General features: G+C 45.6%; 1 protein-coding gene and 1 pseudogene across 1 annotated transcript; one reads left to right on the top strand and one right to left on the bottom strand.

The window, feature by feature from the left end:
- Window positions 1–67249: 67249 nt before the first annotated feature.
- Window positions 67250–136286, bottom strand: oacyl (O-acyltransferase like). The gene is made up of 15 exons (XM_070860066.1): window positions 136142–136286; window positions 129333–129472; window positions 129168–129246; window positions 126837–126978; window positions 126498–126742; window positions 118998–119168; window positions 116938–117040; window positions 112365–112466; window positions 100722–100887; window positions 98597–98676; window positions 97497–97610; window positions 94953–95082; window positions 93199–93385; window positions 70266–70408; window positions 67250–67599 (listed from the first exon to the last, which is right to left on the bottom strand). The coding sequence occupies exons 1-15, from the start codon at window positions 136284–136286 to the stop codon at window positions 67498–67500; spliced, it is 2049 nt and encodes a 682-aa protein (XP_070716167.1). The 3' UTR covers window positions 67250–67497.
- On the top strand, window positions 103742–103979 carry LOC139251825 (U2 spliceosomal RNA; annotated as a pseudogene).
- Window positions 136287–144179: the final 7893 nt, after the last annotated feature.

Here is a 144179-nt window from a genome sequence, read left to right as displayed (position 1 = left end):
GCCGAGAGGGCCTACAACATGATTGAGGAAGAGGCATTAGTGTATGTGTTTGGGGTAAAGAAAATGCATTAGTACCAGTTTGGCCTCAAATTTGTGCTGGAAACCGATCACAGGCCCCTCACATCCCTGTTCGCTGAAAACAAGGGGATAAATAATAATGCCTCAGTCCGCATACAAAGGTGGGCACTCACACTATCAGCATATAACTATACCATCCGCCACAGGCCAGACACCTAGAACTGTGCGCACGCTCTCAGTCGGATACCATTGCCCACCACGGGGGTGGAAATGGCTTAGCCTGCAAACTTGTTGATGGTGACACAGCCCGCAGACTTGTTGATGGTCATGGAAGCATTTGAAAATGATAAATCACCTGTCACGGCCCGCCAGATTAGGACTTGGACCAGCCAAGATCCTCTGCTGTCCCCAGTAAAAAACTGTGTACTGCATGGGAGCTGGGCCAGCATCCCTGTTGAAATGCAAGAGCCAATCAAGCCGTTCCAGCGGCGAAAGGACGAGCTGTCCATTCAGGCAAACTGCCTGTTGTGGGGTCACCGTGTAGTGTTATGAAAAAAGAGCAGGGAGACGTTCATCTCGCATCTCCACAGCACACACCCGGGTATAGTAACGATGAAAGCGATAGCCAGATCCCACATGTGGTGGCCCGGTATCGATTCTGACTTAGAGTCCTGTATAGGGCAATGCAGCGTATGTGCTCAGTTGAGCAACGCGCCCAGAGAGGCACCACTAAGTTTGTGATCCTGGCCCTCCAGACCATGGTCAAGGATCCATGTCGACTATGCGGGCCCGTTTCTCGGTAAAATGTTCCTGGTGGTGGTGGATGCTTTTTCAAAATGGATTGAATGTGAAATAATGTCGGGAAGCACTGCCACTGTCACCATTGAAAGCCTGAGGGCCATGTTTGCCACCCACGGCCTGCCTGACATACTGGTCAGTGACAATGGGCCATGTTTCACCAGTGCCGAATTAAAAAAATTCATGACCCGCAATGGGATCAAACATGTCACCTCGGCCCTGTTTAAACCAGCCTCCAATGGTCAGGCAGGACGGGCAGTACAAACAATCAAACAGAGCCTCAAATGAGTCACAGAAGGCTCACTCCAAATCCGCCTGTCCCGAGTACTGCTCAGTTACCGCACGAGACCCCACTCGCTCACAGGGGTGCCCCGGCTGAGCTACTCATAAAAAGGACATTTACAACCAGACTCTCGCTGGTTCATCCCAACCTGCATGATCAGGTAGAGAGTAGGCAGCAGCAACAAAATGTAAACGATGGTCGCGCCACTGTGTCACGGGAAATTGATCTGAATGAGCCTGTGTATGTGCAAAACTATGGACATGGTCCCAAGTGGATCGCGGGCATGGTGATATCTAAAGAAGGGAATAGGGTGTTTGTAGTCAAACTAGACAATGGACAAATTTGCAGAAAGCACCTGGACCAAACGAGGCTGCGGTTCACAGACTGCCCTGAACAACCCAGACACCATCTTTTTCGAGCCCACAACACACACCCAAAGGATCAACGACATCACGCCGAACCCATCACGCTCAACAGCCCAGCAAGGCCAGGCTCACCTAGCAGCCCTGCAGGGCCAACAACACGCCAGCCCAGTGAGGGCACAGCCAACACACCAGAACAGACATTTGTACTGAGGCGGTCCACCAGGGAAAGAAAGGCTCCCGACCACCTCACCTTGTAAATAGCTTTCACTTTGACTTTGGGGGGGGAGTGATGTTATGTATCTGTAAAGCATGCACTCCCATGTTCCGCCACCAGGGAGCTCATCCCCTGAAGTCCCAAAGGATCCCAGCATCCCTTGGGAGCACTGTATATAAGCTGGCCCCTAAGGCCTGTTCCTCACTCTGGAGTGTCTTATTAAAGACTGAGGTCATTGTTACTTTAACCTCCCTGTGTGCAGCCTCATCAGTGTTAGGAACACAATACCGAACACACCAGGAGATCTCACAGATCATCTTCAAAAAAGGGGACAAGTTTGACTGCAGCAACTACAGTGGAATCTCCCAGCTGTCAGCCAATGGAAAGTCATCGCAAGAAACCTCCTCAACCGTCTTCTCCCTGTGCTGAAGAGCTCCTCCCAGAGTCACAATGCGGATTCCGTCCACTAAGGGGTACATGATCTTCACCATGTGACAACTACAAGAGAAATGCAGGGAACAGCACCAACCCTTATACATGGTCTTCTTTGACCTCACAAAGGCCTTTGACACTGTCAACCACGAGGGACTATGGAGCATCCTCCTCCGTTTCGGCTGCCCACTAAAGTTTGTCACCATCCTCTGCCTGCTCCACGATGACATGTGATCCTGACCAACGGATCCATCACAGACCCAATCACGTCCGGACCGGGGTCAAGCAGGGCTGCACCATCGCACCAACGCTCTTCTCAATCTTCCTTGCTGCAATGCTCCATCTCACTATCAACAAGCTCCCCGCTGGAGTGGAACTAAACTATAGAGCCAATGGGGACCTGTTTAACCTACGTCACCTCCAGGCTAGGTCCAAGGTCCTCCCATCCTCTGTCATCGAACTACAGTACGCGAATGACCCTTGCGTTTGTGCATGCTCAGAGGCCGAACTCCAAGCCATCGTCAACACCTTCACTGAGGCCGACGAAAGCATGGGTCTTACGCTAAATATCTGTAAGACAAAGGTCCTCCACCAACCTGCTCCGCCACGCAGCACTGCTCCCCGGTCATCAAAATCCACTGCCCAGCCTTTGACAACATGGACCATTTTCCAAACCTCGGGAGCCTACTATCAGCAAGGGCAGACATCGATGATGAGGTCTGACACCACCTCCAGTGTGCCAGCGCAGCGTTTGGTCGCCTGAGGGAGAGAGTGTTTGAAGACCAGGACCTCAAATCTGGCACCAAGCTTATGGTCCACTGGGCAGTAGTGAGACCTGCCCTCCTATATGGCTCAGAGATGTGGACTATATACAGCAGACACCTCAAAGTGCTGGAGAAGTGCCATCAGCACTGCTTCCGCAAGATCCTGCAAATCCACTGGGAGGATAGATGCACCAATGTCAGTGCTCTCATTCAGGCCAACATCCCCAGCATCGAAACACTGACCACACTCGACCAACTCCGTTGGGCGGGCCACATCATCCGCATGCCCAACATGAGACTCCTTAAGCAAGCGTTCTACTCAGAACTCCTACATGGCAAGCGAGCACCAGGTGATCAGAGGAAACACTTCAAGGATGTTATGTCTGTTGTGTACTTATGAATGACTTCACAAGGCAATATGTTGTACTTGAACTGTAGTGACCTCGATCCTTTATTCCAAACGCCAGAGTGCCTTGCAAGCATGGTGTGCAGCCTTTTATACAGGGCCCTGCCAACAGGGCAGGAAACCCCTGGTCTCCACTCATTGCACTCTCTCGTGGTGCTAACATGTATGTACACGGTGTGAACCATATTGATTGTGCATCAGGTAAACAAGTCTCCATCTTATACAATCTCACAGTGACTACGCATAGAGTACATCCATAGTCAGCATATACAACATCACTCTTCCCCAAGTCCTTTGTGCCAATTACCTTTGCACTATGTGCTCTGGCTTAGCTCTTCCCAGACTTAAGTGCCAATAGCCCTTGCACCTTGGTTGTGCTTTGGCTTGGCTCTCTCCCTGTTAACCCCCAAGTCCTTTTGCCACAACATTGGGTAGTGGTTATCAGATTGGATGGTTCGATGATGCGGTGTAGGTTCCAGTGGGTTCTGGGTGTGATCCATGTGTGTATCCATGGCTACGTACATCCATTCCCCCCCGCCCCCCCACCCCACAGCGAGATCATGCAGCTGGCCCGTTACATTAACATACAGGATCAGATGCAGTGCAAGTACAAAGAAACGAAGAAAAAAAAAATTTCAGTTTGTATCGTGGCACCTAGGTTCCGTGACTTACATCCGTTATGTTTTATGGTCGTGCGCCAGGATTGGGTAGATTGCATTCATGGTTCAGTCATGATCAGTACTGAGGTAGCAGTACAGGTATGTGAGGATGCTAGTTCCAGAGCAACCAGACGGGGTCCTAGTCGTCTGATGGGGGCCCTGCGTCCCCTGCTAGCGGGGTGGGCTTGGTTCACTCATCGAGCCAGGACTCAGGGCCTTTGCTGTTGCCTAGTGGTGGGCAGAGCCACAGATGTGTGTGGCCTCCCTGTCCTCCATTGAGGGCTGCAGAATCTTCTGCCTCCTCTCTAACGGTGTTGGGAACCTGGCTGTTCCAGGTCCCGTTTGGAGAACTCGTTGGTTGTGACCTTTCACTCCCGGACATGGCCGAGGTACGACTGGCTCTGGGGGCTGCACCGTCTCCACCCGGGTGGTGGGCAACAGCGGCCAACTGCACATATTGGTGGTGTTTTTGTTTCCAGGTCCGTGGCAAATGGTGCCATCAGGTACCTGCAGCATGGAATAGACCTGGGGCAGGGTATCAGGCTCCGCGTCTTTACCCTCTCGAATTCGCTCACTTGCAGCTCTAGGGGACACTCTATTCCCAACATCTCGCAACAACATTCTGTTCACAATCTTAATCGGTTTGTTACATTGATTGCCGTGCATACAATGTCTCTTTAAGTTCAGTTGATTGCAGGTCTCCTTTAAAATAACCCTGCTGGCTTTACCCCAATCAGATCCTTTGTTGGACCCCACGTGTTGGTCCCTCAGCATTGCACCTCGTGATGTTGCCACAGCCATCTTTATTTTCAGTTGCGCTGCTCCTCACTGCAGCAGGGATGCCATCTTGCTTCGGTCCTCGAGGTCAACTGCCTTGATCCTTCTCTCCCGCGATTCTGCCACAAAAGCTGGAAGAGTGCCTGTGAATTCGACTTTCCTCCCTAGGAGTCCTGCGACTGGAGCCGGGAAGGTATTTTTAGATCGTTCCGGTCAGATCGTTGCCACGCAGTCATGATGGATGGTCTGTGCCTCAGGTGCTGCACTGGTCTGTTCTCTGGTGCCTGGCCCAAGCGAAGGTGAAGTTTTGCTCTGCCTCTGAGCATAGGGAACATCGATTGCTGGAGTGAAGAGGTCTTCCCATTTCCACTGTATCTTCCCCATCCACCTAATTCTGAGAAGCGTTGGACCATCACCTGCAACAATCCACAGAGGTAACTTGTGCAACACGCCATTATGGATTACACTTACATCCACACTACCAAGGACTGGGATCGGCTCCTTGGTGTAGGTGCGCAATGTTTCCTGTACTGGAACCAGCTCGGGTCTTTTTTTGTTCCACAACCTCACGAAGGCATCCTGGCTCATCACTGACTGGCTCGCTCCCGTGTCCACTTCCATGAAGACTGGAACGCCGTTTATCTCGACTTCCATTTTCACTGGAGGGCAATCGGTGGTGCAGGTACACACTCCATACACTTCTTCTTGGGGCTGAGCTGCCTCTCTGGCCAAATCATCATACACCCCGCTGGATTCAAAGTAATCTACCGACTCCTCTGCTAGACGGTGAAGCGTATTTCTTTTACACATGAGCTGGAGGTGGCCCTTCATGTTACAGGCTTTGCACACATACTCAGCAAACCGACACTGGTGAGCCCTATGGTTTCCTCCGCAACGCCAGCATGGTGCTACTCGATTAGCACCCCTCGGCGGACTCTGAGTTCTGGAACCCTGAGGCCTGTGCTCTCTGCCCTGGGCAGAGCCATGTTCTAAAGTCTTGCCAGTGAAAGGCACCATTTTGTGTATAGTACTTGCTGGGTTTGAATCCACAGGATGAATGATTTGCTTGGTGCTGCAGGTCGAGGTCATAAATGCCTGACTGATGCTGATGGCTTTCTGCAGGTTGACTGTGGTGTTGGCAGAAAGTAGCTTGTGAAGGAGGCCCTCGTGGCCAATTCCTATAATGAAGATGTCTCACAATGCTTCTTTGATGTGCGTGCCAAATCACATGATGCTGCAAGTCTCCTGAAGTCGGCAGCATATTTTGCAATCTCCTGGCCCTCAGGCCTGCGATGCGCGCGGAATCTGTGCCTGGCCATGAGGATGCTCTCTTTTGGTTTAAGTTGGTCACAAATTAGTTCAGTCAGCTCATCGTATGTCTTATCCTTGGCCTTCGTGGGTGCCAGCAAGTCCCTTACGAGGCGGTAGACCTCGGGCCCACAACTGGTCAGCAGTATAGCCTTGTGTTTCTCTGCCAATGTGTCTGTCTCCCCTGCCAGGTTGTTTGCCAGGAAATATTGCTCAAGCTTTTCCATAAAGGCATCCCAATCATCACCCTCTGCAAAGTCTTTTAGCATACCAAAGGTAGCCATGATCGCGTGAAATTCCTTATTCTCGTCGACAGTTGTTATGTCTGTAGTGTACTTATGAATGACTCCACAAGGCAATATGTTGTACTTGAACTGTAGTGACCTCAGTCCTTTATTCCAAATGCCAGAGTGCCTTGCAAGCATGGTGTGCAGCCTTTTATACAGGTCCCTGCCACCAGGGCAGGAAACCCCCGGTCTCCACCAGTTGCACCCTCTAATGGTGCCAGCATGTATGTACATGGTCTGAACCTTATTGATAGTGCATCAGGTAAACAAGTCTCCATCTTATACAATCTCACAGTGACTACACATAGAATACATCCACAGTCAGCATATGCAACAAAGGACATCCTCAAAGCCTTCTTAATAAAGTGTAACATCCACACCGGCGTCTGGAAAGCCCTAGCCCAAGACCGCCCAAAGTGGAGGAAGAGCATCTGCAAGGGCACTGAGCAGCTCGAGTCCATCGCCGAGAGCAGGCAGAGGAGGGAGCGTGCGGCAAACCCGGCTCCCCACCCACCCTTTCCTTCAACCACTGTCTGTCCTACCTGTGATAGAGACTGTAATTCCCACATTGAACTGTGCAGCCACCTGAAAACTCACTTTTAGAGTGGAAGCAAGTCTTCCTCAATTTCGAGGGGCTGCCTATGATGATGATGATGATGAGATTTTTAAAATTTGACACCAAGCCGCATAAAGAGAAATTAGGGAAGGTGACCAAAAACTTGTTCTAAGAGGTAGATTTTAAGAAGCATCTTGCAGGAGAAAAGAGAGGTAGAGAGGTGGAGAGGTTTACGCAGAGAATTCCAGAGTTTAGGGCCTAGGCAACAGAAGGCACGGCCACCAATGGTTGAGCGATTGTAATCAGGGATGCTCAAGCGGACAGAATTAGAGGAGCGCAGACATCTCGGGGGATTGTGGGGCTGGAGGAGATTACAGAGATAGGGAGGGGTGAGGCCATGGAGGGATTTGAAAACAAAGATGACAATTTTGAAATCGAGGCATTGCTTAACCGGGAGCCAATGTAGGTCAGCGAGTACAGGGGTGATGGTTGAGCGGGACTTGGTGCAAGTTAAGATATGGGCAGCTGAGTTTTGGATCACCTCTAGTTTACTTAGGGTAGAATGTGAGAAGCCAGGCAGGAATGCATTGGAATAGTCAAGTCTAGAGGTAACAAAGACATGGATAAGGGCTTCAGAGTGGATGAGCTGAGGCAAGGATGGAGACTGCCGATGTTACACAGGTGGAAATAGGCGGTCTTAATTACGCTGCGGATATGTGGTCGAAAGCTCATTTCAGGGTCAAATATGACACCAAGGTTGCAAACAATCTGGTTCAGCCTCAGACAGAAGTTGGGGAGAGGGCTAGGGAACTGAGTTTTTGGCGGGAACCAAAAATAATGGCTTCAGTCTTCCCAATATTCAATTGGAGAAAATTTCTATGCATCCAGAACTGGATGTCGGACAAGCAATCTAACAATTTAGAGACCGTGGAGGGGTCGAGAGAAGTGGTAGTGAGGTAGAGCTGGGTGTCATCAGCGTACATGTGGTTTTTGGATGATGTCGCCAAGGGGCAACATGTAGATGAGAAATAGGAGGAGGCCAAGGATAGATCCTTGGGGGACACCAGAGGGACTGATGCGGGGGCAGGAAGAGAAGCCATTGCAGGTGATTCTCTGGCTATGATTAGATAGATAACAATGGAACCAGGCGAGTGCAGTCCCACTCAGTTGGATGACGATGGGAAGGAATTGGAAAAGCATAGAGTGGTCAACCATGTTAAAGACTGCAGAAAAGTCAAGAAGGACGAGCAGGAATAGTTTCCCTTTGTCACAGTCACAAAGGATATAATTTGTGACTTTGCTAAGAGCTGTTTCGGTACTGTGGCATTCACGGAAACCAGATTGGAGGGATTCAGACATGGAATTACGGGAAAGATAGGCACGGATTTGGAGAGGAAAGGGAAGTTGAAGATGGAACAATAGTTTGCAAGGACGGAGGGGTCGAGGGTTGGTTTTTTGAGGAGGGGGTGATGATGGCAGATTTGAGGGAGAGGGGGACAATACCTGGGGAGAGAGATCCATTAACAACGTCAGCTAACATGGGAGACAGAAAAAGAACTTGGGTGGTCAGCAGTTTGGTAGGAATAGGGACAAGGCAGCAGGAAGTGGGTCTCATGGACAGGATGAGCTCGGAAAGGTCATGAGGGGAGATTGGAGAGAAACTGGAGAAGGACATGGGCAGGGCTAGAGCAGGGGCGTCCTTAGAGGAAGCTTGGTCCGGTAGGCTGGGGAAGGAAGGGAAGGGCCAAAGGTGGCCGAACAGATGATCTCAATCTTAGAGACAAAGAAGTCCATGAGCTCCTCACACTTAATGTCACAAGTGAGGGTGGAGACTGGGGAGAGGGGTTTAAAAAGACATTTTGCAGTGGAGAATAGAAGCCGGGATTTATCTTTATATTCCAGAATAAGTGCGGAATAGTGAGCAGTTTTGGCAGACAAGAGCACGACCCGATAGTGCTTTATGTGGTCCAACCAGATCTGGTGGGTGAATGGCTAAACCAGTTGTCCGCCATATCCAATCAAGTCTGCGTCCCTTGGACTTAAGGGAGCGGAGATCATGGCTCTCCCAGGGGGAACGGCCAGGGTGGAGAGAGAGTAATTGTTTAAATAGAGCATCAAAGGTGGTGGTGAGGGTGTGATTGAGCAGATCGGTAGCTGCAGAAATGTCATGGTGAATGGAGGGCCAAAGGCTGGACAGTTGGGAGTTAATAAGTGCAGTTGTAAGAGAGTTGGAAGAGAGTTTTTTCCAGGGGTGGACACAGGAGGAGATAGAGTTGGGGGGGGGGGGGCTGGGGGAAGTGGGTGGAGAGCAATGCGAGGAAGTGGTCAGAGATGGCCTTATCTGCGATTGACACGATGGGAGTAGCGAGACCAGGGGAGATGGCAAGGTCGAGGGGCTGGCCGTGAATATGGATTGGGGAATTTACATGGAGGGAGAGATTAAGGGAGGATAGGAGGCTAGTGAACTCAGAGGAGAGAGAGCATGATGAATTGAGATGGAGGTTGAAATCACCGAGGATGAGAAGTCATTCAGTGCAGACGCAGAGGAAGGAAAATGGTGAAGAAATAGCGGTAATAAAAGTTTTTATGCTACTTGGGTAGCGGTAGAGAACGAGAATTTTAAATGAGAGGTGAGGGGGTGGAATAGGGTGAAATGCTCAAAGTAGGAGAAAGTGCTGGAGGAGTAAGGGGACAGACCAAGGTGTGATTGATGGATGCAGAACGAACAACTTGTATTTATATAGTACCTTGAACATAGTGAAACAACCCAAGGCGCTTCACAGGAGTATTATGAGATTAAAAATTTGACACCGTGGCACATGAGGAGAATTTAGGGCAGGTGACCAAATGTTTGGCCAAATATATAGGTTTTAAGGAACATCTTGAAGGAAGTAAGAGAGATGGAGAGGCAGAGAGGTTTAGGCGTAGAATTCCAGAGCTTAAGGCCTAGGTTTATGGTACTTGGACGAGCGGTAGAGAGTGAACATTTTAAATGAGAGGTGATCTCTTCTATCAGCTTCTGTCTAAGTCACTCCCTAATTTTATTGATGCTACCATATTCACTACTGCCCAGAACTTCCCTTTCATGCTCTCCTAAGGTGTAAATATGTGGTCTTTCTCTTCCCTACATCCCCATTGAGTTGAAATCAAGATTTATCATAACCTTCTCTGAATCTAACTCATTCTCTTGCACGATGTCAAAACTGTGGAACTCTTCAACTCAGTCCTCCTTGCCTCCTGCAATCTACAAGCTTTTAAAACTTAGGCTTATCTTCACCTAATCACTGCTTCTTGATTTACCTTGGTAATGTATTGACGTGGACAGAGAACTGGTTGGCAGAAAGGAAGCAAAGAGTAGGAATAAACAGGTCCTTTTCAGAATGGCAGGCAGTGACGAGTGGGGTATCACAAGGTTCATGCTGGGACCCCGACTATTTACAATATACATTAATGATTTGGATGAAGGAATTGAATGTAATATCTCCAAATTTGCAGATGACACTAACCTGGGTGGCAGTTTGGGCTGTGAGGAGGATGCTAACAGGCTGCATGGTGAATTGGACAGGTTAGGTGAGTGGGCAAATGCATGGCAAAGAAGTATAATGTAGATAAATGTGAGGTTATCTACTTTGGTGGCAAAAACAGGAAGGCAGAATATTATCTGAATGGTGACAGATTAGTAAAAGGGGAGGTTCAATGAGACCTGGGTGTCATGGTACATCAGTCATTGAAAATTGGCATGCAGGTATAGCAGGCAGTGAAGAAGGCAAATGGTATGTTGGCCTTCATAGCGAAAGGATTTGAGTATAGGAGCAGGGAGGTCTTACTGCAGTTGTACAGGGCCTTGGTGAGGCCACACCTTGAATATTGTGTACAGTTTTGGTCTCCTAATCTGAGGAAGGACATTCTTGCTATTGAGGGAGTGCAGCGAAGGTTCACCAGACTGATTCCCGGGATGGCAGGACTGACATATGATAAAAGACTGGATTGACCACAATTATATTCACTAGAATTTAGAAGAATGAGAGGGGATCTTATAGAAACATATAAAATTCTGACAGGATTGGACAGGTTAGATGCAGGAAGAATGTTCCCGATGTTGGGGAAATCCAGAACCGGGGGTCACAGTCTAAGGATAAGGGGTAAGCCATTTAGGACCGAGATGAGGAGAAATTTCTTCACTCAGAGAATTGTGAACCTGTGGAATTGTCTACCACAGAAAGTTGTTGAGGCCAGTTTGTTAGATATATTCAAAAGGGAGTTAGATGTGGCCCTTACGGCTAAAGGGATCAAGGGGTATGTAGAGAAAGCAAGAATGGGGTACTGAAGTTGCATGACCAGCCATGATCATATTGAATGGTGGTGCTCGAAGGGCCGAATGGCCTACTCCTGCACCTATTTTCTTTGTTTCTATGGGCCCAAGTTTCGGGCCGCACCTAGAACGGCGCAGCCCCGACCTGGACGCCCGTTTTTTGCACCACAAAGTGCGCCTAAAAAAATCTTTCGTATTCTCCGGCTCCCTGCAGGTCCTCTTGAGCCGGGTGCGGTGCAGCACGAGCTGTAGGGGGCGGAGCGAGGTCCCTGCACTGAAAACAGTGCCGGGACTTCTGCACATGTGCGCTACAGTGGGCGCGCATGTGCAGTAGCTCCAGGCGCCCAAAACTGTGGGAGGGCCCGAAGCACGCAGCCCCTAGCCCTGGCCAAATGGCCTCACTGGGGCTGCGTGCATAAGGCTCCTCCCACGCCCAGCTCCTGCTTCCTCCCGATCCGACTCGACTCCCGCTTCCCCCCCCTCCCCCCCCGCCCCCGAACTGGACCCGACCCGCGCTCCCCTCCCGGCCTGACCTCCCTCTCCCTTCCCCCGACCCGAACCGAACCGACCTCCCTCCCACCACCCCCCCCCCGACCCAACCCGCGGTCCCGACCCCCTTCCCCGGACCGGACCCGACCCATCCTGACCTCCCTCCCCCCGCCCTCGACACGAACCGACCCGCGCTCCCTCCCTACCCGAACCAACCCGACCTCCATCCTCCCACCCCTGACCCGACCCGTGCTCCCGACCGCCCCCCCCCCCCCCCACCCCGGACCAGACCTGACCCACGCTCCCGACCCCGGACCCCGGACCCGACCCAACACCATCTACCTGTAAATCTGGTGCTGGGGGCAGGTCTTGCCCGAAGTCTTGGGCCCCGCCGGGCCCGGCCCGTTCAGCCTCCCTCCCCCTTCTCCTTCCCCCCCTTCTCCTTTCCCCACCCTTCTCCTTTCCCCCCCTTCTCCTTCCCCTCCCCTTTTCCTTTCCCCCCCTTCTCCTTTCCCCTTCTCCTCTCCCCCCTTCCCCTTTTCCTCTCCCCCCTTTCCCCTTCCCCTCTCCCCCCTTTCCCCTTCCCCTTCCCCTCTCCCCCCCCTTTCCCCTTCCCCTCTCCCCCCTTTCCCCTTCCCCTTCCCCTCTCCCCCCTTTCCCCTTCCCCTCTCCCCACCTTTCCCCTTCCCCTCTCCCCTCCCCCTCTCCCCCCTTCTCCTCTCCCCCCCCTTCTCCCCCCTTCTCCCCCATCCCTCCCCCTCCCTCTCTCCCCTCCCCCTGCCCCCCCCTCCCCCCTCCTGCCCCTCCCCTCGCTGTCAGAAACACAATACTGACAGACAGAGAGTGAGAGACACACACAAACGGACAGAGAGATAGAGACACTGACAGAGACACATTGTTTGGGGGGGGGGGGGGGGGGGGCATCCCAGCACGCTGTTGAAGGGCTCCCGGTGCTGCAGTCGGTAAGTAGAAAATATTTTATTTATTGATATTTTTAAAAAATTATTTCTTATTAATTTTTTTTGATTGATTTATTGGTTGATTTATTGATGTTTTTATCATTTATTATTGATGATGGCTCTTTATTTGTAAAACTGAAGTGTTTAATATTTGTAAACTTCCCTTTAAACCCCCTCCCCCCCATTCCCTACGCCTGATTTGTAACCTACACCTGATATTCTAAAGTGTCGACAAGGTTTTTTCGAGCGTACAAAAATCTTCACTTACTCCATTTTAAGTTAGTTTGGAGTAAGTTTTCACTGACGAAACTTTGAAAACAGGCGTAAGTGGCCGGACACGCCCCCTTTTGAAAAAAAAATTCTGTTCCAAAGTGAAACTGTTCTAACTGACTAGAACTGGAGCAAACTAAATGCCGAGAATTTGAATTTCTAAGATACTCCATTCTACACCAGTTGCTCCAAAAAATCAGGAGCAATTGAGGCCAAAACTTGGGCCTATTTGTTTCTCTCTATTTTATTTTAAATCTTGGTAATTCCCTGCACAATAAGCTTTTATCCTTTACCTAGGTTCTCAGCCTGTATATTACTAAACATCTTGAATGCAGCACACTTCCTGTCCACAAACCTTACTTCCTATTGTGATAATTTTTGATCATGATTTTCTGTCAACCTTTACCATGGTAAATTGGTTTGTCAACTTTTCCCAATACCTTTGGTAGTGTCCTGTCACATTGCAGTTGCATGTTCTGGCGACTAGATGGCCCCGTGGAGTGTGTTTACGAAATCTCACTCATTAATTCACTCACTCATTAACTTTATTAATTTCTTGCATTAAAAAAACTCATATTCATCAACAAACATTGGGCAACTTCATGGGCAATTTACTAGTTATTAATAAAACTTACATCAAAACAAAATTATTCTTTAAGCAAGTGATTTTCAATTAATGTAGTTGATTATCTGTTATTTCAGGTTCAGGATGAGATCCAACACTGCCTGCAGTGCGCCAGTGTAGCCTTCGGCTGCCTGAGGAAAAGAGTGTTTGAAGACCAGGACCTCAAAACTGCCACCAAGCTCATGGTCTACAGGGCTGTAGTAATACCTGACCTCCTGTATGGCTCAGAAACATGGACCATGTACAGTGGACACCTCAAGTCGCTGGAGAAATACCACCAATGATGTCTTCGCAAGATCCTACAAATCCCCTGGGAGGACAGATGCACTAACATTAGCGTCCTTGACCAGGCCAACATCCCCAGCATCGAAGCACCGACACACTTGATCAGCTCCATTGGGCAGGCCACATAGTTCGCTTGCCAGACACGAGATTCCCAAAGCAAGTGCTCTACTCGAAACTCCTTCACGGCAAACAAGCCAAACGTGGGCAGCGAAATAGACACCCTCAAAGCCTCCCTGATAAAGTGCAACATCCCCACCGACACCTGGTAGTCCCTGGCCAAAGACCTAAGTGGAGGAAGTGCATTCGGGAGGGCGCTGAGCACCTCGAGTCTCGTCACCCAAGAGCATGCAGAAATCAAGTGCAGGCAGCGGAAAGAGCGTGCGGCAAACCAGTCCCACCCACCCCTTCCCTCAAAGACTATCTGCCCCACCTGTGACAGAGACTGTGGTTCCCGTATTGGACTGTACAGCCACCTAAGAACTCATGCTAAGAGTGGAAGCAAGTCTTCCTCGATTCCGAGGGACTGCCTATGATGATGATGATGATGTTTTCAGGTTCTTATTGTAGTTTGAACTCAATGGAATAATTTTTCCCTATTTAGTTGTTTTGTGACTCTTATTAAATATTGATCAAGAAATTATATTCCATTAAATCTGCGAGCATCAGAATGAAGAATCATCCCTATAGTGTACAAGAGGTCAATTAATATGCAACAATGTGATGGAATTTGACATCTCGATTTTATCACGGTTTATTAATCATCAAATGAGTCATACCTCAAAGACATTATGAGGGGGAAATTTTTACTTCAGTGGAATTACAAAATGGGTGGTAGCAGATGGGCCACCCATTATACACCCCACCTGATTTTCTTTCCTTCATTCGGACCCTGATTTTCTTCCGATTGACTTCAATGAAAAGTAAAATCGGGCGAGCTGTATAGCGAGTGGCCGATTTGCTACTGCCCATTTTGTGCCCGCGCCGAAGTTGAACTTAACCCTATGTGTCCATACAGCGAGAAAGCATGACTGGCTGAAACACCCAGGCCGGGATTTACCTTGGAGGGTCCGGGGTGGGCGATGGTGGCAGATCGTGGCGCCGCTGCTGGCTCCATTCCGCTGCCTTAAAGGAACTTGCATTTCTGGGGTTTGTTAAGTCTGCCCACTGGTCCAATTAGAGGAAGCAGGTCTGGTGATGCCATACTTGAAGTGGCATCAGCCGGTTTCCTTAAAGTGACCAAGACCAACTTTGTTTTGACATTTGTGTTGTCAGTGTTCTACAGCATTGAAGTGCTGCAAACACTGACAAGCACTGCGCATAGGTGCAGGGCTGCACCCAGGATCTCCCTTGACTCCCTCCATTTGTTTATGGAGGGAGATACAGCATGCATGGAGAATCTCTTCCGTTCCAATGGGTGGAAGAGACCTCCCCAGGAGACCAACACAGCACATTGCAGAGGAGGGCACAAGCAGGGATCAGGTGCCCTGGGTGCAGTGGTGTAAACCTTTTAATAATCTCATTATATCACAAATCATTAGTACTAAGCCACACTCTCCATCATCCTCCTGTGCCTCTCATCACATCCCCATCACTCTGTCTGCCCTACCTTACCCCTGCACATCGTTACTCACACCAACTTACCACGTACTTCCACCCATCCCTCTCTATCTACATTATTACATCCCCATCTCACTAATCACCCCTCACACTTACCCTCATCCTAGTGCAATCATATCAACTAACAACTCAAGGGTAGCCACTTGGATCTTTTATCCAACATTCATGTAAAGTTTCTGTTAATGCACTGTCAAACGTTGAAATCTTTAATTTCAACACTTTCCGTTCTTGGACAGATTTGTGTGCACCATTGGAAGTTCTTTAGTGACTTGCAGTGAATGGTGAGAAATAGAAGCATAGAAAATAGGTGCCGGAGTAGGCCATTCGGCCCTTCGAGCCTGCACCACCATTCAATATGAGACATAACGGTACCCCCCCCACCGCAAGTGTGAAAGGAATGGCATGGACATTATAAGGATGCTTCATGCTGTTGCTGTGGGGTGGTGGCAACCTGGCGCATCATGTGGCAGCTAGGGTGTACAGCATCAAGTGAAGTGAATCTGGCCATGGTGAGGACATCATTGGCCTCCCGGGCAGCAACATGGTCGGGTGCTGTTGCACTGTGTCCTGTGCAGCATCAGTTGATTGCAGAGAAGGTTGGTGTTGTTGATGGTGTTGGCATGCCTGGTGCTGCTGGTGTTGGGGCTGATCATGGTCGGATTCTGAGGACTAAGGTAAGACAGTATAAAGGGCAGCCATGTTGATGGAGTAGATGGCAAGTGAAGAGATGACAGAAGCATTCTGCAATGGTTTAGAGAGTTCCTCCAATGAGATAAGAGTGGATGGAGAGTGGAAAGTGGAACGCATGCAAAACCTTTGCTGGAAATGGACTGAGAAACAACTTGTGGATGAGGAAAGTGATGATCTGTCAGGAGGGATCTTTTACAGTGCATTTAAAGCTGTCAAGTAATCAGCTGGAGCAATGACTATTCAGCTCCTGCCTCAGACGTGGTCCCCGAGCAGTGTGGATCCTGTGGGCAAGCAGTTAAAGAGAAAAGGTATGGTTAAAACCTTTATTAAGAGTCTGTCAACAACCCAATAATTGGTTGACTTGGGTCATCCACCTTTGGGGTCAGGTCGGATCAGAGATCACACACGCACCCGTGGAAAGGGAGACCCACTGTCAAAAACATCAAATTTCCCACCCGACCTGCACCCAATTCCATCCATTGAGCACCCCCCCCCCCGCACGGAAAATTCCCGCTCCTCCTCCCCAAGTATCTTCTAAGTTAACCATGCTCAAATATCCAATTGACTAAATTCAAACCAAAGAAAAACAGTGCCATTCACTAGTCAGGAAGGAAAAATCACTACAAAATTCAATTGATGGTTGACCCGTCAAAAGGTAATATGCCATAAGGATAATACAACAGAATGATGCTATTATTAACATAAGGATGATTTATCCCACAATAACAGCTGTTCCTGGTAATAGCACAGCCACTGTAATGTTGAAAATGATAAATTCTAATTTTTTTCAGTATAGCGCTCATTAATTCAGAAGAAAAGTGAATTATAAAACCTTTTACCAGTCTCCCACCAAATGATGGGTTGAGTCGGGTGGACCCATATGTTCCTCGCATGCATGCACAGATTTTCACCATTGGCGCGGGGAATTCAAAAGAATTCGTGGAATTCTGAGACAACGTTAGGAAACTTGCCTCTGTCTATAAAGAAATGCTGAGTTCAATTAGCAAATACTGACAAGACTGGGAAAATCCCACCAGTGTTGGCATAGATGTATGTAAGGCTTTCTTTTGTTGTGTCTCCTGTCTCTTCCACTATCTCTTTATGGCCTTCATTATGTTCCTTCCTACACTACAACAGTGATTATACTTCAAAAAATGCTCCATTGGATGTAAAGCGCTTTGGGACATCCTGAGGTCATGAAAGGTGCCATTAAATGCAAGTTCTTTCTTTCTTTTACTTATGTGCTCATCTTTTAATCTTATCTCTTTGAATACCTAGGAAAAATGCTAACTAACCTATAACTTATTGGAAGTATGCACTGTGGATCAGGGCAAGTCGGACTGTCTCAAAGGTGTTAGATTTTCCCCTAGTCGGCCTCAGGGCCGGAAGAATGTGGGTCCGGGGATGATCTGTTCTTGGGAATGGAGGGGAAGGACCCGGTGTACCAGAAGCCCAGGTTGTTTTTGTGGCGCTCGGAGGAGAACTCATGCACATCCTGGCCCCACAAAAATAAATTAGATCTTACTTGCCGAACTTCTCTTCAACTGAACTACCAACTGAAACTGGATGGAGCATGTGCAGTGAACCCTACCCCACAGTACTGTCCTAAAATGGCAATTAAAGTCCTATGTACAATATAGTGTCAGCTGTGGCTCAGTTGGTAGCACATTTGCCTCTGAGTCAGAAGGTTGTGGGTTCAAGTCCCACTCCAGGGACACTCCAGTGTAGTACTGAGGGAGTGCTGCACTGTCGGAAGTGCCGTCTTTCATATGAGATTTTAAACCGAGGCCCTGTCTGCTGTCTCAGGTGGACGTAAAAGATCCCATGGCTCTATTTCAAGAAGAGCAGGGAAGTTATCCCTGGTGTCCTGGCCAATATTTATCCCTTAATCAACATCACTAAAACAGATTATCTGGTCATTATCACATTGCTGTTTGTTGTGTGCAAATTGGCTGCTGTGTTTCCCACATTACAACAGTGACTACAGTTCAAAAAGTACTTCATTGGTTGTAAAGTGCTTTGAGACGTCCGGTGGTCGTGAAAGGCGCTACATAAATCCAAGTCTTTCTTTCTCGGACTCCAATTTGCATAATAAGTGGGTCTACCGCCTCACTCAGGTAGGCGTTCTGGCCACCCAACGATAGACCCTGAGGAAGATAGGGGCGCCCACACGGTCAATGGGAACGGGGTGATAAGTCAACACCCCGCCATTTTTATGGCACTGGGCAAGGGCCTCAAAATTACTTCCATTGAATCCTTTGCAAGCGATTCAGAAAGTGGTGGCTGGGATTTCAGCTGGGAGGGAATACAGATCGTGCTGAGAGGAAGCAGGATCTGGTGCAGTTGGTGTCTGGGAGGCAATGGGCATGGCAGACTCAAGCACGAAAGATGTTGGGGGCAATGTTGTCACCTGGGAGTATTCATGGGGGTTGGAATCTGGGTGCAGTTCTTTGAATCTAGAAACTATCTGGAACAGTTCAATAAGTGCGGGTGGAAGAGGGTGGATTGTGGCATCTGGTTGTCTGTCACGTCTCCCACCCAATTAAAGTAAGAGTCGGCGTGCGGGAATGTGAAATCGGGTGGGAGGGCACAAGGGAATGGTCCAAGGCATAAAGTTAGTGCTGGGGGTGTGGGGGGAGAGGGAAGTTTCTAAAGAGCTGTTGGTGGTGGGAAGTAAAGGGAAGGCCAGAGCTGGGGAGGCCCAAGAATTCTTAGCGAGGTCCAGAGCATATCTGCTCCTCCAGGCCGACAAAGCTGCCTCAAAGATTTCTAAAAAGAACTAAGCTTGGTCTCTTCTGGCCACTCTGCTGCCTCTTACGAGGTTTCACTTGCGGGTTTGGCACCATACGGTTCTCCCGGAATTTCAAGTTGAAATTGCACTCCGGCACTGCTGACGTGCTGGGCAGTGACTTTCACGCTGCCACACTGCCGGAAGCCCGACAGTTCCAATGCCAGGGGAGGGAACATAACGGCTTCTGCCCGACCACCATTTCAACCCTTGCCCGTACAGGCTGTGCTAAAATCAGGCCTTAAATGTGTGCCTATCTGAAGAGTCTCACGAACTCTTTCTTGTGTGAATACTATGTCATGAGACATGAAGCCAGATGCGCGGCAACGTGATTGCTATGGAAACCAAACTACACAATGCACTGCATAACCTAAAAAGTGGCAATTGCCTTGGTCAGGCAATTGGTAGTCATGGCAATGAAAGTTGCAAACTTGCACACTCCCCTGTGTCTGACAACTGATAAACCATGACAACAGTTGGCAAAAAATAATTATTATTGAGCAATATAGTAGCGGGTAAATATTGTCGGACTCCGTTCCTCCCATGAAGCCTCGCTTGATGAGAGTGTGAATCAGAGAATTGAGTGTAGAGGTTAGTGCACGTGATTAATGGAAGCCCCAATATTCTGGCTTCAAAATTAATCAGTGCAAAATTCAGACATCTATAAATCGTGTGATCTGACCTCCATATCCTAATCTCCATTCCACACTTCCAGCAAGCAAGGCTCTGCACCAGGAAAAGAGCCTCACAACTTTTTCCGCAGAAATAAAACATACAGTACAGATTAATCAGAAGTAGCTACTCCACTACAGCTTTTAAAATAATTATTTCTCCGTATTTTACTCTCTTTTTATATATGTATATGTGCATATTGTGATGATATAACAATAGAGTGAAATTGCAAGGGAAACACATGCCTCATAAATATGACCCCGGTGGTTGTTGGGAGGAGGGAAAGATTTGGAGAAAATGTACTTGGGAAAGTTTTAGATTTTTCATGGGAGAACATTTACTGATTCAGCCAGTACTGACTGGTTAAGCCTAAACTTATAGTTTTGCATATCTTCACTCTTAAGCAGTTCCCAGGAGCCGAGGATGACTTGCTTCCACATTAATATGAGTTCTAAGGTGACTGATGCGACCAATGCGGGATCTCATCATCATAGGCAGTCCCTCGAAATGAGGATGACTTGCTTCCACGCCAGAAAAAGATGAGTTCACAGGTGTTTCAATGAAGGACCTAATATTTCAGATCCCATGCTATATCCTGAAGGGTGGAAGATGCCTGTGCGTGGATTTTTTTAACGTCTGATGGCCGTTGCACACCAGCCACCACACGGGCTTGACAGAGCTAGGTCTTGGTCCAGTGGCAAGGGTTATCCAAGATGACTGGAGACCTGCTCTGCTGCACGGGTCTAGTGCGCACACACATCGCAGTGTGGGCTGGTCTGTGCTGCCCCTGGGCCCCTTGCCCCGAACTCATGCCTCTCCTGGGCCCCCATCACATCCCGCCACCACCTCTCGCCACTCCTACTGTATCTGCCCACGCTCTAATCACCAACCTGGACCTTGATGACATCACTCTTCGTTGCCGTCGCCCTCCCTGAAGTAGTAGGCCTCCATGCTGCTCCAGGCCGCTCACCTCTCCATTTATGGCCCTGACCTGCCGCTGGTATTCTCAAGCAGGTCGGGGCCTCCACGGCGGGACCGAGTCTCTGTCACAAGTGGTGGTTCAAGGGACGGGTGGGTGGGGTGCTTGGGTTGACGTACGCTCCTTCCGCTGTTTGTGCTTGGCTTCCACGTGCTCCCGACGAAAAGACTCAAGGTGTTCACCGCCTTCTTAGATGCTTCTCCTTCATTTTGAGCGGTCTTGGGATTCCCAAGTGTCAGTGGGGATGTTGCACCTTTTCACGGAGGATTTGAGGGTGTCCTTAAAGCCTTTTCTCTGCCCTCCTGGGACTCGCTTGCCATGTCAGAGCTCAGAGTAGAGGGTTTGTTTCCGGAGTCTAGTGTTGGGCATGCGGATAATGTGGCCCGTCCATCGGAGCTGGTCGAGCATGGTCAATGCTTCGATGCTGGAGATGTTGGCCTGTTAGAGAACACTGATGTTGGTGTGCCTAGCTTGCCAATGGATTTGCAGGATTTTGCGGAGGTAGTGTTGGTGATACTTCTCCAGTGCTTTGGGGTGCCTACTGTACATTGTCCATATCACTGAGGCATAAAGGAGGAAGGGAATCACTACTGCTCTGAAGACCAGTTGGTGCCAGGTTTGAGATCCTGGTCTTCGAGCACTCTCTTCCTCAGGCGGCCAAAGGCTGCACTGATAAACTGAAGGCAGTGTTGGACTTCATCATCGATGTCTGTCCTTGTTGACAGTAGGCTCCCAAGGTATGGAAAGTTATCCACATTGTCCAAGGTCTCATCATGGATTTTGATAATCGGAGGACAGTAGTGTGTGGCAGGGGCAGGTTGGTAGAGAACCTTTGTCTTACGGATGTTTAATGTGACCCAGACTCTCGTACGCTTCGGTGAAGGTGTCGACGATGGTTTGGAGTTCGGACTCCGGCTGTGCACAAATGCAAGCTTCTGCTCTCAATTACAGTAAAAGAAATGCACAAAAGCAAAACAAATAGGAGCAACTTATGCAAAAGGTTCATTATATAATTTTTCTATTAAAGCTCCCATTAAAAAAATGTGTTTATTACCTATTAAAGACTAAAATCACACATTGCCTTTTTTAAAATATTTGTTCTCAAAGTGTGTTCTGGCATTTATTTCCCATCCTTACTTGGCCTAAGAAGATCCTTCTCCTTGAACCGCTGCAGTCCTTCTGATACTCTTACAATAGTGTTAGGTGGGGAGTCATTTACCTCCAGTAAATAATATGAGTGACACTTGATACATGATTCAGATAACCAAAGTCAGGTTGCATTCCAAGGGGATTTGGCTATAGCTTTAGTTAGCACGTAGCATATTCATGACTGTGTAGACTCTTGTTTTCTGACTACACTAATCAGATAGCACACATTTTTGGGGTCGAAATTCGGTACTGCCATTTTTGAGGCATTGTTACCGCATGAGAGAAATTTTTAACACCTCGCTTCAGGCGTGGTCCCCAAATGCGAAATTCAGTGTTGACACCTAAAGAATTGCTAGCAGCGTAAAATCATAACATTGCACATTTACCTGGATGCGCTAAGTGGGCCATTAAGCGTGGGCTCAACATCCGGGATTTCGGCAGCATTAAGAGCGCGCCACAGACATAGTGGTGCCACCTGGATTGAATTGAGGTGTTGATTGGGCACCTCAATGCCTCGTGGTTATATTCACTTCCGACGCACTCACTCAAACGGTGAGCATGGCTGACCTTGTAGCAGATGTTCCGGGACCCAGTGGCCTCCAGCAATGCCAAGGGAGAGGGGAAGCCCAGGAGCCAGCTCCCCGGAGGGTGAATGCGTGGCTGAGTGATGCTCAGCAGCATTCTGACAATGAGACCGACCTAGAGGTTGTCGCAAGACAATCCCTGCAATTGCACAATGATCTGCTGGGTACACTAGCAAAGGTGCCACAGAGACTTGATGCACAAGGAGTCCACCTCAACTGTTGCTCATACCTCTCAGCAGCCCACCGAGCCCATCCTTGGTAGATACCAATGGATGCTGGATGCAAACAGTGACCATGGGGTCCCAGACATGGTGGCATGGGCTAAGGCTGACGTTGCAGTGGCCATTGAGCACCAGGCCGATGCTATTGTAGGCCTCCACACTCAAATGTCATCGGTGTGTGGTGTCCTGAGTCAGCTCTCTGGTGTACTGCAGTCCACACACACTTGATGCAGAGGCAGCTGGATTCAATGAATGCACTGACCGCTGCCATCCGGTCTGGGACCCCATCAGTTTAACGGGGACGTAACCTTGCCGAATCAAGACAGGAATCTGACCTCACCCAGATTTTTACAGATGGCTCTGCCCTGGAAGTGTATCAGCCTGTTGAGCCAATTGGACCGTGATGTCGTTTCTCAGGACAACATCATTCTGCCTTCGCAGCTGCTGTACTCTGCACCCCATCCACAACAGAGTGCTTCCACCCATGATGAGGTTGTGCAGTCCATAGCCGTGTCTTCCAGGGCATGAGCTGGTCGGGGACATACTGCTAGGCCATCATGTGTGGCTGCGGATCCAAGTCAGCAACCGATTACCAGTCTTGCTGAAGGCCCTGAGACCCCATTGAGGAGGAGCAGTAGGCGTGGGAGGGGGGAGAAGGGAAGGTGTGGTAAAGCCCTCTTTAAGACAAAGTAAACACCTGTGGGTAGGTCGCCACATATACTGACCTTGTGAAGAGCTTTTAAAATTAGTTGCACTTGTATGACACACCAAACACTTGCTTGATAGTCAACAGAGATGGGGCTAGGTTGTTGCAATGTGAGCTCATGTAAATTGTTGCACTTGGATGAGTGATGCAACAATTGTTTGTTACTCGCCAGACATGGGTACCTTGTTACAAAATCAACTTATGTCTATTAGAATGTTTGAATGGGTTTTGTGGATCTGTTGATGTGTTGGGAATTAAGTTGTTACCTAGTGCTTGTGATTTATGTTTGCAATAAACCAAGTTTGGATTGTTCACACGATGAGGCACTGATTATTTAAGACAGAGGATGTGGGTGTGTAGCGATGTGTTGAGTTGATGCACACGTGTATAGGGTGGCCATTGGGCACGTCAAGACTCATTCATTGGAATCGATGAGCGATGAGTCTCTGACAAGCAGCCCTTCCAGCCGCAGCAGTGCCATGCTGCCTCCTCCTTCGGTGAGGCTCCTCATCTTCCTCATCATTGTCGTCCTCCTCCTGAGGTGCACCATCCATCCCTGGTGGTAATGGCTGGCCTCACATAATGGCCACGTTATGCAGCATGCAGCAGACAATGGTGAACATGGACACGCTATCAGGTGAGTACTGCAATGCCCCTCCAGAGTGGTCAAGGCATCGGAAATGCTGCTTCAGAACCCCGATAATTTGCTCAGTAATGGCCCGGGTTGTGATATGGCTGTTATTGTAGCACTGCTCGGCAGGGATGGTGGGATTGCAGAGGGGTGTCATCAGCTAGGGGGCTACACCATATCCTTTGTCGCCAAGGAACCAGCCGCGGCCTTTATGCAGTGGCTTGAAGAGTCGTGGCATTGTAGTCTCCCGCAGGATGAAGGTATCGTGGCAGCTGCCAGGATATCGGGAATTGACAGCAAGGATCATCAGCCTGTGATCACAGACCAGCTGTATGTTGAGAGAATGGAATCCCTTGCAATTCCGAAAGATCTCTCCATTGTGGGGCGGGGCCCTCAATGCCACATGCGTACAATCAATTGCTCCTTAAACCCCAGGGAAGCCTGTTATCCTGGCAAAGCCACAGGTGCACTCATCCTGGTCTTCCCTTGACATGTTAAATGTGATGTAGTCCAATCGTTTGCCGTAGAGAGCATCGGTCACCTGCTGTATGCAGCAATGTATTGCAAACTACGAGATGTTGCATATATCGCCCACAGGAGATTAGAAGATACCGGTAGCATAGAAGTTCAGTGCCACTGTTACTTTCACTGCCACTGACAGCGAGGTCCTGGTGCTGATGGCAGCTGCCAGGTATGTCTGCAGAAGGTTGCAAAGCTTCGTGACCACCTCCTTGCGGAACCTTAGCCTTCTTAAGCACTGCTCCTCGGACATCTCAAGAGTAATGGGAAAGGTAAACTCTGTACGTGTACGGCCTCCTGCCCCACCGTTTGGGGCCTCTCCTCTGGGGAGGATACACATTTGCCTTAAGCTCTCTCTGCAGCCAGTGCCTTTCAAGTTGGCACTGCAGGACGATGTGGTGTGCGATCACTACCCCCATCAGTTGGCACAGCTTACAGCGAAATGAAAATTTCAAATTTATCCGATATGGAAGCCAATGTGTCCCAGATACAGCAGTACAATGCCAACACCCTACTCTCTATGCGAGCATCAAACGCAACACTGACCAAGACCTCTAAGCCCCGGCTGCAACTCCCTTTAAATAACACCCCAGATTAATTTCTCCGCCTTGTGCAGTCCAACTTTTTCAGGCATCATGGACACAGTCGTTAAGTGAGGTGGCAAAAGTGAATGTGGCGAGAAGGGCACCAAGGAGGCATTGCACGCGTACTGATATCATGATGTCCATGGCGTTAGCCAGCTGTACATTACATTTTAACGCCCTTAAAAAATTACAACCGAATTTCACGTGAACAACACCGAGCGTCACTCCCAACCACCTAACTCCCAGTTAACACCTATCACCGGTGTTATCAACCAGCAGAAGTAACCGAATTTTGACCCCTTTCAGTATTAAACTAGAAATATCATCTGAAATAAGAACATTTTCATAATCAACCTTTCATTTGACTACTGCAATAAAGTTTGCAGCATTTTGATTTTCAGTGTATCCTTTTTTTGATGAGGGTATACATCAATTGTTGGTTTTCCTTTTTTCACCTGCTTTATTCCTCCGGGACCATTTTATGTTTCCTCACACAAATTATTTGGCTTTTTTAAAACCATTTTAAAAGGGGTGTTGTCATTACATCAAACTGTTTCCATCTGTATCTTTTGATAACATACTAATATTAAAGATACTGAAGATTTTTGTTACCCATTTTGTCACAGATGACAGGCTGCCCACAGAGAGACATAAACAAGTGAGAATACAATATTGCAAAAAAAAATGTGTAGAACAGAATGGTTTGGAATGACAAGAAGACTTGTCTTACCAAAAAATAGGAGTAGATATTATTAAATGAAAAATTTCTGCATTGCCCATCAATAGACAAGGGATAATGACTGAACAGTACAATTTTACTGCCTTTATTTAAATAATTAACGTACATTGCAAAATAACATCAATGTCTATAAAAGAGAAGGTTGAGGGGTGACCTGATAAAGGTCTTTAAGATAATTAAAGAATTTGATAGGGTAGAAGTAGAGAAAATGTTTCCACTTGTGGAAGAATCCAAAACTAGAGGTCATAAATATAACATAGTCACTAATAAATCCAATGGGGAATTCAGGAGAAGGTTCTTTACCGAAAGAGTGGTAACATAGAAACATAGAAACATAGCAAATAGGTGCAGGAGTAGGCCATTTGGCCCTTCGAGCCTGCATTGCCATTCAATAAGATCATGGCTGATCATTCCCTCAGTACCCCTTTCCTGCTTTCTCTCCATACCTCTTGATCCCTTTAGCCATAAGGGCCATATCTAACTCCCTCTTGAATATATCCAACAAACTGGCATCAACAACTCTGTGCGGCAGGGAATTCCACAGGTTAACAACTCTCTGAGTGAAGAAGTTTCTCCTCATCTCAGTCCTAAATGGCTTACCTCTTATCCTAAGACTATGTCCCCTGGTTCTGGACTTCCCCAACATCGGGAACATTCTTCCCGCATCTAACCTGTCCAGTCCCGTCAGAATCTTACATGGTTCCATGAGATCCCCTCTCATCCTTCTACACTCCAGTGAATAAAGGCCCAGTTGATCCAGTCTCTCCTCATATGACAGTCCAGCCATCCCTGGAATCAGTCTGGTGACCCTTTGCTGCACTCCCTCAATAGCAAGAACGTCCTTCCTCAGATTAGGAGACCAAAACTGAACACAATATTCCAGGTGAGGCCTCACTAAGGCCCTGTACAACTGCAGTAAGACCTCCCTGCTCCTATACTTAAATCCCCTAGCTGTGAAGGCCAACATATCATTTGCCTTCTTCACCGCCTGCTGTGCCTGCATGCCAACTTTCAATGACTGATGTATCATGACACCCAGGTCTCGTTGCACCTCCCCTTTTTCTAATCTGCCGCCAATGTGGAACTCGCTACTATTAGAAGTAGTTGAGGAGAATAGCATTGATGCATTTAAGGGAAAGCTAGCTAAACACATGAGGGAGAAAGGAATCGAAGGGATAATGAAGAAGGGTGAAAAGAGTCATGTGGAGTATAAATGCCAGCATAGACCAGTTGGGATGAATGGCCTTTTTCTGTGCTATACACTTGATGTTACTTGATGTGACACTGGATTCCTGTATGAATATTTCTCCTGGAATATCAGTAAACACTTATCGCTTCATTGTCCCAGATTACATGAAATGTGCTGCTCATGTTTAAAAACCTAGGGGGAGAAATTGCCCTGCTTCCCAATTGTGGGCGGTAACCTGCTCGAGACCATACTTCCTGCGCCCAGCGCGGAAGCTTTGCTCCGGCCGTGGAATTGGCTTCACCGCCCCTCAAAGGAAGTGAAGTGCAATCTCATGTACTCCACTTCCTCTTGGGGCAGATCCAACGGCGCTAATGGAGCGCGATCGGCAGCGCAATGCAGATGATCCGCGTTGCGCTGACGCTTTTCATCACCCCTCCCCTTCGCTTAAAGGGGAGGGCAGCTGCGCACTCTGCATGGCCTCCGATGGTCTCCACTAGGTGACCAGGGCAGCGTGGTACTTGGGCTGCCCTGGTACCAAAACACAGCACCTGGCTGCATGATAGCAGCCTGGACCATGCAAAGGGGCAAGAATTCGGGCCAACCGGTGAGTGGGCAAAACTGCCAAAATGGCGGCGCATTGCACTCGCGCCCACCACTTGGCCCTTCCCTTCATTAAAGGGAAGGGCCAAGCTGCCGACTCTGCGGGTCCCTACCTGGACAACCAGGGAGTGGGGTGCCGTGGCATCAGCCCAGCACTCAAGCAGAGTGCCGGGCTGCAAGATCGCACGGACCTAGCATTCAACGATCAGTAAGCAGCGATCGGTAAGTCGGACACTTTATTAAAGCACCACCTCCCCTTTAAATTTGACCCCACGAACGCCCTGCAGCCCAGTACACACCCCCTGAAACTGTCGTTGGCATCACCCAGCGCAGCTTCAGGGGATGCTCCAGAATTTTTGCTCTGGGGCGAAAACTATGCACGGTGATGCCATTGTGATCGCCAGCCCAGTGGTGGGGTGCGCTACCAGTTAACGCTGCCGCTAAACTCCCGTGGAATTCAACGGGAATCGTTAACGGTGTCGTGCCTGGGCGAAAAGTCTTTTGCACCAATGGGAGGCGCACACGACCTGAATTTCTCCCCCTTACTCTTGATACAGAAACCAGGTTATCACTTAAAATAAAGTAGCTTTGAAAGTTTTATGGCGGTGTTGTAAATTGGCCCAGTATTCTGTACTTTTAGTTCTATGGATTTTTGATAAATATGCTATGCCTTTATCTTTCTTCGGAGTGTGCATTTGGAAGGTTGCTTACTTTGAGCCAGGTACGTCATTAGTGGTACTTGTCACTGTCCCTTTAAATCTACTTCATCATAGATTTGAATTGTCCAGAGGTCTTAGCCTGGATTATTGTCCTGTATACTCAACTGGATAGTGAAAGCTTGGCTGAATTGACAGCACTCTTTAATCTGTGTCAGAAGGCTGTGGGTTGAAGCGCCATGCAGAACTTTACATCACATAATTTATGCTGACATCTCAGTGTAGTACTGAGGGAATGCTGCATTGTAGGAGCTGTCATACTTCAGGTGGGACATGAAACTCAAGGCCCCATCTGTGTGCTCCGGTGACATAAAAGATCCATGACACTACTTGAAGAACAGCAGGGAGTTCCTCTGATACCCTGGGCAACATTTGTCCTTCAACAACACCATCCAAAACTGTCACTCATCTTGCTGATGTTTATGAATTCTCCTTGTGCATAAAATGGTTGTTGTGTTTGCCTAAATAACAATAACAGCAGTGACTACACTTCGTATGGCTAGTTCATAATCATACATTGCTCACAAATCTTAAAACTCCTGGGTTTCACTGTAAATTTGTATCTAAGTACACTAACAGCTGAAAGTTGGAGGTTTTCCCACTACTCCAGATGACAATGAAAATCACTACCCTAATGGACAGCGTTAATTATTCAGTAGTGTTCTGTACTGCTAGGCTCTCCAGTTTTAACTTGTTAAATTCTAGCAATACTCCTGTATACACTTGGGAGTCCCTAGGCTCTGCATCTACCAACCTGTGCCTAGGCTCTCTAGATCTGGGTAAGTGGATGTGACCTTATGAGTTGGCACTGACTGCAATATTAAAGGGTTATGTAGCAATAATCTGGAGAGTGCAGGGGTCAGCACTTTCAGGAGTGGAGGGGAAAGACGAGCACCAAGAAAGGGGACAAAATATTAAATGGCACTATTGTCTCCCCACAAAGTAATATGTGTGGTATCTAGAATAATTCCTTTAAAACGCAACGACAAATGTCTAGGATAAGAACAGGACTAAAAGTTAAAGGGTTAAATCCATGTAAAGATCATCAAATATTCCATCTGTACAAAATGGACCCAAAGTTCTGACAAAAGAAAGGGGACCTGGGAAGGCCCATTAGTTTTTGAAATCTTCATGCCCTCAGTGAAAGCTGGGTCTTTTTTGGAAGGCCACAAGAGTTCTATCTTGCAGACTTTTCCAGCTCACAGCTGGCGAGAACTCTGTTGAATACTGGGCAGAACTCGGTAAGGCAAGCCCTCTTGGGGGAGGGGGGTGGCGGAGTGGTGTGGGGGCAGAGGTGGAACAATGGCCTTCTCTCCCTGCACCGGACTTTATCATTGCTATATAAACAAGGTGGATTCCCAGCTGAACCTATCTTCCAGTCCACCACACTCCCGCTTCAGAGTCCAAACTTATTAGGATCTGTTATATATGTAAACTTGTATTTACTCTGTACAGCCACCACAGGGCACATCCCGTGGAGTCCCAAGGGATCTCATAATTCCTTGGGAGCACAGGTATTTAAGGAGCCCTCACAGGTTGGAGAGGCACTCTTGGGACCTGCAATAAAAGACTACGGTCACACTTTACTTTGAGCCCACAGTGTTCAGTCTGGCGGTTAAGAAAGCAAATGGCATGTTGGCCTTCATAGCGAGGGGATTTGAATACAGGGGCAGGGAGGTGTTGCTACAGTTGTACAGGGCCTTGGTGAGGCCACACCTGGAGTATTGTGTACAGTTTTGGTCTCCTAACTTGAGGAAGGACATTCTTGCTATTGAGGGAGTGCAGCGAAGGTTCACCAGACTGATTCCCGGGATGGCGGGACTGACCTATCAAGAAAGATTGGATCAATTGGGCTTGTATTCACTGGAGTTCAGAAGAATGAGAGGGGACCTCATAGAAACGTTTAAAATTCTGACGGGTTTAGACAGGTTAGATGCAGAAAGAATGTTCCCAATGTTGGGGAAGTCCAGAACCAGGGGTCACAGTCTGAGGATAAGGGGTAAGCCATTTAGGACCGAGATGAGGAGAAACTTCTTCACCCAGAGAGTGGTGAACCTGTGGAATTCTCTACCACAGAAAGTAGTTGAGGCCAATTCACTAAATATATTCAAAAGGGAGTTAGATGAAGTCCTTACTACTCGGGGGATCAAGGGTTATGGCGAGAAAGCAGGAAGGGGGTACTGAAGTTTCATGTTCATCCATGAACTCATTGAATGGCGGTGCAGGCTAGAAGGGCTGAATGGCCTGCTCCTGCACCTATTTTCTATGTTTCTATGTTTCCATGCATATCAACTGGCGATGCGATACAGATAGCGAACCCAAAGATGCAGAGAACAGTGGGCATCCTGGAGAAATTCTCGGAGGGAGATGATTGGGAAACTTTTCTGGAGTGACTCGACCAATACTTCGTGGCCAACAAGCTAGATGGAGAAGAGAATGCTGCCAAATGAAGGGCAATCCTCCTCACCGTCTGTGGGGCACCAACGTATGGCCTCATGAAGAATCTGCTCACTCCAGCGAAACCCACAGAGAAATCGTACGATGATTTGTGCACACTGGTCCGAGAGCATTTGAACCCAAAGGAAAGCGTTCTGATGGCGAGGTACTGGTTCTAGACCTACAAAAGGTCTGAAGGCCAGGAAGTGGCGAGTTATGTCGCCAAGCTAAGACACCTTGCAGGACATTGTGAATTTGAAGGACATTTGGAGCACATGCTCGGAGACTTTTTCGTCCTTGGTATTGGCCACGAAACCATACTTCACAAACTTTTGACTGTAGAGACCCCAACCTTGAGTAAGGTCATAGTGATAGCCCAGGCATTCATTGCCACCAGTGACAATACGAAGCAAATCTCTCAGCACACAAGTGCTGCTACAAGTACTGTGAACAAAGTGATGTTGTTTTCAAATTGTAACATACAGGGCAGGTCACACATACCTGCAGTTGCACATCCGCAGATGCCTCAGAGTCCACCATCAAGCGTGATGAATGCAAGGCCATTAACACCTTGTTGGCGCTGCGGGAGCGATCATCGTTTCCATTCATGCCAATTCAAAGGGTATGTTTGCAAGGGCTGTGGAACAATGGGACACCTCCAACAAGTGTGCAGGCGAGCTGCAAAGCTGCAATGTCCTGCACATAGCAGTTAACGGATACGACGTGGTTGGCATCACGGAGACATGGCTCCAGGGTGACCAAGGCTGGGAACTCAACATCCAAGGGTATTCAACATTTAGGAAGGATAGACAGAAAGGAAAAGGAGGCGGGGTGGCGTTGCTGGTTAAAGAGGAAATTAATGCAATTGTAAGGAAAGACATTAGCTTGGATGATGTGGAATCGATATGGGTGGAGCTACGGAATACCAAGGGGCAGAAAACGTTAGTGGGAGTTGTGTACAGACCTCCAAACAGTAGTAGTGATGTTGGGGAGGGCATCAAACAGGAAATTAGAGGTGCATGCAATAAAGGTGCAGCAGTTATCATGGGTGACTTTAATATGCATATAGATTGGGCTAATCAAACTGGAAACAATACGGTGGAGTAGGATTTCCTGGAGTGCATAAGGGATGGTTTTCTAGACCAATATGTCGAGGAACCAACTAGGGGGGAGGCCATCTTAGACTGGGTGTTGTGTAATGAGAGAGGATTAATTAGCAATCTCGTTTTGCGAGGCCCCTTGGGGAAGAGTGACCATAATATGGTGGAATTCTACATTAGGATGGAGAAGGAAACAGTTAATTCAGAGACCATGGTCCAGAACTTAAAGAAGGGTAACTTTGAAGGTATGAGGCATGAATTGGCTAGGATAGATTGACGAATGATACTTAAGGGGTTGACAGTGGATGGGCAATGGCAGACATTTAGAGACCGCATGGATGACTACAACAATTATACATCCCTGTCTAGCGTAAAAATAAAAAAGGGAAGGTGGCTCAACCGTGGCTATGAAGGGAAATCAGGGATAGTATTAAAGCCAAGGAAGTGGCATACAAATTGGCCAGAAATAGCAGCGAACCCGGGGACTGGGAGAAAATTAGAACTCAGCAAAGGAGGACAAAGGGTTTGATTAGGGCAGGGAAAAAGGAGTACGAGAGGAAGCTTGCAGGGAACATTAAAATGGACTGCAAAAGCTTCTATAGATAAGTAAAGAGAAAAAGGTTAGTAAAGACAAACGTAGGTCCCCTGCAGACAGAATCAGGGGAAGTCATAACTGGGAACAAAGAAATGGCAGGCCAATTGAACAAGTACTTTGGTTCGGTATTCACTAAGGAGGACACAAACAACCTTCCGGATATAAAAGGGGTCAGAGGTTCTAGTAAGAAGGAGGAACTGAGGGAAATCCTTATTAGTCGGGAAATTGTGTTGGGGAAATTGATGGGATTGAAAGCCGATAAATCCCCATGGTCTGCATCCCAGAGTACTGAAGGAGGTGGCCTTGGAAATAGCAGATGCATTGACAGTCATTTTCCAACATTCCATCGACTCTGAATCAGTTCCTATGGAGTGGAGGGTAGCCAATGTAACCCCACTTTTTAAAAAAGGAGGGAGAGAGAAAACAGGGAAGTATAGACCAATCAGCCTGACATCGGTAGTGGGTAAAATGATGGAATCAATTATTAAGGATGTCATAGCAGCGCATTTGGAAAGAGGTGATATGATAGGTCCAAGTAAGCATGGATTTGTGAAAGGGAAATCATGCTTAACAAATCTTCTGGAATTTTTTGAGGATGTTTCCAGTAGAGTGGACAAGGGAAAACCAGTTGATGTGGTGTATTTGGATATTCAAAAGACTTTCGACAAGGCCCCACATAAGAGATTAGTGTGCAAAGTTAAAGCACATGGGATTGGGGGTAGTGTGCTGACGTGGATTGAGAACTGATTGGCAGACAGGGAGCAAAGAGTAGGAGTAAATGGGTACTTTTCAGAATGGCAGGCAGTGACTAGTGGGGTACTGCAAGGTCCTGTGCTGGGGCCCCAGCTGTTTACATTGTACATTAATAATTTAGATGAGGGAATTAAATGTAGTATCTCCAAATTTGCGGATGACACTAAGTTAGGTGGCAGTGTGAGCTGCGAGGAGGATGCAATGAGGCTGCAGAGTGACTTGGATAGGCTAGGTGAGTGGGCAAATGCATGGCAGATGAAGTATAATGTGGATAAATGTGAGGTTATCCACTTTGGTGGTAAAAACAGAGAGACAGACTATTATCTGAATGGTGACAGATTAGGAAAAGGGGAGGTGCAACGAGACCTGGGTGTCATGGTACATCAGTCATTGAAGGTTGGCATGCAGGTACAGCAGGCTGTTAAGAAAGCAAATGGCATGTTGGCCTTCATAGCGAGGGGATTTGAGTACAGGGGCAGGGAGATGATACTACAGTTGTACAGGGCCTTGGTGAGACCACACCTGGAGTATTGTATACAGTTTTTGTCTCCTAACTTGAGGAAGGACATTCTTGCTATTGAGGGAGTGCAGCGAAGGTTTACCAGACTGATTCCCGAGATGGCGGGACTGACATATCAAGAAAGATTGGATCAACTGGGCTTGTATTCACTGGAGTTCAGAAGAATGAGATGGGATCTCATAGAAACATTTAAAATTCTGACGGGTTTAGACAGGTTAGATGCAGGAAGAATGTTCCCAATGTTGGGGAAGTCCAGAACCAGGAGTCACAGTCTAAGGATAAGGGGAAAGTCATTTAGGACCGAGATGAGGAGAAACTTCTTCACCCAGAGAGTGGTGAACCTGTGGAATTCTCTACCACAGGAAGTTGTTGAGGCCAATTCACTAAATATATTCAAAAAGGAGTTAGATGTAGTCCTTACTACTCGGGGGATCAAGGGGTATGATGAGAAAGCAGGAATGGGGTACTGAAGTTGTATGTTCAGCCATGCTCGGCAGGAGCTGGCTGGGAAAGATACGCTGGAACTGGGACATCGTCCGAGCGCTATCGCCCGCTGACGACACTTCGTGTGCCTAGGTCTGAACAAATTTCCTTCGCTGTTCGAACCAGGCATCGGGAAATTCGAAGGAGCAAAAGTGCAGATCAACCTTATTCCGGGGGCGCGACTCATCCATCACAAGGAGAGAGCAGTACCTTGCATGATGACAGAAAGAGTAAAGATTGAGCTAGATCGGCTGCAAAGAGAGGGCATCATTTCATCGATCGAGTTCAACGAGTGGGCCAGTCCTATCGTCCCAGTCCTCAAGGGAGACAGCACTGTCAGAATCTGTGGCGATTACAAAGGAACTATCAATCATTTCTCCCTGCAGGACCAATACCCACTATCAAAGGCCGACGACCTCTTTGCAACGCTGGCGGGAGGAAAGATGCTCACGAAGCTGGATCTGACTTCAGCCTACATGACGCAGGAACTGAGGAATCATCGAAGGCCCTCATCTGCATCAACACGCACAAAGGTCTTTTTGTTTATAACAGATGCCCATTTGGAATCTGATCAGTGGCGGCGATATTCCAGAGAAGCATGGAAAGTTTACTGAAGTCGGTCTCGTACACCATGGTCTTCCAGGACGACATCTTGGTCACAGGTCGGAACACAGTCAAACATCTGCAGCACCTGGAGGAGGTTCTTAGTCGACTCAACTGCATGGGGCTCAGGGTAAAGTGCTCGAAGTGCGTTTTCCTGGCGCCTGAAGTGGAGTTCCTGGGAAGGAGGATTGCGGCGGATGGCATCAGGCCCACCAACGCGAAGATGGAGGCAATCGAGAATGCACCGAGGCCAAAGAACGTGATGGAGCTGCGATCATTTCTGGGACTCCTGAACTAATTTGGTAACTTCTTACCGGGTCTCAGCACACTGTTAGAACCACTACATGTCTTACTATGAAAAGGGGGTGAATGGGTTTGAGGCAAAAGCCAAGAAAATGCCTTTGTAAAAGCGAGAACATTTTTATGCTCCAACAAATTGCTTGTGTTGTATGATCCATGTAAGCGTTTGGTACTAGCATGTGATGCGTCGTCATATGATGTCGGGTGTGTATTGCAACAACCTAATGATTTCGGGAAACGATAACCTGTTGCTTATGCATCCAGGAGTCTGTCTAAGGCTGAAAAAGCCTACAGCATGATTGAAAAAGAAGCTTTAGCGTGTGTCTATGGGGTAAAGAGAATGCATCAATACCTGTTTGGGCTAAAATTCGAATTGGAAACTGACCATAAGCCACTTATATCCCTGTTTTCTGAGAGTAAAGAGATGAATACCAATGCATCGGCCCGCATCTAGAGATGGGCGCTCATGTTGTCCGCATACAACTAGGCCATCCACCATAGGCCAGGCACAGTAAACTGCGCCGATGCTCTCAGTCGGCTGCCATTGCCCACCACGGGGGTTGAAACGTTGCAGCCCGCAGATCTAGCCATGGTTATGAAAGCATTTGAGAGTGAGCAATCAACCGTCACTGCCCGGCAGATCAAAACCTAGGCAAGCCAGGACCCCTTATTATCTCAAGTCAAAAGCTGTGTGCTTCACGGGAGCTGGTCCAGTGTCCCAGTGGAAATGCAGTAAGAGATAAAGCTGTTCCAGCAGCACAAAGATGAAATGTCTATAAAAGCAGACTGCCTTCTGTGGGGCAATCAAGTTGTGGTCCCCAAGAAGTGTAGAAACACCTTCATCAATGACCTTCGCAGTACCCACCCAGACATCGTAATGAAGAAAGCGATAGCCAGATCCCACATGTGGTAGCCCGGTATCGATGCGGCCTTAGAGTCCTGCGTTCAAAGATGTAATACATGCTCGCAATTAAGCAATGTACCCAGCGAGGCGCCGCTAAGTCTATGGTCTTGGCCCTCCAAATCGTGGTCTAGGGTACACGTCGACTATGCAGGCCTATTTTTGGGTAAAATGTTCATTGTGGTTGTAGAACGTATTCCACGTGAATTGAATGTGGGATAATGTCGGCCAGCACGTCCGCTGCCACCACTGAAAGCCTGCAGGCCATGTTTGCCACACATGGCTTACCCGATGTCCTGGTGAGCGACAACGGGCCATGTTTTACCAGTGCTGATTTCAGAGAATTCATGACCCATAACAGGATCAAACATGTCACATCTGCCCCGTTTAAACCAGCGTCCAATGGTCAGGCAAAGAGAGCAGTGCAAACCATCAAGCAAGGCTTGAAGAGGATAACTGAAGGCTCACTGCCGACTCGCCTATCCCGAGTCCTGCTTTTCTACTGCACGAGACCCCACTCGCTCACTGGGATTCCACCTGCTGAACTGCTCATGAAAAGAGCACTTAAGACAAGGCTCTCATTAGTTCACCCTGATCTACATGAATAGGTAGAGAACAGGCGGCTTCGACAAAGTGATAGCGCAAATGTGTCACGCGAGATTGAAATCAATGATCCTGTATTTGTATTGAATTATGGACAAGGTCCCAAGTGGCTTCCCGACACTGTCGTGGCCAAAGAGGGGAGCAGGGTGTTTCGGGTCAAACTTTCAAATAGACTCATTCACCGGAAACACTTGGACCAAATTAAACTCAGATTCGCAGACTATCCTGAGCAACCCACCTTGGACCCTACATTTTTGATCCCCCAACATACACACCAGTGGCAACCGGCACCACAATTGACCACAAAGCAGAACCCATCATCCACAGCAGCCCAGCAGGGTCCAACACACCAGGCAGCCCAGCAAGGCCAGCTGCACAACAGCCCAGCGAGGGCCCAACAAATGATTCAACAGTACCAGCTTTCACACCGAGATGATCAACCAGGGCAAGAAGGGCCCCATTGTAAATAGTTACACTATTGACTTTGAGGGGGGAGTGTTGTTATATATGTAAACTTGTACTTACTCTGTACAGCCACCAGAGGGCTCATCCCCTGGATTCCCAAGGGATCCCATAATCCCTTGGGAGCACAGGTATTTAAGGAGGCCTCACAGGTTGGAGAGGCACTCTGGAGACCTGCAATAAAAGACTACGGTCACACTTTACTTTGAGCTCACAGTGTTCAGTCTGACTCTTTCTCCATACATAACAGGATCATTGGAATGACAAAGGATCAGAGTTGAATGTAATACTACATGATTTAAGGGAGCTTTCACTTCACTACTTAAGGTGTTCAAGGTGAAAGTCACATGGCTTATATATTCTTGGAAGTTTCATCTTTAAGAACTTTGATATCACTTGCATGGATCTCCAAGACAGGCTTCAGGGGCTCAAAATCAATTGATTGACAGGAATGTATACTATATGCTCAAAGATGCTAACTGAGACAAGGGAAAAAATCTGCAAAGTGGCGACAGTCATCATGAGGCAGCCAATGAATACAGGAAGGATCCCGCTAAATTAAAACAAACTAATGTATTATTTATTTTCAAGAAAGATGATAAAACAAATTCAGAAAACCACAGCCCATCAGACATCAGTAACTGCTTAAATAATGGAATCAATCATTGCATTGAGCATCTATATAAAATTAACATGGTAGATGGGAGCCAACAGAAGGGACACATCTGTTCTGGACAACTCTCCTGCCTTTTTTGAGGCAGTGGCACCCCAAGGGGATGTTGGAAAGTCCTATGAGGTAATATATCAAAACTTCCACAGAGTGATCAGGAGGGAAAAACCTGGATAAATAGTTTCCTTTCCTAGCCCAAGGCAGCTCCCTCCCTCATGACTTTCCTGGATTGTATGGGTTAGTTCCGCACCAGGCAGTTCATTTACCAACTGAGTTCTCAGTGAAATTCAGACAACTCAGGTATTTAGAGCATTTGGATTTAAACAAAATTTAAGCATTGTTAAAATTGTTGAAATGATTGAAATCAGCATTAGGATTATTCTAAGCCTACAAAATAAGAACAGTGGTAATTATAGTGCCCACATAGCATGGCCAACGTGGTCAACCAACTCATCATAGAGAGGGAATTGGATTTTCAGGCCTGATTTTAGGGCAGCAGCAGACAGCAGTTCTGCACAAGAGTCTCTGTCGGAGGGCCAGCATTTTAATTGCAGCATATCGCCTGTCTCGGGTGGAAAGCGGCAGTCGACCAGTGAGGAGCGGGTAGAAACCAAGGCCGGAATGTTGCCAGCACCCAGCGGACGGGATGGATGCCAGGTCAGCTGTTTAATTTAAAATAATTGATAGCGGGTCGGGATCTCACCGCCACATTACTTCCCCAGATGTCGGGTCTGCCAATGCTGAAAAGACCCGACACGCAGTGATGGGGGAGGCAATTTAAGCCATTAAGACCTTGTTAAGAGCCTATTAAAACGAATTTTAAACTGAACTTACCATTTTACCAGGTTGTCCACAGGGTTTATACTGCTCGGGGATCACGTCAGGTAAGGACGTCAGGACTTGTGTGACCATGATTTAATTTCTTTACTTATTAGCTGCAATTGTGCTACAAAAACTTGACTCTCATAGCTGTTCACTTTCCAAGATCAAAAGTTGTTGCTTACTGCATTTGGAAAGCACATTGAGCTTTAAGCAGTTTGCAAGTATTTGGAGCAATCTCTCTATCCAGTGTCACCTCAATGGAACAACCTCTCTCACCATTGACAGATCACTTCTGTCATCTCTACTTCACCTGCCCTCTATTAATTTAGCATTGGTGCCCTTGAACCTATGTCACCTTGGTCCTCAGAATCCCAACCACGATCAACCCCAAAACCAGCAGCACTAGGCACACCATAGAAACATAGAAACATAGAAAATAGGTGCAGGAGCAGGCCATTCAGCCCTTCCAGCCTGCACCGCCATTCAATGAGTTCATGGCTGAACATGAAACTTCAGTACCCCCTTCCTGCTTTCTCGCCATAACCCTTGATCCCCCGAGTAGTAAAGACTTCATCTAACTCCCTTTTGAATATATTTAGTGAATTGGCCTCAACTACTTTCTGTGGTAGAGAATTCCACAGGTTCACCACTCTCTGGGTGAAGAAGTTTCTCCTCATCTCGGTCCTAAATGGCTTCCCCCTTATCCTTAGACTGTGACCCCTGGTTCTGGACTTCCCCAACATTGGGAACATTCTTCCTGCATCTAACCTGTCTAAACCCGTCAGAATTTTAAACGTTTCCATGAGGTCCCCTCTCATTCTTCTGAACTCCAGTGAATACAAGCCCAGTTGATCCCGGGAATCAGTCTGGTGAATCTTCGCTGCACTCCCTCAATAGCAAGAATGTCCTTCCTCAAGTTAGGAGACCAAAACTGTACACAATACTCCAGGTGTGACTTCACCAAGGCCCTGTACAACTGTAGCAACACCTCCCTGCCCCTGTACTCAAATCCCCTCGCTATGAAGGCCAACATGCCATTTGCTTTCTTAACCGCCTGCTGTACCTGCATGCCAACCTTCAATGACTGATGTACCATGACACCCAGGTCTCGTTGCACCTTCCCTTTTCCTAATCTGTCACCATTCAGATAATAGTCTGTCTCTCTGTTTTTACTACCAAAGTGGATAATTTCACATTTATCCACATTATACTTCATCTGCCATGCATTTGCCCACTCACCTAACCTATCCAAGTCACTCTGCAGCCCAATAGCATCCTCCTCGCAGCTCACACTGCCACCCAACTTAGTGTCATCCGCAAATTTGGAGATACTGCATTTAATCCCCTCGTCTAAATCATTAATGTACAATGTAAACAGCTGGGGCCCCAGCACAGAACCTTGCGGCACCCCACTAGTTACTGCCTGCCATTCTGAAAAGTACCCGTTTACTCCTACTCTTTGCAGCACCAACAATATAAATGGGACCCCAATGGCATTTTAACCCACCACGGCCATCCCATCCAGTAAAGCTGTTGGGAAGCCACATTGTAAAGTAAGTAATAACGAAATTCCTTAGTGGGGCCAGGAGGAGCAAAAATATTCTGTAAGGAAAGTCTAGCCCACTGCTGCCCTGGGTTCCTCACGCCAAGAGTTTACAACCTCTTCAGTCAGAAGTACCAAGTGGATAATCTATATCGGCCTCCTCCAAAGGTCCCCACCATCACAGAAGCCAATCTTCAGCCGATTCGCTTCCCTCCACGTGATATCAAGAAACGGCTGAGCGCACTGGATACAGCAAAGGCTAAGGGCCCCCGACAACATCCTGGCTGTTGTGCTGAAAACTTGTGCTCCAGAACTAGCTGCACCTCTAACCAAACTGTGCCAGTACAGCTACAATACTGGCATCTATCCAACAATGTGGAAAATTGCCCAGGTATGCCCTGTCCACAAAAAGCAGGACAAATCCAATCCAGCCAATTACCAGCCCATCAGTCTACTCTCAATCATCAGCAAAGTGATGGAAGGTGTCATCAACAGTGTTATCAAGTGACACTTACTCAGCAATATACTAAGGAGATGGTACTCAATAAAATAATGGGACTAAAGGCAGATAAATCCCCTGGACCTGATGTCTTGCATCCTAAGGTCTTACGAGAAATAACGGCAGGGATTGTGGTAGCATTGGTTGTAATTTACCAAAATACCTGAATTTTGGTGAGGTCCCAGCAGATTGGAAAACTGCAAATATAACGCCTCTATTTAAAAAAGGAGGCAGACAAAAAGCAGGAAACTATAGACCAGTTAGCATAACATCTGTGGTTGGGAAAATATTGGAGTCCATTATTAAAGAAACAGTAGCAGGACATTTGGAAAAGCAAAATTCGGTCAGGCAGAGTCAGCATGGATTTATGAAGTGGAAGTCATGTTTGACAAATTTGCTGGAATTCTTTGAGGCTGTAATGAACAGGGTGAATAAGGGGGGAACCAGTGGATGTGGTGTATTTGGACCTCCAGAAGGCATTTGACAAGGCGCCACATAAAAGGTTACTGCACAAGATAAAAGTTCACGGGGTTGTGGGTAATATATTAGCATGGATAGAGGATTGGCTAACTAACAGAAAACAGAGAGTCGGGATAAATGGTTCATTCTCTGGTTGGCAACCAGTAACTAGTGGGGTGTCGCAGGGATCAGTGCTGGGACCGCAACTATTTACAATCTATATTAATGACTTGGAAGAAGGGACTAAGTGTAACGTAGCCAAGTTTGCTGATGATACAAAGATGGGAGGAAAAGCAACGTGTGAGGAGGACACAAAAAATCTGCAAAAGGACATAGACAGGCTAAGTGAGTGGGCAAAATTTGGCAGATAGAAAGTGTGAGGTCATGCACTTTGGCAGAAAATAATCAAAGAGCAAGTTATTAATAAAATGGAGAAAGATTGCAAAGTGTTACAGTACAGTGGGACCTGGGGGTACTTGTGCATGAAACAAAGAAGGATAGTATGCAGGTGTATGGCTTTGGATGCTCTGATAATGACTCCACGAGGCAATGTATTGCACTTGAACTGTAGTGACCTTAGTCCATTTAATATAACTCCAGAGTGAGGATTACACATGGTGTCCTGCCTTTTATACTAGGCCTAGCACACCTGTACAGGTAACCTACAAATCTCCCACTGCAGTGCCCTCTGGTGGCACACCTTAGTGACCATACAGCCGGTGTACAAGTTTCCCATAGTAGTGTCCTCTGGTGGCACATCATCTGTAATAGTACAAGCAGTAAACATGTCTGGATACATGAGAGCAGGTACAGCAGGTGATCAGGAAGGCCAATGGAATCTTGGCCTTTATTGCAAAGGGGATGGAGTATAAAAGCAGGGAAGTTTTGCTACAGCTATATAAGGTATTGGTGAGGCCACACCTGGAATACTGCGTGCAGTTTTGGTTTCCATATTTAAGAAAGGATATGCTTGCTTTGGAGGCAGATCAGAGAAGGTTCACTAGGTTAATTCCGGGGATGAGGGGTTTGACTTATGAGGAAAAGTTGAGTCGGTTGGGCCTCTACTCATTGGAATTCAGAAGAATAAGTGGTGATCTTATCGAAACGTATAAGATTATGAGGGGGCTTGACAAGGTGGATGTAGAGAGGATGTTTCCACTGATGGGGAAGACTAGAACTAGAAGGAATGATCTTAGAATAAGGGGCCGCCCATTTAAAACTGAGATGAGGAGAAATTTCTTCTCTGAGGGTTGTAAATCTGTGGAATTCGCTGCCTCAGAGAGCTGTGGAAGCTGGGACATTGAATACATTTAAGACAGAAATATACAGTTTCTTAAACGATAAGGGGATAATGGGTTATGGGGAGTGGGCAGGGAAGTGGACCTGAGTCCATGATCGGATCAGCCATGATCTTATTGAATGGCGGGGTGGGCTCCTGCTCCTATTTCTTATGTTCTTATGTTCTTATTAATAACCTGTTCACCGATGCCCAGTTTGGGTTCCACCAGGGCCATTCAGCTCCAGACCTCATTACAGCCTTGGTCCAAACATGGACAAAAGAGCTCAATTCCAGAGGTGAGGTTAGAGCGACTGACCTCGACATCAAGGCAGCATTTGACTGAGTGTGGCATCAAAGAGCTCTAGTAAAACTGAAGTCAATGGGAATCAGGGGGAAAACTCTCCACTGGCTGGTGTCATACCTAGCACAAAGAAAGGTGGTTGTGGTGGTTGCAGGTCAATCATCACAGCCCAGGACATCACTGCAGGAGTTCCTCAGGGCACTGTCCTAGGCCCGACCATCTTCAGCTGCTTCATCAATGACCTTCCTTCCATCATAAGGTCAGAAATGGGGATGTTTGCTATTGACTGCACAGTGTTCAGTGCCATTCGCAATTCCTCAGATAATGGAGCAGTCCATTCCCAGAGGGTTGTGGGGATCTGGAACTCGCTGCTTGGAAGAGCGGTGGATGCAGAAACCCTCACCACTTTTAAGAGATGATTGAGTGGGCACGTAAAGTGCTGTAATCTGCAGAGTTACGGACGCAGAGCTGATAATTGGGATTAGACTGGAGGACTTTTTGTTGGACGGTGCAGATATAATGTTAAGTACTGCAGGGAATCGAATACGGCCAGGGTGATCTCCTGGACTAGTTTCGATCGCCTGGATGGGTCGGAGAAGAATTTTCTCAGATTTTTTCTCCCTAAATTGGCCTGGGTTTTTATCTAGTTTTTGCCTCACCCAGGAGATCACATGGCTCCAGTTGGGGTGGAGTGTAGAATGTTTTAGTATAAGGGGTATCACAGTTGTGTGAGGCGGACTGGTTGGGCTGGGTGCTCTTTGCCTTTCCATCATTGTTCATAGTGTAGGGGAGGACGAAAACCCCTCATTTTACCCAGAAGAAAAGGAGCTGTGGGATCTGCCTGTGCTGTAATAAAACAGAAGGCCAGTGTCCTGGAAGGAACAGAGAACCCAGATCCAGGCGTGGGTTGCGACCGAGACGATGTGGCCTTGGCAGAGCAGTGATTGGATGGGGGAGGACACCGGAGGGCCAATGGTGGGACAGCGTTAGCCCAAAGCAAAGCAAGGGGCTTCAAGCCAATGGGAGAGCACTTGCTCGAAAACTGTGGGACTGACTCATCACGATTATCGGGCTATTGTCTTTCCCATGTTTACACCATTATCGAGAAATTATGCAGACCTTCAGAAAACTAGGGAACCCAAAACAAACCAAGGGTCTACACAATGGCTACAGGAGGCCCACACCCTGCCAACCCAATCAACACCTACTCCACCCTTGAGTAGGTTAACATCTGAATGGTCAGTGGAAAAAACCCGCAAAATCTAACACTGCTGCATTTTTCAAAATCACAAAGCCCACCAATGGGAAGGATTGATTTCAGCATGAGAGGTGGATTGGATATCTGGCTATAAGAAGGGGGTTCTGACCCAGTGTGTGGGGGTGTTCTGCTCTCGTGATCCAGCAACCAGCAAGCCTCTCGACACAGAAAGAAGACCAGTGTCCGAAGACACCGAAGACAGAAGAAACAAACCACCAAACTGCAAAAGGCACAGTAGTGAGTACTACCTCTGGTCCCCAGAACTCCCAACTCAGTTAGATCAGGAAAGGTGGGAGGTTGGGCATTGTACTGCTAATACTTGTGTAAAAAATTTCGTTGTGTCCGTTTAGTGGGATTTAGGGGGATTGTTTTGATGGTGTATTGCAGTTTGTTGAGATACACCTTGTCAAATAAATTGGAAGCTTAAAGTTCCTCTTGGAATCACCTCGTCTCAGTTCTGTTGTATTACATCTCCTGATCGTGAGTCTTGTGTCAGAACAGTGTAAGGGAAGCTAGGAGCGCCTCGGAAATGCTCAACTGTGTGCAACAGGCTAGGGAAGAAAGGGGTTAGGAGTGTTTGACACTCACAGGTGCCTCACAGACTAGGCATAAGCTGTAGGGACCCCCTTCATAAGCTGTGGACACAGTCTCTCCAGGAGTGCTCTTGCAGCACTCAGGGTATCTCACAGGCCAGGCATAAGCTGTGAGGGCAGAAGCCCAGAGGGAGACACCCAAGGCACAACACTCCCCAGAACCCCTTACAGAACATGGTGACCGTGGCAGGACACAAACAAACAGGAGATGTTAATATAGCAGATGAGGTGATAAGAGAAGAAACTAAAATGGAGGAGAGAATTTCCTCATACATTTTTGGCAAGGTGAACCTCACCAAACCTTGGGTGCAAGTCCTCACATGGGCAGAGCGCCCAGTGGATGCTGCTGCTCAGTGGACAGCAGGGAAGGATCACAACCACAGGGTGGAAAAGGCCATCTGGCTTATTTGCTTCATCCGCCAAGTCCGAAAGCTTGACCAGCGGGTGAAGGACTTGGAACAGAGTCTTCAGAAGTCAGAGGAGCTCTATGCTATCCAGGCTGCGGTTGGGGACAACTTGCTGGCTGAATTAGCTGAGGAGCAGCAAAGGAAGAGGCAGTTGGAGGAGACCTTCCGAAATAGCCGGGACTATCTTCAGTGTCAGGTCACTGAGGCCAAGGGTAGTGAGGGGTCCCTCCGGAAACGGAACTCTTGGTACGCCCAGAAAATTAGGGAACTAGAGAATAAATTAAAAGATGTACAGGCAGCCTATAATGTGACCAGTAGCAGTGAGTTTGCAGATCACAGCCCCTGCCAGAAGAGTATTAAAATTCTCACCCACGCTCTATCCCAGGCAAAGGGGATCGTCGCCCTGATAGGACCTGGAGGGTCCACAGGGGACAAAGGAGAGTATTGGGGGGTAGAGGAGAATCCAAAGGCAAGAGATGCCCGACCACCTCCTGAGGCACCGGTGGTTTGTCCGGTGGGGTACCAGGAGGAGCGGGGCGTGCAGCTAGTAGCATACCCAGGGCTGGGGGCAGGACCAATGTGTCCCGCTCGGAGCAGGGATGTGAGGCTCCCGCCGAGGGTCAGTTAAGGACTGGATCAGGCGACCAGGCACTGTCTGCTGCACTGGGTATGGTGGGACAGCCGGAGGTAGAGGGACCAGCGCAGAAAGATCCTGAACCAGGGCGGATGTGCCCGGTCAGGCAGCGCAAGTACAGCCTTCCACAGGGAGGTAGCCAAGGTCAGGGAGCGCTGGAGAGTGACTTTATTATTCCCCATGGAGTTCAATCACTCAGGGCCATGGTGGCCCATTTGGCCAAACTCATTCACATCGGGGACCCGTCTATCCACTTCATGGAGGTGGTGCAGGCAGGGGAAATTAATGGGTGCGATGAGGAAGAGACAGCCAAGCTGCTGCTCTTCTCTCTGGACAGCAAATTGTACCAGGCCCTATCGGCAGAATGTCGGAGGGGGCAGCGCACATTTACTGAGGTCCAGAGGGCCATCCTTGAGGCTATGGGCTTCGATGACGGCAATCCTTTCGAACGGGTCGAAAGGACAAGGCAGCTCGCAGGGGAAACCCCGCAGGCATTTGCGGACAGGCTGTGGGTGGTATACCACGCAGCCTGTGGGGAGCTCCTCGACCAGGCGAATCTTTCTGCGGTACAGACTGGCCGCTGGCTGAGGGTGCTGCTGGCAAACTGCTTGCCCTGGCTCAAGGCCAGGGCAGAACTATGGTTCGATTCCCGGGACCCCAACCTCACCGAGGAAACAGTGGTCAGACAACTGGCACTGATCCAACGGAATGGAGGAGGGGAGGAGGAGAAAACCTCCAAAGGTCGGGTAAATGAAATAAAACCCAACTCAATTCCCAAAAGGAAATGGCACCAGAAGGGTGGCCGCTCGTCTGATAAGGAGGGAATGTGCTACGGGTGTGGGAAATCTGGGCATTTTAAAAGGGATTGCAGGAGCCCAGTAAAGAGATATGGGGGGAGAAGTCCTTCAGGAGCCGCCCAGAGTGGGGGAAGTGGAGGGAGCTCCTCACCATCCCTTGACGAGATAGTAGCTGCAGTGAGGACAGCGCTGGAGGGGACTGTGAAGGTAGCCACGGCAACAGGCAGGGAAGCACCAGCAACCCTGCCAGTACAGAGGGTGTGACTAGCCCAGACCCAGCCTGCATACCTGTGCCCACTCAAATACGACCCCTGGGAACGACCCTGGGTCAAGATGGAGGTTGAGGGTGTATAGGGCACTTACCTTTTGGACACTGGTGCTTCCAGCACGATAGTCCATTTGGAGGACCCTGCAACCTCACCTCTATCAAACGGGGTGCCGTATCAACTAGTTGGGTTCACAGGAAATGAGAAGGCTGGGTTTTTCTCAGTCCTGTTCGCAGTTTGTTTAGGAGCAATGGAAGTGCATCCTGATGAACTGGGAGCAGGTGGGAAAAGGGATCTTGGGGGCTGATTTTATCATCGCTCACCAGATCCTAGTAGACTTGAGGAATCACTGTCGATGGGGCACAGTGAGCACGGGTGCAGAGGGAGAAGTCATGGTTATTGATAAGAAACAGGGAAAAAGGACTCTGTGTACAGTGAAGCCAAAAGAGGGTTACGACCTGGAGGTTCTGGTCGGTAACACCCCGGCCAAGTACCGGGCCTATGTGCAAGCAAATCTTGCAGCATTTGCTACCCATAAACACGATTGTGGGAGAGTCACAGGAGTGGAGGTTAGAATAGATGGGGATCCCATGTCCCGCCCGCAAAAGCAGTATGGCTTTCCCCGAGAGGCAGAAGCAGACTTGGAGACAGCTTTAAGCTTGCTTGTCGATCAGGGTGTTTTGAGACCCATAGCCACCCATGTCAACTCCCCGCTTTGGCCAGTTAGGAAACCGGACAATTCTTGGAGGGCTACGGTGGATTATAGGGTGCTCAATGAAAACATCCCAGCTTGTGCCCCCACAGTAGCAGCGGTTGTGGATCTGATAGGGGAAATCCCTGCATCCGCAACCACGTTCACAGTGTTGGACATATCCAATGGGTTCTGGTCTATCCCTGTACAGAGGGAAGACCAGTACAAGTTTGCCTTCACCTTCAGAGAACAGCAGTATACATGGAGCTGCCTCCCACAGGGCTTTCATAACAGTCCCAGCAATTTTCACCAATGCATGGCGAACTGCTTAAAAGGCTTCAGCCAACCACACCAGCTGGTCCAGTATGTGGACGACCTGTTGCTGTTCACGGACAGCAGTGAAGAACACGGTCCACTGCTGGCCGAACTGCTGGTCTTACTGAAGGAAGGGGGTTTTAAAGTTAACCCCAAGAAAGCCCAGATAGATCTAGGAGAAGTAAAATTCCTGGGCCTGACGATAAGGGCAGGAGAAAGGATCATTGATGATGCTAGTAGAAAGGCAATACAGGAACTCCCTGTCCCTAGGGATGTGTCGGGGTAAGGTCTTTCCTGGGAATCACTGGCTACTGTAGGGACTTCATCAAGGACTATGCACCCACTGCCGCCCCTCTGCTCAGACTCCTACACAAGGGGGTCGAGTGGGAATGGAACGAGAGCTGTGAGGCAGCATTTGTCCACCTGAAGAGAGACCTGCAGGTAGCACCAGCCCTAGGGGCAATTGATGGGGGGGAGGAATTCTTCCTGGAGGTGGCAGCCAGTGGCGACAGCTTAAGTGCAGTTTTGCTCCAGGAGCGAAACGGTCAGCTGAGATCAGTGGTGTACTCCTCCAGGGTCCTCACGGAGGTAGAAAAGGGATACTCCAATTGTGAGAGGCACTTGCTTGCCACTCACTGGGCAGTAAAGAGAGCTCAGATCTTTACCGGAATATCCCCCATTACACTCCTCACCCATCATACCCCGACGCAGATGCTGTTGGACGGGAGGATTAAGGATGGGACAGTGAGCAGTTCTAGAATCACTCGCTGGACCCTCCTCCTCTCCCAAATGGCATTAAAGGTTAAGGACCTTTGCGAGCCCAGGCTCGCAGCAAATTTAATCCATCCAGGGCAGCCACATAGATGCTCTGTGGAGGGGGTATGGAACATCAACTTTGGATTTCGGGCAGGGATACACCCCACAGGTCACGAGATCTACATTGATGGCTCCAGTTCAGTGTCCGCGGGTACAAGACTCACAGGCTGCGGAGTTTGGGATCCCAAGGCAAGGATTGCCTTGGCTCTTAAACTCCCCTGCACCCTGAGCGCCCAGCAGGCGGAACTCTCGGTGGTGATGTATGTGGTCACACACCCCGAGGAATTCCCTACCCCATACACGATTTGCTCGGACAGCATGTTCACTTGCAATTCGTGTACAGAGTATTTGCCGATTTGGTCATGCCGGGGTACACCTCTGCGGATGGGAAGCCCCTTGTGACCAAACCGCTGCTAGAAAAGATCGTGGCTGCAGTGGGAGAAACCGGGGTTGTATATATCCATAAGGTAAAGGCCCACTCCAAAGCTGAGCCACGGGGGGAAGGTAACCAGCAGGCAGACCTGCTGGCAAGGGAAGGTGCTCGTACAGGTTGCCTATGGGACCCATACAAGGCAGGCAGGATAGCAGCAGCAAGAAGCAAGCCAGGGACACAAGGGAGCGTAGGGGCGGCTGTGGCCCCGGACCTTAAAGTAGTCCAGATGCAGGATCCGGTCCTGAAGGCTGCCTTGGCTGCTATCAAAAAGGGGGGGAAAGGCGGAGGGCCCATACAGTGCTGCAGATATTGCTGTGCGGGAAGGCATGTTGTTTAAAGGGGACAAATGGGTAGTGCTGCCACAACACCAGAGGGAATTCCTTCAGCTGGCCCATGAGGGTCGAGGTGCGGGACACCCCGGGCCGGAATCTAACTGGCAACAGGTAGAAAAGGCAGGGTGGTGGTCAGGCCTCCAGGAAGACATCCGCGACTTCTGTGCGGGCTGTCTGGTTTGTGCTGCAAACAACCCAGACCCTCAGAAAAGGAAGGTGTCCATGGGACACGTCAGGCGGGTAGAGGGACCATGGCAGTCGATTCAGATGGACTACATCGGACCCCTACCGGCCACCCAGGGAAGTTATAAATACTGCCTTGTCCTGGTGGATGTGTTTTCCAAGTGGGTGGAAGCCTTCCCTTGCCGAACAGCTACCGCGGTGGGGACTGCAAAAATCCTGGTGAGGGAGGTGTTCTCTCGGCGGGGTCTATCTCAAATCATGGCATCCGACCGGTGAAGCCACTTCACCGGCCAGGTGATGCAGGCCACCCTAAAGGTACTGGGGATAAGAGCCAAATGGCATGTCGCCTACAACCCTCAGTCCTTAGGTCTCGTAGAACGCCTGAACCGAACCCTAAAGGAAAGGCTGCGCAAGGAGACGGGAGACTCACCGAACAAGTGGGTGGAGGTCTTACCGTTGGTCCTCATGGGAATCCGGGCCAGTCAGTCAAAGAGCACAGGGTACTCACCCCATGAGCTGATGACGGGCCGGATCATGAGAATCCCAATGCATGTGTTGGCGCCGGTTCTCACCGAAGGGCAGGTTCGAGAGGTGAACCGGGACCGCTTCATCAGGAATCTGTTTGAACAGCTTCAACAGATTCACTGGCAGGCGGCCAACAACATGGGTAAACAGCACCGTGCCAATCGGCTGCTGCTGGAACCCCGCAGTCACCATGATTGGGAGGTGGGCGACCAGGTGATGGTGAGAAGCTTCGCCCGGGTCGGGGTATTTGAACCACTGTATATGGGACCATACAGCATAGTCGACAAGGCTAGCTCTATGGTCTATGAGGTTCAATTGCCTCGCCGGGTGAAGTGGTATCATATTAATCAGTGTAAACTGTTTGACCCCAAAAGAGGTAAAAAACAGAGGGGACGAGCAAGGGAAGGAAACCAGGCACTGGGGGAAGAACAGGCCCCGGTGGATGTGGAGGCCCCGGAGGAGGCAGCGGGCCCCGAAGCTCTACAGCCAGGGATGATTCACTGCTCCAGTAAGGCTATCCCACCACTGGGTAGGGGTTCCCAGCCCACTAACAGAAGTAGGGAGAAAGGCTCTACCATTAGCAAGGTCCGAGGGGAAGCTGAACCTCCCATGGTGGATCAGCTGGGGCTAGCCCAAGAGGTGGAGGAGATAGCATTGCAGCCCATAACGTGGGACTCTGCACTGACAGTAAGGAGGAGTGACAGAGTGCCACAGCCCAGGGCGCCATGGTCCTCTGTTTACTTAGCTCCCCGCCCCAGACCGAGAAGGCGAAAGACAACAGGGAGGGTGCTCTGTTGTGCTAGCAAGGTTCTCTCACCTGATAGAGAATTCAAACAGGCTGCATTTAGACAGGTTGAGAAAACACAGACTCCAATGACTACGTGCAGTTCAGCATGTTGCATTAAGTCATCAATCAACTTGACATTTTAGGACTTTGGGTAGCGAGCCAATTAAAAGGTTAAAAGACTATTAATTGAGCCAATAAGATCAAAGAAGGCGAGTTCTTTTCTGTAAATTGATCCAGGTATAAGTACAGCCATTTTGACCATGTGGTCTCAGAAGGACAAAGACCTGGCTTAAAGCCAGAAGCTTGTTACTGCTGTCTGCCAGAAATAAAGAAATTAAAACTACAATCGGAGTTCGTATTTCATTGGAAATTAAGAGATCTAACAATTTTGGCGTCACGAACAGGATCGCTGTGGAAAGAAACTGAATTTTGGACATCGGACCTACATACTGAGGTAAGGACTCCTCTTTATAAAAAGTCCTCGGTCAAAAGTCTAAATTCGCCTCTCCTTCTACGCGATTCCGGTTTGCGAACCCTCTGGTTGGTAGTCGGCTCGAGGTCCCATAGACGTCTAAACTTCGGCGGTGTGTTAGTTAATTAATCACTGACCTATTGATCGGCTGGAAAGCCTACGACTCGAGACTCTAGTAAAGAAATCAGTATTATGGCAGCAGGAGATAAGTGCAAAGAATTGGCTACAACTGTTAAAGGTGGGCAGGCACCACCTGAAGTTTCGCTAGATTTAATTCTCGAACAGTTGAAAGAATACATAGAGCAACAATTCAACTTATCTAAAACCTATATTAAGATTGAACAAAAGTACGGAACCTCCAAAGGACAATGGTCCTTGGACGAGATTAAAAAGGTCTGGGGAAAAATGACCCGTATGCAAAATAAAGAGCGAACTGGATGGTCCCTAGCTGTTATGGGAAAAATCCGAAACCGGAATGAAATTATAATGCGTTCCCAACATGATCGAGAACTGACCAGTACAAAGGATCAATTGCAAGCTGTTTGTGCGCAGCTGCGACAGAAAAAGCTTGAACTTGAAAAGCTGGAAGCGGAAGTTAAAGATCTTAAAGGTGAAATTAAAGAATGGAAAAAATCATTCGGTCAAGAGACAGTAATAGGAAAAGGAAAATGTATCGGTCAATTCCCAGGGTACCCATGTTTGGATAAATTAAAAGCGCAAACCCGAAGACACGACCGAGGAATAGATACGAATTCTGAATCCTCCGACGATACAGGGCCGGAGGATGAAGAATTAGGGGTGCGCTTTGCCCCGTTTAAAAAAAGACGAGTTGTAGTCAAATCAGAAGAGACTGCGGATGAGGGCGGAACCAAAAAAACGAAGAAAAGGGTGTATGCCGAATACTTATTTCATGATCCGGCAGACCCAGAGAAAATTGATAAAATGGTCCAAGGAATTGTCCAATCCAAAGAAAGGGGGAGTAAAAACGTGGGACCAATTGGACCGCTTAAGAAATATATATCAACTTCATCCCTGGGACGGAGTGCAAATTTTGACCATAATGGTGCCAAAAACACAGGGAAGAAAATTGCACGACAAGGTAGAAGAAGCTTTGGGGCAGGATGAGCAAGAATTAGATGTAGGATGGGAGGCGATTAAATGCTGGCTGCAAGCCTTCAGTCCAGCTAAGACAGACTGGGGAAAAATTGCAGCCTGCCAACAGAAAGGGTCAGAGGAGGTCCTGGAGTATGACGAGCGATTTAAATGCACGTGGCTAGAACATTCGGGTATGAATAATACGGATGAGGAAATGGATGAACAAGTGTTTGGACCCCTGAAAGCAGCTTTCGTGGCAGGTCTAAAGCCAGAACTGTCCAAAATGCTTAAGGTAGTGTTACCGGACTGGGAAGGTAGAGGAACTACCTTTGCAGCATTGGTGGATCGATGTAACCAATTAGATCGGGATATGGGAGCTAAAGTCCGAGCTGTACAGGCTATGGGATGGAAATCCCAGGATTCCGATAAACAGTCATTAGGAAAATTACCCGGAAAATGTCATTATTGTGGGAAAGAAGGTCACTGGGCCAAGACGTGCAGGGCAAAACAGCAAGGTCATGACTGGGGAAGAGGACGCAGCCAGGGATACAATTCAGCCAACAAACCAGGCTTGTCACAAGATAACGACCTCATAGAAGCATTTAAGTGACTGACAATACAACAACAGAAGGAGTTACTTGGGATAGCAAAAAACGGTTAGAGCCCACCCTGGCCCCCCTCCTCGCACTAATACAACAAAGGGGAGATGGGCTATATATAACTGTGAAGGTGGGCGATAAGGATGTGGACTGTCTTTTAGACACAGGGGTGGAATTAACATGCTTACCCCTACAATATGGAGACTTTTTGCCGTTGGATGGTGGGGCACGTACAGCCTATGGAGTTGGGGGCCATAAAATGGAAATTAAAAAGGACAACACCGGTACTTATAGGGCTGGGTCCACATGAACTAACCACGCCAGTCTGGATAGGTCCAGTAGATCAACCCCTTTTGGGAATGAACGTTCTAATCCAAATAGATTCATCGTTGCATTTCGAGGATGGTCGGGTGACATGGTCAATTAGAACTTTGAAAAAAGAAGAATTGAAGGAACACCCGATATGGGCTAAAGATAAGAACGATTGTGGCCTACTCCAGATGGAGCCTGCGTCATTTACAGGGAACAATCCTCCATGCACTAAATAGTATCCCATCAGTCCAACTGCCATTGCGGGAATCTTACCGGTTATTCAGCAATTGGAGAAACAAGGGGTGCTTATTAAAACGCATAGCTCCTCCAATAGCCCCGTGTGGCCGGTACAGAAATCTAATGAGACTTGGCGTTTGACTGTCGATTATAGGAAAGCTAACCAGTGTATTGATCAAAAAGCTCCTTTGGTCGCAGATCCCTCCACCATTTTTAATGCCCTCAAACTGGAACATAAATATTTCTCGGTTATAGATATGGCCAACGGATTTTGGTCGGTGCCTCTGGCACCGGAGGTTCGACAGTGGTTTGTTTTCACTGTCCAAGGACAACAGTATACTTGGACCCGGTTACCGCAGGGTTTCCACAACAGCCCTACGGTATTCCACATGACTTTACAAAGCCATTTGCTAGAATTACCTCCCCTGTCATCCACAGTCATCCAATATGTAGACGATATCCTGATAGCTTCAAACACGGAAGACCAGCATGAACAAGATTTACGAGCTTTGCTGGACCACCTTCAGCTGAAAGGATATAAAGCCAGCATCGACAAAGCACAAATATCCCAAGAAGAAGTTGTATACCTGGGACAAAAGATTTCACAAGGAAAGAGAGAACTTACCCAGGATAGAACTGCAGCCATTCGGGCTGCTAAAATAACCCACCACTATTCAGGAACTAAGGTCTTTTTTGGGATTGTGTAACTTTAACAGAAATTGGATTGACTCCTTCACACAGCTTGCTCAGCCACTGAATGATATTTTAAAGGGGAAACATGCCTCTAAAGAAGCCATCACCCTCACTAAGGAACAGCAAGAGGCTTTCCTGAGTTTGAAAAAGGCTTTGTGTTCGGCACCGGCTCTGGGAATCCCCGACAGTGGTAAGCCATTTACCCTGTTTGTCCATGAGAAAGAAGGATATATGACAGCTATACTGACACAAGAACATGGGGATCGACAAAGACCTATTGGCTATTATTCGGCAAAACTGGATGCGGTAGCCCTCGGATGGGGAAGTTGCCTAAGCTACATGTCGAGCGGTAATGAGCACTGCGGGTCTAGTCCTCGACCAAAAGCTGATTGTCAAGTGTCCCCACACTGTATATGCTTTGCTGTCTATGACTAGAATGTCTCAGGTGACGGCAGCAAGATGGACCCACTGGACAGCAGTTTTGGAAGCTCCTAATCTCCATATCGTCCGGCCAGCCCGGTTAATCCCGCAACTATGCTCCCGATGTCAGAATCGAGGGAGCAAGAGGGGGGAGAATGTGAAGAGCATGACTGCATGGAGATTTTAAAAGATACAGAAGAAGCAGCCTTAGCAGCAGAGGAGCCTCTGCACAACCCAGACCTCATCCTGTTTACAGATGGTTCCTCCTTTGTTGACAATGGTACCAGAAAAGCAGGATGGGCAGTTACAACCTTATATTAGGTAGTGGCAAAAGGATGTTTACCCTCAGGAACGTCAGCACAACAGGCCGAGTTACGGGCCGTGTCAGAAGCATGTCGAATAGCAGAAGGACACACAGTCAATCACACTGCAAAGGTCTTGTGTAAGGATTACATTCCCCGATGGGGAGTCCCGAGTAGCATTGACTCAGATCAGGGAACACACTTCACAGGTGCTGTCTGCCAAGAAGTCTGTAGGTTACTGAACATTACGTGGGATTTACACTGTCCTTATCATCCACAATCATCAGGACAAGTAGAACGAATGAATCGAACTCTGAAACAACGGCTTGCCAAATATCACCAAGAAGGAACACCATGGCCCCAGGCACTACCAATAGTGCTATGTAGCATTAGGGCAACCCCGAACAGAACTATAGGTCTAAGCCCATTTGAAATTATAACAGGAAGACCCATGTCGCTGCCAGGAACTATCGATTTACGGTAAGCTGATGTTCACTTAATGAGTGACACTTTGTTATCATACTGTCAGAACTTAACCAATGCTATTAGTTCTGTTTCCCGACAGGTATCGGCAGCTTGGGGTAATCCACCCGAAGGAGGACACGACATCATCCAGGGAGTCTGGGTGTATGTGAAAAAGTTGCATAAAGAACCTTTGGGTGCTAAGTGGGAGGGACCTTATCAAGTGTTATTGACCACCCAGGCAGCTGTTAAAGTCCAAGGAAAGAAAGCCTGGATCCACGCTTCACACGTTAAACGAGCACCCATAACTGAAGCTGAAATCTAATAAGGACAATTACTTTTTGCGAAAATGTATAAATTTACTGTATTATTGATTGTAGGTATTCTAGGCATAGGCCTACTTCTTACTAGCCGACCCTCTGCACCAAAGGGAAATAGTACAGTAGCAAGGGAATTACATGTAAATACCTTTTTATATATGTCATACATTTATGCCAAACAAGGTAACATTTCTAATTGTTGGCTGTGTGCGCATATTCCTATTCACTCAAAGGGAGGGATTCCCTTGAGGCCAGTTCCCTTGAATATCTCGGAAATGGTTGAGTGGATAATTAATCAAAACAAAACAGGCAATGCGTTTCAGGATACGGAAAACTGGGCACGTAAATGGAAGTTAGCAGGTTACAATCTGACTACCTTAGAAGGGGGATACCAACCGTGTTGCAATAATTCCAAACGGCCCCCATTTTTTGTTGTCACTAATACAACGGGAATAGGAAGACCGGGGGAATCAGTCTGTCTGATTAGAAACATCAAAGGAGGCCAAAATATGGGGTATAGTAACTGCTCCCAGAATTATAATATAATCAAGCCACGGAACCGTCCAAACTGGGCCGATGTGGGAATTTTTAACATAACTGGGATTCTGAATAAAACAGATGGAAAAGCCTGGACAGTCCCCGGAGTGTTGCTGACAAAGAAACAGCTAACATTCATTGCATATAATGGCACCTATTGGGTGTGTGGCCACAAGGCCTACCCTTGGTTGCCCCAGAATTGGACGGGATCCCGCTATTTAGCCTACATTGTGCCTTATATGTATCATATAAAGTCACTGTCGGAACATTTACACCGTCCTAAGAGAGCTATCACAGAAACAGAGAGGTTCTTTGCCATTCTGATCCCCAGGTATGGGACCGCCAGACTGGCAAGGGAATCCATTAACATGGCATCCGTTGTGGAACGGGTAGCCAATGATACCTCAGAGGCCCTAGTTAAAATCAATGCAGAAATGGTAGCAATCCGCACAGTAGCCCTACAGAATAGACTTGCCCTTGATTACATCCTGGCTGAAAAGGGAGGTACTTGCACCCTACTCGGAACTGAGTGTTGCACGTATATCCCAGATAGCTCCGAAGAAATTACCCACTTAGCGGAGCATATCCAAAAGGAGGTAGAAAAACTTAAGCAACCCCCATCATTCACTTTGTGGAGTGGAGCCACTGAATGGCTAGGTTCAATAGGAACTTCATTGGTGGAAGGTTTAATTCTATTCATTGTAATTATTTTACTTTTATATTGTTTGTTTATGTTGATTAAATGTTGTTGCGACCAGGCGGCTGTAGCTGCTGTCCCGCAGGTGAGACACCTTGCAGGTCCCAGCAGACCGTCTGTACGTGGCACAGGGGTATGTTATGCTTAAAGGAAGGTTGTTTACTGGTTGAATTAAGATATTGATTTGGATTAAATTGGAATAAGGTTAATTAACCTACTAAAAACCAGACTTCCATTGTGGCCACGATGGAACTTGGGTTGGTGTAAATTTGTGTGGAAGCTACTAGTCCGGACATGTGGCGAAACACATCAACAAATTTTAGAAGGAAACTCTATTAACATGTATGAAATTATTTTGTAGAATGTTTAACCAGTGATACCTGATGTTTTATGATTCAGTTTGTGAAAGAATCAAAGGGGGGATTGATAGAGAATTCAAACAGGCTGCATTTAGACAGGTTGAGAAAACACAGACTCCAATGACTACGTGCAGTTCAGCATGTTGCATTAAATCATCAATCAACTTGACATTTTAGGACTTTGGGTAGCGAACCAATTAAAAGGTTAAAAGACTATTAATTGAGCCAATAAGGTCAAAGAAGGCGAGTTCTTTTCTGTAAATTGATCCAGGTATAAGTACAGCCATTTTGACCATGTGGTCTCAGAAGGACAAAGACCTGGCTTAAAGCCAGAAGCTTGTTACTGCTGTCTGCCAGAAATAAAGAAATTAAAACTACAATCGGAGTTCGTATTTCATTGGAAATTAAGAGATCTAACACACCAATTATCCGGGGCTCAGGAGGGCCTTGGAGGGCAACACCAGACCCATTAAGGGGGATAATACGAGCCCCTCAGCGGAGGGCATCCGGGTCCCCAGGGTACGGTCAGCCAAGTGGTCGACGACGCCTGTACAGTGACAGGATGTAGTCTGGCCACCTGAGGACGGGTGGCGGTGTATATATTTTCCCTTCCTGTTTTGTTACTTTGTGTTGTGAGCATATGTGTTTAGGTAAGGCAGTGACGGTTGGGTACAGCATTTTATGTTTGGAACATAACGCGGGCCGAGCCTGGAGAGGTCTCTCAAGGCAAGGCCATGTTCTTCTTGCCTTTCAGATGTCAACACCTCCCTACTGGACGTCAGTGATGCTGGTATCGCTAAGGATCTGCACCGGGTACTGAGGGGACACCGTGGACTCCCTGGTTTTCGGAATCTCTGGGGGCAGAGCACCAACAGTGACCACAGGAGAAGGGACTCCGGCGGCGGATGGCCGGGTCACCTACTCGCACGAAGGGAGATGGCCTGGGTGGTTGGGATTGAACTCCACCAAGTACTCCAACCATAAGGACTTTACCTACAGAGAGGCCTCCATCCCCTGCCCGGAGATCACTGTGGCCACTTCCAGAGTGAGAGTGACAAAAGGCAGGAAGGTATGCCTAACTTGCCATGGGGACATACCTCTGGGACGATGGTGGTGGCTCAGAAAGCTCAAGAGGGATGTGGGAGACCGTCACTCGGACTGGGAACGTCTGGATAATGATACCTACTGAACCATCACAGGGTCATCCGGCGGGGTCACGGTGTGCTGGGAGAAATGGTGGGCGTATGACCAAGGAATTTATTTGTGTATGTGGGGATCCACTCGCGTGTGTTCAGCGGGGGTCTCCATTGCTTTCTATAGGTGCTGGCAGGATGTCGGGGATGGGGTGGTATGGGATCACAGCGGGGAGGCGTGTGTGACCCCCAATCCCCGGGTATCAGTAAACGTCACCAAACTAGTAGTTCGGGAAAGGAAACCCCCACCCACGGCCAAGCCCACCATCCCACACAGGTGCCCGACAACAACCAGGGGGCCGGGAAATGGTTTAGTGTTGGTCCCTACCGAGAAACTACGGGGTTGCATCAGTGGTGCTAAATCTGACAGAAGTCCGTCTACCTACGTGGTGTCCCCGGGAAACCGAGCTGTTATACCAGGCTCTGCTGCGGGAGATGTTCCGGAAGTTCTACGAACTGGACTTCGGGGATGTCAAAGTGACAGACTTGTATAAACAGTGGGATAGGGCCGAACTGGGCAGGCAGAGGCGTGGCACTTTAAATGATATTTTCACGGGGTTTAACACCGGGCGTCCACCTTAAACAGTTTGGATAACATGCAGCTGGCCCTCCAGATAAATGGGTTAAAGAATCAGCTGCGCAAAATCCTGGGGGACGAGAATACCGTAGTGGGATCCGCGCTCCACGAAGAGCTGGCAATGACAGTTCACTTAAAGGAGATTATCTCTCAATTGGAGGCACAGGCCGGGGCTGTAAACGCTTTGATTCGGGAGGATAGAAACACCTCCGATCAAGCCGCCCAAAATGAGGTGTGCGTGCTCTATGGGGCCTGCTTTCTGGGAGAGAGATGGAGTAACCTCGAGGATCTGAGACAGGGACAGGTCCCCTCCTGGATCAGCAACCAGCACTTAGCAGCATTGCACCCTTATGATAATGTTTTGAGTCCTTGCCAACTTCGTGTAGCGTCGGAAGCCTACCTGGTACCGGTGGACTGTGGAAAGTCAAACCATACCATCATGGGTGTGGTGGTCAGGATGCCCGTGATGGCGGCGTCCCCATGACCAGCACCCCTGTACCGAGTGGAGAATGTGGGAGTTATTCATGGAGGGGTGCATGTTCGATTCCAAGAGGTCCCACCTTATGTCACAATGTGGGAGCACACTGTGACAGATACAGACCTCTCGGGTTGTCGGAGCAGGGGAGCACAGGTAATCCTGTGCCCCCAGCACTTGAACGCTTTTGTAAGGCCACAATGCGGGTTCAGCACTGCTGGGGCAGAGCCTATCAATTGTACAATGGAGGTAATGGCCCCTAACCACATGCCTCCACAGGTAGCATATGTAGGCGGTGCCCAACGGTATGAGCACGGACCGGGAAGGTGGTGTCCAATACTGTACAGCAGCTTTTGCTTTAAACCCAGGGCAGAGGTTCAAGTGGCACACACCAGAATCACACCCATCCCTGAACCTTCCACGATTCACCTCACGGTACAAAACAACCTCAGTCACCTACAACAATATGTCGCCCATTTTGGCTATCCCATTGCCCCACTATCTGAGAAACTTACAGCCCTCTTCCAGGCAGTGGATTTGTCTCAAAAACATTTTTACACCATGGAGCAGAAAACTGAAGTTCTGACAGGGGAGATTGCCCAGATTAAACCCCCAGCATGGTGGGATTTGGGGATACGGGCAGACATACCTGCGTGGATCCGGGTGGGATCACATGTCTTGGTAATCGGCCAACTCCTGATTGTAGCATATCTGCTAGCTACAAGCTGTAAACTCAGGAGAAAAAGGAAACAAAAGCAGTTCCTCAGGCTACTACACAGACAGGAGAGACGTTGCTAAACCCTCAAGGCGTGTAAACAAAGCTTGACCGCGACACTTAGGCGATTTTGTTATTTCCAGGGATGACCGCGTTTTCATACATGGCCCCTGGGGAGCTTACAGGGCAGGTTTGTTTGTTTTGCGGTTAAGACTGAAATGAGACTCAATGTACAATTACTGCTGTAACCTTAAGTACATATATATATATTGCTGTTGTATATTGTAACCTGTTGGATTCTGTGTTTTGCACCGCGTTAAAAGGAATTACGATATATATATCGATGGGATCAGTTTAGAGTTAAACTGGGGAAAGTTGGGCAATTTGGGAGACCAAGGGTTTTCTCATCACCCTGAACTTTGACACACTCGAGTGGTGTCTGACTGTGTCAGATGGGGGATTATGTAGGGGAGGACAAAACCCCCTCATTTTACCCAGAAGGAAAAGGAGCTGTGGGATCTGCCTGTGCTGTAATAAAACAGAAGGCCAGTGTCCTGGAAGGAACAGAGAACCCAGATCCAGGCGTGGGTTGCGACCGAGACAATGTGGCCTTGGCAGAGCAGTGATTGGATGGGGGAGGACACCGGAGGGCCAATGGTGGGACAGCGTTAGCCCAAAGCAAGGGGCTTCAAGCCAATGGGAGAGCACTTGCTCGAAAACTGTGAGACTGACTCATCACCATTATCGGGCTATTGTCTTCCCCATGTTTACACCATTATCGGGAAATTATGCAGACCTTCAGAAAACTAGGGAACCCAAAACAAACCAAGGGCCTACACAATGGCTACAGGATGCCCACACTCTGCCAACCCAATCAACACCTACTCAACCCTTGAGTAGGTTAACATCTGAATGGTCAGTGGAAAAAACCCGCAAAATCTAACACTGCTGCATTTTTCAAAATCACAAAGCCCACCAATGGGAAGGATTGATTTCAGCATGAGAGGCGGATTGGATATCTGGCTATAAGAAGGGGGTTCTGACCCAGTGTGTGGGGGTGTTCTGCTCTCGTGATCCAGCAACCAGCAAGCCTCTCGACACAGAAGGAAGACCAGTGTCCGAGGACACCGAAGGCAGAAGAAACAAACCACCAGACTGCAGAAGGCACAGTAGTGAGTACTACCTCTGGTCCCCAGAACTCCCAACTCAGTTAGGTCAGGAAAGGTGGGAGGTTGGGCATTGTACTGCTAATACTTGTGTAAAAATTTTTGTTGTGTCCGTTTAGTGGGATTTAGGGGGATTGTTTTGATGGTGTATTGCTGTTTGTTGAGATACACCTTGTCAAATAAATTGGAAGCTTAAAGTTCCTCTTGGAATCGCCTCATCTCAGTTCTGTTGTATTACATCTCCTGATCATGAATCTTGTGTCAGAACAGTGTAAGGGAAGCCAGGAGCACCTCGAAAACACTCAACTGTGTGCCACAGGCTAGGGAAGAAAGGGGTTAGGAGTGTTTGACACTCACAGGTGCCTCACAGGCTAGGCATAAGCTGTGGGGTCCCCCTTCATAAGCTGTGGACACAGTCTCTCCAGGAGTGCTCTTGCAGCACTCAGGGTACCTCACAGGCCAGGCATAAGCTGTGAGGGCAGAAGCCCAGAGAGAGACACCCAAGGCACAACACTCCCCAGAACTCCTTACAATAGGTTTATATGTAACCTTTAAGGCTGCTGACCAAGGGCTGTGCGGCTCTTTGTCGGCCGGCGTGGACACAATGGGCCGAAATGGCCTCCTCTGTGCTGTAAATTTCTATGTTTCTATGTTTCTATACCCACTCTTTCCCTCCGACTCCCGCCGGGTGCTAAATCTCCGGCTAATTCGAAGTGCCCTCCCCAATTTCTCACTGAGGGCAATTTTGGCCCCCTAGATTTTCTTATAGAACTTTCCTGCTCCTCCTGGCCCCACTAAGGATTATTTTGTACTTACTTCACAGTATGGCTTCCCAACAGTTTTACTGGATGGGACGGTCGTGAAGGTTTAAAATGCCATTGGGGTTCCAGTTACGTCATGTGACTCCGACTTGCATTTACTAATGAGGTTCCCACTAATGAACAGCAGAAACCTTGCCCCCCCGACAAAACCAATGGCGTTAAAATGGGGAGTCTATGGGAGCGGAGAGGGAAATGGAACCGTTCCATTTGAATTGCTGCCCTGCTCCTTTCCCGCCAATCGGAGAGAGTTTAAATTCTCCCTAATGGTTTTCCTGGTCTGGCTTAGTTCTGCACTAGGCATTCATTTACCAACTGACCTCTCAGTAAAATTCAAACAAATCAGCTATTTAGTGCATTTAGAAGAAATAATTTAAACAAGATTTAAGCATTCTAAAATTGTTGAAATGATTGAAATCAGCATTCGGATTGCTCTAAGCCGACATAATCATTATCAAAGGGTTTCAGTAACTGAGGTGAGATCAAATAATTGCTTCTAATGCTATATCATTGTATATGCAGAGATGATGCTGTAAATGTCACTTTGAGGAAAAATGTTATTGCATCAAATGACTTTTCTGAGATAAAAAGTAGCAATACAGTCCTAAAATATTATACAGTTTCTATTACAATTTCTGTGAACTGTGTTCACCATCTGCTGGAAATGATCACTTGTCAACTACTGGCATAGAGAACAATAATGTTCCATTTCTGTAAGACTTTCCGTTAAGTAGAAACAGATGTCACATTTGTAAGGAAACCCTGAACTAGATACAGCAAATCTAATTTATAAAGACATTTATTATGAGACTTTTCGGTGTTTGTTTTGCCTTTGTCCGTATGTTACGAGGACGTATATTTATAAGTAAATCACTGCAAAGGAAATACCATTGATTTTCATGTCTGCAACAAATTCTGGCTAAAATGTCAACATCCAACATTGTTACTTCGTGTCTGCAGCACAGAAATAGGCCATTCAGCCCAGCTCATCTATGCGGGCGTTTATGCTCCACACGATCCTTCTTCCATTCTACTTCATAGCATTCATCAGCAATAAGCATAACCTTCTATTCTTTTCTGTCTCATGTGTTTATCTAGCTTCCCCTTAAATGCATCTATGGTGATCGCCTCAATTATTCCTTGTGCTAGCCAGTTCCATATTCTTACCACTCTTTGGGTAATGAAGTTTCTCCTTAATTCCCTATTGGATTTATTGGTGACTATCTTATAGTTACGACATCTAGTTTTGAATTCCTCCACAAGTGGAAACATTTTCCCCATGTCTACCCGATCAAACCCTTTCATTGCATTAAAGGACTCCATTAGGTCACCCATCAGCCTTCTCCTTTCTAAATAAAAGAGCCCTAGCCTGTTCAGCTTTTCTTGAAAAGTATATCCTCTCAGTTCTGGTATCATTCTTGGGCTGGATTTTTGGTCTTTTTCCGCCCCTCTCAGCGTCCCAGCGGTGCAGCAGTAGCAGCGGAAAGCACTTGCACCCAAGCAGCCAGCTTCCATCGCCCAGCCGGCACATTCGGTGCCGGATTTGCGTGAGCGCCGAGCAATAGTGCCCGGGAGAGGCGAACCTGTGTGCAACGCCTCTGGTTGCGAAACCAGCTCGATATTTGGATTGCGCCCATTCCATAGTGCCATATAGTGCGCCTTAGTGACAATACCAGTGAAAGCTGGCATTCCAAGCTGTACCGGCCGAAGTGATTGAAGAAATGTCTACCTCAAGTAAATGTGATTGTTTTGGGCTTTTTTCTTTTTATTATTTATGTTGGGGTCGAGTCAGTAATGAATTGGAAATGTTTTTGTTGGGTTTTTTCAGGCTTTTTTTCCACGGAAGCCTTTGTAAGGGCTGTTTAGCTGGGAGTTTCAGCAGCTCAGCTGGCCTGGTACCCTAAAAGAGGTGTGGAACGTCTCCTGTAGCGCTGCACTCCAAACTCCGGACCCAGCTGATGAATTTTGTGGTGGCAGACACAAATCATTTGCCTGGGACAACATTGCAACAGAGGCACGACCGAATTTCTCCGTGTCCTTGCAAAACTTTTTTGCACCTTCTTCAATGCCTCTATATCCTTTTTATAATATTTAGACCAGAACAGTACTCCACGTGTGGTCTAACTGATAGGATTGCGCTCTGTTCTATGCAAATAACCAGGAAGACCAATGGAATCTTGGCCTTTATAGCAAAGGGGATGGAGTATAAAAGCAGGAAAGTCTTGCTACAGTTATACAGGGTATTGATGAGGCCACACCTGGAATACTGCGTACAGTTTTGGTTTCATAGAAACATAGAAAATAGGTGCAGGATTAGGCCATTCAGCTCTTCGAGCCTGCACCACCATTCAATATGATCATGGCTGATCATGCAACTTCAGTACCCCATTCCTGCTTTCTCTCCATACCCCTTGATCCCATTAGCCGTAAGAGCCACATCTAACTCCCTTTTGAATATATCTAACAAAGTAGCCTCAACAACTTTCTGTGGTAGAGAATTCCACAGGTTCACAATTCTCTAAGTAAAGAAGTTTCTCCTCATCTCGATCCAAAATGGCTTACCCCTTAACCTTAGCCTGTGACTCCTGGTTCTGGATTTCCCCAACATCGGGAACATTCTTCCTGCATCTAACATGTCCAATCCCGTCAGAATTTTATATGTTTCTATGAGATCCCCTCTCATTCTTCTAAATTCCAGTGAATATAAGCCTAGTCAATCCAGTCTTTCTTCATATGACAGTCCTGCCATCTCGGGAATCATTCTGGTGAACCTTCGCTGCACTCCCTCAATAGCAAGAATGTCCTTCCTCAGATTAGGAGACCAAAACTGCACACAATATTAAACGTGTGGCCTCACCAAGACCCTGAACAACTGCAGTAAGACCTCCCTGCTCCTATACTCAAATCCTCTCACTATGAAGGCCAGCATGCCATTTGCCTTCTTCACCGCCTGCTATACCTGCCAACTTTTAATGACTGATGTACCATGACACCCAGGTCTCGTTGCACCTCCCCTTTTCCAAATCTGTCACTAGTCAGATAATATTCTACCTCTTTGTTTTTGCCACCAAAGTGGATAACCTCACATTTATCTACATTATACTGCATCTGCCATGCATTTGACCACTCTCCTAACCTGTCCAATTCACCCTATAGCCTCTTAGCATCCTCCTCACAGCTCACACTGCCATCCAGCTTAGTGTCATCTGCAAATTTGGAGATATTACATTCAATTCCTTCTTCCAAATCATTAATGTATATTCTAAATAGCTGGGGGCCCAGCACTGAACCTTGCAGTACACCACTAGTCACTGCCTGCCATTCTGAAAAGGACCCGTTTATTCCTACTCTTTGCTTCCTGTCTGCCAACCAGTTCTCTATCCACGTCAATACATTACCCTCAATACCATGTGCTTTAATTTTGCAAATTAATCTCTTGTGTGAGACCTTGTCAAAAGCCTTTTGAAAGTCCAAATACACCACATCCACTGGTTCTCCCTTGTCCACTCCACTAGTTACTTCCTCAAAATTCCAAATTTAAGAAAGGATATACTTGCTTTGGAGGCAGTTCAGAGAAGGTTCACGAGGTTGATTCCGGAGATGTGGGGGTTGAGGAAAGTTTGAGAAGGTTGTACCTCTACTCATTGGAATTCAGAAGAATGAGAGGTGATCTTATCGAAACGTATAAGATTATGATGGGACTTGACAAAGTGGATGCAGAGAGGATGTTTCCACTGATAGGAGAGACTAGAATTAGAGGGCATGATTTTAGAATAAGGGGCCGCCCATTTAAAACAGAGATAAGGAATTTCCTCTCTCTGAGGGTTGTAAATCTGTGAATTCACTGCCTCAGGGAGCTGTGGATGCCGGGACATTGAATAAATGTAAGACAGAGATAGACAGTTTCTTAACCGATAAGAGAATAAGGGGTTATGGGGAGCGGGCAGGGAAGTGGACCCGAGTCCATGATCAGATCAACCATGATCGTATTAAATGGCGGAGCGGGCTCGAGGGGCTGTATGGCCTACTCCTGCTTCTATTTCTTATGTTCTTATGTTCTTAAAATGCATTCAAAGGAGCTTTTAGTGCACTATACGTTATAAGTAACTATTGATTTTAAGTTTTGTTCCTGTCTTCATTGATTTGTGGATCACGTGATTTCTGTGGCATCTTTCTTCGAATTCAGTGCCGCTTGCCATTGCAGCACCGCTGACTAAAAATTATGGACAAGTGTCTGGTTTACAAAAAACTTTAGGTTTCTCGACGTGTAATTAATTGTAACGCTGTGAAAAGGGGATTCCTAGCATAGTGCAGCAGTGACGTCATCCAGCTCTCTAAGCAGCCAATCATATTGAAGAATTCTCACAGACAGCAAACCAGGAAATGAAAAGCACTGATTATCTGCATTTTTAAAAATGTTAAAGAGAGTGAAGTCAAGATTGGGACATAGACATGGGCTTATGGTAGAAGCTGAAATAGCATGAACAAATTAAAAAATATATAGGTTTTTTTTAATTGTCTGCTTCAATGATGTTACAATGTCTAAAGTACACTACAGGAAGGACCAGAAGTACATTCCTTTCCAGTCATTAAACAATGTGACAAGCTGTACTCAAAGCACCAGACAGAGGAACTTATGTGTGAACGATTAAAATGTATTTTGTTTGTTAAATGGAATAGGCTTCCCTTTCATTTTCACTGCTTTCATCCTTTTGATTCTTTTGATTCTCCTATGATCTCACACTAATAACTACATCCATATATATATGTATACAATATAAAAACAGAAAATGCTGGAAATACTCAGCAGGTCACGCAGCATCTGTGGAGAAAGAAACAGAGTGAACGGGTCGATAACCCTTCATCAGAACTGTTTCTATTTTTATTTCTGAATTCCAGCATCTGCAGCATTTTACTTTTTTGTGTGTATATTTACATATATATACATTATAGATAAAATACAGTAGGTTTTACATAATGTGGAATTATAACATTTGCTTTCAATATCAAATGCTCAAAGAACAGAAATCATTTTTTCATTGTTAAATTTTCTACATCTAAAGTTGCATTTCTATTTACTTGTGCTTTCGAAAAAGATGGACTTCAACAGCTCATATAATAAGTTTCTAGGCAGCAAACTTTAATGAAAAATGCCATACAACTATTCATATACTTAAAAGTTAATCCTGAATATTGTTTAGCATTTCATTATGAAAAGGGTTTAAATGAGTGGCATGCTCCTCAATTTGAATGGTGACTGAGATATGAAGGGATTTTGTATATCACATTTTCTTAAACAGTCTCAAATAGCACAGAGGTGTTTAAAATCCTCTTCACTAATGCTATCAAAGAATGAAATGTTCTTTGAACCAGAAGGCCATATTCTTGGGGCTTAAAGATTTAACATTTCAGCCTATTATGTTCATAAAGACCAAATCAAAATGTTGAATCCTCAGGGAAGGTGTTTCTTGAGCGCTCCAGAATTAGATCATCAGAAGTATTTTCTTAACGCTTGAATAGGATTTTCAATGAGTACGCATAATGCAAATCCTATAATGTGTGCCAAAACTGTGTGACCTACGAAGAGGTAGAACTAGAAAGAGGAAAAAAAAGAGAAAATTAGTATGGTTCATAAATCTGAAATAATTTAACACATCTTTTGAAGAAAAGACTTTCTCAGGAAGTTAGTGGCTGTGTAATGTATATATTATGTAGGCCTGGAATTTTCTCAGCACTGCTCCTACTCTCATTGTAACTTCACTGGAAGTGCGGGGGAAATTCCATTTGCAAACATAATGGTAATGAAGAAGGAGCAGCTCTGAGGAAATTCGTGGTGTAAGAAGTGAAAAAAATGTTACTAAAAGGATGGAATTAGATTTCATCCAGACATTACAATGTTTTATAACATTGAACCTCATGTCTAGAATGATTTGGGCATAATCGGCAATTTCAACGCAAATAGTGCCCAAAATTGCGCCTATTTTGAAAAGTGATTTTTTTTCCCGCCCCCGAGTTTCCACTCAAACTCGTTTGCATATCGCTGAACGCAAAATCTGCCATGAACCAGCGCAGTTGGGCAGCATTTTAATACGTAATTTAAAAAAAGAATTGCTTTAGAAAATATTCCTTGATATATTTAAGAGTGGTAACTTGGTAAAGTTTGATTAATACAGCTGAAACTGGGGTTATCATATAAAAATAAACATTTTAAATCACAGTGACAATCCACCACCTGTGAGTAACCCGATTTCAAATTACAGAAAATTACTTAAAAAAAATATACAAAGTTATTTTCTAGTTAGATTGGGGTATAGTAGTCAGTTCCTCAGCAAATCTGTTTTAAAAAGTAATTCAAAACCTTTCAAAACATACCCAAAATAAAACCCAAATCCAGCTTAATTTTTCAAGCCTCCTCGAAGACCCACAAATGAGCGCAATTAGCATAAACTCCCAATGGTGATCAATTTACCCTGGGGACGCAGACAGTTTTTGTAGGCGGGACCCGCTTCTAGCGTGATGATTTTAAAACTAACGCAGAAGATTGCAAAAACTCGCGCTGCACTGAATGTAATTTGCCCTTAAAATTCTGTGATCTTTTGCGCTGCTTATGCCGATATAGTGGGGGCGGTGGGGGGATTGTGCTGAAAAAACCAACACAATTGAGCAGAAACTCCTGTTCAAGTAGATGCAGGTTTATCAAACATTTATTATATGCCCTTAAAAGCTCTCCATTAGATGCCTAGAAATAAATGTTTTTAAAAATTGAAACGAATGATCCTGCATCCAATTGATATTTTGAGGGTTAAACATGACTGTGTACATCACCTAATCTGTCATTACATGTTGATTTAATACTCTTATCACATCAGAATATCAGCTCCATGTGTTGTAACATGTATAAAAAACATTTCACGTGGATCAATTATTTTCAGGTTAAAATAACTTAATTCAACATGTTGGATAATTCTGAAAAATAAGACATAACATATACAAATGTACCTCTGAACTCTCTTTAAATAGGGGTTACAGTAGTTTAGTGGTTATGGTAATAGACTAGCAACCTAGGGGCAGTAAGATTGACTCCCATCGTTATATTTTAAAAAGACTGAAATTTTTGTGACTATTGACCAGTTTTTAAAAATTCCTTGAGAAGAGAAGATATGAAAAAAAATTTTAAAGAACTGCTCTTAATACTCCTGATGTTTCCCAAGCCCGTGAAAATCCTTGGCCCACTCCTATTTCTCACCTGGATGCTGCTCCTCGGCGACATCATCCGTAAACACAATGTCAGTTTCCACATCTATGCTAACAACACCCCTACCCTTTACCTCACCACCACATTGCTCAACCCTCCACGGTCTCTAAATTTTCAGACTGCTTGTCCGTACTGGATGAGCAGAAAATTCCTCCAACTAAATATTGGGAAGACCAAAGCCATTATCTTTGGTCCCTGTCATAAACTCCGTTCCCTAGCCACTGATTCCGGCTCTCTCCCTGGTAACTGTCTGAGGCTGAACCAGACCGTTTGTAACTGTGGTGTTGTGTTTGATTCCAACATGAGCTTCCGACCACCAAGACTGCCTATTGCCACATCAGTAACATTGCCCGACTCTGCCTCTGGCTCAGCTCATCTGCTGCTGAAACCCTCATCTCTGCCTTTGTTACATCTACACTTGACTATTCCAATGCTCTCCCTTCTTCCACCCTCCATAAACTTGTGCTCATCCAAAACTCTGCTGTTCATATCCTAAATTGCATTCACCTAAAGTCCTTTTCATCCATCACACCTGTGTGCTCTGTTGGCTCCAGGTTCAGCAAAGGCTCAATTTTAAAATTGTTATCCTTGTTTTCAAATCCCTCCATGGCCTCACCCCTCCCTATCCCTGTAACCTCCTCCAGCCCTACAACCCTCCGAGATTTCTGCGCTCCTCCAATTCTGGCCTCTTGCGGGTACTCTATTTTAATCACTCCACCATTGGTGGCTATGCTTCCAGCTGCCTAGGCCCTAAGCTCTGGAATTCTCTCCCAAAACCTCTCTACCTCTCTCTCTCCTCTTTTAAGATGTTCCTTAAAACCAACCTCTTTGTCACCTCTCCTAATATCTCCCTATGTGGCTCGGTGTCAAATTCTGTTTGATAATGTTCCTGCAAAGTACCTTGGGGTGTTTTACTATATTAAAGGCGCAACTTGTTGTTGTCATTGTTGGAATTGCATTAATATTCCCAGAATTAAATGATAGGAAATTGTGGGATTACTCACCATGTTGATGTCTGTGTAATGAAAGAGTGTCTCCTGTAACCCATTATACACATCTATTACAACAGGATGTATCAGAAAACAGGCATAGCTGAGATTGGCTAGTGGGATCCATAACTTGCTGGACAACAAACTGCTAACAAACCCTAAGGGGAAAATTAAGGGAAAATGAAATAAAATGTAATTTGAAATTTAGCCCCAGGTTTCAATGGGATATTAGACCATCAAACATCCATACTTATTTTCATCACATTGAAATACTCATTTACTGTCTCCCCAAATTGAAGATAAACTGAATAAGGTCCAAGTTGAGGCTTTCAGCATATATGGCACGATAAGTTTATTTTTCAGCTCATGTTTTCTCCTCTCCTCTTCTGTTGCGCTGATTCTTGGTGACATACACTGTCACAGTGTCAGTAGTCCTCTGCTACCTCTCTTAAATAGCTGAGGCAGTGACTGTTGGCAGACTATTCTTCATGGGGACTACCCATATCTAATTTCTATACACACAAGTGTATTTTCAAGCAGAAGTCACTGGATGGCGGTCAGAAACGGAAACACTTGCTGATATTTTTTTTCCTTTCCCATAATAGGGCCCAGGTTCCTGGCTGATTTCCATTCATAACACCGTTGTCTTTGCCAGAACCACAGATCCCCAGGAGAAAGATCGTGGTAGTCCCTGAGCAAGCGACAGTATGCCCTCTAGATCAATCAATGAAAGGAAGGGGCCACAAACACCTAGCTTTTTCGGCCTTAGTTTTGGTTGACTTCCTAAAAATAGTTTTGCTGCTCTTCTGGGATTTTCCACCTCCTTTCAACTTGAGGCAGCCTCCTCTGGTGCTGCAACAATGGTAGAATTTTCCTCTTTGAAAAAGGCAAGTACCTTGTTAGTGGCAGGAATGTCTGCAGGAACCTACCATGTATGCCGGATGAGCCCAAACCCAGAAAAATGGATTGGATTTAGAGCGGGGCAGAGATCCCACCTCACTATTACCATCCTGAGAGGAACAAAGTATCCAGTTCTATAGGTAGAAAATATTTATTTTTTGAGTTTTATGCCTCAAATGTATTTTTCAGAGATTTTGCCTCAAGGCTCAGATGTCTTTTCCAAGGATTGGGAGTGTAGTATGTGTAAGCACTCTAATAACGACTCCACGAGGTAAGGGTATAGTACTTAAACTGTAGTGACCTTAGTCCGTTTATTGTAGCTCCTTGAGTGAGAACACCAAGAGATGAGCTCTCTTTTATACTTGGTTACGTGCAGTGTGGGTCTCCACCAGTAGCACCCTCTGGTGGTACAGGTATGGTGTACACAGTGTGAAGGTACTGTTGTGGAAAAATATTTCCGAGACTGTATAATATATAAAGAGAGGTATATTAAATCGGAGACATAGCTTTGGGAGAAGTATTAGAGACCCCTGTCTCTGAACCACTTCTCAAATTGGTATCTCCAGTGAGGTTCTTTTATCTTACAAATTACGTCACTTTACATCACATGCTTTAGCACTACAAAGCTTTTACTATCGACGGCTAAGCTTTTGATATAAACCATCCTGCATTGTGACAGGGCAGTATAAACAAGTGCAGGCTTTTGGCACCGGTATAAACAAACATACCCAGCACTTAACTCTCCAGTGTTCATTATCTCACTTTCCTATCTCCATAACTCATGGCCAGCATACCTTGAAGTCTAACTGTTTTTTTTAACATATAAAGCATAATGCATCAGTATTGTCCCTTACAAAATTCATTAAAGGGGAAAATAAAACAAATGTTTGGTCCCGTATACTAGTCAAGTATATGTCCAAAAGTCCGCTCCAACAATATTCCCCCTTTTGGTCCTGGAGGATGTTCACGAAATCCAGATGACCACAATGATAGTAGCATGATGTCATATATTCGTCCTTTGGGGTATGTTACTTCCCTGATGTCCCATATGTCCACTTTGCCGGTAGCTCTAGGCTACCCTTCAAAGATAGTGGTCGGTGTCATCGTCGTCTGTTTCTTCATTCTTGGTGTCTTCATGTATTTCCATCAGATGTGCTTCTTCTTCGGCGATTACACTGGCTACTGGCATCAGTCGGGCCATCATAACTTTACAGCAGATATTAAAACACCCGATAATCAGACAGCAAGTAATTATTATTACAACCAGAATAATTACTCCATGCATAAGATAGGACCCCCAGGATCCCCCTAACAGCCAGTCAAACCAGCCAGATCCTCCTGCTGTCGTGGATAACTTCTTTTACCTCCCTTCTTATGTGATCAGCAAGGTTGGTTATGTTTTCTGAATTATCGGGAATGTAAGTGCAACATTCAGCTCCAATTAAGGCACATGTGCCCCCACTTTGTGCTAGTATCTAATCTAGGGCCATTCAGTTCTGGAGTACCATTGTGCGTATGGCTACCATTTCAGCCGTTATGCCCTCCATTGCTTCAGCAGTGTCATTAACTATCTGTTCCAGTACCCTCTCTAGGTTATGTAATTCATCCATGGTGCATCCTATCCCGAATGGGACATCATGACCCCAAATAGCCTCTCTACCGGGGTAAGATCTCGTCTTAGTCGACCTAGTGTCTGTACTTCTGCTAAAGTACGTAACCGTCTGACAAAAGGGACTACATATACCAAATAACAGGACCCCCTCCAGTCCTGTGGCAACCAGGGGTAGGCCTTATGCCCGCACACAAAATAAGTGCCATTGTATGCTGTTAGATTCGATCCCAATCTCTCTCTCAGCCCCCGTCGCCACCTAATAAACATAAGACATGTACAAAATGCTATTTACATGTAACTCTCGTTTCGGTCTAGCTAGCAGGCCGGACCTAACACGAACTATGATAATCGCACTGATCGCAATATATAGTTTCATCTTATTACTCTATAATTAACAAATAGTCAAAGGCAAAATGGCCGTATGGCTTGCTTGAAGAATAGACAAACAACAACTAATACGTGTGCTAAACGGTTGGTTCAAAAACCTTAAGCTGGGTCCAATACTTCCATTGTCCGCTCCCTTTAACATCGATGCAGGCACAAGTGTCCCTGCTGATTATAACCTCATACGGTCCTATCCATTTTTGGGGCAAACCCCGGTTTTCCCGGGAGGACCCTTACCATAACGCGACTTCCCGCCAACGGGACTTCAGGGAGCTTTGTAAGCTCTGCTTCCGCGTCTCTTTCTTCCTGATTGTCCCTAACCAATTTACGCATCCCTTTTAATTGAGTATTTAGTTCCAAAACATACCGTTTTATTTTGTCTTTTAATGGGCCTACATCGGCCCCCCCTGTTATGATGTTCTCTGGTAATTGCATCGCCCTTCCTGTCATTAGTTCATAAGGGGTTAATCCGGTTGTCCAGTTTGTCATGGCTCTTAACTTCAATATAATGGGTAATACTTCTGTCCACGTTTTTCCTGACGTTTGCATGGCCTTTGCCAGGGCGTTCTTAAGGGTACGGTTCATGCGCTCTACCATTCCAGAACTCTGCGGGTGGTAGGGGATGTGGAATTTTTGTTTTATGCCCATCAGCTGGCATATTGTTTTTACAATTTTTCCGGTGAAGTGGGTGCCTTGGTTGGAATCTATTTGAAGAGGCACTCCCCATCGGGGAATCACCTGCTCGGTCAATATCCTTGCCACTGTTGAGGCACTCCCCATCGGGGAATCACCTGCTCGGTCAATATCCTTGCCACTGTTGAGGCACTCCCCATCGGGGAGTCACCTGCTCGGTCAATATCCTTGCCACTGTTGAGGCACTCCCCATTGGGGAATCACCTGCTCGGTCAATATCCTTGCCACTGTTGAGGCAGTGCAATCACGTGTGGGGAAAGCTTCCACCCACCGGGTAAATTGATCTATAATCACTAGTCAATGTCTTTTTCCATGGGATGGGGGCAAAGGACCTGTGAAATCAATTTATACGTGTTCCCATGGCCCCCGTGGATGGGGCTGGTGTCCCATTTTAATTTTAATGGGCCTGCCTGGATTATATTGTGCGCACGTAACGCATCGATGGCAATATTTGCCAATATCTCTCCCCATCCCCATCCACCACCAATCTCTCCCAAGACTCCCGGTCATGCCCTCTCGTCCTGAATGAGACAGGCCATGGTGCAACTCCAATAAGGTATTCTGTATGCATTCAGGCGCCATTACCTTGTCGTTTTGTCTCCAAACGTTATCCTTCCCTTGCGTTGCGCCCTGCTTTGTCCACATACCTATTTCCTCCTCAGAAGTGTCCAGGTGTAGTTTCTCAATACTTATCTGTTGGTCTCGGGCCCCAGCGGCACTGACTGAGGCTTCCTCACACTCCTCTTGTTCTAATGCCTTCTGTGCAGCTACGTCTGCAGCTTTATTCCCTGGTGCCTCAGCCAATCTGGACTGGTTCGGTCCGGCTCCCTCCTGTGGGCTTTAATTTTAATAACCGCTACCTGTTTTGGTTTATTACTGGCTGCTAAAAGAGCTTCTATTCTCAGCTGATGCTTTATGGGATGTCTGCTAGTTGTAATAAAACCCCTTCTCCCCCAAGCTGTCATATAATCGTGTACTACCCCGAACGCATATCTACTGTCTGTATAGATATTCCTAGTTAACTACGGCCCATCCGGTATGAGGTAGTCCCTCTACGTATTTTCATTACAAGCCTGGTTTGTTCTGCGGTTTGAAGGGGGGCGTCTTTTATTCTATCCTCTTCCATATCCTCACATACCTCTTCGCAAAAGTGGGGTTCCCCCTCGCCCATCATACCTTCTGCGGGGTTGTTTCCTACATCCCTAATTATGGTTACCGCTTTGTTGGGTGTTAAGAGGACTGCTTCCCACTTTGCCCGTCTCATATTAGATACGGTTCTCAGTTTTCCTGTGTTTAACATTTCTACCAATGTGTGTTTGGTGTGGAGAATGATGTTTCCGGTCATCACCACAGGCTCGCTTATTTTTTTACTGCCCAAGCTGCGCAATCTAGCGCGGCTATTCTTCTGGATAACCCAGTCACCACCGAGCTTTCGGTGGTTGAGTAATAGGCTATAGGTTTCCTTTTATCCCCGTGATCTTGGGTGACCACGGCCATATAGAACCCACCTTCATTGTTAGAGTGGATGTGGAAATCCTTACCCATGTCAGGCAGTCCCAATCCAGGTGTGGAAACTAGTTCTGACTTGAGTTTACTATACGCCTGTTCTTGTTCAGGGCCCCACTCTATGAGGTCTAGGGCCGATTTCCCCCCTTTCACTAATCTTTGCATTGGCTCAGCAATTTTTGCAAAACCAGGGATAAAGTTCCGGCTGTAATTAAAGAGGCCCAGTACCTTCCTCACCCCCCTTACCGTTACTGGTCTAGGCATGTCCTTGACAGCTTTTTTCCTATCCGAGGGCATTTCTTTCAGCCCCTTTGAGAGGCAATACCCTAGGTACAGGACCTGGGATTTCCCTACCTGGGCCTTTTTGGGGTTAACCTTAAGGCCCGCCATTTCCAGAGCACTTAATACTAAGTATAGGGTTGCCTGATGTCCTTCCTTGGTTTCTGAGGCTATTAATATGTCGTCGACATATTGTAAAATACTATTTCCTGCCGGTACCTCTATTTGTTTTAGTATATCCCTCATGACTCAATGGAATATGGCAGGACTATTATGGAATCCTTGTGGTAATCGGGTCCAAGTATATTGTTTATCCTCCACCGTGAAGGCAAATTTTTCTTGTGATTCTGGGTCGAGGGGAAGGGCCCAAAAACCATTGGCTATGTCTAGGACTGTAAAGATCTTATGTTCAGGGGATAATCCATTAAGGATTGTGGAGGGGCTGGCCACTATCGGGTGTAATTTGGGGGTGACCTTGTTAAGGGCAGTGTAGTCGATAATGAGTCTAGAACTCCCATCTGGTTTCCCTACCGGCCATGTTGGGGAGTTAGTGGTGCTAACTGTTTCTTTTAAGATACCCTTTTCCACTAGCCCTTTTACTATTTCTACAACCGCTGTTCTAGCTTCAGGTCTTATAGGGTATTGTCGATGTGGTTTATGAGGTGGTCCAGGGACTTTAATAGGATCCATCTTCGCCTTTCCAGTATCCAATTTTGTCTGTGCCCAGACCCCGGGCACAGAGGTACATATGCCTCCATACCGTCCAGTCCCGATAAGCCAGTCAGTTTTTGTGGCTGTAGCTACACCTATACTTTCCACATGGTGGGCTATCTGTCCTATATCTCCCTTACTGCCATCCGCCTTTGGCCATGTCAGTTTCCCCTTGCCACAATCAATCAGGGCCTTAAATTCCCTCATTACATCATTCCCCAATATTGTTCCCTCACGATTCTTGCATACGTAAAATCTCATGGGTATATATAAGTTATCAATTTCCACCAATTGGGTGGTACTCAGGTAGGCCAGTGTGGGCCGTCCATCTATTCCATTTATCAGAGCCTTCTTGTCGGTGACGGGAAGGGGCATATTGGTAATGGATATTGAGGCTACCGTGTCCACTAGCATCTCACACTGTCGGCCCCCTACTAGTGCAGGCACATATATCCTTCCCTCCTTTTTACTTTGTACAGGGGCCGCCGGACATCACCGGGTGGCTTTGTATGCCTGCCACTTCTGGTATTCCTGTTCTGACAGGGTCCTTGCCTTATTAGGATAGCCATTTTTACCATAGCATGTCGCTTCCAGATGCCCTTTCTTACCACAATACGTACATTGCTTTTCACTGCCTTTCCCTTTGCATTCCCTGGCAAAATGGCCCGGTTTTCCACAATTATGGCAAGTCCCCCTTTTCTGCCCTCCTTCTGTTCCCGTGGCAGAGACCTTTTCCTGCTTTATCTTTTTCTTTTCTAAACTGCTAAAGCTTACTGTTTTAGCCTTTTTGAAAAGTCCCTTTTACACCTTCACAGATAGCTCACCACTCGCCCAGGAGTTTGACCTGATCCCTGAAGTATTTCTAAATTTAAAACTCTTTTTTTTTACTGAGCTAGAAGCTTTCGTGTCAAGGTTTTACACAAAGGAAAATGGGAGCGTTTTAAAAGGCATTCTTTATCTCATTCCTAGACTAAATTTATGTCTTTCAACCCAATTGCATGTTTTCTTTCGACAAGTAAGTGAGCGTGTCAAATAAAATCTTTTTTTTTTACTACCGGGACCATGTATTTTTTTATCTTTTACTCAACAAACTTATCCTTTGTGCATTTCCTAGCTCTGTAACTTATCATCCGAATATATCCACACCTTTGTTTCTAACTTAAAATGTAATACCATAAGGTTCACAGTTTCTTAAACTTCCCACATACAGGACAACACTACGAAGGGTTAAAAAAATGTTCACTCTGTTTGGAAAGAGTGGGTGGAGCTAAAACAGGCAGGCAACTCCACACCTTCCCAAACAGGCTTTCATTCATTCCACAGTCAAATCACTCGAGTACTCTCTTCATTCAAAATAGACACTCACAAAAGTCTCTCTTCATTCAACAAAGCTTATGTTAGGATCCATATGTCACTTAAGATAGTCACTATCAGCTTTTTTATGGCATTACGTAATTACGCAAGTTACAATTAATTAATGACCCGGGCAGCCCGCGTTTTACATTTCCTTCCTTACCTTCCATGTTCGCCAGTCTCGGACGTTTCCCTTTGTTTCTGTAATACTCACGGCCACGACTACTCTGTGGAGACCCTTTGTCTTCGCAACAAAGCTAGCGTGTTTCCTTACCACCAGAGTTTTCAGCTCTAGGTTGGAGTGATCAGTTCCCTTCCGCACCGACCTTATTTACTAAAGGGACAACTCAAACTGGTTAGTCAGCCTCTTCCCGCTATCTACTTACGCGTATCTTATACACTATCCTGACGTGCCCGTACACCTCTCTTTTCAGTCTCTAACACCAGATTCCAGATACTGTCTTAAGTGATCACGTCTGATCAGACAGTATCCTGTTCGTGACGCCATTTTGTTGTGGAAAAATATTTCCGAGACTGTATAATATATAAAGAGAGGTTTATTAAATCGGAGACAAAGCTTTGGGAGAAGTATTAGAGACCCCTGTCTCTGAACCACTTCTCAAATTGGTATCTCCAGTGAGGTTCTTTTATCTTACAAATTACGTCACTTTACATCACATGCTTTAGCACTACAAAGCTTTTACTATCGAAGGCTAAGCTTTTGATATAAACCATCCTGCATTGTGACAGGGCAGTATAAACAAGTGCAGGCTTTTGGCACCGGTATAAACAAACATACCCAGCACTTAACTCTCCAGTGTTCATTATCTCACTTTCCTATCTCCATAACTCAAGGCCAGCATACCTTGAAGTCTAACTGTTTTTTTTATATATAAAGCATAATGCATCAGTATTGTCCCTTACAAAATTCATTAAAGGGGAAAATAAAACAAATGTTTGGTCCCGTATACTAGTCAAGTATATGTCCAAAAATCCGCTCCAACAGTACTACATTCAGTGATCTAGTGTTACAGTACAGACATTAACATACATAACAACACTCCCCGCTTAATCTTGTGCCACAGGCTTTTGCACTGTGTCTCTGGCCCTCGACTTGAGAGGTTGTGGTGAGGTTTGTGCGAGCTCTGGTTGTGATCCATGTGTTCATGGCTGCATACATCCATTTCCTCACCCCCACTCCGCCCCCCCCCCCCCCAGACATAAATCATATGTGTGGCTCAACACCTGATTTGGCATACATGTGGAGTGAGTAAGGAATTTGGTTGGTTTTGTCACTGTTTTTGAGTTCAGCAGTGGTGGAGCAAGTACATGTTATAGGTAAGGTACATACATTATATTGTTTGGGTGGGTCAGGACATTTAGTGGTGGGCAGAGCCACAGGGTGGTGTGGCCTCCCTGTCCTCCATTGAGGGCTGCAGGGTCACCCTGCTGCCCTTCATGTTGGTGGAAGTCTGGTTATCCCAGGTCCCGCTGGGAAAACTGGAGGGTACTGGCCTCTTGCTCCCAGTGCTGGTCCTGGTGGCCAGGGGGGTAGGCCGATCTGGGGCAGGTTGCCAGTGGTGGTGGGTTTGCTCCCACTGTGTGTGTGTGGCCACCCTCCCTGGGGCATCACATTGGTCCCGGAGGCGCAGGCTACATGATCAGGTAGCCCGCTGAGCCTGGGTGTTTCCCACAGGTGGTTGCCTTTGGCATTGTCAGCATACATGTAGAACCCAGCATCATTTCTCATTTTATCATTGGCATAAATGATTCATTGGCTCCAGCCGCAACCGGCCGATTTGACATTGTTATTTGTCTTTACACTTTCATATTTGTCCATTACAACACTTTCCTGGTATGATCAGTATCTCTGTGCAAGGTTACATTTGGATACGTGCCTTTGTTAGTTACATTTGTCTCATTAGCATTACCAGCATCACTGTTCAACAGTACAAATTTGTCACTTACATCACTTATTTGAGTACTATCCTCATTTCCGTGTAAGGTTACATTTGGATACCTGTCTTTGTTAGTTACATTTCTCTCATTAGCATCACCGGTACCATTCAACAGTACCTTTATATACTTGCATTCATTAATTACACCTTTATCATTAGTGTCCCCGTCATCGCTGTACCAGGAGTGGAACTGTTCCTTTAATTGTTTTGGGTTGCCGGTCTCCATTAAGAGGGTCTTGCAATCTTTACACCAATCCAGTCCACTGCTCAGCATCACGTGTTGCTCCCTCAAAGCGGCCCCTCGTGGTCTGTTCGTAGCCATCTTGATTTCTGATGCTTCATCTCGTGGTGAGGGCACCATCTTCTTTCTCTCCATGAGGTTCTTTTCTCCCCAGGTTCTGCCACGGAAGCCAGGAATCTACCTTCTGCGCCGATCTTCTTCCCTCGGAGTCCTGCCACTGGAGCCCGGAAGGTGAGGTCAGGTCGTTCAGGTTGGATCATCGCGCCATTGAGTTGTGCAGTCTGTGTCGTCGCCACGCAGTCGAGCTGGACAGTAGGAATTCCAGGTGCTGCGATGGATCCAAGTTTGGGATCGCATAGGACGTCGATCGCCGAGGCCTGGAGGCTTTCCCCACTCCAACAGTTTTGTATTTGCTTCATCCATCTTCTTCCCAGCAGCGTTGGATCTTCCGGTGTCCCAGACGACTACGTGTGCGGGAAGTGTATCCGCCTCCAGTTCCTGATGGACCGCGTTGCGGAATTGGAGCTGAGGTTGGATTCACTCTGGAGCATCCACGATGCTGAGAATGACGTGAGTAGCACGTGTAGCGAGTTGGTCTTACCGCAGGTGAAGGATCCACAGCCAGATAGGGAATGGAAGACCAACAGGAAGAGCAGTGCAAGGAAGGTAGTGCAGGGGTCCCCTGCGGTCATCCCCCTGCAAAACAGATACACCGCTGTGAGTACTGTTGGGGGGGGTGACTTACCAGGGGAGGGCAGCAGCAGCCAAGTTTAAGGCACCGTGGCTGGCTCTGCTGCACAGGAGGGCAGGAAAAAGAGTGGGAGAGTGATAGTGATAGGGGATTCAATTGTAAGGGGAATAGATAGGCGTTTCTGCGGCCGCAACCGAGACTCCAGGATGGTATGTTGCCTCCCTGGTGCAAGGGTCAAGGATGTCTCGGAGCGGGTGCAGGACATTTTGAAAAGGGAGGGTGAACAGCCAGTTGTCGTGGTGCACATTGGTACCAACGATATAGGTAAAAAATGGGATGAGGTCCTACGAGATGAATTTAAGGAGCTAGGAGCTAAATTAAAAAGTAGGACCTCAAAAGTAGTAATCTCGGGATTGCTACCATTGCCACATGCTAGTCAGAGTAGGAATCGCAGGATAGCTCAGATGAATACGTGGCTTGAGCAGTGGTGCAACAGGGAGGGATTCAAATTCTTGGGGCTTTGGAACCAGTCCTGGGGGAGGTGGGACCAGTACAAACCGGACGGTCTGCACCTAGGCAGGACCGAAACTAATGTCCTAGGGGGAGTGTTTGCTAGTGCCGTTGGGGAGGAGTTAAACTAAGATGGCAGGGGGATGGGAACCAATGCAGGAAGACAGAGGGAAACAAAATGGAGACAGAAGCAAAAGACAGAGAGGAGATGAGTAAAGTGGAGGGCGGAGAAACCCAAGGCAAAAAACAAAAATGGCCACATTACAGCAAAATTCTAAAGGGTCAAAGTGTAATAAAAAGGCAAGCCTGAAAGCACTGTGCCTCAATACGAGGAGTATTCGGAATAAGGTGGACGAATTAACTTTGCAGATAGCAGTTAACGGATACGATGTGGTTGGCATCACGGAGACATGGCTCCAGGGTGACCAAGGCTGGGAACTCAACATCCAAGGGTATTCAACATTTAGGAAGGATAGACAGAAAGGAAAAGGAGGTGGGGTGGCGGTGCTGTTTAAAGAGGACATTAATGCAATTATAAGGAAGGACATTAGCTTGGATGATGTGGAATCGGTATGGGTGGAGCTACGGAATACCAAAGGGCAGAAAACGCTCGTGGGAGTTGTGTACAGACCTCCAAACAGTACTAGTGATGTTGGGGAGGGCATCAAACAGGAAATTAGGGGTGCATGCAATAAAGGTGCAGCAGTTATCATGGATGACTTTAATATGCATATAGATTGGACTAACCAAACTGGAAACAAAAAGGTGGAGGAGAATTTCCTGGCGTGCATAAGGGATGGTTTTTGAGACCAATATGTCAAGGAACCAACTAGGGGGGAGGCCATCTTAGACTGGGTGTTGTGTAATGAGAGAGGATTAATTAACAATCTCGTTGTGGAAATGGCTGAGACCTTAAACAATTATTTTGCTTCGGTCTTCACAGTGGAAGACACAAAAACCATGCCAAAAATTGCTGGTCACGGGAATGTGGGAAGGGAGGACCTTGAGACAATCACTATCACTAGGGGGGTAGTGATGGACAGGCTAATGGGGCTCAAGGTAGACAAGTCCCCTGGTCCTGATGAAATGCATCCCAGGGTATTAAAAGAGATGGCGGAAGTTATAGCAGATGCATTCGTTATAATCTACCAAAATTCTCTAGACTCTGGGGAGGTACCACCAGATTGGAAAACAGCTAATGTAACGCCTCTGTTTAAAAAAGGGGGCAGACAAAAGGCAGGTAACTATAGGCCGGTTAGTTTAACATCTGTAGTGGAGAAAATGCTTGAAACTATCATTAAGGAAGAAATAGCGGGACATCTAGATAGGAATAGTGCAATCAAGCAGACGCAGCATGGATTCATGAAGGGGAAATCATGTTTAACTAATTTACTGGAATTCTTTGAGGATATAACGAGCATGGTGGATAGAGGTGTACCGATGGATGTGGTGTATTTAGATTTCCAAAAGGCATTCGATAAGGTGCCACACAAAAGGTTACTGCAGAAGATAGAGGTACGTGGAGTCAGAGGAAATGTATTAGCATGGATAGAGATTTGGCTGGCTAACAGAAAGCAGAGAGTCGGGATAAATGGGTCCTTTTTGGGTTGGAAATCGGTGGTTAGTGGTGTGCCACAGGGATCGGTGCTGGGACCGCAACTGTTTACAATATACATAGATGACCTGGAAGAGGGGACAGAGTGTAGTGTAACAAAATTTGCAGATGACACTAAGATTAGTGGGAAAGCTGGTTGTGTAGAGGACACAGAGAGGCTGCAAAGAGATTTGGATAGGTTAAGCGAATGGGCGTAGGTTTGGCAGATGGAATACAATGTCGGAAAGTGTGAGGTCATCCACCTTGGGAAAAAAAACAGTAAAATGGAATATTATTTGAATTGGGAGAAATTACAACATGCTGAGATGCAGAGGGACCTGGAGGTCCTTGTGCATGAATCCCAAAAAGTTAGTTTGCAGGTGCAGTAGGTAAACAGGAAGGCGAATAGAATGTTGGCCTTCATTTTGAGAGGGATGCAGTACAAAAGCAAGGAGGTCCTGCTGCAACTGTATAGGGTATTGGTAAGGCCACACCTGGAGTACTGCGTGCAGTTTTGGTCACCTTACTTAAGGAAGGATATACTGGCTTTGGAGGGGGTACAGAGACGATTCATTTGGCTGATTCCAGAGATGAGGGGATTACCTTATGATGATAGATTGAGTAGACTGGGTCTTTACTCGTTGGAGTTCAGAAGGATGAGAGGTGATCTTATCGAAACATTTAAAATCATGAAAGGGATCGACAAGATAGAGGCAGAGAGGTTGTTTCCACTGGTAGGGAAGACTAGAACTAGGGGGCACAGACTCAAAATACGGGGGAGCCAATTTAAAACCGAGTTGAGAAGGAATTTCTTCTCCCAGAGGGTTGTGCATCTGTGGAATTCTCTGCCCAAGGAAGCAGCTGAGGCTAGCTCATTGAATGTATTCAAGTCACAGATAGATAGATTTTTTAGCCAATAAGGAAATTAAGGGTTACGGGAGCGGGCGGGTAAGTGGAGCTGAGTCCACGGCCAGATCAGCCATGATCTTATTGAATGGCGGAGCAGGCTCGAGGGGCTAGATGGCCTACTCCTGTTCCTAATTCTTATGTTCTTATTCTTATTTTGTGCGAGGCCCCTTGGGGAAGAGTGACCATAATATGGTGGAATTCTACATTAGGATGGAGAAGGAAACAGTTAATTCAGAGACCATGGTCCAGAACTTAAAGAAGGGTAACTTTGAAGGTATGACACGTAAATTGGCTAGGATAGATTGGCGAATGATGCTTTAGGGGTTGACAGTGGATGGGCAATGGCAGACATTTCGAGACCGCATCGATGAACTACAACAATTGTACATCCCTGTCTGGCGTAAAAATAAAAAAGGAAGGTGGCTCAACCGTGGCCATCACGGGAAATCAGGGATAATATTAAAGCCAAGGAAGTGGCATACAAATTGGCCAGAAATAGCAGCGAACCAGGGGACTGGGAGAAATTTAGAACTCAGCAGAGGAGGACAAAGCGTTTGATAAGGCAGGGAAAATAGAGTACGAGAGGAAGCTTGCAGGGAACATTAAAATGGACTGCAAAAGCTTCTATAGATATGTAAAGAGAAAAAGGTTAGTAAAGACAAACGTAGGTCCCCTGCAGTCTGAATCAGGGGAAGTCATAACTGGGAACAAAGAAATGGCAGACCAATTGAACAAGTACTTTGGTTCGGTATTCATTTAGGAGGACACAAAGAACCTTCCAGATATAAAAGGGGTCAGAGGGTCGAGTAAGATGGAGGAACTGAGGGAGATCCTTATTAGTAGGAAAATTGTGTTGGGGAAATTGATAGGATTGAAGACCGATAAATCCCCATGGCCTGATGGTCTACATCCCAGAGTACTTAAGGAGGTGGCCTTGGAATTACGGATGCATTGACAGTCATTTTCCAACTTTCCATAGATTCTGGATCAGTTCCTATGGAGTGGAGGGTAGCCAATGTAACCCCACTTTTTAAAAAAGGAGGGAGAGAGAAAACAGGGAATTATAGACCGGTCAGCCTGACATCGGTAGTGGGTAAAATGATGGAATCAATTATTAAGGATGTCATAGCAGCGCATTTGGAAAGAGGTGACATGATAGGTCCAAGTCAGCATGAATTTGTGAAAGGGAAATCATGCTTGACAAATCTTCTGGAATTTTTTGAGGATGTTTCCAGTAGAGTGGACAAGGGAGTACCAGTTGATGTGGTGTATTTGGACTTTCAGAAGGCTTTCGACAAGGTCCCACACAAGAGATTAATGTGCAAAGTTAATGGGATTGGGGGTAGTGTGCTGACGTGGATTGAGAACTGTTTGGCAAACAGGAAGTAAAGAGTAGGAGTAAATGGGTACTTTTCAGAATGGCAGTCAGTGACTAGTCGGGTACCGCAAGGTTCTGTGCTGGGGCCCCAGCTGTTTACACTGTACATTAATGATTTAGACGAGGGGATTAAATGTAGTACCTCCAAATTTGCGGATGACACTAAGTTTGGTGGCAGTGTGAGCTGCGAGGAGGATGCTATGAGGCTGCAGAGTGACTTGGATAGATTAGGTGAGTGGGCAAATGCATGGCAGATGAAGTATAATGTGGATAAATGTGAGGTTGTCCACTTGGTTGTAAAAACAGAGAGACAGACTATTATCTGAATGGTGACAGATTAGGAAAAGGGGAGGTGCAACGGGACCTGGGTTTCATGGTACATCATTCATTGAAGGTTGGCATGCAGGTACAGCAGGCGGTTAAGAAGGCAAATGGCATGTTGGCCTTCATAGAGAGGAGATTTGAGTACAGGGGCAGGGAGGTGTTGCTACAGTTGTACAGGGCATTGGTGAGGCCACACCTGGAGTATTGTGTACAGTTTTGGTCTGCTAACTTGAGGAAGGACATTCTTGGTATTGAGGGAGTGCAGCGAAGGTTCATCAGACTGATTCCCGGGATGGCGGGACTGACATATCAAGAAAGATTGGATCAACTGGGCTTGTATTCACTGGAGTTCAGAAGAATGAGAGGGGACCTCATAGAAACGTTTAAAATTCTGACGTGTTTAAATAGGTTAGATGCAGGAACATTGTTCCTAATGTTGGGGAAGTCCAGAACCAGGGGTCACAGTCTAAGGATAAGGGGTAAGCCATTTAGGACTGTGATGAGGAGAAACTTCTTCACCCAGAGAGTGGTGAACCTGTGGAATTCTCTACCACAGAAAGTTGCTGAGGCCAATTCACTAAATATATTCAAAAAGGAGTTAGATGTAGTCCTTACTACTAGGGGGATCAAGGGGTATTGCGAGAAAGCAGGAATGGGGTACTGAAATTGCATGTTCAGCCATGAACTCATTGAATGGCGGTGCAGGCTCGAAGGGCCGAATGGCCTACTCCTGCACCTATTTTCTATGTTTCTATGTTTCTATGTTTCACCGGCAACGATCCACAAAGGAAGCTTGTGCATCGCACCACCATGGGACACTTGGACATCCACGCTGCCAACGACTGGGATGGTGTCTTTTGTGTAAGTGAGCAGCTTCGCCTGGATTGGGAACATTTTGGGTGGTTTGGCGGGATTGTCCCAGAGTTTCTCGAAGGCTGTCTGATTCATCAGCAATTGGCTCGCCCCTGTGTCGATCTCCATCGAGACTGGAACACCGTTGATTTCTACTTCCATTTTCCACGGTGAAATCTCGGTGGAGCAGGTATACACTCCGTACACCTCCTCCAGGGGCTGAGCCACTTCGTCTTCATCAGCGCTGGAGCCCGGGTGATCGGCCAACTCATCAGCCACCCGGTGAGTAAATTTTCTTCTACACATTCGCTGGAGGTGACCTTTGGTGTTGCAGCTTTTGCAGGTATAGTCTTTGTATCGGCACTGATGGGCCCTGTGGTTTCCTCCACAGCGCCAGCACGGGGCTAGCTGGTTGGCCCCTTGTGGCGGACTCTGGTTTGCAGGACTCGGGGCAGCAGCCTTGCCTCTGAAAGGCACCATTCGGTTCACCTTATTCGTCGGGTTAGAATCCTGGGAGTGAGTCATCATCCTCTTGGAGTCGCAGACCGAAATCATGACCGCCTGGCTCACTTTGATTGCCTTCTGCAGGGTGACCATAGTGTCCGCAGAGAGCAGCTCATGGAGGAGGCCCTCGTGGCTGATTCCAATAACGAAAATGTCCCTTAGTGCTTCGGTGAGGTGGTCGCCAAAATCACACGGTGCAGCCAATCTTCTCAGATCTGCAGCATATTTAGCAATTTCTTGGCCTTCGAGCCGCCGGTGAGTGTAGAACCGGTGTCTGGCTGTGAGGATGCTCTCTTTACGTTTGAGTTATATAGTTACGAGGTCCGCATAAGTCTTGGTTGTCATCTTCGCTGGGGCTAGCAGGGCCGTGACGAGGCCGTGGACATTGGGCCCACAACTGCTGAGCAGGATGGCTCTGCACTTATCAGCCAGTGAGTTCAGTGAGTCTCCAGCCAGGTCGTTCACAATGAAAAAGCGTTCAAGTCTTTCCACAAAGGCATCCCAATTTTCCCCATCAGTGAATTGTTGGAAGCTGCTCAGGTTAGACATGTTGTGCGTGGAAATTCGTAACCTCGTCACCAGTTGTAGTATATGTAAGCACTCTAATAATGACTCCATGAGGTAAGGGTATAGTACTTGACCTGCAGTGACCATAGTCCGTTTATTGCAGCTCCTTGAGTAAGGATACCAAGAGGTGAGCTCCCTTTTATACTTGGTTACCTGCAGTGTGCAGGTGACCCTTAGGTCTCCACCAATAGCACCCTCTGGTGGTACAGGTATGGTGTATACAGTGTGAAGATACATTCAGTGGTCTAGTGTTACAGTACACACATTAACATACATAACAGGGAGGAGAGTGGACATATAGTTTGAGAAAACATGCTCTACTACCCTTACAGTTTCATAAATGTAGCAATATAAATACTAATAGCAAGGTTAACACCAAACCATACCCCCCGTGCCCCCCCCCCACCTCGCGGAAACCAAATGGGGGCCAGTTAATATGAAGCAGGAAAGATCCATTGGCCCCATGCCCCAATCTGACCGACTGCAAGCACAAAGGACAGCCACCCAAAATGGATGGAGTCCTTCTTTAATTTGTGCCCGACTGCAATCTTAGGCCCAGGCTTATGCAAAGAAGCGGAATTACTCCTCCAGTGTCAACAGGGAACTTTGGGCTTCCTACCGCACCCCCACCCCCCTCCCCTCCCCCCATGACTGCGATCCCCTCCTGACCACATACTTTAGTGCTGGGAACTATTCATTCTAGTCCCAATTGTGGCCTCCAGCCACCTAATTTTTAACATTTAGGAAGCTGCTTCTCACTGACTTCATGTCTGTTTTGGTCGGGAAGTTGGACAGGGGCATGTAAATGAGGCCCGACCACTAAAACTGGTTGGGCTTCTCACTGCTGTTTCTGGACGGGCCGGCCATTCGTGAGGTCATGTTCCCAACCAGGAAAAAAAACCCTAACTGCTATTTCGTTAATGTAACGAATATCCACTAACTTCCAACTTGTTCTCCAATGGTTCTATCTCAGATCTGCTTTCAACTCTTGCTAATATTAGAAATCATCAAACAATCCAATTACAATTTAAATATTCACTCAGCTGCACATAATTCCATGTTCTACCATCAAATGTAAATGATAATAATGCTATGTCACTATCGTCACACACTTGGAGCAGCACTCGCTGGAAGTTGTAGTAGTATGTCGCTCCAGCTCTGTGGTGAATGTTTTTGTGGTGGAGAAGCGGTGAGAGATCATGGCGGAGGAGCGGTGTGAGATCAAGCCGGAGGTGCAGTGAATGTTTGTGACGGAGGAGCGGCGAGAGATCATGGCGGAGGTGCAGTAAATGTTTGCGGTGGAGGAGCGCCGAGAGATCATTGGAGAGGTGCGGCAAATGAAGGTACGGGGCCCAGAAGAGCCGGGGGCCCAGGGGCAGCACGGGCCAGCCCACACTGCAATATGTGTGCGCACTAGGTCCCTGCAGCAGATCAGGTCTCCAGTTGTCCTGGTTTACTTTTGCCACTGGATAAAGACCTAGCTTTGTCAAGCCCGTGTGGTGGCTGATGTGCAACGATCACCACACATTAAAAAAATCCACGCACAGGCATCTTCCACCCCTTCAATTGGAGTTCAGGACTGGAACATCGGGCCCTTCATTGAAACATCTGTGAACTCATGTGGAAGCAAGTCATCCTCATTCGTGGGACTGCCTATGATGATGATGTCACTATGGATTTCTATTAGTCCAATTTTTCAATCCAATCTTTGTCTTATATGTTTTACAGTATGCATTATGTTCAAATCCTGAAAACGTGATATGTCCTAACTCTAACCATTTAACATTTCTCCTTTGATTATTTCTTTAAATTATTTCTTAACATTGCCCACCCCACCCCTGCCTCAGCTCTTCAGCTGCTGAAATCCTCATTCATGCCTTTGTTACCTCTAGACTTGACTACTCCAACTGGCCAGCCTCCCACATTCTACACGACGTAAACTTGAGGTCATCCAAAACTCAGCAGCCCGTGTCCTAACTCGTACCAAGTCACGATCACCCATCATCCCTGTGCTTTCAGACCTACATTGGTTAAACAACGCCTCGATTTCAAAATTCTCATCCTTGTTTACAAATCACTCCATGGCCTTGCCCCTCCCTATCTCTGTAATCTTTTTCAGTCTCACAACCACACAAGATGTCTGCGCTCCTCAAATTCTGGCCTCTTGAACATCCCTCATTATAACTACTCAACCATCGGTGGCCGTGCCTTCTGCTGCCTGGGTTCGAAGCTCTGGAACTCCCTCATTAAACCTCTCTGCCGCTCTTTCCTCCTTTAAGACGCTCCTTAAAACCTACCTCTTTAAACAAGCTTTTGGTCATCTGCCCTAATTTCTTCTTTTGTGGCTCAGTGTCAAATTTATCTGTCTTGTCTTGTAATTTGGTTGTGAAACGCCCTGGGACTTTTTTACTACGTTAAAGGTGCTATATAAAATAAATATTATTATTATATGTGTTATGCATAAAAAAAGAGATGTGACAAATCTCTACAAATCCTAAGTCTGTCCAAGGTTTGAATACTGCTTTTGTATCCGAGATGAATTTTGTAGCACCTCTCTTGGACAGGATACAAGAAAACATTTGCCATTTGATAAACAATTTTTCTTTCATCTCCCTCTCTCCCTTGTTCGTCTCTACTTTATATATATTACTATGGCTATTGCTCACCTGAGCTTTTCTTTCTTTTTGCTCCTAAATTTCAAATATGCCAACCTAAGCACTCTTCTTCCTCCCTCTATCCTCACTGAAGACATTGGCTTAATTCTTTCCCAGAATCTCAGAACTTACTTCCTCCAGAGTCCTTCATTAACAAATTACAGCCTTTTAAACATTGGCATCTTAATTTCTTAAGTTTGCTGCATCTTTCCTCCTAATCTTTTCAGCCTTGGTGTTGTCCCATACAGGGGGCCTTAGCTCTTTGCCTTGATTTCTCAGTGAAAAGAATAGTTACTGTAGTTTGATAAAAAGTGGCCTTTTTTTTTAGTTACAGAGTTACAATTAATTATAGTCTGAGCTCTAATAATCTAGGTAAAGAATTAATGGCTTGTTGCATATAATTGTTTCTGAAGTACTCATGTTTGTATGTGTGACTATTTACTGGAATGATCCACCCAAACTATGTAAATCCTAGTGTGTGCACACCCTGGTGAAGTGGAAAAAGGAAAAAGGAAAAAGACTAGTAATGAACTCACCCTGCTTTTTTTTAGGCCCTGCGTTATAGAGTTAGTTCTTTGAGTTCACCTAGTTTCCTTTCGTTAACATCTCGAAGGGGCCTAAACAGGATTTGACATTAATAGCTGCAAACATGCTGCAGGCATTCAGTAAGTGTTCACAGATACATGGAGTGCTTGTTATCGCAAAGTTGCTAGGAGTAACCTGATCATGATAAGTACCACGTAGGTAGTCACAGCTTAGCATCCATTTAAACACTAAATAGAAACATAGAAACATAGAAAATAGGCCATTCGGCCCTTCTAGCCTGCACCGCCATTCAGTGAGTTCATGGCTGAACATGCAACTTCAGTCCCCCATTCCTGCTTTCTCGCCATACCCCTTGATCCCCCTAGTAGTAAGGACTACATCTAACTCCTTTTTGAATATATTTAGTGAATTGGCCTCAACAACTTTCTGTGGTAGAGAATTCCACAGGTTCACCACTCTCTGGGTGAAGAAGTTTCTCCTCATCTCGGTCCTAAATGGCTTACCCCTTATCCTTAGACTGTGACCCCTGGTTCTGGACTTCCCCAACATCGGGAACATTCTTCCTGCATCTAACCTGTCTAAACCCATCAGAATTTTAAATGTTTCTATGAGATCCCCTCTCATTCTTCTGAACTCCAGTGAATACAAGCCCAGTTGATCCAATCTTTCTTGATAGGTCAGTCCCGCCATCCCGGGAATCAGTCTGGTGAACCTTCGCTGCACTCCCTCAATAGCAAGAATGTCCTTCCTCAGGTTAGGAGACCAAAACTGTACACAATACTCCAGGTGTGGCCTCACCAAGGCCCTGTACAACTGTAGCAACACCTCCCTGCCCCTGTACTCAAATCCCCTCGCTATGAAGGCCAACATGCCATTTGCTTTCTTAACCGCCTGCTGTACCTGCATGCCAACCTTCAATGACTGATGTACCATGACACCCAGGTCTCGTTGCACCTCCCCTTTTCCTAATCTGTCACCATTCAGATAATAGTCTGTCTCTCTGTTTTTACCACCAAAGTGGACAACCTCACATTTATCCACATTATACTTCATCTGCCATGCATTTGCCCACTCACCTAACCTATCCAAGTCGCTCTGCAGCCTCATAGCATCCTCCTCGCAGCTCACACTGTCACCCAACTTAGTGTCATCGGCAAATTTGGAGATACTACATTTAATCCCCTCGTCTAAATCATTAATGTACAGATGTAAAATGGTGTGTTTTTAAAAGTCAGTTGACTAGAACAATTTTTGCTGGTTCAGATTATTTTTACAATGCATTAAAATCACATTTTCTGAAAAAAACTTTGAATATTACAGCTTTAAATAAAATTAATTTGCTTCTAAACTGTTGCGTAATCTTTCATTGCCCTGTTGATGGCTGTGAGTGCACAGCGCATTACTGATAGTCAGAGCTTCCCTGCAGTGATGAATAGCATAACTGTCAGAGTTCCAACCTCGATCAGCCTACAGTAGATAGACTTCAGATTCTGATATAAACTGTGCAACCTGACAAGCTCTTTGAAGCGTCGTGTTAACACATTTCTCGCCTTTCCTGAATTCTATTAGAGGCATGCTTTAAAACAAAACAAAACAGACACTAATGGCTCAGTTGCTAAATGTTCTGTCTAGAATAAAGATAATCCACATAGACCAAAAAGTCCAGGTTTGATGCTTGGCATTGGCTGATCTCAGCCCAGGTGGCAATAGGGTTGATAAGATTGGCCTCAGCACCCCTGACCTAGGGAAAGGGAAACCCCCAGGGTTCCCGCTCTTGATTGCTATCCAGTAACACCTGGAAAGTGTGCATATGTGGACATCAGCATTGACTGTGCTACATACTATGGGTGAATAGTGTCCTGACACTGTCTAGGCTCAACTGGGTTAGCCACAATGGTCAGCCAGAACCCATATTGTTATGTATGTAAACCTGTAAAAAACATGTCTAACCCCCAGAGGGCTTATCCTCTGGACTCCCAAGGGATCCCACAATCCCTTGGGAGCACCTGTATATAAGGAGGCCTCGCAAGCTGGAGAGGCACTCTGAGACCTGTAATAAAGGACTACGGTCACACCTTACTTTGAGCTTGCAGTACCTAGTCTGAGTCTTTATTGAAGACATGTCACATGGCGTTAGCTGCAACTTAGCATGGTTTTGGCCTCCCAGTTTTTAGCTGGAGGAAATTGTAACTCATCCAGGGCTGGATGTCAAACAAGCAGCCTTGTTTTTAAATCCCTTCATGGCCTTGCCCCTCCTTAGCTCTGTAACTTCTTTATAACCTCCCTCTCCCCGAACTCTCTGCTCCTGTGACTCTGGCCCTATGCTCTGGGATTCCCTCCCTGAACTCCCTGCGCTTTTCCACCTCGCTCCTTAAAACCCAACTGTTCAAAGGTGTTTCTTGTCATTCTTTCTAACATGTCCTTCTTTGGCTCAGCATCCATTTCTTTTTATTACACCTATTTGGAACTCCTTGAGACATTTTTCTATGTTAACACTATATAAATGTAAATTGTGTTCTGCAGTTTGGAACATTCTCTACACCTCAGCCAAACTGTTCCCAATTCTGCCAATCCTACTCTTGAAGCAGTTGTCAGGAGGTGCACCAGAGTTGTTCAGGTTGGCGCAACCTCGCTATTCTGTAGCTAAGGCTGGGAATCACAGCTTGCTGTCCAGTGAATCACGGTAGAAAAGCAAAATGCACCATGAAAAATCTAACTTGAGGTTTAACAAGTGAAAATTTGCAAAGCCTGTCTGCATTTCACAACTACGAGAGTACTTTACCTGCATATCCTTCTTCACATACAAGTATGATCCAGCCAACTGCAGCAGCCCATGCAGTTCTGTGCAAAGCCTGGTAGAGCACAGGAAGGACAGAGTAGGACTCAATAGAGTCATCCAATGCATACCCCAGTGCAATCACTGCAGCCATTGTGGTAAGAGAGCACAGCCATCCAATAATAACAGAAGTCTACCAAAGAAAGCATTTTGGTATTGTTATTAGGCAGCAACAACAATTTAACATTAAAAAAAATGTTCCAATGAACTTCACAGAGGAAGACAGGAGTGGGCGTTGAGCCTTGATGAGAAAATTAGGAAAGGTAGCTGAAGGCTTGGTCAAAGGAACGATTTGAGAAAGCTTTTAAAGGCAGGCAGGGAGGTAGCGAGGTAAAAGCATTTTAAGGAGGAGTTCCAGAAGTAGACTGAGGCAGTTGATGATTCTGCTACTAATGCAGGAGCAGAGGGAGGAGGCATGCACAAGAGGCCAGGATCAGAAGGCCCGAGAGCATGCAAGAGGACATTCAGACTGGAAAATGTTGCAGGGGCAGAATGGTTCGAGGTATGGTGGACGAAGACCATGGAATGATTTGTAGGCTAATCATTCTATACTTTGTGGGACAGGGAGCCAGCGAGGATGTCAGAGAGGATGTGGGTAATTGCTAATGTGGGCGATGCATTGAATAACATGGAATTATGACTGGTGGAGATCGGGATTCGAAATAGAATTTCTACGCTCAGCAACAGCATGTTGCAATCTTTCCTTCAGTAAAGTGAATTGGTAGAAAATTGTGGCCCAGTAAAAGCAGAACGAAATATCTACCTCTAAGAGTTTGCCCGCAACTGACAATAGATTCAGTGGTATATAGCTATCTCATTTATCTTTCTCTCCCTTCTTGAGCAGAGGTGTTACATTGGCTAACTTACAGCCCCCTAACAGAATTTGCATATCTAAGGAGGATTGAAAAATTGTGATCAGCGACTCTGCTATCACCTCTCTGACTTCCATCAGTAGCCTAGTGTGCATGCCATCCTGGCCCAGTGACTTATCCCCTTGGATTTCTATTATTTTATTTTTTAGTAAAATAGGCAGGTGTGTAACCATGTAATGGCAATCTCGTGGAAGTGCAGAATGGAGGAATGCTGATGGAGGAGGATGGTATGATCAACTGTTGAATGCAAAGTGAGGTCGAGCACGAGGAAGGAAAGTATTCCAAGATCAATGTCACAGAGGATGCTGTTGGTGACTTTGGCAGTCTTGGTGCTGTGAACACAGCAGAAACCGAAGGGATTCAAATGGAATGGAGGAAGGCAGCATATTTGGAGCTGAGTGAAGTTCAAAGGAGCAATGACCATAGCAGAATTGATAAAATAAATCCAATGACAAACTTTTCCTTGTAAAATGTTCCATGAATAGTTAGTTAGAACAAGTGATTTGTTGTTCATTGTCTCCGTAACTTTTTATGCAAAATTGTCACACCACATCAAGTTACTGGACCTCAATATGGTAAATGATGGGAAGGGTGTTGGAAATATTGAGCCAAATATTGAGACTGCATGCCTCAGAACTGCTAGCCACTCTGGAATGTATAAAGCTTTAGAATATATCCGTATATAGATCAACTTTAAGTGATCTGCAAACAGAGAATATCCATAATTCTTTACAGATACATTTATGACATTATTACCACTGCACAAACACAACCGTAATGTCTATTGTTGACTTTTTATCACCTCATTTTTTGCCTTAAAATAAGTACCTTGGTTGTCAGCAAAGGTGTTTTTCTGTGATGCATTAAAATGCCCAACATAATTCCAATTAAAAATGGACCATAACGACAATAAGGCTTTGTATAGTATTGTATGTTGTATGCTGCATGTGAAAACAGTCTGAAAACAAATATAATACATTGTTAGTAACAGAAAATGAATGACTACTGAAACAACATTATCTAATAAAATCACAGTGGGAAGGTCCAGACTCACTTTGTTCAGAAACTCCAACATTTTTGTATGTGAGAGACTTCAGAATCAATCCTAAGTCCCCTTGTTACATTATTATAGTTTAGTTTGAAGTAACTTTCAAGATTTACCCATTCTATAACATTTTCTTTCTTATTTACCCTGTGAAGTCATCTCTCAGTCACCTCCTTTCAAGACTAAACAGCCCAGATTTCCTCTAACTTGTACTCTGTTGTTTTGGTTATATATTTATTCCATCGATTCCTGCGCTACACTGTATGGGCACTTTCTGCCTTGATTCTATTAAAGCGACTAGGTTTTGTTCAATATCTAATGGCAGTTGGTCATAATCCCACCATTCACACCCTATCTTGACTAATGTTTTTCTAACTCCTGGCATTAGCATTTGAATTTGGGCCATCATCCCTTTTGTCTCTCTAATCCTTCTTGTCTTCCAACCTATCACAGACCTTCCCTTTTGTTCTTTCTTTCCCACCCCCTTTCAGTGCTTGTTAAGAATCTGTTCTTTTCGAACACTCTCCAGTTCTGATGAAGGGTCATCGACCCGAAATATTAACTCTGCTTACTCGTCACAGATGTTGCCTGACCTGCTGAGATTTCCAGCATTTTCTGTTTTTATTTCAGATTCCGGCATCCGCAGTATTTTGCTTTTGTATTAGGTTTTGTTCAACTTCATCTTTAGCTATTTTGACTTCATTCATGGAGTGCTTATGTAGCCCATTTTTTTCTTCCAATGTGAAGTACTTTACTTTTTCATATTAAATTAGGTCAGCCATTGATCTTCCCATTTATGTAATTAGTCTAACTCATTTTGTACTTCCCAAGCTATCTCCTCAGTTTAAACTGTCCCTCTTAGTTACCTTTAATTTGCAAATTTGACCATTCTGAATCCAAGTTGCTAATATAAAATAAATTAGAAACAATAGCAGTTGTAACACTGCTCACTGGGGTCATCACTCAGCATTTTGCACTCACCTCAACAACTCCTTCCATGGATGTAAATCTAACTCAAAATAAATCTTCAAAGCTTAGAGATATATTCTGAAGCACTGTGAGATATAGTTTATATGAACTGAATGCATAATAAAAACCCATGGGGTATAAATCATATCTAACAACTCCTCAGAATGTTTGTCCCCTGTCGCATGTTGACCGTGACTAGAAATTACAGCCTGGAAATTACTGTTGATGATGTCAGTGGATGAATGTTTCATGCACTTGTATGACATTCATCTGACCACGATTTTAATACAGACATTGGCCTGGAATGTTCTTGGACCTGCTCCCATTCCGCTGCTGTAATTTCCCTAGAAGAGCGGCAGAAACCTCATTTATGTACGTAAACAGTATTTCTGACATATTTTCGGTGAAATTATTGCAGCAGAACTGGAGCAGTTCCAAGGAACTTTATGACCATTAACCCAGTTGAAATAAACAGGCCAACTCATCTGTTAAAATAGCAAATGGAGAAATGTTATATGAACACATTAAACATTTATCTGTTAATATTGATGACCGTAATTTCTAGACTTATAGGGGGAGAAATTCGGCTGCTTAGCGCCTCCTGTTAGTGCCTGCGGGAGCAGTAATGGGGCGCTAAAGGGTTAGCGACTGGTCGCGGCGAATGCAGTGACACCCGCGAACTTCAGTGCCGGTAATTCTTAGCACCTGGGCCTCCAGCACCTCGCAGATCATGGTGTCATAAAATGCGCAGCGCCCCGAAACAGCTCCGATTGTAAAATTGCCTTCCGCACCCTGCTGTATCGTCGGGCATAAGCAACGTCAGGAAGAGGAGGCATTGTCAACTTGGCTGGCCGTTTAGGGAATGCAAATTAAAGGGATTGGTTTTCAGGTAGACCAACCTTTAGTATTAGCACCAGTCTGGTGCCTGCTCAAAGGTTTTGCTGTTTCAGTGCTGCAAGCTGTCCAAGCCCTCCACTTTGTGAGAGTGTTTGGGGCTGTAATGGCAGTCGCCCAGGCCGCCTTGCAACACAGAACTGTCGACAAGTAGGTTGTGCACTATTGGCCCTTCCCTTTAGGGAAACAGTCTCTGATGCCATTAGTAATGTGCTCCACATTGTTCAGCGCTCTGCTCTCAGATTTTAGTACCCTAAGAAAAGTGCTTAGCCCCTGATTTAGTGCTCCACTTCCCTCTTGGAGTGTCAAAATGGAATTTCCAGAAGGAGAGAATGATTAGCGCCTGGCGCTACTTTTCCTACTTTTCAAAAGTTAATGCCCCAACTGGGACACCAAGGGATTTCTAGCCCATACATATTATCCAGAGCTATCTCCCTGTAATCGTGGTCAGATTCTGTGCTTACCTGGTATCCAAGTGAAGTCCTATTGGCAATTTGAAGAACCATGAGATCAAAGCAGTGGCAATGAAACAGGCCAACAACAGAATTCCTGCCAGGACAATCATTAACAGTCTGTTCCTGAACACAGATAGAAAAGTTAATATGTCTGCTCTTTAATATAAAAAAGATTCTGCTCATGCTGATGAGCAATGGCAGAGACATTCATTTTCCATCTCCAACTGTCACCATTAAGAAATTATTTCCAGGTCAGGCCTGTGCAGGTAAATAGAGAGAATTTTCCCAGACTATCCCAAATCCCCCTCTCTCTGCTATGTCATCAAACATCAGCCATATTTCCCATAGACAGCCAATATTTTAATAAGACGGTAACATCATTTGAGTGTTCCCACAATATCTTGGAGTTTGCAATGAAATTTCACTAAGTCATTTCCCACCCATTTAAAATGGGCACCAAGGATTGCTTTAGAATGTGTAGTATGTGGAAGTGCATTTAAAGAGGTCTCTCAGAAGACTAATTGTATTTTGAGATTGCTTTTCCATCTTTTATTGATCTTTGTTCTTCTTTTATGTGTGAACACTGAGCTGCTCAGGAAGTTTCGTGCCATGATATTTGTCACAAAGTTTTTGGAAGAATATTGGCACAATGGTTTGCCCCATTGGAATTCCCCTTTACTTAATTTTTTTGGAGGAAGCAAAGGAGAAGCAACAGGCAGAGGCCAGGTGGATCAGGCTGCACCAATTGTGCCCGTATTATATAGTTACACCAATATTTACAGGCAGAGAAACTCTGCATGCAGATGTTTCGAATGACCAGGGAGGCACTGACAGATCTGCCAGGAATGGGGTACTGATCAGCCATGATCATATTGAATGGTGTGCAGGCTCGAAGGGCCAAATGGCCTGCTCCTGCAACTATTTTATATGTTTCTATGTTTCTATGTTTCTATCTACTGCAACATCTGCAGCTGACCAGCACTGTGGATCTAGAACTGCCAGTGACAGCAATGGTCATTTCTGTCCTTACATTGTCTAGTCCACTACCTTGCAGGCAAGCTTCAGTTCTGTCCTAGGGAGATGGTACCATGAAGTGATAAACAGCTTACCTGTACAGCAGAAAGATGAAAAGAGGTGTTGTGATGTAAAACTGGAAGTCATTCGCAAGATACCATGTCCAACCCATGCACTGCAAACACAGATTCTTTTGGTGAGCTATTTCATATTAAATGTATAGCAGTCTGTTTCTTTTATTGCTTAGAATATCAGAGCCCAGAGATCCAGCTCCTACTTGGGGTGAAATTTGAGCACCGCAGAGGCAGAGACACTAGAATTTGGGGTGGAACCTGGATTCTCCAGGTTTCTGACCCATCACAGCAGGAGCGAGCATGCACTTCTTCTGTCCCTCTCCAAATATTGATAGCCGTTTGAGGCAATCTCTCTGGGGGTTCCCAGGCAACCCTGGAAATCCCATCAGATATGCCTGCAATAAACCCAAATCCATGGCTGTGGAAAGCAGTTATTGGTGCCATCCAGGCTGCAAGTGGACCTTATCAGGAGTATAATTTAATTTCATTTTGGAGTCAAAGAAGGTTGAGGAACTCAACAGTGTGGGAAGCTCATTGAAATATTTCAACCCTTTAGGTCTTTGGCCCGACCGGCCAAGGATCAAAACTGATCAGTACGGCTTACACCCACACACAGAGATAAGGAGGAATTTCTTCTCTCAGAGGGTCGTGAATCTTTGAATTCTCTACCCCAAAGAGCTGTGGAGGCTGGGTCATTGAATATATTTAAGGTGGAGATAGACAGATGTTTGAACGATAAGGCAGTCAAGGATTTTGGGGAGCAGGCAGGGCAGTGGAGTTGAGGCCAAGATCAGATCAGCCATGATCTTATTGAATGGCGGAGCAGGCTCGAGGGGCCAAATGGCCTATTTCTTATGTTCTTATGTACAAAGCATTTATCCCTGGTCTAACAAAGAATCCTCTCCCTAGATCACTTTAAATGCAAAACTTTTGTACTGAGATCCTAATAACTTTAAATGAATGTGGCCCTGTTGACTATGGTGTTTAAGGTTACAGATCAGGTAGCACTAAGTATCCATTTATCCACATATTAATTGGACATAACATATTTGTGGTGTGTTTATTTGTTCCAATGACACTTATGTAACTTAGCATAACTTAGTTTGAGTGTCAGTCAGAGTTTAGGTTCAAATCCAAGTCTCTAATATAAAATATTATCACTCTACCAACACAGCCACTGCCGCATCCCCGAATTGTCCCATATACATTCTAACCGTGTCTTCATATGTATATTCAATCTTTGGCCCCAATATTTAGGCGGAGTCAGGAAGGTTGCGGAAGAGAAATTCGGCAATGCTGGTGACGGAGTGCCTGCCGAATTGAACGGCAGGATTTGATTTTAATTTATTTCTTCCATTTTCCAACTGGCAGCCGGTCAAATTGATAGGTGGCCCTTGGGGCAGTCCCTGTAATCAGGAACTGTGGTGGGGGGAGGGGGGGGAAAGGCCGGAGATCGGGGCTTGGGAGGGAATGGGGGAGGGAGAGGCAATTGCAGGAGGGGGAAGGCCAGAGATCAGTGTTTGGGGTGGGGGAGGGGGGAACTTGGCTGCAATCGCGGTTGGATGGGAGGATAGAGGCTGTGATCGGCAGAAGGGCGAGTGAAGTTTTCCTTTAGGCATGGTGTGGGGATACAGAAGCGCTCCTGCTCCTCCTGGCCTGCAAGAACCGCTGCAAAAGACACTAAACTGCTAGAGCTGAAGCTCCCGCCTTCCTTTCGCTGCCGGATTTCCCAAGCCCCAGGAACCCCGCATGGCAACTGTTCATTTAAATAGGGCTCTGAATTGCACTGTGGAAGCCTGATTTAAATATGTTAATGATGTGTCCTGCTTCTCCATGGCGAGAGACTCACACATCACCAAATCCATCACTGTGAAATTGGAGACAGGCGTGTACACATCTGGTTGGGGTCGCGTTTGCCCTTTTTTTCATTTTTAACACCCTGCCCGTCATAGTGGTATTAATATCGAGGCCATTATCTTTCCCAGTAACTGTAGCTGTGGTTCTGCTTAGCACCATATAATAGATAAAATACTGGTCATGCAACTTGGATAATTGAGTAAATCCGAAAGCATCAAATATACAAACTGGATTACCGTCTATAATGTGAATGATAAACAGTCTGACTTTGTATTAAGAAAAGACCTACATGTTGGTCAATCAAAATAAAGTTGTTGAGAAACAAGAGATTTGTCCACCAGGACCTCCTGCATTTATCCAAATGGGACTTTGAATTTTCTCCTAAGGACTTCCAGGGAATAAGCGAATACATCCCAATAAATAAGCACATGGTGTAGATGTAAAGTGGAAGAATTCTGAAAAGAAAGGACAAGATTGTTGAAGAAATGCTTAACAATTATTGTATATTTATATATATGTATAGATAGATAGATAGATCGTATAAAATGTCCACAATTATTTATTTATTCTAACAGTAAAGCTACAGAAAGGAGATAATTGGATCACTACAAAATAATAAGAACTAGTAATGGTATATAAAAATTTTGCATATAAATTTCCATTCTGCAATTGGGTACGCAGATACTTAAAATGTCAAACTAAAGAATCCAACTCCCAGGAAAGAAGCAGAATGCAAATGACAGATTACTTTACATGCCATCGAATATTACACCATTTTATCTGGCAAAACGTTTCCCATTGCTTGGGAAATTCAGCATAGCAACAAGATACGCTGTAAATGCTCCCTTCACTGTTTGAAAGAAAGGAAGTCTACCACTATCTCCAGTAGCCATTCCCACAATATACCATACTGCAGTGAAACCCTGAGCAACAGATTATACCTCAGACCTGACAGTGTGTTCACTCGAATTATAAAATCTTCAAGAAGACAACCACACACGCAACAGCTCCAAAAGTAATCTTGATTAATGCTGACAGTTGTACCTACTCCTGTCATAACCTGTTGTTGTAATGTATCAGTATTATAATCTTTTTAATTAACAGCACTAATTTTAGGTTACATTGCTTTTCTTGATCTGACTCACTTAGGGGGACATTTTCTACCATTTGCTAATTTTAGCAAAAGAGGTCACATGAATAGAAGGCAGTGTTCCTCGTTTTATATTTGCTACTACTTTTTTCCACAGAAATCAGCAAAGGAAAGAAAATATAAATCTTATAAGGGTTGGATTTTCTGTTTGTTGCTGCCTCTGTTTTCACCCTGGAGAGGCGGCAATGGCGGCGTTGAGCATCTTCCGGGCAGGCGGCCGGCTTCCAGCGCTCCGCCGGGGTTTTTGGGGCCAGTTTCGGTGGGACAGGGAGCATTATCGCCCAGAAGAGGCATGGTGTGCAACGCCCCTGGTTGCGACACTGACTTGATTTTTGGCTCCCGCCCAATCTGTAGCGCTCCATAGAGCACCGTGCTGGGACTGCCTGTGAAGGTGGGTGGTCCTAGCTGTAGCAGCTGCAGTGAGGCAGGTAATGCCGACCTGAGGTAAGTGTGATTGTTTTTTATTTTATTGTTTTGCGATTTATGTTGTGATGGTGCGAGGTATTTATTGGGAAAGTTTTATTTTCAGGTTTTTTTTTCTCCCCAAGCCTCTCTTCGAGCGTTCAGAGGCCGGCTGTTTAGCTCAGGATTTTTGCATGCTAAGCCAGCCTAGCATCCTAAGCCCCCAAATTTCCCCAGTCGCTTAGAGCGGCGTATCTCGATGTGGTGCACCAACTTCCTGGAGGAGAAAAAGCGCCAAAAATCTACCTGTGAATTTGGCCGCTCCCTCGTCATCCACATCCATTGGCGTCGCGCAGCAGAGCGTGGGGAGGGGGGTGGAACTTCGGCCGCGCTTGCTCAGTGCCGCCAGCAGGGGGGGCGGGGCTTGGGCCCAGCGTGTCGTGCAGTGCCGGCAGGGGCACGCATGACTGTTTCAGTGTGCGCACATGCGCAATGGGCGCTCCAGTCTGCCCGCATGCGCAGTGTAATAGGAAGCTTGGCAATCGGCCAATTAAAGGGAGAGCGTCCTCAGAATAAGTGGCTATGGAGCATATATAAAGGTGAGGTCTGAATATTGATTTTTGTGTGGCTGAGGGAGTGGAAAGGAGTGCTGGATAGGTGTGAGACAGGTGTAAGATCTTTGAACATTACCTCCATTTGAGTCCAATAGACGAATAGCGCAAGAGTCTGCAAGAAGAACCAAGAATTTCCTCCATGAGGAAGTGGAGAAATTAGTAACGGTTATTGAGGGGAAATGGCTGGAGCTGGATATCAACAAGAGTGGTCCGTCAAAGATCTCCCCCAAGGAAATGAGAAAAAGATGGAACCTCGTTGCCGAAGAATTCTCCGCTGAGGTCAACACTGCAAGATCTGGAAGCCAGTGCAAGAGGAAATGGCAGGACATTGGTCAAGTAGTGAGTGTAAGTGATATCTTCATCTTTAAATTGAATTGCAGTGGAAAATGTGAGCATCTGTATGTGTCCCATCCATCAGAAGCGCACCATGTCTGACAATTTATATTTTCATCTTTGCAGAAGAAATTGGCCCACAGCAAGAGGGAGAGAACTAGAACAGGAGGAGATCCGCCAATCTGCATCAACTGACACACCTGGAACAGAGGGTTGCTGCCTTGCTGACTCGCACCGGCAGAAAAAGAATCAGCTCTGCACAAGCTGGACCCACACGCGAGGGTGAGGGTGAGTCATTAAAATGCATAGTGGCCCTTCAAATCAACCTGCTGACTGGCCTGCTATGCGTCAGACTACTCGTGCCACCCATCCTGCCCCTTCCTGTGCTGCTAATTATTTGACTGTTATGTTGTCTTTTGCAGAAGACGACGACACTCCTCAAGATCCTGAGGATCCAGATGCATGCACTCCAGACCAAGGCGAGTGGGGGGGAGGAGGGGTCTATGGGAATTTGTGCTCAGGAGAATGCTGACAGCGATATCGATCATAATATATCACAGGGTATCACAGGGCATCACACAGCCAGAACCTCCATTAGCTCCTCGGCAAGCTTCCATGGGTTCACACCTTCTGGGATCACGGGTCCGAGTGGCGGTCAGGAAATGCATCTTGGGACACCCAGTGCCCCACCATCCCAGCCTGCACGTCGCACTGGAGGGGTGCCACTAGGTAGACCCACGGCAAGGGGAAGGAGAAGCCGACCAGTCTCTCCTGAGACGCAGCCCTCAGCAGAAGTAAATCAGGTTTTTCATCGCTTCTCAGCCTTTTGGCTAAGATCATGCGTAACTGACCTGACAGGGGAGTAACCATGACCCCAACGTGGTTCTCCCTGGATCAGGAAGGTGATTCTCCTATGCTTTTTGGAAATAGGAGGTGGGTGGGGTGGCTTGACCCATCCACCTCCACGGAGGTGTGTGGGGGGCCTGACCCATCCACCTCCATGGCACGAACCTGGTATTGCAGTACTTCCAGGAACGGTGCAGTGGCTCTAGACCTTTTGGCTAAGAGCATTGGCGCAGAGTGATCCTTGATGTGTGCAAGGTGACCTCTGGCGTTTGTGATTTGACAAAGAATTGGAAAGATTGGCAACGAAAAAAAAAAAAAATCAGATTTTTTCATTGGGTGAGGAGACCAATGCCCTCGCAAGATCACTCATGGCAGCTGTCACTGGGGTGCGTGATGAGGTCGCCACACTATTGGGTGAAATCTCTGCACTAAGACGGGAACTGAGGGCAGGCATTGCAGAGGGTCTGCAGACAATGGCAGATGCCATGAGGGAGCTGGATTCTGCAATAAGGGCATAAAGGCCAGAGATTCAAATTTCACTCCCATTTCACTCCATGCACCAGCCACCGGTTAGACCCAAGCCGGACCCCCAACACTCCGCACCCACCTCCCCACCCCCCTACCACCATCACCGACCCTATAAGGAAGTGCACTTTCCCCGAGATGTGGGTGAGGGTTGGGTGCAGACATTCTTTCCTGCTGTGGATGTTGTTGTTGTTGTTAGTTGTATTGTTGAAGTGCACTGTAATATTCACAATAAAAGATATTTTGCATCAAAACTGAATCATCCTCCATTAGGACCACGCAACATTTAGGGTTAACTGTAAAAAGTTAAAATCCCTCACCCCTACAGTCATGCATGCCTGCCACCCCTAGCCCTGGCGGGAGGGCTAGCCGGTGCGTTCTGCAGTCAGCAAGGTAGGACTGCTCTATTTTCAGTAGCTGATTTATCTTTCATTTATTTGTTGTGATGTTGTGCAGCTGTTGTGCTGAAGATGTTGTAATGTTGTGCTGATGTTGTTAAGGTCTTTGGAGCTTTGGAATCCTCTAACTCACCTTATTCCCCCCCCACAAATCCTTCCCCCATCTCTGGCTATCTGCGCTGATTTCTTAAATGTAGGTAAGGTTTTTCTGTGCCTACAAAAGTGGCCACAGACACTGGCCTAAGTTCGTTTGGAGTAACTTTCAGCTGGCCAAATTTGCTTCTATGGTCAAAACAGGTGTAAGTGGCTGGTCACGCCCTCTTTTGGAGAAAAAAAACTAAACTAAAACAAAACCTAACGAACTGACTTACACCGGAGCAAGTTAAATGGGGAAATTTGTGAATTTTAAGTTACTCCAAAAAAAGCTGCTTGCTCCAAAAAAAGCAGGGCAACTCTTGGGGAAATTTGAGCCCTAAGAGAGGTGTGTAACCCCTCCCTTAATGCTCCGCCCCACACTCAGGACCCAGCTGCCCAATTTTGCTGACTGAGACGCAAACTATTCCTGGGCGCAAACATTACTGCCCCTCCGCCATTACTGCCCCAAAATGAGCAAAGCCGAAAATCTAGCGACTTTAAAACGAAACCAGAAATGGAAGTATTTTAATATTTGTTTGCTTTTTGAAAGTTCCAGAATTGGAATTAACCAAGATAATTTTTTCTTTCCAAGGTCTGAAGTGTTGGTCACGAGCAAGATTGAAAAGAATGAAATAGAAGACGTAGTAAATCAATTCTCCTTCTATCTGTGAGAGGACTGGAGGAAGGCAACTGTTAAACCCCTGTTCAAAAAGGGGAGCGGGATAAACCCGATAACTACAGGCCAGTCAGCCTAAGATCGGTGATGGGGAATATTTTAGAGACAATGATCCAAGGCAAAATTTATTACATATAAATTACATTGAATATATAGCACAGAAACAGACCATTTGGCACAACGAGACCATGCCATGGTTTATGCTCCACTCGAGGCTCCTCCCATCCTTCCCCATCTAACTCTATCAGCGTAACCCTCTATTCCTTTCTCCCTCATATGCTTGCCTATTCTCCCCTTAAATGCATCTATACTATTCACCTCAATCACTCCCTGTGCCAGCGAGTTCCACATTCTCACCACTCTCTGAGTAAAGAGGTTTCTTTTGAATTCAGTATTTGAATTATTGGTGACTATCTTATATTGATGACCTCTAATTTTGCTCTTCCCCACAAGTGGAAACACTCTATCTGTGTCTACTCTATTAAAAAGTTTCATAATTTTAAAGACTGCTATTAGGTCACCCCTCAGCCTTTTCTTTTCAATTCTTTCCCTCTAGAAATAATCCCTAGTGTTTGGTTTGCTTTTTTATGATCTTATTAACTTGTGTCGCTACTTGTGGTGATTTGTTCATTGATATGCCCAGATCTGTTTTCTCCTCTATCCTATTTAGATTCTTATTTTCCAAGTAACTTTGAAAAATATGGGTTAATAAATGACAGCCAGCAAGGATTTGTTAAAGGCAAATCGTGTTTGACTAATGTAATTGAGTTCTTTGGTGATGTAACAGAAATGTTGTGTATATGGACTTTAAAAAGGCATTTGATAAAGTACCACATAATAAACTTATTAGAAAAATTGAAGTCCATGGGATTAAAGGGGCAGTGGCAGCATGCATACAAAATTGGCTAAGGGACAGAAAGCAGAGAGGAGTGGTGAGCGGTAGTTTTTCAGATTGGAGGGAAGTATGCAGTGGTGTTTTCCAGGGGTTGGTATTAGGACTTGGGTATACAGGGCATAATTTCAAAGTTTTCAGATGACACAAAACTCAGAAATATAGTAAACAGTGAGAAGAATAGTAACAGACTTCAGGAGGACATAGACAGACTTATAAAATGGGCAGATGCATGGCAGATGAAATTTAATGCAGAGAAGTGTGAAGTGATACATTTTGGGAGGAAGAATGAGGAGAGGCATTATAAACTAAATGGTACAATTTTAAAGAGGTGCAGGAACAGAGAGACCTGGGGTTGTACACATACAAATCTTTAAGGTGGCAGGGCAAGTTGAGAAGGCTGTTAAATGCAGTGTCAGCTGTGGCTCAGTTGGCAGCATCTCCACCTCTGAGTCAGAAGGTTGTGGGTTCATAGTCCCACTTGAGGGATTTGAGCAGCAAAATCTAGGCTGACACTGCAGACTAGAGTGCTGCACTGTTGGAGGTGCCGTCTTTCAGATGAGACATTAAACTGAGGCCTCTTCTTCCTTCTTGCATGGATATAAAAGATCCTATGGCACTATTCTGAAGAGGAGCAGGGGAGTTATCCCTGGTGCCCTGGCCAATATTTAGCCCTCAATCAACATCACTAAAACAGATTATCTGGTCATTATCACATTGCTGTTTGTGGGAGCTTGCTGTGCGCAAATTGATAGCTGCGTTTCCCACATTACAACAGTGACTACACTACAAAAGTACTCCATTGACTGTAAAGTGCTTTGCGACATCCAGTGGTTGTGAGAGGTGCTATATAAATACAAGTCTTTCTTTCTTTCTTCTTTTAAAAAGTATACAGGGTCCTAGACTTTATAAACAGAGGCATAAAGCACAAAAGCAAGGAAGTCATGCTTAACCTTAATAGGCCCCAGCTGAAATATGGTGCAGCACACTTTAGGATAGATATTAACGCTTTAAAGAGGATGCAAAGAGATTTACCAGAATGGTATGAGGAATGAGGGACGTCAGTTACTTGGAGAAGCTGGGGTTGTTCTCCTTCGAGCAGAGAAGGTTGAATAGAGATGTTCAAAATCATGAAAGGTTTTAATGGAGTAAATAAGGAGAAACTGTTTCTACTAGCAGAAGGGTCGGTAACCAGAGGACACAGATTTTAGGTAATCGGCAAAAGAACCAGAGACGAGATGAGGAGAATTTCTTTTATGCAGCGCGTTGTTATGATCTAGAATACACTGCCTGAAAGGGTGGTGGAAGAAGATTCAATAATAACTTTCAAAAGGAATTGGATGAATAATTGATGGGAAAAAAATTTCAGGGCTATGGGGAAATGGCAGGGGAGTGGGACTAATTGGATAGCCCTTTTAAAGCACAGCACAGGCACGATGGGCAGAATGGCCACCTTCTGTGCTGTCTGATTCTATGATTTTATGAGGTAGAAATTATATTTTGCTTCACTAAAATGTTGTGATAAAAGCTATGGACTCAATTTTCCCCGGTGATTGGCACCTTTTTTTGGTGCATGCCGCTCTTTTTGGCCGAAGTTAAAAGTTTCCCCAATCAATGTGCATCAGTTAGTTACGATTTTTTTAGGTTCTCTTTTTTTGTGTCATGGGGGCATAACCTGCCATCCGAGCCAATTCTGGCCAGTTAAACAAGTTTGACTAGCTCCGATTTATTCCAATTCTTCTTAGGACAGCGTATGTGGCCTTTGTGGAAAAACCTTCTGGTGAGTTAAGAAAATCAGCACAGGTAAGTAAATCAGCGCAGTAGATGCCCGGACAGCAGCAGCAGAGAGGTGATAGAGAGTGGGAGAGCGATGGGGGAGGGAGGGGGAGCCTTTCGGCATAGTTAGGTGCGAGGACCGGGAGGGAGGAGGCCGTTCGGCCTGAGATAGGTGCATGGACCGGCGTCGGGAGGCCATTCGGCCTGGGATAGATGCGGGGATCGGGCGGGACTGGCATCAGGAGCTGGGGGGAGATAAACTTTTGTCATTAAACTTTAAGAATTTAATGGAGGTAAGTTGCTGCAATGTTTAATGTGCTTGTGCTTGGTTGCTGTGAGCTGGCTGTATGTTTCACTTTCCAGCCTCAGCCCACATTGTGTCCCTTGTTACCATGGCAACCCAATCTTTTTGGCGCAGATCTTGGGCTCCACCCACAAAACTAAACGACAGGTTAGGCGGCGCCAAAATGAAGAATTCAAATGGGCAAACTTGGATGATTTTTTGGGGGGTGTACTTAGGCCCCAAAAAACGGGCGTAACTCTTCAAGCTTTGGGGAAAATTGAGCCCATAGAATGGTAAGAATTCATTATAGCTTTTAGAAGAGAAGTGGATACGATTTTGAAAAACAATGGAAAAGCTTTGAGGAAAGAACAAGACAATAGGATTGAATCTTTCAGGGATACAGTACAGACACAATGGGCTGAATAGCCTCCTGCAGGGTCATGGCATTCTATGACTCAGTCATTATTTGCAAGAAATTATTCACCTTTTTTCAGTTTTTTTTATCCTCACTCTGATCATCTCCCTTTAGAGTAGTGTTGCCTTCTGATCAGTAACACTTCTGAAGTCTTTTATGCAATCAGTCAGAGTTTGAAAATATTCTCCAGCATACACCTTCTACTTTACTGGTGTAATTATATAGGAGCTGGGGACACTCTTTGCTATTACTACATAATAGTCTCAAACTAAATCTCGAGAGATGCTTCACTTCTTTGACATTTTGCTGGGTTTCTATTGTCAATGGATATTGAAAATTGTGAGGAATACAATGGACATGTAATTTAATAGCAAGCAGGTAAGTGCTGTGTACATTGTAACTTATTCAATTGAATAAAACGATTATGATCTTTATGTGTGAGACCATTAAGAGCAAATTAGCTTAGACAGCTTATCTAATTGACACAGAACTTCCCAAAACAAATACAGTTCCAGGATATTCCCCCATCCAGTAAGTCTCCAGCTGAGACAAGCTCTGGGATGTAACCTTCCTCTTCGCAACAGGAGCACATAGATTTAATTTTGCCTTTGTGTGTCATCTAATAGTTTACACTTATTGTGACAGCTGATCATCCTAATTAATATGGACAAGCCATGGCATTGACACTGAAAACCTCCGCAATATATAGGAAACCCTCTGGACTCAGAGGCCCTGAACTTCACTGTCCTACCTTCATAGACAAGTTTGAACAAATGCATCTTATTGTCTGTGGCCTTCTTGATGGGCTGATCAAGTAATCCATGTGCAGGTATCAGATAGTACAAATAAAATGAAAACACATAGAAATTCTGGAAATCTGAAGTTAGGACAGAAAATTCTGGGAATAGACAGCAGGTCAGTCAACCTTTATAAAGAGAAAAGGCAGATTAATACTCCATATGTGGACTCTTCATCAGAACTGAAAACTGGAAGATAAGAAACCCTTTAGTAGAATTGAGAAAAAAGAGAGCCAGGAAGAATCAATAGACACCCCAATCGCAGAGAGGAGGTCAATGGGCTGAGTACCCTGCAAACTGCTTAATAGGAAATAAGGAAAATGTTAAATGATGTAAAAAATCATCTCAATGATACAATGAAAAGACATTAATAAAAACAAAAGAGCTTGGTTAAAAGGCATGGAAAGGGGCCAGACATGGATGATGGCAGGAAATTGGGAAAACTGCAGGAAATACAGAAAAACAAACTTACCAATGCAGGGGGTCTGAAATGGAAAAAAATAATGGTAGAAACCAACAGTAGGTTCACCAATCATGAACAGAGAAAGAAAGCTCAACAGGCCTTCCCTACCGTCAGAAAGGTAGTCTGATGGAGGGTCTACACCCAGAATGTCAATGCAAAATCTCATCACAGATATCCCATGCGGTAAGGAAAATGAGAGATACAGCTAATGTCTGAAGTTGCTAAAGTCAATATTCAGACAACAGACTGCCCAGTGACTGAAAGATATTAGCTTAGATTTCCTGATTCAGAACACCTGCTGTTTGAGCATATAGTGGTGTTCACTATTCGAAAATTTGGTGGAGATCTGTAATGCCATTTTCCTCTAATCTGATTCGTTAATCATGTATTTAAAGTTTGCAGGCAGCATTCATCTGTGCTTGGTCAGTGGCAAGTAAATTAATGCATAATGTCTTGATGACATCATACATTCGCCCATTTAATATTGGCCCAGAATTTGCGGTCAGTGGCGAAGCAATGACAATCGCTGCTGACTTTGAAGAAAGCTGCCACAAAGATCTTGCAGTCTCTGTGGAGGCCTTCAAATGGCTGTGCAGAGTTTGCAGCATCAAATACAAGAGAAATGCAGGGAGCAGCACCAACCACTGTACGTAGCCTTCTTTGACCTCACAAAAGCCTTTGACACTGTCGACTGTGAAGGATTATGGAGTTTTCTCCTCAAATTCGGCTGACCAACGGATCCACCACAGTCCCAATTCACGTACGGACCAGGGTCAATCAAGGCTGTATCATCGCACCAACGCTCTTCTCATTCTTTCTTGCTGCAATGCTCCATTTCACCCTCAGCAAGCTCCCCGCTGGAGTGGAACTAATCTACAGAACAAACGGGAAACTATTCAACATCCGCCGCCTCCAGTCCAGATCCAAGGTTGTCCCATCCTTTGTCATCGAATTACAGTATGCAGACGACGCTTGCATCTGCGCACACTCGGAGGTCAAACTCCAAACCATCGTCAACATCTTCACTGAAGTGTACGAGAGCATAGGCCTTACACTAAACATCCATAAGACAAAGATCCTCTACCAACCTGCCCCCGCCACACAGTACTGCCCCCTGATTTTGTTCAAGTCTTAGAATGGGCCTTGAACTCACAACCCTCTGCTCTGAACCAAGCAGACACAGCTGCTAGCCACAGTTGTACTGTTTGCTTGAGGATCATGGTTCATATCGTGCTCCTCTTGAACAAATTTCTATGAAAATATGTTATGTCCAGCACTGTACTTGACACTCAATAATATTGCTTTTTTTATATTAAGAAACCTAAGTGATGGACCAAGGCTGATAATGTAGGAAACTGGCAAGTTAAAAAAATTAGTAGAAAAGGGGAGCAGATAACTTAAGAAAGAAAGAAGAAAGACTTGCATTTATATAGTGCCTTTCATAATCTCAGGATGTCCCAAAGCACTTTTAAAGTGTAGTCACTGTCATAATGTAGGAAACACAACAGTTATTTAACAGTTAAACAGCAAGGTCCCACAAGCAAAAACAAACAAAACAGATAATCTGATTTAATGATATTGGTTGAGGGATAAATATTGGCCAGGACACCAGAGATAAGATAAGAACATAAGAAATAGGAGCAGGAGTAGGCCAGACGGCCCTTCGAGCCTGTTCCGACATTCAATAAGATCATGGCTGATCATCGATCTCCAACTCCACTTTCCCGCCCGATCTCCATATCCCTGATTTCCCTGAAGTCCAAAAATCTATCGATCTCAGCCTTGAATATATTCAGAAACTCAGCATCCACAGCCCTCTGGGGCAGAGAATTCCAAAGATTCACAATCCTCTGAGTGAAGAAATTCCTCCTCATCTCTGTCTTAAATAGCCTACCCCTTATCCTGAGCCTGCGCCCCCGAGTTCTAGACACTCCAGGCAGGGGAAACAACCTCTCAGCATCTACCCTGTCAATCCCCTTCAGAATCTTGTATGTTTCAATGAGCTCTCATTTTTCTAAACTACATAACTCTCCTGTATTTCTTCGACTAATACCATGGGATCTTCTACATCTATTTGAGAGAGCAGACGGGGTCTGGGTTTAACATTTCACCCAAAAGCTGGCACCTCTGACAGTGCAGCACTCGCTGAACTGTCAGCCTAGATTTTGTGCTGAAGAAAACTTTTTTTACGACTGCATTTTTGATGCAACATTAAATAGTATCTTACCTTTGCAATCTCTTAACCACATAATCCTTTATAATTTTGAAGGTCAGCCCTTGCTCAGGTTGATCATGCATGTTTAATAGCGTTCTTGCACTCAGCAAACCGCTGCAAAAGATCACAATACAAATTAACATTTGTTCATGGTTAGTCTTTTATTAAACTATGCAGAGTTATTCTTGATTATTAAAATTTACCTATTCCCAATGATATTGGGCTCAATTTTCCCCAAAGCATTTTTTTGGCGTACTGAAGAGATACGCCCAATTTTTTGGGCCTAAATACGGCCCAAAAAAATTCTAAGTTGGATTTCTTCATTTTGGCGTGGCCTAACCCAACCTTCAGTTTTGGGAGTGGAGCCTTGATCTGCGCCAAAAAAATCAGGCTGCCATGGTAACCAGCAATGCGGGCTGAAGCATACAGCCAGCTCCCAATACATTAAAAAAATTGAAAAACGCATAGCAGCAACTTACCTCCAACCCCGCCTGAACGGTCCGGTCTCCGGGACACCTCTCTCTCTATCTCTCTCTCTCTCTTTCCCTCTAGGGAAGGTTTTTCAGCAAAGGCCACATACATTGGCCGAAGCAGAATTGAAGTAACTCTCAGCTGGCCAAACTTCCCTAATTGACGGAGGTGACTGGTTACGTCCCCTTTGGCTGAAAAAAAAAACTGCCGTAAAAAAATCGTAGCTAACTGAGTTACACTGGTACAAATTGATTGGGGAAACTGTGGTTTTTCAACTTAGGCCAAAAAGAGCAGCCTGCTCAAAAAGAATGGTGCAAATCACTGGGGAAAATTGAGCCCATAGTAACAGGCTACCACAAAACTTTGCTCAGTCTTAAATATAATATAGTTGTATATAAGGCAAATAGTTATGATTTACTATTTATGTTACACTTTGGTTGAAATTTCATCCCACCAACCATTGGCTTTTTATATTTTGTCAGTTGCCCAGATCTTAATGAATTATTTTGGCTTTTTATATTGTCTGAGCCCTAAAATCCATTGCCCTTTCATCGCACTCCCCCCATAAGGTTGGAGGGAGTGAAGTACAAGGGCCAGGAAATAGGCAAGGTCCCAAATACACTCCAACTATTCTAAACAAAACCAGCTGTGTCAGAGTGGAGGTATCAGGGAAATGGTCTCCCAGCTGGGAGTTTCCTAAGCCACAGCCTGATGGAAGAGTGGCGGGCTGGTACGCCAGGGGAGAGAAGGCTTGTCGATCAGTGGAAGCGGAGCCCATCTGGGGGTCCATGCCTGGGACATAACCCTGATCACGAAGGTTTTTAAATTTTAAAAGTTGCAAGGGGCCGATGGGCCACATACAGGATGTTTCCTGGGGGAGCTGGCAGCCACCACATTAAACAGTCTCCCCTGTCTGGTGGGTGCTCAAGATGTGTCCCTAGTGGTGAGGGCACCTATTAACATTATTTAAATAAGCTATTCTGCCCCTGACCCCACATACTTTGGCAGAATCATGAGTGGAGGTCACTGACATTGTCATTGAAAGTTGGCATGCAGGTACAGCAGGCAGTGAAGAAGGCAAATGGTATGTTGGCCTTCATAGCTAGGGGATTTGAGTATAGGAGCAGGGAGGTCTTACTGCAGTTGTACAGGGCCTTAGTGAGGCCTCACCTGGAATATTGTGTTCAGTTTTGGTCTCCTAATCTGAGGAAGGACGTTCTTGCTATTGAGGGAGTGCAGCGAAGGTTCACCAGACTGATTCCAGGGATGGCTGGACTGTCATATGAGGAGAGACTGGATCAACTGGGCCTTTATTCACTGGAGTTTAAAAGGATGAGAGGGGATCTCATAGAAATGTATAAGATTCTGACGGGACTGGACAGGTTAGATGCGGGAAGAATGTTCCCGATGTTGTGGAAGTCCAGAACCAGGGGACATAGTCTTAAGATAAGAGGTAGGCCATTTAGGACTGAGATGAGGAGAAACTTCCTCACTCAGAGAGTTGTTAACCTATGGAATTCCCTGCCGCAGAGAGTTGTTGATGCCAGTTCATTGGATATATTCAAGAGAGAGTTAGATATGGTCCTTATGGTTAAGGGGATCAAGGTGTATGGAGAGAAGCAGGAAAGGGGTACTGAGGGAATGATCAGCCATGATCATATTGAATGTCGATGCAGGCTCGAAGGGCCGAATGGCCGACTCCTGCACCTATTTTCTATGTTTCTATGACAGGTATACCCTGGCCTTTACACCATGGGGTGTTCCCTGTGGATATTTGGACCACTGTGTGCAGTTTGTGGCATCTTTTCTGTTATGTTACACTTTGGCTGAAATTTCATCCCACCAACCATCAGATAGATTTGATTCTTCCTTACCCCCGCCACACTCTTCCAAATCTCAGATGCTACGCAGAGAATCTCTGCCTCCCCACAGTGAAAGGGGAATTTTTAAGAGCAACTCATCCTTGGACTGGTCTTGTGCATTTCCTAAGGGCTGGCTTAGTGCTATCAATGGCAGGTCCTCGGACTAGATTGTTCATCCAGCTTCTTAGTAGTGGCATGTACTCAGAGAGAAAATGTATTCAAGTCCCTTCACCATCAAAAAATATATCAATTTGCTAGTCTGAAGCCAAAGCCAGTCTGAATGACCATCAGATTGCCAGAGAAACTAATGCATTGCTGTACAATGTCACTAAAATGTCAGGCATCAGACACAAAGTCCTAATTTAGAAACAGAAAGCAGCTGCAGTGTAATTTTTTCTAGCATTGTGTGTCACAAATTTCATGTAAAATTGAAAATGTGACCTCTCCAGTGATCCATACAAGGTTAAAACAATTCCTTCAGCGTAGAGTCAAATGCCTTTCAGGATCCCAATATTAGATTCGTTTGTTGACAGGAGATGTCTAGTGAGCGACCAACAATCGTACCCAAATTCTTTTTCTTTTCCACATTAGTTCATGAACATCTCCTGTTGTTTGCCTGGTGTTTGTTTTTAGGCGAGTGGGTAGTATTTTTTTAATACATTCATGGAATGTGGGCGTCACTGGCATTTATTGCCCATCCCTAATTACCCTTGAGAAGGTGATGGTGAGCTGCCTTCCTGAACCACTGCGGTCGCTGTGGTGAAGGTACTCCCACAGTGCTGTTCGGGAGTGAGTTCCAGGATTTTGACACAGTGATGATGATGGAACTATACTTCCAAATCAGGATGGTGTGTAACTTGGAGCGGAACTTGCAGGTGGTGGTCAGGTGGTGAGTAACTCATCGCAGAATACCCAGCCTCTGACCTTCTCTTGTAACCACAGTATTAATGTGGCTGGTCCAGTTAAGTTTCTGGTCAATGGTGATGCCCCAGGATTTTGACGGTGGAGGATTCAGCAATGGTAATGCCGTTGAATGTCATGGGGAGGTGGCTATACTCTCTATTTTTGGAGATGGCGGCACCCAAATTGAGCATTGGTGAGCAGGTTATCAGTGAGTAAGTGCCACTTAATAGCACTCATAAAAACACCATCACTTTGCTGATGATTGAAAGTAGGCCAGATTGGATTTGTCCTGGTTTTTGTGAACAGGACATCCCTGGGCAATTTTCCACTTTGTCAGGTAGATGCCAGTGTTGTAGCTGTATTGGAACAGCTTGGCGAAAGGTGTGGTTAGTTCTGGCGCACAAGTCTTTAGCACTACAGCCTGGATGTTGTCAGGGCACTTAGCTTTTGCTGTATCCAGTGCGCTCAGCCGTTTCTTGGTATCACATGGAGTGAATCAAATTGGCTGAAGACTGGCTTCTGTGATGGTGGGGACCTCAGGAGGAGGCCGAGACAGACCATCCAAGCCGCACTTCTGGCTGAAGGTGGTTGCAAATGCTTCACCCTTGTCATTTGCACTCATGTGCTGGGCTCCGCCATCATTGAGGCTGGGGATGTTCATGGAGCCCTATCCTCCCTTTAGTTTTCTAATTATCCGATACCATTCATGACTGAATGTGGCACGATTGCAAAGCTTTGATCTGATCCGTTGGTTGTGTGATCGCTTAGCTCTGTCTATAGCATGCTGCTTCTGCTGTTTAGCATGCATGTGGTCTTGTGTTGCAGCTTCCCCAGGTTGGTATCTCATTTTTAAGTATGCCTGGTACTGTTCCTGGCATGTTCTTCTACACTCCTCATTGAACCCAGGGTTGGTCGCCTGGCTTAAAGACAATGGTAGAGTGAGGGATATGCCGGGCCATGAGGTTACAGATTGTGGTAATATACAATTCTACTCCTGCTGATGGCCCACAGTGCCTCATGGATGCCCAGTTTTGAGCTGCTAGATCTGGTCTGAATCTATCCCATTTAACATAGTGGTAGTGCCACACAACAGGATGGATGGTGTCCTATGTGTGTTGACGGAACTTGGTCACCACAATGACTGTGCTGTGGTCACTCCCAGCAATACTGTCATGGATAGATGCATCTGCGACAGGTAGATTGGTGAAGACGAGGTCAAGTAGGTTTTTACCTTGTGTTGGTTCTCTCACCTTCTGCTGCAGGCCCAGTCTGGCATCTAAAGCAATAAACATTATATCACAGGTTTAACTATTGTGTTCTGCGTGTTACTCTGAGTCTTTTAAACTCACCTAATTAGAAAAAAGGTATCCACTGCCAAATAGAAAGGGCCACCAAGAGAAAAAATATAAAGGACATTGTTTGGGACAGACACCAACCACTGTACTGGATTATCTAAAAGAAATGAGGGAAAAAAAACACATGTGGTTTTTAAACTGGAAATGGGAAATGTGTCAAATGTGAAATATTTATGTGCCTTGTAACTGCACACTGCATTAAACTTTTGCCTAGTACAACAAGAGCAGACATTGATGACGAGATTCAACACCACCTCCAATGTGCCAGTGCAGCCTTCGGCTGCTTCAGTTACCCCAATCAACTTGCACCAGCGTAACTCAGTTAGTTACGATATTATTAGATAAGTTTTCTTTTCAGCCAAAGGGGGCGTAACCTGCCACCCGCGCCAATTCTGGCCATTTAGGCAAGTTTGGCCAGCTGAGAGTTACTCCAGTTCTGCTTAGGCCAGTGTATATGGCCTCTGCAGAAAAACCTTCCAGAGAGTTAAAGAAATCGGTGTGGGTAAGTAAATCGGCACAGGTAAATGCAGCAGATGACCGGACAGCAGCAGCAGGAAAGGTAGAGAGGGGGAGAGAGAGCGAGGTGGGGGGGTGGAAGGGGGTGTGAGTGAGGGGGGGGGGAGGAGAGGACGTGAGGGGCTGGGGGAAGCCTTTCGGGTGTAGTTAGGTGCGGGGACTGGGAGGGAGGTGGCCATTCTGCCTGGGATAGGGGCGGGGTAGCGGACAGGCAAGGCACTCGGGCCTTGGGGGGCTGGGGGGGGGGGGGGGCGTGGACCAGGACCAGCACCGGCAAACCCTTCGGCCAGGGCTAGGAGTGTGGTGCTGGACCGGCAAGGCACTCGGGCCTGGGGGGCTGGGGGGGGGGGGGCGTGGACCAGGACCAGCACCGGCAAACCCTTCGGCCAGGGCTAGGAGTGGGGAGCTGGACCGGTAAGGCACTTGGGGCTGCGAGGGGGGGGGGGCGGGATCGGACCGGCAAGGCACTCGGGGCTGGGGGTGGGAGGGAGGAACCGGCACCGGCAAGCCCTTCGGCCAGGGCTAGGGGCGGGGAGCAGGACCAGCTTTAATAATTGGAGATAAGTTGCTGCAATATATTTGAATGTGTTTTTAAGTTAATGCAATGAGTTTTAATGTGTTTTTAAGTTGATGCAATATGTTTTAATGTGTTGCGAGCTGGCTGTATGTTTCACTTTGCAGCCTCAGCTCGCATTGTGTCACTGGTTACCGTGGCAACCCGATCTTTTTGATGCAGATCAAGACTCCACCCCCAAAACTAAAGGACAGGTTATGCTGCGCCAAAATGAAGAAATCCAATGGGGAAATTTAGAACTTTTTTTGGGGTGTACTTGGGCCCCCAAAAAACGGGTGTAACTCTTCAAGTAAGCCAAAAAAAAAACTTGGGGGAAATTTGAGTCCTATGTTATTAAACTTTGCTAGTTTTATTCCACAGGTGAAATATGAAGATCATGGGCTAATTTTCTGCTTTTGTGCTCTGGGCTCGGAGCAGCAAGCATAGAAAACAGTGCAGTAAATGGGCAGAACATCAGGCTGGCAGCAGAATGGTCCACCAGCTTCCACACACAATAATCATACACTGCTCTGCATCAGAAGCACAAATGCAGAAAATCATCCCTGATGTTCCCTAGAGTGGCTGACAATCTGTATCTGTCTTTATTTTTATAACCATCAATGTCTTAAATAGATATTTATCTGAGCTACCTTTAAAGGCTTTAATCGAGACAAATAATTACTTTTCCTGGGAGTCAGTTACAGATATCAGTTAATTCGTGAGGAAAAAATATTCCTTCTAAGCATGGGATTTGTTAACTTTGTACTTTAGCCCTCGCTCTGCCAAAACCAATACATACCACAAAAATATAGATTGTAAACAGGAGTTACTTCCTAACAACACAAGCTTTTTTAATAAAGAGTTCCATTAACATTTCTCCAGTAATCTTTCCCTTTCATTTAAGTGAATCTTGCAAAACAAATAAAAATAAATGATGAAAAAGATGTACCCATGCACAGATAATGCCTAATGTCATCTACTGTACCTAAATTATTGAATAACATTAAATGGCAGACATGTCCTGAAATTATCCACAGTAAACTCAGGACTCGGATTCCATTTATCGCGGAATAGCTGCCCGCATTGCTCTCAGTCGATAACACGGCAGGGACACTCTTTTGTATGGCAAAGCTTGTCAGCATCCAATCGAAAAACCCTGCAAAGATCAAATAACATTCAACAAAATCTGCAGCACAAACACTGACAATTGATCAATGCAATAATATTCAAACACAGGGGAACACGCAGAGACAGTATATTGATTTTCTCCCAAATTGGGTGCACTTTATTCCCGAATGGTCAAAAGAGGTGAAAAGATCATCAGAAGTGGTGTGTGGTGTTTGCATGCAATTTTCCTCCATCAGTTTATTGTCATAATAATGCATAACTCCAGGAAAAAATTTGGATGCATGCATGAAACATGCCAGTGGTAAGATCGGAAAATTGGATCTATCTGAAATTTAAAGCAATTCGATAATTAAAAGGAAATGTCAGAACAGAATAGTTCTGATGATAGGTCATCGCCCTGAAACAATGACCCGGAATTTGCAGTCAGCGGCGAAGCAAAGGCATTCGCTGAAGGCCCCGAAGTACGATTCGCACATGGATCTTGCGATCCCTGTGTCGAGAACTTTGGGTTTTCTGACATAGAGAGATAGAAACATAGAAAATAGGTGCGGGAGTAGGTCATTCGGCCCTTCGAGCCTGTACCACCATTCAATAAGATCATGGCTGATCATTCACCTCAGTACTCCTTTCCTACTTTCTCTCCATACCCCTTGATCGCTTTAGCCATAAGAGCCATATCTAACTCCCTCTTGAATATATCCAATGAATTGGCATCAACAACTCTCTGCGGTAGGGAATTCCACAAGTTAATTCTCTGAGTGACGAAGTTTCTCCTCATCTCAGTCCTAAATGGCTTACCTCTTATCCTTAAACTGTGTCCCCTGGTTCTGGACTTCCCCAACATCGGGAACATTCTTCCTGCATCTAACCTGTCCAGTCCTGTCAGAATTTTATATGTTTCTATGAGATCCCCTCTCATCTTTCTAAATTCCAATGAATAAAGGCCCAGTCGATCCAGTCTCTCCTCATATGTCAGTCCAGCCATCCCGGGAATCAGTCTGGTGAACCTTCGCTGCACTTCCTTAATAGCAAGAACGTCCTTCCTCAGATTAGGAGACCAAAACTGAACACAATATTCCAGGTGAGGCCTCACTAAGGCCCTGTACAACTGCAGTAAGATCTCCCTGCTCCTATACTCAAATCCCCTAATTCAATTCAATTCAATTCAATTCAATGGACTGTAGTGGGGATCCCCTTATGTGAAGACGTCTAAGCAGCCAATCAAAAGACAGAATTCTCACACACAGTGAACAAAGAAGTTAATAAGCTCTTAAAATTCTAATTTAAAAAAATGTTAGAGAGAGCAAAACAAAGATTGGGGCTCCCAAATGGGGAAAAGACAAACATGAAATAAAGATGGACAAACTTTAAAAATCATTAAAAAAAATTTGAAAATGGTTTTTAAAAAATTAATTTTTATTAAAATGGACAAATTTCACATTGCACAAAATTAAAATTAGTTGACCAGGCCCTTAACATTTGTTTAGCAGTAATAATGCTGTCAAAACCCCAATTACACCTGATCCCTTTGGGTCTAAATTTAACAGTGTATTTACTACAGAAGAGCTAAAGTTTTCATCAGTTTAAATGAGTTGGCTGATTACATAGATTGCTGGCTTTGTGAGGGGTGAGGTGGGGGGGAAGGGGGGCACACAGCACAGACTGTTTCAGAACTGACAATGACTGACCGCAACTTCAGGATTTCCGCCTGCACCGTCAGCTTCAAAGGAGGAATGATGGCAAACGCTGCAAGCTCACCGTTATCCCCACCGCAAAATCTGGGCTATTAACTTTGTTTCTCTCTCCACAGATGCTGCCTGACCGCCTGAGTATTTCTAGCACTTTCTGTTTTTATTTGTAGTCAAATGTCCTTGCTACCTTAGGAAAAGTTCAAAAGTCATTTCAACCCATTTAGCAGCATCTGGCAAGTTTGAAGGGAGAGAGCATTAAGAAGTGACAAGCAACAATGAAGGGAAAGGCAACCCAAGATGCAGGCACACATTTGCATTGAAGTGAAAGAGCAGCCCAGTGCCTGACACCTTCTTTGATTGTTGCTGAAATGGAAGTGGTGATGAATGAGCTAGCTTGGAGGCAGTGGCTCTGTTTGCCATTCCATAGAACCATTAGTATTGCAGCACATCTGGAAAGTGGCAGAGGCGAGTTTAAGGCCTCAGCTGACTATCACTGTCACTGCCTGTGCTGGTCCTGTGGATTCATGTTAGCTGCAGGTGTCCTTGCAGCACATGGTAGAGCTCTGCATCTGACTACTGTGTCCTTGTGAAAAAAGTGCAAAAGGTATTCAGTGTGGAAATGCTCAAAAATTGTTTCAATGTGTGTTTTCTCATTATTATTCTCTTCCTCTAAAAGGTTGCCATTGTCAATTGAAAAAGTGAAATTCAGCTGAACTTTTATACAACCAACTACTAGGAAGGGGGTTAGAATTGGAAACAGCAGAGATAGTTGCCTGTCGGTTTTCAATGCCCTTATGGTGGAATTCTGCATATCTGTGAGTTGCCTCACCTACTGAGTGATTCAGATGGAAGATAACAAAACTCACCCAACTGATAATTATGCAGCTCAAGTGTCAATCGATGATGGGACTTTCATCTTAAATCTCATAGCGAGTGGTCTAGTACCCAATACTTGACCAACTGTGATGCTGCAACACTTAGACCCCTTGACCAGTTTGAGATGTAAAGGGAAATGTTCTCATTCAGGATGAAGGAATAGGGGATACAAAATTAGTTCTTTGTCTTGGTTTTCACAGAAGAGAATGACAAAGGAATGAAAAGGTAGAAATGGACGAGGTTGGGGCAATTAGTTAGGATAGCTATAGAAAAGAAAAACGTATTAAAAATGTTGATGGAACTCAAGAGTGGAAGTTGTAAAAAACCCTAATGGTATTCATTCTAGAATGCTGAAGGAAGTCAGAAAGAAAAAAGCATAGGCTTCGACCACAATTTTTAAAACATTTTTGAATCCAAAATTGGGGCAGAGTACCAGAGGATTTCCAAAGTAACAGCTATGTTTGTAAAAAGGATAAATGGATAAACCAAGTAACTATAGACCAGCCATCATCATCAACATATAGACCAGCCAGTGCAACATTGGCAGTGTTTTTTAAAAAATTTGTTGCTGGGATGTGGGCGGTGCTGGCAAGGCAAGCATTTATTGTCCATCCCTAATTGCCCTTAAGAAGGTGATGGTGAGCCGCCTTCTTGAACCACTGCAGTCCTTATGGGGAAGGTTCTCCGACAGTGTTGTTAGGGAGGGAGTTCCAGGATTTTGACCCAGCAACGATGAAGGAACGGCGATATACTTCCAAGTCAGGATGGTATATGACTTGGAGGGGAACTTGGAGGTGATGGTGTTCCCGTGTGCCTGCTGCCCTTGTCCTTCTAGGTGGTAGAAGTCACGAGTTTGGGAGGTGCCGCTGAAGAAGCCTTGGTGAGCTACTGAAAGCCACATTAAGGAATAAATTTAACACTCACTTAGAAAGATATGGGTTAATTAAAGGTAGTTAGCAAGATTTTATGAAAGCCTAAATCATCGCTGACAGTTTTAATAGAGTTCTTTGAGAAATAAAAGAGCATATTGATAAAAAGAACTCCAGTGATAGTCTGCATTTGATGCTGCATTGGAGGCTTTTTGAGAAATTGAACGTGAATGGTATTAAAGAGAATGTGGCAGCATGGATAGGAAATTGGATGAATGACAAACAACAGGGGAGTATAGACAATGATGTTCCCAGGGATCAGTATTGGGACCAATGCTTTACTTAATATATAAAAATGATGTATAATCTCCAGTATAGGGGGCACAATATCAAATGCAAAGATGATAGGGAATGTGGGTCATTATGAAGACTAATGCGGGACGATAGTTCAGGATGACATGGACAGATTGATAGCTTGGATAGATAGATCTCATGAAATTTAATGCAGAGAAATGTGAGGTTAGACATTTTGGAAGAGAGAATAATGAGAGGAAATATAAATTAAATTGCAAAACTCCAAAGGAGTAGAAGAGCAGAAATATTATGAGTTCATGAACGTCAATCTTAAAAAATGGGAGGACAAGTTAATAAAGCTGTAAAGATAAAAGCACATGGGATCCTAGGTTTTCTAAGCGAAACATAGAGTATAGAAACAGAAGTTAATGCTAAATCTATACAAATCACTATAGTTAGAATATTAGAAATTGCTCTGCATTTTGAGTGTGAAAATTATGCAAACTGGGTGTGTGAGGGGAATGGTGGGGGGGATTCTGGGTAGTACCAGGTTCTACCAAGTTTCTGTCTCTTTCTGGCCACAACCCGAAATAAAAATGTGAGAGCAGTTCTTCTACCGACACGCCTTCAGTCATGGTGTCATTAAAAGAGTTAGGATTGCAGGGATGGTGTTCCCTCCAAAATTCCCGCCAGTTTCACTTTTCAGAAAGCTAACATGAAATATGCCTGCTATGCAGAAGTGCAAGTGGGGCCCAGTGTAAGGCTTCCTAATGGCAATTGACCGTAGAGCGATCAATTGCATTAGGAAAGCAGAAGCAGAGCATTGCTGAATGTTTTAAAGTTTTCTTCTTTCTTCGGCCACAATAGTTCATGCCCCAATGGAGCAGAAAAGTGCCTGCCCCTTTTATGTAAATAATCCTGTCCCCCAGCACTTCTGGCAGCAGATAGGCCCATCAGCAATTCTGGGGTTAATGTGTCCAGTCTCTGCACACAACTTTATGAAGGGTGTCAAGGCTATGGAGAGAATATAGAATAGATTCACGAAGGTGATACAGGTTGAACCTCCCTTATCCGGAACCCTTGGGACCTGGCCTGTTCTGGATAAGGGATTTTTCTGGACGAGGGGTGGTCACGTTAAATTGGATGATACAAGTACTGAGCAAGGGTATATCAGGGCTGGCTGGCTTGGAGCTGGGAGTGCAGCAGAGAGATAATGGCAGGGGGAGCGGGCGGTGAATCGCCGGGTCAGGCCAGCGATTGCGGGAGTCAGTAGTGAGGAAGGACTTCAATTTCTTCAATTTGCTCATGTCGGAGATCTGCGCACCCGGTGGCCAGGGATAGTTCTGGACGAGGGGTGGTTCTGGATAAGGGAGTTCTAGATAAGGGAGGTTTAACCTGTACAGGCTTTAGTTATGAGGAGAGACTAGAGAAACTGGGGCTCTGTTCATTGCAACACAGAAGACTAAGAGGAAATCTGATAGGTGTGTTCAAAATTATGAGCGGTTTTGAAAAGGTATATAGGGAAAAGTTATTTCCAATGGTTGGTGAGTTGATACCTAGAGGTCAAAAGTTTAAGATCAGCAATAAAGAGAGCGATTAGGAGATTGTTTTTCTGCGGAGGATTGTTAGAACCATACCTCCAGAAACAACAATAGAAAGAAAAATAAAAACTTGGATTTATATAGCGCCTTTCATGACCACCGGATGTCTCAAAGCACTTTACAACCAATTAAGTACTTTTGGAGTGTAGTCACTGTTGTAACAATAGAAGCAGGATTCACAATAGGAAAAGAAATTGGATAAATATTTGGAAATGAACATTTTAAAAGGGTATGGGGAAAGGGCAGGGAAGTGGGACAAAGTGAAAAATGTATTCAAAATGTGACAAATGATAGTTCTTTCAGAGAGCTAACACAGGTACTATGGACCAAATAGCCTCCTTCTGTGTGGTAGAATGATTTTGTGAAGGTGCCCTTAAGATCTCATTAACTCAATAACATTGCATTAAGGATTATACTTGTTGTACTAATAATGTTTTAAAGATTTAGTCATCAGTTACTAAGGAGATGGTACATCCTATAGGTTTGCTTGTAATGCTGGCCACATACATAGCAAGGTACATTAATGATGTGGTGATTTAGGCAAAACATAATTAAATATTCAGAACTTATTATTTTAGCTACTAAAGTCATTTGGGCTTTACAACATTATGACATAGGTGTAGATGTTCAACTTGCTGATCTGGTGTAAAACTAGCATTGCAGATCGGCTGTCTATTAGAAAAACTGCCCGATTATCATTTCCATTGGAACGAGAAGGGTTTGTATAACGTGCGGGTGATCCACAATGCCAGTTTTACATCTGAGTGTCAAATTGAAAATATTCAACTAGTGAACTTTGTGTTCATCAAAGTGAGGGACGTTAATGGCTGGAAATTAAATATTCTGATGCAGGTACACCCAGGTCAGGTATAATACAATTAGATGCAAAATAAAGCTTCCTATGCTCTGCCCCAACAATGTATGTCAGCACCGAATTCAGCTCAGCACACCTGACTGCACCACAGTGATATTTTTCACAGCAGCCGTCCATGTGGCCCTTTTAAGTTCTGTTGCTAATTTAGTGCCACCTAGTGCCACATTAAGGGTGGTTTTATGCTGTAAATTTAAGCTCAGTAAGAACTGGATTGTGATTACTCCAATTCATTTCACATATAACAAAGGAAACCTTTGGTGTAATAATCAGTCCAGTCCCTTAACACAATTTTTAATTGTTTGTACCACTATCGTTAGAGATATATTTGCTTTATGTTATGATATAACGGCCCAGAAATCTCGGTTTCTTCTTCCTGCGGGCGTTCGACTAAAAATAGGACAGAAGATGCGCTCCTACCTTTTGGTTGAATGCTTGCCAGAGATCCCGGAGTCGAGGCGTCCTCTTCTTGCGCAACAGAGCCGTTCACGTTGGGACGTGCGCAGGCCTGGAGCTGGGGTCACATGGCTCTGGGCAGCCAATCAGGTATAGTATATTCTCATTCATAATAATGGGAACTCCGTAAGTTGGAGTTCCCATTATTCTGAATGAGAAACAGCCCCCAAAACACTAATATGCAATAATAAAAGATAGAAAAAATGCACAACATATTTTTATTAATTTAAATTCAAGTTATTTATGTATTTTAAAAATATTTTTTTTTCTGATTTTTTTAAAATGTTTTTTTAATTAAGGTTTAAAATAAACTTACCATAGTGGGGAGGGTTTTTAACAATAACATGTGTTTTTAAAATTTTATTTTATAATGTTTTTGTGTGTTTTAAAACTCCTCCGCCTGTAAAAGTAGGCTATGCGCAGGAGTTTTGAGGACATTTTCTGGGCAAGATATGCGTAAATCCCGCAATCTTGCTCTTGCAAATGTCCTAGCTCCCGATATGCGTGAGATCTGTCAAGCAAGAAACTTGACAGATCGGAAAAGCCAGTTTTGAGCGCATGCGCATAGTGCGCTGTAAGCCGGCTTTTCCGATGCCTTCCCAGGTCCGTAGAAACTCCGTACAGACCCGGGGAGGCCGGGATTTCTGGGACAACATTGTTTTTCAAATAAGATACTCGTAATATTAAATACAAACTTACCTACTCCATTGTTCTTTTCTGTTCTCTCCATTACATTGTGTTCTGGTGATTCATGCTTAGATTTTGTAATACTTTCTTGCAATTGCTGGCCATTTATTTTATTAACTGAAACTGCCCCATAGTGCTTGTGAGTGGGACTTAAAACATCATTTAGCACGTTACGAGATGATCTGCTCCTCCATTCCTTGATTGTTATAAATATGGACCCAGCTATCGTCATGGTGATGAAAAGAGCAATAACAAATCTGTTTCAGAAAAAAAGATTGTAAGAAACATTTTCCATGTAAAGACAAAAATGGAATGTTAAGTCATAAGACACTGTATATGTATAATACGTACATACAAATGCCAACAAAGGCATCAATGTAAGGAATATTATTTTGGCAGTGGACACTTTTCACTCTGTATGTGGTGTTGGTCACAAGGAATGATAGTATTGGTGAAGGAGCTATGAAAGACATGTTCTTGTACGTGAAAATACCTGAAAATCAAAAATAACTAAAGGTATAATATTTATTAATAGAAATTTCTATTTGACTCTATGAGAGTTAAGAAAAACCCAAAACCAATCCCAACTTGTTCTGTCCACATTTGTAGTTACAATCTAGAAAATAGACAGTAGTAACCCCGGCAGCATGCCAGATTGCTGCATAAATTTGCAAGTTTAGAACAAAGGGCTGGATTTTCGGCTTTTGAGACTTTGGGGCGGTAATGGTAGCGGGGCGGTCCTGATACCACTGGAAAAGGTTTGTGCCTTCGTCTGCAAAATTCAGCAAAAAATGAGGTTCCATGATCGGAGGCACAAAATCAGGCGTTACACAAGGAAGTTTTTGCGCCCCAGCCAAAAATCACGGCGTTAAAAATGTTTTGTTGATTTAAGGAACATTATTGTTGTTCAGTGTCCTGCAACAGAACGTGTTATATTGTATGGTGTTCTTTTGGTGGGTCGTGTTTTTGTTACTTTGTTGCAGTATCATTTTTGATTTATCCTTTGCCTTTGGTGTCTTGTGTATCATTCCAACGTTCACCAGAGATGTGCCTTTATGGGAGCACATAGTGTGTCCAGTATTAGCTCCATCCCTCAGTTTCCTCCAGTTAGGAGAGTCAGTCCATTATGAGCTGGCGACGTGCGACTCTTAGTCTGGCACCATGTCCATGCTGCCTCCCCCGTGGATGGGATGGCTATCCAATGGGGGCCTCGCTTCATCGTCCTCCTCCTCCTGAGGTGGGCCTGAAAACCCTACTGGCAATGCCTGGCTCCTCATGATGGCCAAGTTGTGCAACATGCAGCACACCACAATGAATTTGGATACCTGTTGAGGGGAGTATTGAAGACTACCTCCAGAGCGGTGCAGGCATCAGTTTGCCTGTAGGAGATGGCATATCTCTGTCAGCACTTCCTTTTGGAAGCACAGCCTTCTCACACACTGCTCCTCAGAGAGCTGTAGGTACGAACGTTGGTGCCTGTAAACCCATGGGTTAAGTCCCTCCTCCCCAGACGTCTTTGGCCTCTCCTCATCCGTGGGCCAACATGGCCAAGAGCCCTTCTTCTGGCTTGACGCTGCCTGGCAATACATGGAGCACGATATGCTGGCGAACTAGTAATGCCCCCATTAAATTCTCTCACTGACATTGTAAAGTTATTGTAATAGCAGCTAAAACTGCCGCTTTCAAGTCGGAGCTGCATGCAGCATGCTGTGCACAACCGTTGCAATCAATGTGACGTGTGATATGGGATCCTCATCCCTCCATTTAAATACGCCACCAATACTGCATGCTGCACCCGGCGAACGCCTAGTTTTTCAGACATTTCCTGGGACAGGCGTATAATGAGGCGTTAGGGCCTAATTTTGCATCTGGGGCCCTAGTGGAGCGTTGCTCAACGGTTGACATTATGATCTCAGTGAAACTAGAGGGCAGGGTGATAAGTTTTTGCACCGCCATAAATCATGAGCCAATTTGCTGACTGCTTGGTAAAAGCTGGACACCCTCCGTAACACCTAGAAACACCCTTTACTGTCCCTCCGGAGCACTAACGGAGGCGCAAGCAAGCCGAAAATCCAGCTCATAGCTTCTGTAGATGTCCCAGTTGGTAGCTATACTGGTTAACATAAAGCTGACCTATACAGAGCAATAAGGTCTCAGGTTTGAGCATGATTGTGGCCCCTCTCACAAAAATAATGGTGCTCACTGCCTAGGCTCACACATAAAGGAATTGGGTGAGGTACCAGAGGGTGCCCAGAGTAAGTGGAGCTATACTCCAAGCAGCTTCAAGAGAAAATTGGAAGTGGAATAAAATAAATTGTATCATAAATGAAATGCCAACAATTATGTTAATATACAGATCACAAGAGGGCTATTAGCATAGGAATCACTGATGGAATGTTCCTTTATTTGCTTTGATATGAAAACGGAGTCTGTTCAGAACTGCCTTTATTGTAAAATCGCAACAGCTTATGCTGCATTCAATGCAACTCTCCAGTTAGCTAGCGAAGAAAACTATATTTATAAGGCAGATTTGGTTTTGCCTCCTTCTCCCAACAAAGGAGTGTTCCACTGATATATATTAACCAGGAGCCAAGCTAAGACCTGACAAAACACATCTATTGAGAGCAAGTGACACTGAAAGTTACACAAGTATACTATATTATAAGATATATTCATTCTTACCAAGCCATTCAAGCATCATTATATCCTCATTCTTACAAGAACTGGGCACACAAATGGCAACATGATAGTCAATCTTGCCCTATTCAAAATAAAGAAACATTATATTTAAAGATCAGTTCTACAAGGCAAGCAGCAAATCTATTTGATTAAAGGGCTATGATATACCTGTTGAATTGTCAGTTTACAATATTGTCCACTAAACTTTCCAGAAAGGGCTTGAGCTGAGGTACATTCGCTGTAGGACCCCAATTGATCAATATTTCCATGTAGAATATTGCTGCCTTCTTTTCCAATGGAATCATACACTGAATTTCCCAAGAGAGAAAATATCTTTATTATAAGGACATAATTTTGTTGTTGTATAAACTAATTCAGAGAGTAACAATCTGTCTAAAGACATATAACATGAATATCAAGGATAGGAAGCCACATCTTATTAAAGAAGGATCAATATGCTAACTGAAGCTTCATAAACATAGAAACATAGAAAGTAGGTGCAGGAGTAGGCCATTTGGCCCTTCGAGCCTGCACCACCATTCAATATGATCATGGCTCATCATGCAACTTCAGTACCCCATTCCTGCTTTCTCTCCATACCCCTTGATCCCTTTAGCCGTAAGAGCCATATCGAACTCCCTTTTGAATATATCTAACAAACTGGCCTCAACAACTTTCTGTGGTAGAAAATTCCACAGGTTCACAATTCTCTGAGTGAAGAAGATTCTCCTCATCTTGGTCCTAAATGGCTTACCCCTTATCCTTAGACTGTGACCCCTGGTTCTGGACTTCTCCAACATCGGGAACATTCTTCCTGCATCTAACCTGTCTAATCCCATCAGAATTTTATATGTTTCTATGAGATCCCCTCCCATTCTTCTAAATTCCAGAGAATATAAGCCTAGTCAATCCAGTCTTTCTTCATATGTCAGTCCTGCCATCCCGGGAATCAGTCTGGAAAACCTTCGCTGCACTCCCTCAATAGCAAGAACGTCCATGTCCTTCCTCAGATTAGGAGACCAAAACTGCACACAATACTCAAGGTGTGGTCTCACCAAGGCCCTGTACAGCTGCAGTAAGATCTCCCTGCTCTTATACTCAAATCCCCTCGCTATGAAGACCAGCATGCCATTTGCTTTCTTTACTGCCTGCTGTACCTGCATGCCTACCTTCAATGACTGATGTACCATGACACCCAGGTCTCGTTGCACCTTCTCTTTTACTAATCTGTCACCATTCAGATAATAATCTGCCTTCCTGTTTTTACCACCAAAGTGGATAACCTCACACTTATCCACATTATATTGCATCTGCCATGCATTTGCCCATTCACCTAACCTGTCCAAGTCCCCCTGCAGCCTCCTAGCATCCTCTTCGCAGCTCGCACTGCCACCCAGCTTAGTGTCATTTGCAAACTTGGAGATATTACATTCAATTCCTTTGTCCAAATTATTAATATATATTGTAAATAGCTGGGGTCCCAGCACTGAACCCTGCGGTACCCCGCTAGTCAGTGCCCACCATTCTGAAAAGGAACCGTTTATTCCCACTCTTTGTTTCCTGTCTGCCAACCAGTTCTCTATCCACGTCAATACATTACCCCCAAGACCATGTGCCTTAATTTTGCACACTAATCTCTTGTGTGGGACCTTGTCAAAAGCCTTTTGAAAGTCCAAATAACCACATCCACTGGTTCTCCCTTATCCACTCTGCTAGTTACATCCTCAAAAAACTCTAGAAGATTTGTCAAGCATGACTTCCCTTTCATAAATCCATGCTGACGTGGACTGCTCCTGTCACTGCTTTCCAAATGCGCTGATATTACATCTTTAATAATTGATTCCAGCATTTTCCCCACCACCGATGTTAGGCTAACTGGTCTATAATTCCCTGTTTTCTCTCCCTCTTTTTTTTAAAAGTGGGGTTACATTAGCTACCCTCCAATCCATAGGAACTGAACCAGAGTCCATGGAATGTTGGAAAATGACCACCAATGCATTCACTATTTCTAGGGCCACCTCAGGAGCAGGATAATACACGTCTGAGTTAGCACTTTCCCACTGGTCTATGTACCACATGAACTGTTCATACTGTTCTCCATTCAAACTTCAGAACAAAAGCAGAAAGAAGCATTTAAAACATAACTATTTGTGACTGAGCAGGGAGGCACAAAAAACAGACAAGGTTTCTATATAAGACACTGGTACAGCTATACCTGGAGTATTATATACAATTCTGGTCACTGTACAACAACAAGGGTATCCAGGCACTGGGGGCAGTGCAGAAAAGGACAAGCAAACTGAGCTATGAGGAAATGTCGAACAGAGCCTGGAACTGGTTACTCTGGAAGGCTCAGAAGAAATATTATTGAAATATGCAAACTTCTTAAGGAAATAGATTAATTGAACCCTAATAATGTTCATACATTTTTATGGACACTGATCCTCTCAATGTAACTTCACTGAAACCCGCTGAGTTTCTTCTAGAGTTTTTTGAGGATGTAACTAGCAGAGTGGATAAGGGAGAACCAGTGGATGTGGTGTATTTGGACTTTCAAAAGGCTTTTGACAAGGTCCCACACAAGAGATTAATGTGCAAAGTTAAAGCACATGGGATTGGGGGTAGTGTGCTGACGTGGATTGAGAACTGGTTGTCAGACAGGAAGCAAAGAGTAGGAGTAAACGGGTACTTTTCAGAATGGCAGGCAGTGACTAGTGGAGTGCCGCAAGGTTCTGTGCTGGGGCCCCAGCTGTTTACATTGTACATTAATGATTTAGACGAGGGGATTAAATGCAGTATCTCCAAATTTGCGGATGATACTAAGTTGGGTGGCAGTGTGAGCTGCGAGGAGGATGCTATTAGGCTGCAGAGTGACTTGGATAGGTTAGGTGAGTGGGCAAATGCATGGCAGATGAAGTATAATGTGGATAAATGTGAGGTTATCCACTTTGGTGGTAAAAACAGAGAGACAGACTATTATCTGAATGGTGACAGATTAGGAAAAGGGAAGGTGCAACGAGACCTGGGTGTCATGGTACATCAGTCATTGAAGGTTGGCATGCAGGTACAGCAGGCGGTTAAGAAAGCAAATGGCATGTTGGCCTTCATAGCGAGGGGATTTGAATACAGGGGCAGGGAGGTGTTGCTACAGTTGTACAGGGCCTTGGTGAGGCCACACCTGGAGTATTGTGTACAGTTTTGGTCTCCTAACTTGAGGAAGGACATTCTTGCTATTGAGGGAGTGCAGCGAAGGTTCACCAGACTGATTCCCGGGATGGCGGGACTGACCTATCAAGAAAGATTGGATCAACTGGGCTTGTATTCACTGGAGTTCAGAAGAATGAGAGGGGACCTCATAGAAACGTTTAAAATTCTGACGGGTTTAGACAGGTTAGATGCAGAAAGAATGTTCCCAATGTTGGGGAAGTCCAGAACCAGGGGTCACAGTCTGAGGATAAGGGGTAAGCCATTTAGGACCGAGATGAGGAGAAACTTCTTAACCCAGAGAGTGGTGAACCTGTGGAATTCTCTACCACAGAAAGTAGTTGAGGCCAATTCACTAAATATATTCAAAAGGGAGTTAGATGAAGTCCTTACTACTCGGGGGATCAAGGGTTATGGCGAGAAAGTAGGAAGGGGGTACTGAAGTTTCATGTTCAGCCATGAACTCATTGAATGGCGGTGCAGGCTAGAAGGGCTGAATGGCCTGCTCCTGCACCTATTTTCTATGTTTCTATGTTTCTATGATTCCCAGCCAAAGTAACGGTGGGAGATCAGGACAAACCCTGAGGAAATTCTAGGCTAATTTATTTATGGTTTCAAAAGGGTTAGGGTTAGGGTTTAAGCCAAAGGACATGGACTCAAGGTTAGCAGAGTTATAAGAACATAAGAACATAAGAATTAGGAACAGGAGTAGGCCATCTAGCCCCTCGAGTCGACTCCACCATTCAACAAGATCATGGCTGATCTGGCCGTGGACTCAGCTCCACTTACCCGCCCGCTCCCCATAACCCTTAATTACCTTATTGGTTAAAAATCTATCTATCTGTGATTTGAATACATTCAATGAGCTAGCCTCAACTGCTTCCTTGGGCAGAGAATTCCACAGATTCACAACCCTCTGGGAGAAGAAATTGGCTCCCCTGTATTTTGAGGCTGTGCCCCCTAGTTCTAGTGTCCCCAACCAGTGGAAACAACCTCTCTGCCTCTATCCTGTCTATCCCCTTCATTATTTTAAATGTTTCTATAAGATCACCCCTCATCCTTCTGAACTCCAACGAGTAAAGACCCAGTCTACTCAATCTATCATCATAAGGTAACCCCCTCATCTCCGGAATCAGCCTAGTGAATCGTCTCTGTACCCCCTCCAAAGCTAGTATATCCTTCTTTAAGTAAGGTGACCAAAACTGCACGCAGTACTCCAGGTGCGGCCTCACCAATACCCTGTACAGTTTAAGCAGGACCTCCCTGCTTTTGTACTCCATCCCTCTCGCAATGAAGACCAACATTCCATTCGCCTTCCTGATTACCTGCTACACCTGCAAACTAACTTTTTGGGATTCATGCACAAGGACCCCCAGGTCCCTCTGCACCGCAGCATGTTGTAATTTCTCCCCATTCAAATACTATTCTCTTTTACTGTTTTTTTTTCCAAGGTAAATGACCTCACATTTTCTGACATTGTATTCCATCTGCCAAACCTTAACCTATCTAAATCTCTTTGCAGCCTCTCTGTATCCTCTACACCACCCGCTTTCCCACTAATCTTTGTGTCATCTGCAAATTTTGTTACACTACGCTCTGTCCCCTCTTCCAGGTCATCTATGTATATTGTAAACAGTTGTGGTCCCAGCACCGATCCCTGTGGCACACCAACCCGAAAAGGACCCTTTCATGCTTGCCTTTTTATTACACTTTGACCCTCTGGAATTTTGAGGTACAGTGGCCCTTTTTGTTTTTTGCCTTGGGTTTCTCCGCCCTCCACTTTTACTCATCTCCTTTCTGTCTTTTGCTTCTGTCTCCATTTTGTTTCCCTCTGTCTCCCTGCGTTGGTTCCCATCCCCCTGCCATATTAGTTTAACTCCTCCCCAACAGCACTAGCAAACACTCCCCCTAGGGCATTGGTTCCGGTCCTGCCCAGGTGCAGACCATCCGGTTTGTACTGGTCCCACCTCCCCCAGAACCGGTTCCAATGCCCCAGGAATTTGAATCCCTCCCTGCTGCACCACAGCTCAAGCCACGTATTCATCTGAGCTACCCTGCGATTTCTACTCTGGCTAGCACGTGGCACTGGTAGCAATCCCGAGATTACTACTTTTGAGGTCCTACTTTTTAATTTAGCTCCTAGCTCCTTAAATTCTTCTCGTAGGACCTCATCCTGTTTTTTACCTATATCGTTGGTATCTTTGTGCACCACGACAACTGGCTGTTCACCCTCCCTTTTCAGAATGTTCTGTACCCGCTCCGAGACATCCTTGACCCTTGCACCAGGGAGGCAACATACCATCCTGGAGTCTCGGTTGCGGCCGCAGAAACGCCTATCTATTCCCCTTACAATTGAATCCCCTATCACTATCGCTCTCCCACTCTTTTTCCTGCCCTCCTGTGCAGCAGAGCCAGCCACAGTGCCATGAATTTGACTGCTGCTGCCCTCCCCTGATGAGTCATCCCCCTAAACAGTACCCAAAGTGGTGTATCTGTTTTGCAGGGGGATGACCGCAGGGACCCCTGCACTACCTTCCTTGCACTGCTCTTCCTGCTGGCCTTCCATTCCTTATCTGGCTGTGGACCCTTCACCTGTGGTAAGACCAACTCGCTACACGTGCTACTCACGTCATTCTCAGCATCGTGGATGCTCCAGAGTGAATCCACCCTCAGCTCCAATTCCGCAACGCGGGCCATCAGGATTTGGAGGCGGATGCACTTCCTGCACACGTAGTCGTCAGGGACACCAGAAGTGTCCCTGAGTTCCCACATGGTACAGGAGGAGCATATCACGTGACCGAGCTCCCCTGCCATGACTTAACCCTAAGATACACTTAAATTGGCAACAACAATGCCAAAGTTTACTCACTGTTATAGAAGAGAAAAAAGAAAAACTAAGGTGCAACAGGCAGTTTAAATGGAACTACTTTATGAGAGGCTGGTGAAGATGTGAAACAGACTATCCAGGGAAGTTGGTGTGGCAAAACGTCAGGGAGAATTGATTAGGATATTCGAGAGAACGGGTAATTGGGAGGTATTAGTTTTCAGAACCAGCCTGATGGACTGCTTTGTCTTTTCTGCTCCTGTATTTCCTACAGCTCTATTTAATGTGACTTCCATGCATAAAGTTGTTAGAGGAAGGAAACGAGCAGGTACTCGGTGCTTCTTCCCATGGAGGAAAGGAAAATAAGAGGCCCAGTCATCTGTCCCTACCCGTAAAGCCCACTTTCCTACACCTCCCAACAGCCGTCATAAAGAGCCCTGTCACATTCTGAGCCCTTTGGCTAGGAAATGCTATGGCAGATATTTCTCTGGGGTAGACCACTGGGAGCCTGAAAGTCAGTGTATCTCCTGAGGGGAGGTGCCTTAAATTCCAGCCCTCCTGAGGGATGACTGGTGGAGGGCTGCAGTCAGAAAAGAACAGTGCTACAATTCTGGTTGTGCTTCGCCATTCAGCCATTCAGTCCAGGAGATCACAGATAATATGACGGGACTCTTAATTTCTGAAAACCTATGCCCGTGCCTATTGCTTCTAGTCTTTTGTTATTTTCATTCCGTTCTGTTCTTTCCTTTTATTTTCCATTCTTTGAATTAATGTATTTTCCTCCATTCAATATTTAATACTTTTCTTTTTTCCTCCCCTTCAATCCCATGAGATTGTTATTATATTCCATATAGCGGTTTGACATGGAATGTACATATGTAATCTTAGCTTTTCTATTAAACATTACATAATGCCTCACAGGTTAAAAAAACACAATTACAGTACTTACTTAATAAGGAGTACTTTTGGGGGTTTTCAGACTGAAGGTCCTCAAGAAATTCATTGCTGTCTTCTAGACATTTTGAAGAGAGATTTCCATCGAAAGTTCTAAATTGGGGCAGGGACAGCACAAGAAACATCCAAATCACCAGCATTTTACTTGTGTGTTAAATCTTCCTCCTGCTGTCCTTTGGATATATACTTATACACGTGAACATTTGTGATGTCATTTGACGTCAAGTCTTTATGCTACCATCAAAATGGCTCGTCAAAAGATTACACCATACAAATTAAAGGCATAAAATTGATTATATTCAAGAGAAAATATGAAAGAAATTCAAATCCATGTAGCTACTCTGCTGGACAGCTGTTCAATTGACAGAGACGTAAGACCACGGGATCAATTTCCCCTCTGAAAGTACCATAATTGCAAGATCTTTTCAGTTACAGTACTGATTTGCCTCATCATTGTCATGGTCATTGTTTGTGAAAGCAAATTCATCCAGGTTAGTTCAGTGCTTGCTACCAACTGATTTCCAATGACTACAGTCCCCAATAACAAGTCATCTTCCAGTGGACAAAATGTTGCTGTTCTGTTACACGTCGGTTAGGAAATAGATTATAAGAACATAAGAACATAAAAATTAGGAGCAGGAGTAGGCTATTCAGCTCCTCGAGCCTGCTCCACCATTCAATAAAATCATGGCTGATCTTCTACCTCAACACCATTTTCCTGCACTATCCCCATATCCCTTGATTCATTTAATATTCAAAAATCTATCGATCTCTGTCTTGAATATACTCAACAACTGAGCATCCACAGCCCTCTGGGGTAGGGAATTCCAAAGATTCACCATCCTCTGAGCGAAGAAATTTCTCCTCATTTCAGTCCTAAATGGCCAACCCCTTATTCTGAGACTGTTACCCCTGGTTCTAGACTCTCCATCCAGAGGAAACATCCTCCCTGCATCTCCCCTGTGCAGCCATGTAAGAATTTTGTATGATTTATTATTTATTATTATTGTGCCCTAGCCAATATTTATCCCTCAATCAATATTAAAAAAACAGATTAACTGGTCATTATCACATCGTTGTTGTGAGAGCTTGCTTGTGCGCAATTGGCTGTCGCATTTCCTACATTACAACAGTGACTACACTCCAAACGTACTCCATTGGCTGTAAAGTGCTTTGAGACATCCGGTGGTCATGCAAGGCACTATATAAATCCAAGGTTTTTTTTCTTTTATTTTATTTTTGCAAGGAAATAACTGCTGAAAGACTCAAAGGAAATTATCTGAATGCAATTATGTTAAGAAAAACTTGATATAGCATTTTATAAGTCCTTGAACTTCTCACAATTCTCCACAACCAATTAATACTCTTGAAGTAGAGGTGATTGTTATTATGTAGGCAAACTTGAGTAGTAAGAATTAGAAATTAGATTGTTCCCTTCATCCTGATGGCTCAGTAGTAAATGCATAGCCTGGCATTGTACTGTGGCAGACATTAACTACATAGAAACAGGATGGACTCTTCGACTGATCACTCATATTCTGCCATTGTATTAGCCATGCCAACATTATCTTTTTAATCCCCATAATCCCTTAATATTCTTATTTCCCAAGAAGTGTCTATCTTTGCTTTTAAAACCTCAATTTATTCTGCATCAATAGCATTCTGGGATGGTGCATTCCCAAGCTCACATCTTCCTGTGTGAAGAGTTTTTCTTTCTGGATACAGACTAGGAAGGTCCCAATTTGATCCCTGATCTGTGTTTTAAGTCCACTGATCTCAGCTAGGGCAACAATAAAACATTGGTGTTAGAGAAATAATAGCCAGTGTTCTTCCTGCTGATTGTTATCCAGTGATCGCTACTGCAACAGCATCTGAGGACAGGAAGTAATGCAATCCCATTGTCCTTCAGGTGCCTTAAGGAAAGAAAGGATTAAGGGAAGAAAACTGAAAGAAAGAAAGAAAGAGCTTACATTTTTATAGTGCTTTCATGTACTCAGGACATCCCAAAGTGCTTCACATCCAATGGAGAACTTTTGAAATACAGTCACTGCTGTAATGTAGGGAAACACAGCAGTCAAATTACATGCAGCAAGGCCACATGGACAGTAATGAGATAAATGGCCAGATAACCTGTTCTAGTGATGTTTGTTCAGGGATAAATGTTGGCCAAGACACCAGGAGAACTCCCCTGGCCTTCTCCAAATAGTAGTGTGGGATATTTTACATCTGACTAAGAGGATTTAATGTCTCATCTGACAATGCAACACTCCCGCAGAATTGCACTGAAGTGTCAGCGTAGTTTATGCGCCCAAATGTCTGGAGTGGGGCTTGAACCCACAGCCTTTTGAGTCAGGGGCAGGTGTGTGACCACTGAGCCAATGCATGGATTTTTTTTAATAAGACATTTTTAATCTCAGGTTAATAGACAGATAGAATAGATTCACATCAAAAATAAATAACAGTATATCAATTTACTTCTCTTTTAAAAAGGGCCGTTTGAATTCCAACTAATGATAGGAACCGAAGGTTATTGGAGTGAAAATAGAACAATCTGATCAAGCACTCTAAGAGTACTCCTCACACCAACTATGAGAGAGAGAGACACCTCCAGCCTATTCTATCAGTCTGGGTTGGACACACACATGTCTCAGTCACCAATGGGCAGCATGCTAACCTGCTGAACCACTTGAATCGTTTACAACCCTCAAGAGATTAAATAAATAAAGGGCAGTCCACAGCAATGTAAATTGTGGAATTCCCAAGGTAGCTTCGCAATGGGCCCAAACAATCTTCCAAAATACTGGAGCTGCCGATGTAGGGTGGGCAGTAGAAGTACTTGTTCCCCCAGAGAGATGCTCTAGCAAAGTCTATCACTGGCATATTGGAATAAAAGATCACCTCTTATACGCCATTCCCCAAGTTCTCAATGGAATGTCAAACCAGCGGATCTGTGGTCCACCCCAAATTACAATCCCTCGACCAGAATTTTACTAAAATAAGATGGTGCATTGAGGGTCTAAACCTGAGCAGAAGAAAGGTATCCCTCAGAGAGCATAGGTGGGGAAGGCACATTCCAGCTGACATACCCACGTAGCTCTACCAAAGTTGATGTGCACACATGCTTGGGCAGTAGCAGAGGCTCGGGCAGAGATTGTTGCTGTACAGCTCTTCCTCATTCTCAAGAGCCCTGAGGGCTGAGGAATGCCAATTCAATGCAGGGAGGTCGGCCTTAATTAACATCTTTTAGTGATGTGACTCGTGCACTTCAGCAGTACAAGCTTTCTGAGTCTCCACTGTTCCTTGATAGGAAATGGTCAGCATGCTCGTGCCACATTTTCAGTGCTCTAAATTAGCCCCAAATTTTCCACATCACCTGTGCCCAACAAGTACATCCATCACTGGCACATTGGAATGACAGTTCTCCTCTTATATCCCATTCCTTAACCTGCCATCCACCCTCCATTAGATATTTGACCATATATCTTCATGTTATCTGCTAACCTTATATTGTTACTGGACAGATTCTTCCCATATTTATTATAAACTGTGTAAACAACAGAACAAACTATTCACTGAACTCTGCTCGCCACTTCTTCCCAAATAACATGCAATACATTGGAATGAAATGACACGTAAGTCATTCTTTCTCTTTTGTTTATATGTGCATAGAAACTTAAATGCCTAGATGTGGCCTTGTGGCTATGCAAACCGAAAATAGAAATGTTACAGGCAGTGAGTCACATAACGCAGATAAGGTTTAAGCTCTGTGACTCGATATCAGGGCAATAAAAACACAATTTAAAAAAAAAACAGTAAATTACATGTTACTGTGTAGAACTAGAATGTGTTTTGATGCAGTACATAACTTTCTTTTGGTGGGAAGACAAGAGTATGAATCCTTCCATTTTTCTCCCCAATCTGTTGTCCAATCTGCTCCAGGCTCCTGCCAGTGCAGCTTTTGAGGTAGACACAAATAGATGCACAAGTATACTCTCTTCTATTGGGGAAGATGCTGCAACTGACCTGCCCACGGTAGAGCAGCTGAGATCAGTATTTCATTGCCATGGTGGAATTAGAGCCTACATCCCTCACTACAGTTGCATTACTGTATCAGATTTAATACCTATCTTAGCATCATGACTCACTATTCCAACATATTATATTCTGAAATATATTATCCTATAAAATTTGGTGTTGTCAATCTACACCAATTCTTCGAGATGATGATCATTGGCTATAACGAAAGATTGGAGATGATGGGTCTGTTTTCTTTGGAATAGAGGAGGCTAAGGGGAGACTTGATTGAGGTGTATAAAATTATGAGGGACCTGGATAGAGTGGATAGGAAGGACCTATTTTCCTTGGCAGAGGGGTCACAACTAGGGGGCATTGATTTAAAGTAATTGGGGGGAGGTTTAGAGGAGATATGAGGGGAAATGTCTTCACCCAGAGGGTGGTGAGGGTCTGGAACTTACCGCCCGAAAGGGTGGTATAGGCAGAAACCCTCACCACATTTAAAAGATACTTGGATGTGCACTTAAAGTGCTGTAACCTACAGGGCTACGGACTAAGAGCTCGAATGTGGGATTAGGCTGGATAGCACTTGGTTGGCCGGCGCGGACACGATGGGCCAAAAATTCCGTGCTGTAAATTTCTATGTTTGTATGATTCACATCTAAGTTGGAATGAGAGTCATTTCACATGACTTATGATTATCACAACATTTAAAATGCTTGTAATAGCAATTAATGGGTAAATGTACTTAGAGATACACAGGTTGGGGACTGGGTGGCTATGGTGAATTGTGCCGCACATCATGAGAAGGGTGACAAAAATAAAAATAATCTATTTTGTTTTAGCTTTGTACTGATTTCTTTAAGTCAGTAACAAATCAATCATTATATATAGTCTGAAAAAAAACAGTTACAGTCTTGTCTTAAGCTTGACATGATACAAAATGTCACAAGGTTCATGCCTATTCATTGCCTCAGTGAGATGATTTTCCTACATTAACCAGTTTTCACTTCGTTCCAGCTTTTCATTAAGAAAAAACAATTTGCTGCCTATTTAACCCTTTAAGTGGCTCTCTGTGAGGGAGCTAGCATTCCTACCTTGTGACTTTTATTAAAATTATCTCCCATCCACTTCACTTGTTCAGTCCTGATAGAGGGCTCATTTTTCTACAAGTTTCCAGTTTTGATGAATGGTCTACACCCTAGGGGATAAATTTGGGAGCATCCATTTGTGGGCATTACCAATGTTAACGATCAGCACTCAAATGATGAAGTCAGAGGAGACCTGGATTTTCGGCCTCGGACCTCATCATAATGTAGATGTGCAGCGGTAGGAGCCCGCACAGGTTAGTGCTCCGATTTACAGGTAAGTGATCGGGTCGGGGGTCTGGAGGAGGAACTTCGGGAGTACCATTGGGGGATCAGGTAGGGAGATTGCAGGCCTCGGAAATACTGTTGGGGGGCCGGGAGTGCTGTCGGGAGGGTTAGGAGGTTGGGGCAAGGACTAAGTGGGGATTGAGTGGGCCTGGAGGTCGGAGTCGGGAGCGAGGTCGGAGACCACGGGACTGGGAGTGGCAGTGATTATGTGAAGAACTTACCTTTTTTAACATACATAGTGTTTAGAGTTGGTTTTCCCTGAGGCGGCCGGCACTGGCACTTGCTGCCTCAGGATAAACCAAAGTTGCAGCAGATGCTAGAAGCAGGCATTAAGGGCCCTTATTTGCATGTGCAAATGGCCTAATGCCTGCTTCAGACATGAGTAAAGGACGCATCTTGTTTGTCCTTTACCAAGATGGTGTCTTGCACACTTCCCGTCGGAGGTGTGCACACGGATCATGGACCCCCTTTTCAAGCGTTAGGAGGCTCTGAAGTGCCTAAAAAAAGGGGGCTACAGAGCCTAATTTCTCCCCCAGTCTGTCTATTATGTTTGCTTGTTGTGTATTTCCAACATTTCTTATAAATAAGATACTACCAGGCTGGAACTGGTTCTGCAGCTACCAGTCGCTCCAGTTAAAACACACCGTATATGTTTCAACTTATACAACTTTAGACTGTGATTCACTCCTCCTTCCACAGCTAAAAGCTTTTGGGCTCTTGGGAGCCCAAACTGTGCAACAAAGTAATGATCATAACAGGCTATTAGATACTGCAGCAAAAGTACATTCAGTACTGACACGCATTCAGACAACAGATAATCTGAAAGCATTTACATATTTTACACCTTTTTTAGCATTAGCTGAAAGCATTCCCTTTATAATATAAATCGATAGTCATTTTATAATCATTGACAGCACATTTTATGGTAAACTTCTGTTAAAATATCTAGTATCCTTACAGTAACAAAAAACTGAAAACACACGGAGATTAATCAACTTCTGTGAAGGCAAAAGACAGGACAATATTTCGGCATGTCTTTCTTCAGGGCTGAAAAGTGAAAAGTAAACTTGTATGTCCTTACTATACAGTATGAATGCACATGAGGCCCAAACTTAAGAGAAGGTCACTCTGCGACCAATTATCTTTATTACCAAGACCTCAAGTGATGAAGGTGGGTGGAGCTTCCCCTTTTATACCTGGAAGTCCAGGTTAGGAGTGTCTCCCTCAAGTTCACCCTTTGTGGTCAATGTTCTCAAGGTGTACAACTTAGGTCAGCTTATACATGGGTTATAATGATAGTTGAATACATGACATCACCTCTCCCCCCTAAATTATTAGGATCACAGGTTAAGTCTCTCTGGTGATTTACGCTCCCTTGTAGAGCGCCTGAGTTGGGGCTCCGGTTGTTGGGCGCTGGCCTGAGTGTCTGCTGCTTGCGGTGCCTCAGGCCTGTCCAGACTGCCCACAGTGACTGGGCTCTCCTCCACTTGGTTCCGGTGTTCGGTCACCTGTGGTGGAGTGAACTCTATGTCGTGTTCTTCCTCTGCTTCTTCTATGGGGTTGCTGAACCTCCTTTTAGTTTGATCCACGTGTTTGCGGCAGATTTGTCCATTGGTAAGTTTAATTACCAAAACCCTATTCTCCTCTTTGGCAATCACAGTGCCAGCAAGCCATTTAGGCCCTGCAGCGTAATTAAGGACAAAAACAGGGTCATTGACATCAATACATCGCGCCCTCGCATTCCCGTCATGATAATCACATTGTGACTGATGCCTGCTCTCAACAATTTCTTTCATAGTGGGGTGTATAAGGGATAACCTGGTTTTAAGCGTCCTTTTCATTAGCAGCTCTGCAGGTGGAACCCCTGTGAGCGAATGTGGTCGGGATCTATTGGCCAACAGGAGGCATGATAAGCGGCTTTGTAGGGAACCCCCTTGGATTCTGAGCATCCCCCATTTGATTATCTGCACTGTTCGTTCCGCCTAGCCGTTTGAGGCTGGCTTGAACGGTGTCGTTCTGACATGGTTGATTCCATTGCCTGCCAGAAAGTCCTGGAATTCAGTGCTTGTGAAGCACAGGCCATTGTCGTGGCCAAGACATCCGGTCGACCATGGGCGGCAAACATTGCCCGTAGACTTTCTACCGTGGCAGAGGATGTGCTTGAATTTAAAATGGCACGCTCAATCTATTTGGAGTGGGCTTCTACTACAACCAAAAACATTTTTCCCATGAAAGGACCTGCGTAGTCCACATGGATGCGTGACCATGGCTTGGCGGGCCAGGACCACGGGCTAAGGGGGGGCTTCCCTGGGTGCGTTGCCCAGCTGAGCGCACATGTTGCTCCTGTGAACACAAAGTTCCAGGTCTGTATCTATCCCTGGCCACCAAACGTGTGACCTGGCAATTGCCTTCATCATGACAAGGCCCGGGTGCTCATTGTGAAGTTCTCTGATAAACACCCCTCTGCCCACCTGGGGCATGACTACTCGGTTTCCCCACACTAGGCAATCGGCCTGAATCGACAGTTCATCCTTGCGCCTATGAAACGGTTTGAATTCCTCAGGGCATGCCCCGTACGTGGCTGCCCAGTCCCCATTCAGGACACATTTCTTAACTAAAGACAGAAGCGGGTCTTTATTCGTG

Source organism: Pristiophorus japonicus, chromosome 2 (genome assembly GCF_044704955.1).
Source record: "Pristiophorus japonicus isolate sPriJap1 chromosome 2, sPriJap1.hap1, whole genome shotgun sequence".
NCBI lineage: Eukaryota > Metazoa > Chordata > Chondrichthyes > Pristiophoridae > Pristiophorus > Pristiophorus japonicus.
This window is presented reverse-complemented; position numbering and strand designations above follow the sequence as displayed.

Coding starts and splice junctions, on each gene's coding strand:
- oacyl (XM_070860066.1), bottom strand. CDS start 136,286: ATGCTGGTGATTTGGATGTTTCTTGTGCTGTCCCTGCCCCAATTTAGA. Junction 129,247..129,332: donor GTAAACTGACAATTCAACAG/GTATATCATAGC, acceptor TATTTTGAATAG/GGCAAGATTGACTATCATGT. Junction 98,677..100,721: donor TTATTTTGATTGACCAACAT/GTAGGTCTTTTC, acceptor CTGTGTTTGCAG/TGCATGGGTTGGACATGGTA.